We start from the raw sequence: 144,179 nt of genomic DNA on the forward strand, positions 1-144,179 counted from the left end.
GCCCTGAGTCTTGACAGGCCCCTAGCCTTGACTCTCAAAGAAGACAAGGAACAACTCCCAAAAAAACCCCAGTAGGGAAAAAATGGAAGAAACCTCGGAAAGGCAGTTCAAAGAGACACCCCTTTCCAGGTAGGTTGGACGTGCAGTGGGTGTCAAAAAGATGGGGGTCAATACAATACAATATAACACACAGAACAGAACAAATCCTCAATACAGTATAAAAATTAAAATTTTAGAAGTACGTAGCAGAATTTAACAATGGGTGACATCACATAATATGATTTGGATTTGTTTATAGTCCTGGAGACCTCATCCATCAAGCTATCTCCCCCATTTGGCCATTCCACAGCTGAAACAGTGCCTGGGCCAGCCAATCCACTGAAAGGACCCCTCTTTCCCATGATTCCAGCTATCCTCCATCAGGGATGACTTTACCATAAGCAGGCAACAACTTGGCAGGGGGCCATGGCACCAAGTGCCACATTTGAGTACTGAGAAGAGAAACAGAATAGGTGAGGGTTAGTATCAAATTATAACTATCATGTTACTTATGTTTTAGAGCTAATGACTAACAACAGAGATGCAGTCTGTACAGTAAATCAGTAGCTCTAGTCAGGATATGCTAAACTGAAGTAGTGAGTCTTCAGCCGAGATTTAAAAGCTGAGACCAAAGGGGCATCTTTTATTGTAGCAGGCAGACCATTCCTCAGTTTAGGGGCCCTGTAACTAAAAGCTCGACCTCCCACTGTTATTTCATTAATCCTTGGAATCATAAGCAGACCGGCATCTTGAGATCTTAATGTGCGCTGTGGTTTGTAAGTCATGATAAGTTCAGACAAGTAAGCCGGACCTTGGCCATTTAATGCTTTATATGTTAAAAGGAGGATTTTGAAATCTGCCCTAAACTTAACCGGGAGCCAGTGTAAGGATTTAAGAACTGGAGTTATATGTTCATATTTTCTTGTTCTTGTAATAATTCTTGCAGCAGCATTTTGGATTAACTGGAGGCTGTATAAAGAACAGTTTGAACATCCAGTGAACACCGCATTGCAGTAGTCAATCCTACTAGAAATAAATGCATGAATTAATTTCTCAGAATCCTGTTTATTTAGAAAGCGCCTTAATTTCCTAACATTTTTAAGATGGAAGAAACATGATTTGGAAAACTTTGTAATATGTGCTTTAAATGACATGCTAGAGTCAAAGATAACTCAGAGATTTTGGGTTGATTCAGCAAAATTTATGGGGATTCCAACTGAGTTAAATGATGACAGAATATTGTTGTGATCAGCGTCATTCCCTCCAACAATTAACATCTCTGTTTTATCTGTGTTTAAAGACAAGTAGTTCTCATCCATCCAGTCCTTTAATTCACTAACACAACTAATTAAAGACAACATCGGAGAAACTTCATTTGATCTAAATGAAAGGTATAACTGGGTGTCATCTGCATACAGTGAAAATTAACATTATGTTTCCTAATGATAGATCCCAGTGGAAGCATGTAAAGTGAAAACAGTAAAGGTCCCAGTACTGAGCCCTGTGGGACACCATATTGAACTTCTGTGTATAATGATGGAGTACTGTCAGCATATTTCTGTACATATTGGAATTGATTTGATAAATAAGAACTAAACCAAGCGAACACGGTGCCTGTAAGCCCAACATCATTTTTTAGCCTGTGCAGTAAAATAGAATGGTCAATGGTGTCAAATGCTGCACTTAAGTCTAACAACATAATTACAGTGGAGTTTCCTTCATCAGAGGATATCAGAATGTCATTTACAACCCGCGTTAGTGCCATTTCTGTACTATGACCAGTGCGGAAACCAGACTGGAATTTCTCAAATCAATTTTAATGCATAAGTTGTGACTGAAGCTGCTTGGCAACTACTTTTTCTAGTATTTTAGAGAGAAAGGGTAAATTTGAAATAGGCCTATAATTATTAAGTATGTGTGGGTCTAGGTCTGACTTTTAAGTAATGGTTTAATGACTGACACTTTTAGTGCTTCAGGTACTGTGCCATGCAATAATGAACTATTGATAATGTTTAGAATAGGCGCTGCAAGAACATCCATTGCACTTTTTACTAGTTTTGTTGGCACTGGATCTAGGGAACAAGTAGTGGGCTTCATTTTAGAAATTAAAGTTAAGACTTCCTGCTCAGTTACAGGATTAAAATTACTAAAGTGCTGAATGCAATGTGAGACAGGGTCTGCTAAGCTAGTATTTGGTTTGTACTGTGATGCTGAGATCTGTGATCTTATATTTTTATTTTTCTCATTGAAGAAGTTCATAAAGTCTGTACTGCTAATGTCTGTTGGTATTTTGCACTGTAGATCTGAATTCCCATTTGTTAATTTAGCCACTGTTCTAAACAGTACCCGAGGATTTTTATTATTGCTATCTATTATTGTAGAATAGTATTCTGAGCGAGCTTTCTATAACAAACTATATAAAATGCTAATGCCTTGGCAGTGGCAAATAGCTTTGGTTTTATTTTTGATTTGATTACATTAATGTTTAAGTTGAGATTTCCAAGAAATATTTTAACTGCTACTATGTAAAGGGAATACTGCTGTTAAAAAGCACCTTATTTGTTTAAAGTGTTTGCAAGCCAAATACAGGCAATACACCACTTTTGAGTTCATTATTGAATTTTGCGCATAACAATATGATTGTTGTGATTGTCTGTGATTAATCGCGATTAAAAGTTTTAATCGTTGCCCTGCACTATTTATAATACAATATCTATCAGGAGTTGTCCGACGAAATTTTAGAATTATAGTACCAAATATTGAAGTCCAAAAGGAATACCAGGAGTGATGGAATAGGGTTTACAAATATTCCTTATATAAAGTCCATCCATCCATATCCCGCTATATCCTAACTACAGGGTCACGTGGATCTGCTGGAGCTAGTCCCAGCCAACACAGGCCACAAGGCAGGAAACAAACCCCAGGCAGGGTGCCAGCCCACCGCACGGCACACACACACACACCCACCAGGGACAATTGAGGATCACCAATGCACCAGACCTGCATGTTTTTGGACTGTGGGATGAAGCCGGAGCACCCGGAGGAAATGCATGCAGACACGGGGAGAACATGCAAACTCCACGCAGGGAGGACCCAGGAAGCGAACCTAGGTCTCCTAACTGCAAGGGGGCAGCTGTCTTTTAAATTCTTTATCAAAAGATGGTTTCCTTTTCCTGCTGCAGGTCTAGGCTCTTAGCTAGAATCCTTGAATGTGAAACATGGTATCAAGCACAGCATGACATCATCAAAATGGCAACAACAAAAGGATGGAAACATTATTCTTATGTTGAACTAAATCATGTAAAAAAATGATAATATCTTAAATACAAGCCAAAACATAAACTCCTGTATGTCTCAATCTTTGCCATTAACAAATAAAACAAAAACGTCTGGAGCATTTGCTGAACCATATGGTATTTCTAGATATTTAAAATGACCAGTAGACATGTTGAAAGCAGTTTTCCCATTTGCCACCTTCTCCAATTCTGATTAAATTAAAAGTAGTATATATATCAAGTTTAATAAAAAGTGCAAAAATTCCTGACTTGATTGAGCAAGGAGGAGACTAGCAGAGGTGGATAGTTACTTTTTTAATAATTACCCCATAATCAATATATGGGCCAAAGAGATTTGTCATTTGTCTCCACAAAGAAAAAAAAAACTTGTAACATATGGACTGTTAGATGAGAGAATTAAATCCTTTCCCAGATTTTCTTTGAAATAAGCCTTTAGCATGTCATTTCAATAAGGATTATAATTAACCTTAGAGAGCGAGAAAGAGGTTGGGAGCATGCACTGATACAGCTCTTTCCTGCGCCCACCACACAACAAACCACCTCAGACTCTGATGAAGACTCAAGTGGAGCCATGAAGCCACACTACTTCGAATGGAATGGAAAAGTGGGAGGTTTTTTTTTTTTTCATTTTTTTACAGTGGTTGGAGTGCCAGTCCTGCCACTAACCCCTTAATTTTCCCTTGCAAATTGGAGGACCTGTTAGCAGGGCTGGATGCAAGTTAATGTCATAATGAGGATGGAGCAATTGTAGGTTAAGGGCCTTGCTCAAGTGCCCAACAGAGTGGAGTCAAAATGATTAATGGTACAATCATATTTCCTGCGTAGTGGTAATTGTGATTATGATTTTTTCTTTTCTAAAACCTTTAGAAAAATGAATGTAACTGGTGAGTGTGACGATGCGGGTTCTCTTCACACTCCCATCTGTCTTTAGACCTTGAACACAACACCATCAGTAATGTCACCGAGATGAGCTGACAAGTGAGGACAATTCTCAAATGAAGCCATGGGATATTTCCAAAAGTGCTTTTATTAAAACAATAATCAAAACAAAAAGTGCAGTGCCTCAGTTTCAATAAATACTCCTGAAAACAAGTGTCCAGTGGGGGATAAAAATCAATAAATAAAACCTTTAAAATCCGAGGTTAAAATAAAATGCAGAAGTTAATGCAGTCTCTCTCATTACTCTATGGCCCACCTCCATCACTCTTTCTCCCCGGCTCACCCATTGATCGTGCAGCCACTGGAGACCCAACAGTCATGAGCTTCTTAAACCTACCTCCGTCTTGGCCCCCTTACGGATGTCACTGCCAGACCGCAGATCGCTTGGGAGGACACCTGCCTTGCTCACCCCACTCACTAGTGGTGTCTTCACTTTCCAGGTGGCCAGGTCGTAACTTCATGACTGCTGTTTTCCGTTCTTTAACCTCATGCTTTCTCTTTTCCTCGATCCTTCCATTTCTTCCCCACATCCTAGTGTCGAGCCATATATATACATCCCTCTGCTCCCCCGTGGGCGCAGCGCCTTAATCACGCACCGCAGGTAGCCAATGAGGCAATCAAGAAAGACTGCACCCACACGTGCAGGTGCGACTTGCTCCCTATACATCATTAACTCCCCGCGGTCATGCAATCACACCCATGGAGAATGGCACGGCTATACGGATTTAAAACCAGGGCTTTTTATTGGAAGCTGCAGACCTGCTATACCACAGTGAGTACAATTAGGAGGACATTGTATGAACCAAGTGAAGGTAATTCCACACAAGGCCAGGGGGTGGCGGGGTGCACTAAACCTTCTTCTGTTGTCCTAGCAGACCAGCTGCAAGAAAACCTGTCTGATCCTTCCTTGAAGACATTGCTTCCAGTTCCGGTACCTAAGCTGAGGTCCCTTCCTATGATGACGTCAGAAGGTCCCCGTACGTCATTTTCGGTCTTCCCAGTTAAAACCACCATCTTTCCAAACCTCAATCAGTTCATGTCTGGACTCCAACCAAGAAACTCCTGTCAAAGAAATCAACCCATTGCAGACAGGGATAATCTACGGGTGGCTGCCCCAAACCTTTTTAAGTGTGCCGAGTCTGATCTTTCAGGAAGAGTCTCATGTGCTGTCGCTATAATTTTGAAAACAGTAGGGATTATTTAAAAAAAGATTTTGTATTTTTCACTCTGAAGTTGATATTTTGGTAGGAAGGCCAAGGATAGGCAAGAATGAGTTTACGAGCTGGTGTATTAGTTACTAAAAATCACTAAAACAACTCATAGCTGTCTTAGTTGTCTCCATAATCTCATGTTTTTTTCAACATTGATTGGTACCCCTTCAAGAGTAAAAGCCTGAACCTAACTACCAAATCAAACATCTTGATTTTTAATCTTACCAAAGGTGTAATAAGAAAATTAACAGCTGCCCCAATTTAGCAAATGCTTAAGAAAGAAATGCTACATTTAAATAGAAAAAGACAAACTGGTGCCTTCTCTGACTAGAAGAAATGTGCCCCCAAACTGGCTATGTAAAGTGGAGAGCATCTTATTTTTCATGCAATTATAGGACAAATTGAAAATTCAAAGAATCAATACAGTTAAAGCATGAATTTTCTTTAGCACCTGTCCTTCTTTCTATAACAATCATTTGCAGACTGAGTTCAGAAGTCAGATGTGTGACGGACGGGACGCCCCTTTGACACTAGATCCGGGGGAGCAGCAATGGGATTCACACTATGTCCCCCGAAACACTTAGTGGCAGCCCCTCTGGGTTGCACCGGGGCCACAATTTTGGAACACCGTAGTTCATTCCTGTTGGGCTCTGTGGCCACCGCCAGGGGGAGCTGCACGGCTTAACAAGCCTATCTCGGTGGGAACACAGCCACACCTGGAGGTGCAGACGGAAGTAGGTCAACGAGCACCTGCAGCACTTCAAAGTGGGCTATAAAAGGAGCCGACAGTCACCACTCCGGGCACCAGAGTCGGGAGGAGGATGAGGACAAAGCTGCCTTGGAGGAGTGGAGGAGAAAGAAGAGTGTTTTGTGGTGTTGATTTTCTTTTGTGTGGTTTTGGGGACTGTGTTACGCCTGTGGGACATGGGGAAGACGTGCCCCACAGGTGAAGAAAAAACATCTTTTTGTTATTTTGCCTCTGGTGTCAGTCTATGTCGGGTCGGCGCCAACAGAGCGCTTATTCCATAGATGTTATAATAAGGAAACACTCTTAAACAGTAAAGAGCCTTCTAAAAAGTGTGGACGTTAAAATATTATCTAAAAAAGAACTCTAACACATTTCAGATTTAAATGTAATGACCTAATTCAAAGAAATGTGTCTTAACTCACCTAAAAGAAAGCCTAACAAGGAAGAATTGGTATTAGATATACTCCAGTACAGAAATCAACAAAAGAAAATCCTTATTGGAGATTTTTTTTCCCCAAAGTCATTTTAAGCATCGCTTTTCTCAAACAAATGACATATTAAGACAAGGAAACTGTCCTGAGTATGATCTTGACGCCACTTTCATTTGTTGATTGCCACTGAGCCCACATATCTCATTTTGTTAGTTGGTTATGTGGCAGATGTGATAAGCAGGGAATTCAAATGCACTACTCTCATCATGTGCTCGAGCACTGTGTGTGAATAATCTTCATTTGCGCACTTAAGGGAACTGTTTATTTCTGTTTATGAAGTATGTCACACACGTGCGCTTAGGAAGCAGTCAACAAGCGATTTATTATCAGATGGGGGGTTGTATTGTGATACTAATGCCTCTCTCTCTACTTTTATAGAACCAAGAAAGAAAAATAACCCACTCACACCATCAACAAATCCCACCCTGGAAAATGGCTCCACATCAATATCCACTTCCAGTCCTATTTTGATGACGTCAGTGCTGTCCAGCCCGAATGACCTCACTTCCGGTCCCTCGTCGATGACGCCACTTCCGGTCCATCCCTGATGACATCACTTCCTGCCACATTTCCTGTTGCCATTTTACCTACTGTATAAAAGCAAACGGCTCAGATCCATTTTTCTTGAATGTACGATTTATTTTGAATCTGTTTTGATCATCTATTGCATCCAAGCAATATACGGGGCAATTCCCCAAACACTTTATATTTGTTTTGTGATCTTATTTCATCACAAGTAATTAACTAATTTTTTGGCATTGTTTGTCAAAGATACATCACCCCAGCTCTGTTTTGAATGGGTATTTAACTTCATTACTGAAATTCAGTGCTGTTTTTCATAGGTAGTGGCCATGTTGTTTATAGTGATGGTATCTTTTGTTAGCCACATGGCTCTGTGTTGTTATAGCATTTTACATCTTTATCTGAGCATTAGATATCTTCTGAAAAAAAACTATAAAGAATGTTAGTAATAGTAAGACATGAAGTTATTTTGCTTGTTCATTTGACTTTTACTTTTGTTTTGTGCTTTGATTATTGGTTTTAGTTTGTTTGTTGTGATTTCCTATCTTCAAACTGTTAACACACTATGTGTTTGTTGACTTTAAAAACCTTTTTTATCTTTGCTATTCATAAAAATTGTGTCATTTTTGTTTTCTTTGTATTTTTTGTCTATCAAGGAAAACAAGCAAAATACATTAAAAATATTGAGTGGAAAATGAAAGCACCAGGTGGGTGTTGTTGATTGCCATGAAGAAAGTACAGAATATAGAGAAAATGATATAATATCCAAATAACAAATATGCAAAGTTAAGAGATACGATCAGGAGGTCCTAACCTTGACACCTTTTTGGAAGTACACGTTAGCTTACTCTAGAACAAATGTAGAAGAGTAGTTGAGATTTGTTAAGAGATCCAACGAAAGGATATGTAGAGGTGCCCACCACAATCTTAAATTCAGTGGTGTGGTGATGTGACATGAATGTTGACTTCCAGTCATGAGGTTTAATTATTGGATTCTTGCTTTCAAAAATTGCCATGGCCATCAAAGAATAACATCAAAATGGCATTGCTTATGAAACTAAATGGTAGTACAAAATATGCTTATCAAGTTAATGTGAATAATAGCATAGTGCAAAAACAAAATCCCACCTCTTGGGTTATGAAATGTCACAACTGACAGATAACAACAGTGCCTTTGCTTATTTTTGTGATTCTTGCCTCTTCTTATAATTTTGGAAATTGTTATTTTTGCCTGAAAGCGATTTTTAATATTCTGCATGTATGTGCTTTGCCTTCACACACACACACACACACACACATATATATACAATTATACTTATTATATTCAGTATAATACATCCTTTTACTTGTATTCTGCCTTATTAAATATATTAGTCCAGAGTTTGCCTGTAGCGTGTCTATTGCACAGTCAAAGCTGTTTCAAGTAGTTTGTTTATGTTCTTAGGTTATGGAGGTGGTGTTTGTACAGATAAAAGTGTCTCTAGAACGTCTCAAGGAGCAGTCTGCATGTCTTTGAGGTACAGCCAGTCCAAGTAAGCATGTCTGTGATATATCAAACTCTCAGCCAAACGCAAAACAGGCTTTGCCTATTAAAGGCCAAAGTTTAAAGACTCTTAAATAGCTCATTACTAAAGACCTTTATTAATAACAGTTGATTATACTGAATTAGATTCTATATTGAATTAACAAAGCAAATATGCAAATAATTAAGAATACTCAACAATTTAAGGCAAATTTGCATATTCAATTTAATAAAATGAGTCAAACACTGCTGCCTAAGTAACAAGCAGAATATATAAAAATATTAGAGGAACAAAAACAGGGAAGGAAGGAAAAGTAATACCTAAACTTGTCCACTAAATAATTAAAAAAAAAAACACTTGGAACACAAGAAGGAATCCTCTTAAACTAATTTCGAATGTAACAAAATAAAATTTAGCACAACAAGCTCCACTAAACAAAATTAAAATGTAAATTCAAAGCTAGAGACAAACACCTTGAAATTTTCCCAGATGTTGGCTAACGTAAAACACAGAAAGAAAGGGAAATAATTGTCAGTGTATAAGGATTCACTTTTTTTTTTGTCGTCTTTTAAGTATTTATCCCCATGTTACTTAACTATAGGCTCACCTGGGAAGGACATGGGGCTGATGGCCTAAGATTATTGTGAAATGGAGTCTGCAAATGGGTGTGACACCTCCAAAAATATGTCAAGATTCAGGCCAGCACCTTGAATAACCTACCCAAAAGAGGTTCACCTTAACCTAGCCAGGATCCAAAAAAAAGCAACACAAAATTTCTACAAATATATCTAAATACCCCTCATGAGGTAGGATTACCATCACTCTGATTTGTGACTTACAAGGCCAAGAAGGGATCTTTAGAAATCGATGATATATTTATAAAAAAGAGAACAATATAGGAAAATACTTAACAAAGCAAAAAGATGCAAGAAGGATTTGCCCAAAAAAGGCCACCCACAACAAATACATTCCAATATACATTCCATAGTCAGAGCTCAAGAAGACAAGGCAATCATTTCACCGAAACCAGTAAATCTAAACAGAAAGCAACACTTACAGAAACTCCGCAATAAATTAAATGATCTCTTGCTCCTATGCCTTCTCACCTGACCTAAATAATCAGAGAGAGTGGCCAGGAATAGTGACATTGGGGTGGCCCTGCCTCCTGTGGCTACACCCACAAAGAACAAGGAACAGAGGTACATTTAAAAAAGGAAATTATAATAGACATAGTAGAAATTATGTAAAAATGCAACATGTAATTGATTAAAGATAACGGTAAAGTACATTAAAAACATGTTAAAACATAAGAAAGATAGGAAACAGGAAGCCAGAGATTTGCTCTTCACATTTTCAGTTACCCTGGAAATCTGACAAATGTTAACATATCTATAATGGCAAAATAAATATGTTGAATGGCAATTAAAACATGAGATCCTGAAAATGTGTAGTAGACTACATCGGCACAGGCTTCCCTACACTTGTGATGGTTTTCTGGAGGTTGTGCATTTTTATTTTAAGATAACTATCATTTGTATTTAAAATAGAAAAGTAATGCTTTTCATTTTTTTCTGAAAGTAAACTGACACTAAAGAATTAGTAGGTATTCTAAAACTATAAGGAGTAATAGTGTAAAAATGCCCAGAATGAAAACCTACTCAACATCCTTTATTTTCCTACATCTGTTTATAAGGCCTTTCTAACCATAGATCCCGAATTTTAAAGTTACTTCATCATTTTAGTAATGCCATATAATGAGAGTCAGTGCAACTGAATTTTATAAACTAAGTAGATTTTAAAACAATGAAATAATTCTGTGGCTTACACTGTATGCTGCCAAAGTTTACACATATGTTTGCAATAATCCAAAGCCATTGTAACATGCATTCTGTAGCTTCTTTAGCCCACAGAGTGGACAAATATTCTAATTATGTGTGCTTTTTTCCATAATAGTTTACTTTAAAATAGCAACTTCAATTCTGACAAGACCAATTCATCATATATATTCTTGACATCTTACCCTGGTGTTGTCACAGAGGAAAAAAATGGTAGGATAGACTAACTCACCCTGCAGCAGAATCCAGTAATTCTGAGACATTTCTTAGCATGCCCTGTTGCCTAAACAACATTAATTGCCTTTTCTTGATATGGAGTAATTGATCTGGATTCCAGGATCCTCCCATGTTGCTAAATTCTCGACTTTTTCATGGAAAGTTAACCCAATAGGTCTGCAAACAACCCAATTTCTGTTGGTTACTCCTGTGATTCTATCCTTCTATGCACAATTTGTGGCCATAGGTACATAGCTTATGCTTCACTGCAAGGTTCTAGTTTAGCAACCTAAGTACGATCTTATAAATTGATATTACATCAAATTCAGAACAGGCAAGGAAGGATGGCTTAACAATCAATTGTAAAAATGATGCCATTCTAAAAGAATGCTGAAAAATGTGGGTGTATATGAAACAGCTTTTTTGAAATGGTGATTACATTTCATACAGAATATGATTATTTCTTATTTCAATAGGTTGCACACTAATATTACAAATGAAATACTAACTTTACTGTGTTTATCAAACAAAAAGAGAATGGGACAGAAATATGATACATTTCATCAATATAATCTCAGTCTGTTTCTGTCTCTTTGTTGGTCATAAACACTCTATAGCTGTTACATTTTTATTACCATCCAGAGAGTCAGTTTCTGGTTTGATCACATTGTTTTACCACACAAAGTAAGAAGTAGCAAAGTGGAGGGTTGAAATTGTGATTTTTACTTACCATTTTGGTACAGCAATTTGGTAACTGAAGTATTACCTGTACTTTGTGAAGACATGTTGTGTGTATGTGAGGAGTTCATTAATCCCTGCATGAAAGACACACAGAATGAGTATACTTCTGTTCAGAGGCTTTAGTGCGCTTTTTTTGTACCATTAGTTTTTTTTTTTTTTTTACAAGTGTCAAGATCTGGCTTCTGTTTTTAACTTTTACATTTTTTGCTGCTATTCCCTAGTTTTGGGGTTTGGGGGGTTTTGGAAACAATAAATCAAATGGGAAAGTTTATGTTCAATGCATTTTCAACAATGTTTAAAAAGAAATGCATGGGTGCCACCATTTTGGGACCGTTCTGTTGACAGTTGCTAAGTAAGGTCAACAGAAAATTTGTGACCCGTAACATCATCAGGTCAAATCTATAAAGGCCAGCATCATGCACCTCCTGGTTGTCCAAGATTGTGGATACAACAAAGAAAAGACTTAGTATTCTTATTCACATTTCAACCTAATTTTTATCAACAAATTCTTTTTTAATTGACTAAGACTTTCATCTTATGTTTAGAATGTGGGTATGTTAAATTATTTTGGTTTTCAACTCTCCCACTGTATTGATTATTATGATTTTAGTTTTGTGTCCTGGACTTGTTTATGTTGTGAACACACCAACACAAGATGGTGAAAAGGGTTGATAGGTCTCAAACAAGGACCAAAGCCATCACAAGGTTTTTACTGGTCTTCCTAGAAACAGTCCTCAACCCAGTCAGCCTGGCCTCAAATTTAACATGCAAGCTTCAAGGTCCAAATTGGAGCTGAGGTTAAAAATTTCAAAATACTTAACCAAATAAACAAAAATAACCACCAATGGTGATGTCAGTGAAATGGAAGCATGAATGGAACATAACTCTTTAAAGTACACTACAACAAAACCAAAGTCATGCTAATTGGTACTAAAACTCAGATAAAGCAAATGAGCTCCATTTCAGTTAAGTCTGGTGATGATAACATCAGACTCCTTCTTCTTCTGCTAGGAATCTTGGTGTCATTTTGGATTTCTCCTTTTCTTATTCTACCCACATAAAGCACATTAAGAAACTTCCTTACTTCCACATCTGTAACATATCTCATTTCTGCTCATTCCTCTCCTTTTCTGATGCCAAGACACTTGTCGATGCTTTTATTACATCCCATATCATCTACTGTAACTCTCTACTGGAAGGTACCATCGTAATCTGTTATCACAGCTCCAGTTGTTTCTAAACTCCGGTGCAAGGGTCCTTACACAGACCCGCAACAGTTAACACTTAACACATTCACTGGCTCCCAGCAACTTATAGGATTAAAAATAAAATGCTCTTACTGTGATACCGTATGCCTCTGGCTAAATGAAGAAAGGCAGCTGAACCTGTGTAATTAGAGTTAGTTATTGTGCAACCCTGTGCATCAATGTAATTGATGGAGAGGTGAGTGCTAATCAGCTCTAAGGTTTGGAATGCCGGTGGAACGGTGGGAACAGAAGGACTAGTACACATCAGGAGAGCACAGAGAGAGGAGGATGGAGTGAGAATGCAAGTGACAAAGCTGTAAGTCCTGGAGCAAAGAAGCCATTATTACAGTGAGGATCCAGATCTACTGATTTGTTCTTAAGAGCAGTGAAGGATAGATGGCCAGAGAAAAAGTAAAAAAAAGCTTGTCTGGGAAGGGATGTGCTTTGGAGGCAATGTGGTGATGGAGCTGTGTTTGCATAAGATGCTGAGGTCTTTGCCAATTAATCCGAAGAAGACAAGACCAACAGAAGCAAAGTAACAGCTCTGTGTGTGAGAATGTTACTGGGCTGCTTGTCTGGTAGGACCCATTCAGATGCACTGATTTTAAAATGAAAAACGTTCCTGGGTGCTTCTGTTTATATGGTTTTAATTCAATGGAAATTTGACTATTTATTATTTTGAAATGACTTGATTATTCATTACACTGCACTTTTGCACTTTACAAAATGATTCACTGGCTGGACACTAAGGAACTGTCCATGTCGCTTCACTTACCACTGGTTCATCTCAGTAAGTAAACTATAGGATAATCCAAAAGCAGATGTTGCACAATAGCTCTAGGCAGGAGGCATCATACTAACCTACAGAGCTTTAAATGGCTTTGCACCAGACTACATCAGTAACCTCCTCCATCACGTTGCTCCTGTTCGCCCACTAAGGTCCACCAATTCTGGCAATCTTGTTGTACCCCAAAGTAACCTGTGCTCTTTTGGTGACAGCCTTCAATTGTATTGCACGAATTAGTTATTAAAAAAAAAAAACTTATTTATTCAGGAAGGCATTTAACCTACCCTGACATTCTGATGCTTTCTGTCAATTCAGGTGCTTAGGATGATTTGTGTTTGTATCACAAATTATGTTATTTGTTCAGGGTTTTCTTGTGGTATTTTTATTTTTTTATGACGTATTCTGGTTTACAAATAATATTAAATTAACAGTCATGCTTGGGACCACAGAAACTACAAACAATTCCAGAAATACAATTGGCTTCTTTAGTCTAGCCAGTAAAAGGGTAAAAGATGAGTCGGGTCTCCTGTTTAAATAGGTTAACCATTCTGGCTGGGACTGGCTATGTAAACTGTTACAATATCATTATTGTTGAGTTTTTTCACTGTTGCCTTGGATGTGTCTATGCCGTCTGAAGAATTCTGCACTGCACTGTATTAACACATTGCATACACAATTACATTTTCTGCCTTGAATTGTTAGCCTTTGTCCAACTAAATTCATTTGTTCTTTTAGAAAGCAGGCTGAGTTGGGTTGGTGAAACTCTCTGTTTTTTATTTTATTCTGAAGATTATGTAGACTCCAAAGGATGAATTGGGTTAAGATGATTGTTTGTAAATGTATTGTCTTCAAATGTCTTAAAATTGTCTAAGAAAAACTGTAAATGTATAATAAATATAGTACTCTTTCTTAGAATACAGTACAGTGTTAAATAGGGAGTGATTCAGGTGATTTTTGACCTTTTTTTCCTGAATAGCATCATATATGTACTTTTAATTTAGTAAACCACAAAGATTGTTCTTTAGTTCTGAAAATATGAAGAAGTAGGATTGTCGGTGTCATCCTTTCACAAATGGAGAACATCTGTGTGTGTCTGTATGTAGGCCTATAAGTTTGTTGAGGCACAGTAGCTGAGCTAATCCTAAGACAAATCACTCGCTTTAATTTCCTATTCTTTGTTCACTTGCCAAGTGTGGTTGCATCTAAAAGCCTAAATTGGGATACTTCCTTTTGCAAGTTACAGATCTTTGTGTAGCATCCAGACAGGAAATCACAGCTGGGATGAGTAACCATCCATTAATTTCTAAACCTTACTCTAAAGTGTGAAACAACACAATGTGTAAGACATGTTGCTAACCACTTGGAAACTTATTTAATGTTCAGCAAAGGAAGTCTGTTCCAGCAGTTAGTGTAAGATTGATATACTACAGTGATGAATTAGGAAAAAATTGTTATTCACAGTGCAATGCGTGTTGTGGAATTATTAAAAATAGCAAGAATTTTCTCAAGCGTATCACCTAGACATTTTGCATCCAGCATTACTGAGTAGTTTCTTCCAACCATTTACTGATCCTGTTTATTCCATTACAGGGCAACAGAAGGTCAAATCCTTTCCAAAAAATGTCCATCAAAGGTGCACACTCATAGCAAAGTAATTTAGGCTCTTGGGGGTATGAAAGGAAAATGGAGCACCTGGAAAAAAAAAACCTGCATGTACTTGGGGAATATGTGCAAATCCAGACTAGGCCAAGTGTCAGCCCCAGCTGCCTGGGTCACTGACACTAGAGCTACTATACCATCCCTATTTGATATTAAATAAAAAGCTGTGTCAATACGTTCAAGTTATAATCATCTGCTGCTATGGAATGTGGAATACTCTAAGAGTTGGTGATGAAAATATTACCTTTGCTATCTATAAGTCATGAGAAACTGATGAAAACGTGGAACAGACAAGGGTGCTGCAAAGGTTAATTATTTCAGCACTGACAGCAAAGAAGTCTCTGGAATGTTCATTAATTCCAGCTGCACACACCAATGGCTTGAAAAGAAAGAACAAGAGGACACGAAACAATAAATGTCCCACTAAGCAACCATAATCTGCTGAATATAGCCTAGGTTAAAACTTGCTATGATTGCATATATTGCACTGAGAATTTATTGGATATTATGACTGCATAATTCAATTTAAATATTACTTAAAAATACACTGCTCACTGAGGTTCATAAGTAAGATCTGCATGTAACTTAATAAAGTGCTAAGAGTCAGGCTGTGATATTTCTTCCTGCAAAAACAATTTTTCATGTATTTGTTACTTCAATTATTTATTCATTTAATTTTCAGTTTAGGGTCATAGATGCAGACTCTGTTCTGATAGTATTGAGCACAAACTGCAAACCAACCCTTTACATGGCACCTCTCCAACACAGGGCTGGCTCACTCATACTGGGCCAATTCAGAGTTTTTAATTAACGTTATATGCAAGAATTCTGGAGTGTACACTCTGGGACAAAAATTTCAAGAAATATAGGTTATTGTGGTTTTAATAACAAATAAATGATTAGGAGATTAGCAAAAGTTAAACAATCAGATACAATGATGTAATATGAGATAGATTTTCTCTTACATTTCCTTAAATTTTAGGGTCTTCTGGTGAACTTGCAGACAGCTTTTTACAGAAGGAGTCAGTATTGCTCCGCTCAGTTGTAAAGGCTGTCTGGCCAGTTTTGTGCACCCAGAGTGTAGATGTCAACCACTCACTACCATACTGTATGTTACAAATTGAAATGCTTACATGATGCTGTCAGTTGCACTCATTTCATGATAACCTCAGGATCCTGAATCAGGCATCAGAAAACAGTAGCAGAAAAATATGTATATGCATCACAATTAATTGTTTTATCATTCTTAAAATCAGAATTGTAATTTGGATGTTTTCCCATTGTCATCTTTTAAAGCAATCAACAGCCTCAATAGCCTCATTCAGATGAATCACTAGTCCCTGATGTTTTCTTGTGTATAAATTTTACTAAGTCAACTACTGTTATAAAAGACTGTGTAGTATGGCTTTGTTAAACAAGGCAGCTGGGCTGGTGCTTCAGTTTTTACCGGCTGTCTTACAGAATACCGAACTATAAAAACCATTTCTGTTATTGGTTTCATTAAAAATGCCTACTAATTGAAGCTAATGGAATTGTATAACATTTTTGTATATATTTATGAAAGATTAAGAACGATTGCTTTTTTTTTTTTTAAATTACACATAACACCAAAATCTGATGCATTGTTTTGCTAGTCTCCTAAAAACCATTTGATGGCAGAAAAAAGAACATGAGAACATTTTCTTTAACTGCGTCAAAGAAGAAACTCCTAATACACTGTTCGTCTCATTTCTGTCACAATAAGTGGGTAGCACTGGATGTGTGGAGGGACTCTGCTCTCATTACTATTATACATGAGCCACAATGGACAATTGGCATCCGTGGTAGAACGACAGGCGCTGAGCAGGCTCCTGTCAATCATGGAGAATCCACTGCATCGACTGAACAGGATCATCCCCAGACAGAGGAGCAGCTTCAGCGACAGACTGCTGTCACTGTCCTGCTCCTCTGACAGACTGAGGAGATCATTCCTCCCCCACACTATGCGACTCTTCAGTTCCACCCGGGGGTAAATTTTAATATTATACAAAATTATTGCCTGTTTTACCTGCATTTTAAACCAGTCTTTAATTTAATATTGTTTTTTATCAGTATGCTGCTGCTGGAGTGTGTGAATTTCCCCTTGGGATTAATAAAGTATCTATCTATCTATCTATCTATCTATCTATCTATCTATCTATCTATCTATCTATCTATCTATCTATCTATCTATCTATCTATCTATCTATGTCAAAAGTAAATTGGGTGCCTTTAAACCTATACCTCCAGCCTCTTGGTTAGCTTTTCTGTAAGAGAGTTGCTTTATTGTCTAGACACCCAGAAGAGAAGAGTATAACAGCCCTTAGTAGAACAGAGTATACAGTAGTCCTTAGTTTACCATACAGCATTGCTGAACACTGTTTATCTTCTACAGTATGAGCTTTACGTTTTATGAAGCCCAAAAAAAGCTTCATGCATTTGTACCACTTTGTAAATTGTTTGCTTGAAAAGTGTTCAAAAAGTGGAAGAAAACATACTTAATGTTGAAAAATAGCACATACAAACAGGTCAAAAGCAAAAAGGCATACACTTTACTGTTGCATTGAATGTTACGCGTGCATAAGTATGCATGAAGCATTAGGGAATTGTGCAGAATTTGAACATTCATAACTGTATCCCTATAAGAAGAAGGTGGGGCAACCTCATCTTAACTAGTTTTGAAAAATGAGGTGTAATGAACAAAACATTATTTAGGATAACGAAGAAAGCAGTACATATTGTTTGTTTGATTTTTACATTACTGTTATCCCTCCTTACCCAGCTAACCTTTATTTGATTTTTTGGTATAACTGCTTATGGTTTTTTATAACACAAATTCAGTATTTAGACAATTTTTTAAGCATAAAGGACATAAGGGATGCACTGTTGCCACTTATACGCGTTCCACTGCCAACAGTGCCCAATCACTTTGAGTCACTTCTTGCTAGCTTTGTTCGTTTTGCTAAGATGTGCTTGTGTAATGGTCGTATCGATCACTAAACATTTCTTGTGTAAGAAATTGCCTCTAAAAGAATGGAAAAAAAGTTAAAAAATTGAAAAGATAGTGCAGTTTATTTTTTTTTAGTAAATAATTTTCATGATTATATTTTGCTGTGAAATAAAGTCCACTGTGTTAGTCTACCTGGGAGTCAAGCCTCCCTTCAGCATGAAAACTCCAAAGGCCTGTGTTCTCTTTCTTAGATCTGAATGAAGGCTAATGTGTAGAAACATCCCATTAAAGATCTCATTACCAGTTTCTTAATTATACAATTTATGAATGACCTTTTCTATATCATGGAGAAATTAAAGGTTGTTATATATGCATTTCTGAATGTTTCAGTGATATTTGAGGAAATACGTTGGAGGTTTTCTGCTGGGCTGGGAACTCATTACTGTTTTTACCATTTAAAATAATGTATTACAATCATATACTGATGACGGTATATTAAATAATATCAACTTGTTGTATGAGGCAGATATCTGCCTCAGTCCTTTCAATTAGATTTATTGTCAAAATAGCAGGATCACCTGAGGCATAGTGCAATTTCCATCACCTACCAAAAGTAAAGTAGGTGGTAGGGATATAACACATGAATTGCCTCTGTAGTCTTGGAGAAATTTTACATTACTCCAAGGGGGGCATGTTGTTCTCACTTGTGAAACAGAGAAATGTTATATGAGAGAGGACAGGGAGATGTATGTAGTTAAAAGTTGAGCCAGTTTCATTTACCAGGAAGTCAAGAATATCTTTTGTCTAAACCAAAACACTAACCACACATCGAAGCCATAAATGAATTTTGTAACCAAATGAAAGTTACCTCAAAAGAATAGCTAAACCATGCAGTATTATCCAATCACGGATACTTAAGAGGATAGGTGCGATGATCTTTACTTGGTTGCTCCGGTGACAACAAATGACACTCCTGTCCTGGTGCCATCTGGGGATCATTGTCATGGCAACCATAAAGCTATACTGCAGAAGATGGTGGAGCCAAAATAATACAAAATAGTGTTGCAATATAAAAATGCAAAAATGCATTCCTTGGGCAGAAAAATTCCACTATGGATGGATAAAAGACAAAAAAGGACTCCAGAATTTCCACACAAAATGTAAATAAATCCTATATCATAACACATACCTCCCTGCCACAATTTCTAGGGCACACTATATAACTAAGGCAGTCATATCTTGAGTTGTCCATATTAGATTACATCCCAGTGCCTGACATGCCCTCAGCTACCCAGAGTATTTGGTACAATTCCTTATTTCCTTACACCTGTCAATAAAGAAATGCAAAGGGCTATACATTTTTGCAGCCAATTAAAATTTCTTGAATTGAAATGGCAAGCGTTCAAACAGTAAGTAGCTTACACTGCATTCTCTGAACTTAAATTTTGGTCTGTACCGTCTAATTGAGTTGCTATATATAGTAAATGTTCTGATTTAAAAAGTAAAGTTCAAGGTATAGTAATTCACATTTATGTCATTTATGGGCTGGCAAGAGATTGGCGAGGGGTAAAGGATCCACCAAGATGTCCATCATTTCAGTAGTTTTTCCTCTGGGTCTTTCACCTACCTTATGCATCTTGGTGGGGTGGTGTCCTTGATCCTCACAAACATTTGTTAGCTAGGCTTGCCCTTACAAATTATTAGAAGCACTTTTTGTGATATTAAATGGGAAAAACATTGTTTCTAGAAAAAATGTTATGACATTAAGAACCATTGTGAACAACTGACAATTGTGTGATATTCACCATTTAACATATTGCATTAAATAATTCTTTCCAAAGATAATTTTGGAAAAAACTGCAAAAAACAGGTACATTAAACTAAACATCAAGTAAGCAATCAAGATTGTGGTTTTATGGAGGACCAAATGATAACTGTGATTTTTCTTTACTTGCTTTTAGTCAGTCATTCTTTTATCCAAAATATAAATCAATAAAATAAAATTAAATGAAAAAAAAGACCAGAAAGTGCAAACCTTATGTGTATTGTTACAGGCGTGCACTTGGGGAGCAGCCTAAGAGCTTTGGTGATTCTATTTCTCTGCCAGGACATGAGGGGGTGCTGCCTAATAATATTATCTCTTCTCTTTTCCATTCTGCACAAAGGAAGATTAATGGAGTACCATGCATGACATCACGCCCGCTTAGACCCACCTCTTCCTTCCAGATTACATTTTAACGGGAACCGCCACTATCTTCAGCAGTCTGATTGATCTTATGACGACTCAATTTACTTGGTCTGTATGTGTTCCTTTTTATGCCTTTTGCTTACTTTCAATATACGGTCTTAGCCATATGCTACCCCAGACCTCTTTCTTTGTTTTCTTGTCTCATTTCATTATATACACTATTTTCAGTAACATTTCTTAATATTGGTTCCAGCAGTTAATATATGACATAATTCTTTAACAAGAATATGGAGGCACAACTCAAAGTAAATAGCAAATTTAATTCAAATGTTACAGAAGATGGTTACATTAAGGATAATTGTACTCACTGCCCTGTGTGGTTGACAAGTCATACTATGGAAACAAATGGGAAAAGCTCTGCAGATGCTAACTGTGTGAGTCAGTTGATTTGTAGTAAATCTAGTTTTTAAGTTCTGGGAAGACAATGGTAAACTTATGATGAGAAATTGTAGAGTAGTGGAATATACATCAATTACCTGAAGAATGGATGGAAACTGGAGAAGTAGTTAATGAATTCCAGAAGTTGACTACTGGAGGAGGCAGCCTCAACATATGTGTCAATGAATCATTTGTACAGGTTAAGTACAAAGACTAGAAAGGAGATCTTGAAAAAATCTCCCACATTCATAAGTTGGATCCTATTACTATTAGTCCTTCACTGTGCAGAATGACACAGAAGAGAAGTGATTCCCATGGTGAATACAAAACACTCAGTAGCCTGAAATAGAAAAGCTGTCATATAACTGGAGACCAAAGCTATAAATGTTTCATATAAAGGCAGACCTTCATTAGCTCATGTCAAGAATTTTATTAAATAAAAGACCCATCATTGACTGTGAAAAGCTAAAGTGTTATACTTAATAATAATCTTAAATTTTAAGTCACACATCTATTATCAAATTAAGACTTCATTCTAGCACTCACACAATATTGACAGAGTCCATCCCTATCTCTCTTTGTCACATACTAAGTCTCTTGTCACACCTTTAATACTCCTTGCCATTTTCTTTTTAAGGTTCTTCATTTAAGAATGATTTACAGGGTACATGTACAAAATACAGCTGCTACAGGTCAAACTCAAACTAAACCCAGTAATGACCCTATTGCTGTTAACTGTAACAGGAAGGTTGCCCAGCTGGCAAGGGATTACTGGAGGCATATATGACATGGGACAGGGGTAGGGTCTGGGAGGGGAAAACAAAAGAGAGAAGGAGAGACACTGTCACTGGTCATCAGATGGCATCTTCTAATAAAATGGATGGGCAATGACAAAAAAGGAGCAGTTCTGGAATTTAATGTCCAGTGCTAAATTCCAGGGGAACAACGGCCTGAGAGAGAACAGTGGCCTGGGAGGAAATCTGTAATACTCTTGCCACAACCAAGTGAGAATAACAATACTTTGATGGGCTAACAAGAAGGACGAACCTGTGTAAAACCAAACCCAAGAAAGGATGATTACATATTGAAAGGTGTAGAGAATATCCACCTTTAAAAGAGCTACCAGAACTGTGTGTATGTCTCAAAAAAACACCCCTTGAATATTAAATCAGAAGATGAGATAGGACAAAGACATTGTTGGGATTAAGGAGAGGTCAGGATATACTATATCTAAATTGAAGGTAGGCAAATGGAGAAAATGGAAAAATTATTAAATGATTAGTAATATTTCCTAAAATCAACTGTAAATGTTGGGTGCATTTTTTAAAAGACAAAACTTCATGGGAAACTAACAGAGTCACTTCTGTGATATCCACTAATTTCATCAGTCTAAATACACAACAACAACAACAACATTTATTTATATAGCACATTTTCATACAAATAATGTAGCTCAAAGTGATTTACATGATGAAAAAAAGAGAAATAAAAGACAAAATAGGAATTATAATAAGACAGCACTAATTAACATAGAATAAGAGTAAGGTCTGATGGCCAGGTAGGACAGAAAAAAAAGAAGAGAAGAGAAAAAATAAAATCTGCAGGGGTTCCAGGCCATGGGACCACCCAGTCCCCTCTGGGCATTCTACCTAACATAAATGAAACAGTCCTCTTTGTATTTAGGGTTCTCTTGGAAGGACTTCATGATGATGGTCATGTAGACTTCTGGCTTTTAATCCATCAATGTAGGAACATCACAGTGCTTTGATTAGGTGGAGATGATGCAGATCACCACCACAGAAAACCAGGAAAAGAAACAGAAGAGAGAGTAGGGGTCAGTACGGATTTTAAAGCCACCATGAATAGTTATTATAATGAATTGAATATACAGAGTATCAGGATTAAATGAAGGTGAAGTTTTCAGAAAGCCATGTTAAAGTAATGTGTTTTTAGCATTTTTTTAAAGTGCTCCACAGTATCAGCCTATCTAATTCTTATTGCCAGGCTATTCCAGATTTTAGGTGCATAACATCAGAAGGCCACCTCACCACTTCTTTTAAGTTTTGCTCTTGGAATTCTAAGCAGACACTCATTTGAGGATCTAAGGTTACGATTTGGAATATAGGGTGTCAGACACTCCGATATATAAGATGGAGCGAGATTATTTAAGGCTTTGTAAACCATAAGCATTATTTTAAAGTCAATTCTGAATGACACAGGTAACCAGTATAGTGACATCAAAACTGGAGAAACACAAATAATGATAATCAACAAATTCCTCATATGATAAGACAGAGTACTTACTCCTATCTGGACTTACTTAATATGACTGTATCAAGTAATCAGTTGACCAAAGATAAGTGACTACTATATTGTATGTGTATATTTGGTAGATATATGAATGTTTGAGGAACGGACTGAAAAAAAAAGCATGTCTCCACTCTAATGCAAAAACTTGTTTTTGTATTTTCACTTTATCATCAATACATCAGGTTTTAATTATAATCCAGTTAAATTGGTACTCAATATGCACTTTAATAATGTGGTTATTCACAGAAACCCTCTTTCAATCATGCCATGTATATCCTTATTCGAATTAGAAAAACTGGGAATTTGATCTTTGAGAAATCCTTGCCAAGGCATTTAAATTGCCAGTGCTTTAATTATAAAATATATATATGCAAACAACTATAACTTTTAAAATGTATAGTAATGAAGTAATCACTATTTTAAAACACCATATAAAATCAGAATTAGTTTGTTAGTATCAGGAATGTTGCAGAGTTTCTGGGCCCTATATGTAAGCACTCTTTATGGGCCCCTTTTACTTGAAAACTTTTTATTCTGGGCTTCATGGCAAAAACCAGTGGTCCCTAAGTAATCATTATCCTTTCCCCCAACTACAACACCCAAGGTTATTATCACATTTTGACTCTGGGAACATCCATTAGATGCATTCAGTATTGCTGCTGCAAAAAGACTACTCATTTAGTTGTACTCCATCAATCCATCCATCCATTATCCAACCCGCTATATCCTAACTACAGGGTCATGGGGGTCTGCTGGAGCCAGTCCCAGCCAACACAGGGCGCAAGGCAGGAAACAAACCCCAGGGCGTTAGCCTACCACAGCGGCTGTACTCAAGATTCTTAAATAAATAATGCAGATTAGAATTAAGAAGAATAAAACATTGAGTGGTTTACTTTTTTAATATAAATAATTCACACAGACATGAAAGCAGATTGAAGGGATGCATCAGGTGCTTATTTAAAGATACAATACAATGACAGAGAGAAGGCCACAGCCTTCAGACAAACAGAGAAAAAGCAAGAAATTGTAATATGTAAAATATGAGCAGCAGAAGAGAAGAGAAGGTGTTGGTGTACAGTATGTCTAAATAAAACCAGAAATTACCAGGTAAAGCATACAATGCATCATGGAGTCCTCATTTAAGATATGATATTTGTAAGAGTCAACCAATCAGAAGAGACTCATGTGAGGATGACCTATAGTCTTGCTTATCTGTTTAGCAGAACTTTGTTTCCTTACATTTAATTTTTGGAAAAAGTGTCTAAAAATTGGGTTAGGCTTAGGGTTTGGAAATAGGTTGTGTCTCCATCTGAATCCTGTACAAAATTGATACCCTCACTTACTGTATACCAAAACAGAGGCATGCACCTATTTTCTATACAACATTTACCACTAAAAAAGGAGCAGCACACTTTGGTGGTTGTAAATCTTAGTGAATGGCAGCACTTGATGCTTGGTCCACATTATTTAGAAATTTCTTTAGTGTAGATTATGAAAGAGAAAAATAAAGTAACACACATACAGTGGATTCAGAAAATATTCAGACCCCTTCACTTTCTGCAAGCATTATTGTGTTGTACATTTATTTTAAATGGATAAATATGCCATATTTGCCCATTAATCTACATTGAATCACCCATAATATCAAAGTGATTTCAGTTTTCATTGTTTAACATATGTAAACCTTTCTGAAAACGTGTTCACTATGACATTATTGTGTGCAAATTGATTATCAAAACGGCAAATTTATAAATTTTTATTTAAATCTACAACACAATAAAGTGTGCATAAAGTGAGGCCCATGTGAATAAATTTTCTCCTACACATTCAATTTCAATTTCTGATCAGTAATGCTGTTCTGTCTCGAATGCATCTTTAGTTATTCAAGCACATCATGTAAATACACAAATAAGCATACCAAGTCAACATTTGACCATACTTATTTAGACAAAAAAACTCCAGTAGTGGTCACAGACCATTTGCACACAGTTTAGCATCCCCTCCTACTTACCTGTGATGAGAGGTTCATGTATGAATTCTATCAACTTAAGAAATCACCAGGTAACCCTGGCAAATGTAAGGGTGTCAATCCCAATAAACCCCCTGGCATTTTTACCCTGTACATTCAGGACTTGCATGTGCTAGAGGAGCTAAACATTGCAGAATACAAATAGTTCTTTGTTCCAATAGAAGCCAGTATGCTGAAGTAACTGTTACCAGGCATTTCTGTGTTCCTGTCATTATGCTTTAATTCAATTTAGTTAAACACAATTTAATTTTTAGAAAGTGCAAATGTACTTACAAGCACACCATACTAAACTGCTCAAAAAATTAAAGGAACACTTTGAAAACACATCAGATCTCAATGGGAAAAAGAAATCCTCCTGGATATCTATACTGATATAGACTGGGTAATGTGTTAGGAACGAAAGGATGCCACATCGTTTGATGGAAATGAAAATGATCAACCTACAGAGCCCTGAATTCAAAGACGCCCCAAAAATCAGAGTGAAAAAATTATGTGGCAGGCTAGTCCATTTTGCCAAAATTTAATTGCAGCAACTCAAAATTGTACGCAGCACTTTGTATGGCCCCTGTGTTCTTGTATACATGCCTGACAACGTCGGTGCATGATTCTAATGAGATGACAGATGGTGTTGTGGGGGATCTCCTCCCAGATCTGGACCAGGGCATCACTGAGCTCCTGGACAGTCTGAGGTGCAACCTGGTGGCATTGGATGGACCAAAACATAATGTCCCAGAGGTGTTCTATTGGATTTAGGTCAGGAAAGTGTGGTGGCCAGTCAATGGTATCAATTCCTTCATCCTCCAGGAACTGCCTGCATACTCTCACCACATGAGGCCAGGAATTGTCGTGCACCAGGAGCCACTGTACCAGCATAGGGTCTGTCAATGGGTCCAAGGATTTCATCCTGATACCTAATGGCAGCCAAGGTGCCTTTGTCAAGCCTGTAGCGGTCTGTGTGACCCTCCATGGATATGCCTCCCCAGACAATCATTAACCCACCACCAAACTGCTCATGCTGAATGATGTTACAGGCAGCATAATGTTCTCCATGGCTTCTCCAGACCCTTTCACTTCTGTCACGTGCTCAGGGTGAACCTGCTCTCATCTGTAAAAAGCACAGGGCACCAGTGGTGCATCTGCCAATTCTGGTATTCTATGGCGAATTCAATCGAGCTGCATGCTGCTGGGCAGTGAGCTCAGGGCCCATTAGAGGACATGGGGCCCTTGGGTCACCCTCATGAAGTCTTTCTGGTTGTTTGGTCAGAGACATTCACACCAGTGGCCTGCTGGAGGTCATTTTGTAGGGCTCTGGCAGTGCTCATCCTGTTCCACCTTGCCCAAAGGAGCAGATACTGGTCCTGCTGATGGGTTATGGACCTTCTATGGCCCTCTCCAGCTCTCCTAGAGTAAGTGCTTGTCTCCTAGAATCTCCTCCATGCCCTTGAGACTGTGCAGGGAGACACAGCAAACCTTCTGGCAATGACACGTATTGATGTGCCATCCTGGAGAAGTTGGACTACCTGTGCAACCTCTGTAGGGTCCAGGTATCGCCTCATGCTACCAGTAGTGACACTGACTGTAGCCAAATGCAAAACTAGTGAAGAAACAGTCAGAAAAGATGAGGAGGGAAAAATGTCAGTGGCCTCCACCTGTTAAACCATTCCTGTTTTGGGGGTCATCTCATTGTTGCCCCTCTAGTGCATCTGTTGTTAATTTCATAAACACCACAGCAGCTGAAACTGATTAACAAGCCCGTCTGCTACTTAACTGACCAGATTAATATCCCATAAGTTTCATTGACTTAATGCTATACTCTGATTAAAAAGTGTTCCTTTAATTCTTTTGAACAGTATATATACCGCATATTACTTACACAAAGGGTGTATCTGATTTTCAGTATATATTTTGCCAGATTAATAATCTTGAGGTGGAACATGTTTGCACTGGTGCTTTATAGTTTCAATGACCTGGATTCAAATCTTGTACTATTTACTATTTGTGTGGAATTAGCATGTTTTCTAAATATCCAAGTTCTTTTAATTGGATATTCTAGTTTTTTCTCCCATATGCAACAGTCACACATGTTATGCTAGATGCTGTATCTAACATTTACTCTACACTAATACAAATGCCAACAATTTGAAAATGTTTTCATTTTTCTATCCAAACTATCGCTTTCGTATAATTTTCTAAACATTTGTCATCCATTTTGAAATGCTGTAAATATTTAAATCTTTACTATGGGGCATGCCTGGCTTGTCAGCCAAGATGTTTGTTGACATAGCAAATGTGAAGTACATCAAAATGACAGAATCATGAGAAAAAAGCACATGTGAAGAAACCACTAAAATAGCTTTCTTTATCAGAATAGATGACATACAATTGCTTTTAAAGGTTATAAATGAGTGTAATGAAGCCAAAGCCATGAAGAATGTAGATTGGGAGTCTTGTCAAAATAAATACCATGAAACATTCGAGTGTTTCAGGGTGCACCATTCATCAGCTAATGCAGAGAACTTATAAAAGGACAATCCATTCTGTAAAAATTAGACCACAAAGAGCATCATGACAACAAAACTGAAGTCAGTGCCTGGTTACATGACAATCACACATCAGTGTTTCCTCTATGCACACAAGACCTGGTGTTTCCAAATGTATACACTATTTTTGTAAAGATTCTTTTTTTGATAGTTAAACATGACAATGTAGTGTGGACGGAAGAGCAAAATGAATTGCAACAGAGGTATTTTCAAATGTATGCTTGTTAATCTGGGTATGAGATTGAGCAGAATTAATAAATTATTAGAACGCTGAGTGGCATTTCCCTGAATCTTTGATCATTGCCTGACAATTTCTTTTTCTTTGCTTACACATGGAAATGCAGATTAAATCCAGTATCTTACACAACAATAAAAAAAACCGTGTAAATGCTCATCTTTACAAATATCAATTTTCCACTTTTCTGACCACTTTATTCTTTCAAGGGAGTTATGGATAGGAAGAGGTCAGAAAGCTGGCCCAGTTGATGCCCACATCCCAAAGGATAAGGGTTTAGTTTACATATTCTTATTCTATTCAAGCCATAATGGATTTTCACTATATGATCCCAAAATGGTCCCATATCCCAAAAATGTTAAATCCTGGTACTAACACTGTGTGACCATAAGCAACTCACTTCACCTGCCCTCTGCTCCAAATTGAAAAACAAAAAAGAAACTTACGTAACCAATTGTATCTCAGATGTTGTAAGTCGCCTTGGATAAAGGCATCAGCCAAATAAATAAATAGCCGGTATCTAAATAATGTGATAGTTCTGTGTGTGAGTGTCTGTAAGTGATATGCACTTTGATGGGATAGCATTTTGTCCAGAACTGATGCTTCTGGGACTAACACAGACTTGCCATAATTGTGAAATTTGTGTTGAACAATAGGAGATCCAAACAGACTTGTAAAATGATTTGAGAGGAGAAGAAGAAACATATAAAATGGGAAAAAATATCAAGAGGCTCATTAAAAAACCGGTAGAGACTAGAGTATAGTATATCTAGAGTTACTTTCAACCAAAGCTAAGATGTTATCAAAGAAATCTAAGTGAAAACCAAAATGTAGTCCCTACCAAGGTAAAACTTAATAATTCTTCATTTTTGTTCTGGTGAAAAGTTAGTTTTCAAATGGGCTTTCCTTCAGTTTGATCCAAAATCTGGACACTTTACTGAATGTGTCTCCATCTTATATAGTGACGTGATGACATCATGACCTGTATATCATCTGCAAACATGACTAGCAACTCCCATGGAAAACAGCAAAGAACACGTCAATGCATAGATGTCACAAAAGTAGCACTAAACATTAAAGAACAATAAACACAGGTTAGCAAAGTGAACAAAATGAAATAAAAATATTGACAAGTAATCAGTGAATAAAACAGGTACATAAACTATATTATGTAGACGCAAGCTTCAAAATAAATAGGGATAATAAGTGGAGAAACCAGATGTGGTAAATCTTTGATAATCAAAACATACTTCTATGACCTGAGCAATGTCTTTGTCATAAATTCTGAATTTCAAGGAGCAAAATGCTTCCTGTAACTGAAAAAATAATTCCTGCATTGCATTACAGGTTACTGCATGACCTCCTTCCCAACTGAGCAATATGATAAAATGTACGGAAAGTTCACAGCAGCACACTTAATGCACAGACATAAATTGTTACACATGGTGTCAAAAATCTCTCAGATCTCACTAGTGACCATGGAATTTAAGCAAATCATACAAGACTCTGAGTGAAGTCTGATACATCAGTTTATTATAGAAACATGCTACTCAGCTTCAACATTCCCTCAATCGTTACTTTCTGGTTTGAGTCTGTAGGACCCCTGTGGTGAGTTGCAAGCTTGTGTTTTCACTGACACTGGATTCAGAGAATTACTGCGTGATGCATCATGTAGAATGACTAGGTGGCAGCTGTGATATATCTTGAAACATAGAGGCCATTCAAATGTTAAAAAGTAGTTTGAGCTCATTTTCCATACTGGAATTAAGCGCACAGTGGTATTGCTGTAATCCCTGTTTTACAACCCTGTGTGCTCTGTTCTTTGTATTTTGTGCACTTGTATTTAGTTTTTCACTGTCTGTATATTTTTATTAGTGATGGATTCACTGTGATTTCCTGCAGGTTGTCTGAACCTCGAGCACCACTGTTATGTTTTGTGGTTTTCATGGCCATGGACTTTTCTGTTGGCGAAAACAGCATGCTATTCCCGGTCATACTGAAGTATGATATCATCAGTGAATTTCTATATAACATGTCAATGTGGTTATTCATGTACCCACTGTGGAAGATAGATGGCACTATAACGTGCTAACCTGACACAGACAGACGCTAGAAGCACAAGTCCAAAAAGCACATGTGAATTTATTTATATACAGTGTCCCCAACAGCCCAATCACACACTTTCCTTTCTTTACTTTACTTTCTTATTCTCTTTCTTTATCTCTCAGTCATTTTCTTTTCTCCTCCACTCCTCCTCAGCAAGCTTGGTCCTCCTCCTCCTCCCAACTCTGGCTCTCAGAGTGGTAACTGCTGGCTCCTTTTATAACGCCCCCGGAAAACCCAAGAGGGCTCAGCAGCTGTTGCAGCACCTCATCGTTGCACCCCCGGATCCCAACAAGGCTGTAGATAACTCTAACTCCCATGAAGCCCTGCGGGAGACCGAGCTAACCACTGCAACCCAGGGGGGCTGCCATCTAGCGTTCCAGGGAAGGTAACGTTCTGACCACACTTGCTCCTCCAGTCCTCCCAGCATGGAGGCATCCCAGCAGGGAAGGGGCCCCAGCAGTCCGCTACACCACATATTATCTTTATTTCTTGATACTCTCAACTTTTTTTGTTTTAGCATTAAACTAACTAAAGGTTCCTTTTGAAAATATTTCTGTGTTAGGACCTCTTGCTTGCTCTCTGTTGACTTTGTTTTTTCCAACTCCAACCGTCTTTGCCAGTTTCTGATCCCTACCAAGATTTTGACTATATCTCTGCAAATCCCATCAATTTGCTTTCTGGTTGCTTTCCTGCAAATTGCCTGCAATTTGCAGTAAGGAGACCTGGGTTTGCTTCCTGGGCTCTCCCTGTGTGGAGTTTGCATGTTCTCCCCGTGTCTGCATGCATTTTCTCTCACAGTCCAAAGACATGCAGGTTAGGTGTATTGGCAATCCTAAATTGTCCCTAGTGTGTGCTTGGTGTGTGGGTGTGTGTGTCCTGCGGTGAGCTGGTGCCCTGCCCGGGGTTTGTTCCTGCCTTGCGCCCTGTGTTGGCTGGGATTGGCTCCAGCAGACCCCCATGACCCTGTGTTAGGATATAGCGGGTTGGATAATGACTGACTGACTATTTTCATAGTGATGTTTCAAAACACCACGTCACCAAGTATCAGCAGATCACTGAAAATCCTGGGGATTCCATTGGGATTGTCCTCTAGTGGTAAACCTGTTTTGTGTAAACTGCAAGATGCTTACTTTAGTCCATAGTGATGTGCAATTCCAAGTATTGTGTTTTCCTCATAAATTTCTATGTGCAAATGCTATATTAATCAGAGAGGATGTAGAGACAAATCTCTTCTAATTAAGTCTAGGAATTCAGCAGACCTAAGGGAGTTATTTGGACACCACCCTAAAATGATCTAATACATAAAGCTGAATTTGTGTATGTGTGTTTGTCTGGTATCGAGATCCACACTGTTGAACATATCTTCGTCAAATGTTGCACCATTTGAACAAGGGTAGACAATAGGCTATACTTGATCTGAAATATATCCCCTTGGAAAAACTCAGAAGTGTCCCAAGGAAGCATTTCTGGATCTTGGCATGGATATGTAAAGTTGTTCTCCACAGTAGGTTTAGTCAATGAAATTTTGATTTAGGGACACAAGTTTTCCCTCTAGGAGCCACAGACACTTTATTCCACCCTGGGATATCCCTGCTAATATGATATATGAGTATATGTGTATTTTGATATAAAAATACATTACTTCTCTGTATGTGATTCAATATCATATTTTCTGTTTATGTTACATGTCTTTTTTACATTTATTGTATAGAAAATTGAGTTCATAAGTGGAAGTGTGGTTAATTAGAATAGATGGAACTGAAATTAATTATCAGAATTTTTATAACTATAGCACAGGCAAATTAGGTAGATTGCCTAGAATCACACTGCAAATCAAACATTAGGATTGAAGAGGCAGCTTTTTGGTATAAAATCCAACGCCTGAACCACTTGCACACACTGTCTGCCAAAGTATTATCTTTTTATAATTTGAAATGACAATTGCAGATCAATATGCTTTTTGTGTCTTAAAAAATAAAACTAAACCCAAAAGTGGTAACCTAATATGTATGAATCGAGAAAGCAAATCATTACTCTTGCCTGTCTATTGTACTCATAATTGCCACTAAACGGCACTTATTTAGCTATCCTTGAAAACCAAAAGGATAAACTTTTTATGGCATAATCTATGCCCAAGCTATACATTCTTCAGTCATATGAGTTTATAGCAGCAAATCATTTATGAGGTTATAAGTTTTGTATCAACATAACAATTGGTGAATGTGAAGCAACTGGGATGAGTATCAGCACCTCCAAGTCTAAAGTAATGGTTCTTTCTCAAAAAAGAGTGGACTGCTCTCTTCAGGTGAGTGGGCACAACTGATCTTAGTGGAGAAAATCAAGTATCTCGGCATCTTGTTCACAAGTGATGGAAAAAGGGAGAATGATATCGTCAAACACAGTGGATTAGCGGCTGATGTTCTGTGGGTGCTGTACCAGTCTATGGTAGTGAAGCATGAGTGGAGTCTAAACACAAAACTTTCGATATAGAGGCAGGATGGCTGTGATGACATTCTGTATTTGGGTGAGAAGATCAGCGATTCAGGAGAGCCTCAGAGTATAATTGCTGTTACTCTGTATCAAAAGTTTGTTTCATTGAGGTGGATTGAGCATGTCATAAGGATGCCCCAGAGTGGCTCCCCCTAGAACTGCCCTGGGCATGTTCCAATGGACAGGACCCAGGACTCACTGGAGTGATTAAATCTTCTGGCTTGGGAACACTGGGGAATTCCACATAAATGTGTAGGTGGGGACAGGGAAGTCTGGGCTGATCTGCCTGGCCTGCTGTCTCTGCAGCCCTCACTAGGAGTAGCAGTAGAGAAGATGAGATGAGAGATGATTATTATTGAAGTTTGGTTTGTCTGACTATTAGATTTTTCTGTTTAAGAAAATATTATTATTTCTAATTATTTCTGTTCTAATCTATTATTTTTAATTTTGATTTATTAAATAATATTATTTGTAGTACTGCATGACACATTTTCTACTTAGGGGGGATTATCAGTTTTGACCTTACCATTAATGAAAAAGAACAGATAAAACTGAATATTTACATTTAAAACTCTCAGGGCCAAAACAATACTCTAAATCTAAATTACAAATTTCCATAATTAACTTAAGAACAGAAATTAAATTAAGAAATCTTGATCCAAACAGAATTAACCACTAAACAGGACTAAGGTACACAATCCATAAATCAAGAAAACCAGAAAACTAGAAATAAAAAATTCAACTAGACTGAAGAGGGGAGCCACGGAATGCCTCAGAAATTAACTAAGACAGTGTTCTTCACTAAATTACTATGTCATGTCATTTACTTACAACCAACCTGATTTTTACTTAGCCTATGATATTGTAAAAGCAGCGACTGCATGGAAAGTAATGGAAAATCTATAGAGACTGGAGGAAAAAACATGTCATCACTTAAATTCCAAAGGTAAGTGGATTTTCAAGCTATTATTAAAGCATGTGAAATCAAGTATTTTTGCGCATATTGAAGTTAAATGGCTGTCTAGAAATGACAAGCCATAATGTTGTTCCAGAAAGAACAGAAAAACAGAAATTTAGATCAAACTCCTCAGAAATGAATACATTATGTCAGCACCCTTCCCCTGAGAACAGTGGATTATTCTGGGACAGCCAGTAAAAGCAGCTGGACAATATTTAGTGAAATGTATTGTTTGCCTGCTGTAAAACTTCATGCCATGATGCAAAACCAGTTTTCTCGCCAGAACTGGGTGAAACAAAAGACCACTCTATGTTGCACACTTCTATTCTAATAAACTGTTATTCCAGTTTGGAATTATTCTTCAATGTCATAAGTATTTTTTCATTAAAGATTTACATAGTTTGTTTGTCGTCCAGGTTTACTGAAATACAAAATAAATGGCTGAGTCACTGAAGTTATTTCTTTCCTTGATTAGAGTATAAGGCCGATCCAAGTTCAGTGCAATTTTCCTGATTTACATAGAGACAATGGAGCAGGCTGAGTTTTTTTTATCACAGTTGCAGTCATTTAGATTCTTAAAAAAATGCTTCCTTATGACTGTAAATGCAAAATTTGGAATTTCATGTTCACAAAGCCCTTTGCTCCTGAGATTACTTTGCACATCATGAAAAAGCATGATTGATTTTCACGTTCTTGTCCGGAAATTATCAATTATCAGGGTGTTTAGCTCAAACGTCTCTGAAACTATTCATACTGAAGAGAAAAATTCTCCAACAGGGAAAATTGGTGAGAAAACTTGGAGACGTGTTTGTCAGTAAGGTATAATGAAGAATGTCCATCCATCCATTATCCAACCCGCTATATCCTAACTACAGGGTCATGGGGGTCTGCTGGAGCCAATCCCAGCCAACACAGGGTGCAATGCAGGAAACAAACCCTGGGCAGGGCGCCAGCTAATAAAGAATGTAATGCATTCAATTGTTTGAAACTAAGAATGTACTACATGGAGTTTTAATCACTTTTTACCAACAATGAATAGAAAGTTCTTGCCACACAATGTTGATGGCATTGGAAGTAATAGAAAAGCAGATGCTTTTATACCCTTTCGATGAGGAAATATAGCTGAATGACAGATTAGCTGGGGTAGTGGGGATGTGTGGTTTTGGGTTACGCTAGTTTGCTTTCTTCTCTTTACATGTAAATCCATCCCATTTTAATCTTGTCCCTTCTTGGCAGCATCCCAGGAATGACAAAGCCAATCCTAGCAGCGAAAAAAATTGTAACAAACAGCTCTAGACAAGATTTTGGTCTACTACAGAGCCCAGTCATGCAAACATTGATACTGTTTCACTTAATCCCAGCTGACAATTGCTAATCACGTGAACAACATATCTTTGCAATGCTGGAAGAAGTCATCAAATACAGATCATGTACATCATGTAGGGAAGAAGCAAGGTTCAGGAGCTGTGTGTTGACAGTGCAATGCTACATTTTCCAGTTTACGTCAAAACAAACATAGTCGAAAACCAAGAAATAACAAAACCAGGAAAAATACTCTTAGTTAACAATGCGCTGCCAAATTGAGAAGAATGGCAGACCACTAAGGCAGAAGGAAAAACTCAAAGAGATAAACACATAACCAGGAAGAGGCAATGATCAAAACCACAAAGACATCAAAATTGCACACTAAAACCCAATATATAAACCAAACGCAAAGTCAGAAGACCAGTAAGTCACAAGCCCAAAAATAGCACAACTTGGGATTTGTATTTTATTCAAAACTTTGGATGATGTCTGTAACATGTTGCTGTCTTAAACCCCACAATGTTCATGAGGTCACGTGGCGCAAATTCCGGTAAGCAGGGGATAGCTACAGATAATGTTGCCAATAACAAAGCTGCATAAAATGGCAATGCCCATGAATAAAATCACAAAACAAAATGTTGGCAATGAAAACAATAATACATTTTCCTACTTTTTAGTCTTAAAGCAGAAAAAAAGAAAGTTGCTGAATAAAAAAAAGTACATATAAAAAACAGAACTAAATCTTAGATATCACATATCTCTCTATTAAATAAAAAAATCTTGGGTCGAGACATGATTTTCTTGGAGACACTTTAATGTCCCGCGAGACAAGGAAGACAGCTGCTCTACAGGCTTTTAAATGTTTGAAGCGCTGCAAGACATGCAGATCATGCAGTACGGCACAAGCAGCAGCAGCAGCAGCAGTAGCAGCAGTAGCAAGTCAGCTGATCGAGCATAGAAAATGTAAAAAAAAATCATTTGTTTCCAATTGTATCACTGTTTAAGAGGGGGTTTTGGAGAAGTGACTGCATCTCCTTATGTGTGCATTCAGCCCCCCACTTCACAATGCAAGAGGCAGAGAAGCAAAGTGATTGGCGTATAGCGCGCCCTAGGGCATAGGGGGTGGGCAAGCGAAGCGAGCAAGGGGCAAAGCCCCCTAGTTAACAATAAAGAATGAGGTTACACACTGAAAATGCCAAAGTGAGATGGAGAGGCAGCAGGGAGTCCATTCAGTTTTCTTCTGCCTTCTATTTATCAGCTGCAATGCCTGCAGGCAATAAATTGGATGCCGCACTACATGTGGCCCTGGACTGAATCTATCTATATAATAAAACGCTAATGTCTGTGTGTATAGCCGGTCACTCCAAGCAATTTGGTTAGTCAGTTTGTCATTAGTGACACGATCAAATGAGGAAGTGCAAGTGTGAGACACACAAGGAAGATAAAAGGCATAGAAGGCATGTTAAGGTTCGTCATTGGAATGCTTGTTTGGTAATTTGTTTTAGAGTAATGGTTGGGTGGAAATTGTCACCTGAATTCTCAGTAGATAATGGAACTCGATGGGGTAGTGTCATTGCTCTATATTATTTAATATCATGATTAATTATACAGGATGGGACATAAAGAGCTCCTACATTTTGAAGGGGTATAAAAAATGAACGAAGCTATCTAAAAATAATCTATACTAATAAAAGGCAAAGCCCTCACTCACTCACTCACTCATTTACTGACTCATCACTAATTCTCCAACTTCCCGTGTAGGTAGAAGGCTGAAATTTGGCAGGCTCATTCCTTACAGCTTACTTACAAAAGTTGGGCAGGTTTAATTTCGAAATTCGAGATTGAGGACGAAATTCTATGCGTAATGGTCATAACTGGAACCTATTTTTCCGTCCATATACTTTAATAGACTTCTGCTCGATGCCCGTGGGAGGCGGAGTTACGCCTCCCACGTAATTTAGTGCCTGCCCATATAAGGCCGTCCGTCAGCGGCAATCCAATAGAAACACTGCCGCTAAATATTCACGGGTGAAGGACTGTGCTTATGCAGAGGAAGATGAGATGGTCAGGGTGGTGTTTGGCACAAACTCAGCGAAACTCGAGAGAAACTTTTAAGTGCCGGGTCTTAGCTAACATTAAATACAGCCATGGACATCGCACGAGATGGCACCAGCACAGCTGGGAACCTTCAATGCATGTACACCGAGTGGCTCACGTGAACTGACGCAGTGCACAGACAAAAAGCAACAGTTCCAAAGAGTGCTGAATAAAAACCGAATTATACAATTGAGAAGGCAGCAAAAAAATATGAAGCGTGTGATACATACAAGCATATTCATAAGTGCAGCTTCTGCAGAAACAAAGCACACGGTGGAAAAAGTCAATGTCCCTCTAAAGGAAGACAGTGTAAAAAAAAAACCTGTGCATGCAGTGTATCACGTCTCAGATAAAGAGGAAGACGAGCTGTTTATTGATGCAGTAAGAAATGAATCGATGAATGAAACCTGTTATCTTTACAATGATTGACAAACACGGAATGTAACTTGAATACAACACATCCTACAAATACGAACCTGATTGAAAGAAATAATGATAATCAAATCCTTGATGACAGCAACACTCATAACACTCACAAAACAATTACTGTATATTGACAATCATGTTACGTTATTTTTAAAATGTTCCCTTTTCTTTTTCATAACTTCTTTAACACACTACTTCTCGCTGCAAAGCGGGTATATATATATATATATATATATATATATATATATATATATATATATATATATATATATATATATATATATATATATATATATATATATATATATATATATATATACACCCCGATCTACATACTCTCAAATAGACAAACCACATGCCGTGGCGCAATGGTAGAGACTTTGCCTCTAGCGCCGAGGTTTGATTCCCGACAGGGGGTGCACTGAGTATGTACGCGCGTTTCCCAATTCATTTTACCCTCGCATCCCCTTGGTTTGAGACGTATGAAAAAATATGCGGTTAACGCAGAAAGACAGATCACCAATTGAAGCTTTATGAATAATGGATACAAAGCGCATTTCTAAGACTGATCGGAGGCAAATTTAATTTCAAAAGACTACCCGACGGAAGCCTTGATAAAAGCGTGGTTTTGTGCAAACTGTCCAAATACAAACCTGATTGAAAATTATAATCAAATCCTTGATGACAGCAACACTCATAACGGTCACAAAACTATTCACGATCATGTTACGTTATTTTTAAAATGTTTCCTTTTCTTAGCACAAGCACAGCTGAGAAGCTTCGATGCATCTACTCCATAACGCGTTAAAAAAAATAACGGATTTAATCACACTTTCAATTCCAAGCAAAGGGAAACTGCATGATTTCCTAGTACATCGATTACACTGATGCACACTTCAGAGCTACAAAAATGTTAGAGTCGGAATAAAACACGTTCCTACGACTGATCGGAGGAAAATTTAATTTCAAAAGACTACCCAACGGAAGCCTTGATAAAAGCATGGTTTTGTGCACACTGAAAAGCAAGCAAAATTAGATGCATTACAGAAAACGGACTTTGTGGCTCTTACTGGGGATCATTGGACTTCCGTGACCGTTAGTAATTCTAATTACATCTAATTACAAAATGTTCAATGATCACACTGTTTTAGCCTAATGTACAAAATAATTTTGGCTAAGGTTACTCAGAGTTTAAAGGTGAAGCTGGTCAAATTACCTTTTATGTTTCTGCCTTATTTTTTTAAGAAGAAAAACTGCACTTTATGTTGAAATTTTTGTTATTATTATTTAAAGACAATACCATTCTGAAAATGTACTTAAAGTACTTAAAATACCACTTTATTTTTAAGTCTGCCCAATTTTAACCAGGGATGATATTTTTGTTTCTGTTTTGAATTGAAATGCAGTTTAAAAGCATTTTTTTTTCAGAAATTAAAAGAGCTTGAGTTTACAATATTCATGTCCATGTCTATTATTTGATTCTGTCACCCACTAAAACCCTTTTAAATTAAAAAAAAAATTTGCGATTTGGGGCATATTTTCATGTGTGATTACATACGATTAATCAAGATTAATTATTACACAGCCTCTAATTAATTAGATTAATTTTTTTAATAGAGTCCCACCCCTAATATATATATGTATATACAGTATATATGTAGATATGTATATGTATATATGTATATATATGTGTGTGTGTATATATGTGTATATATATATCTGTATATATGTATATATATATATATATATGTTTATATGTGTGTGTGTATATATATATATATATATATACACTCACCTAAAGGATTATTAGGAACACCTGTTCAATTTCTCATTAATGCAATTATCTAATCAACCAATCACATGGCAGTTGCTTCAATGCATTCAGGGTGTGGTCCTGGTCAAGACAATCTCCTGAACTCCAAACTGAATGTCTGAATGGGAAGAAAGGTGATTTAAGCAATTTTGAGTGTGGCATGGTTGTTGGTGCCAGACAGGCGGTCTGAGTATTTCACAATCTGCTCAGTTACTGGGATTTTCACGCACAACCATTTCTAGGGTTTACAAAGAATGGTGTGAAAAGGGAAAAACATCCAGTATGCGGCAGTCCTGTGGGCGAAAATGCCTTGTTGATGCTAGAGGTCAGAGGAGAATGGGCCGACTGAATCAAGCTGATAGAAGAGCAACTTTGACTGAAATAACCACTCGTTACAACCGAGGTATGCAGCAAAGCATTTGTGAAGCCACAACACGTACAACCTTGAGGCGAATGGGCTACAACAGCAGAAGACCCCACCAGGTACCACTCATCTCCACTACAAATAGGAAAAAGAGGCTACAATTTGCATAAGCTCACCAAAATTGGACAGTTGAAGACTGGAAAAATGTTGCCTGGTCTGATGAGTCTCGATTTCTGTTGAGACATTCAAATGGTAGAGTCAGAATTTGGCGTAAACAGAATGAGAACATGGATCCATCATGCCTTGTTACCACTGTGCAGGCTGGTGGTGGTGGTGTAATGGTGTGGGGGATGTTTTCTTGGCACACTTTAGGCCCCTTAGTGCCAATTGGGCATCGTTTAAATGCCATGGGATACCTGAGCATTGTTTCTGACCATGTCCATCCCTTCATGACCACCATGTACCCATCCTCTGATGGCTACTTCCAGCAGGATAATGCACCATGTCACAAAGCTCGAATCATTTCAAATTGGTTTCTTGAACATGACAATGAGTTCACTGTACTAAAACGGCCCCCACAGATCTCAACCCAACAGAGCATCTTTGGGATGTGGTGGAACGGGAGCTTCGTGCCCTGGATGTGCATCCCTCAAATCTCCATCAACTGATCAAGATACTATCCTATCAATATGGGCCAACATTTCTAAAGAATGCTTTCAGCACCTTGTTGAATCAATGCCACGTAGAATTAAGGCAGTTCTGAAGGTGAAAGGGAGTCAAACACCGTATTAGTATGGTGTTCCTAATAATCCTTTAGGTGAGTGTATATATATATATATATATATATATATATATGCCAGCAGCACTCATGACAATGACAACACAATTACATTGTCAATCATGTTATATTATTATTAAAATGTTTCCTTTTCTTTTTCATTACTTCTTTAACACACTACTTCTCCGCTGCGAAGCGCAGGTATTTTGCTAGTCTATATTAATAAAAGGCAAAGCCCTCACTGACTGACTGACTGACTGACTGACTGACTCATCACTAATTCTCCAACTTCCCGTGTAGGTAGAAGGCTGAAATTTGGCAGGCTCATTCCTTACAGCTTACTTACAAAAGTTAGGCAGGTTTAATTTCGAAATTAGAGATTGAGGACGATGTTTGAAAACCTTTTCCTTTAGGTATCTCCAAAGGAAAAAATCACATGGGCTTAAATCTGGTGAACGTGCTGGCCACCCCACTTCTCCCTTTAAAGAGATCAAATGCTCAGGAAACATTTCTCTCAACACTCCGAGCGTGCTGTGTGAGCTGTGAACCCGTCATTTTTTAAACCACACATGTTCTGTATCCAAATCGTTCAGTGTGAGGTGCAGAAAGGTCTCCAACATTTCAACGTACCAGCTTAAATACAACTCTTATGGAGAAACATGATAATGGAATGTGTGAGTTTTGTATGCTGCCAGAAATGGTGTAAATAAGTTTGTCATTTGCTCTGTGCGAAATGTGTAAGAATGTTTAAGAAAATCATAGGAAGTGCAGACGTATTTGTAGTATGTGATATTTTAAAATGGAAGGTCAAACACTGTATGTAGTGCTATAATGATTTTTTTTTTTGTTAATAACAGGTTTGGATGACAGAATCTGAATTTTGATATGTCTAACTCATACTCTAGTACAGTAAGAAATGTTAAAGCACCATCCTGTGGGATACAAGCCAATTCCAAAATCTGGAATTCACCCCTGGTAATAGGAGGAGGAAGAACATGCAGAACTACAGTAAGTCCTGAACAGCTCACATTGAATATTACATTTGAAATGCACCTTATTCCTGAGTGAATAAAATGGATAAAAGTCAATGAAACTCATTGACCTTAAGCCATTTGTGTGTAGGCAGGCATTGGAAAGTGCCTGGGACTCTGTCCTTTACAGAGTCTCTTGTAATGAAAAGACAAGAAAAGGAAAAAGGTTTGGGGGATCCACCCTGCATATTGACAGGTAACAATTAAATGCAAAAAGTAATCACAAAAGACAGAGTCCCAATCGACTAACTTAGGAACAGAGGTTGTAGGTTGTAATAGGAGCTGTGCAGGAAGAGGTGGTTCTGTGCCAGGAATGGCGGAAGTGAGATCAATAGGAGGGCGTGGTCTGGATAGTAGGGCGGGAGTTGATGCTGGTTTAATTGGGTTTCCCTTTTTCTGACTTGTGGAAAAGGGACAAGAGAGGTTAGTGCACTTTATCAACCCTTGAGATGACATCTTACCCTCAGTTAAGCTCTTTGACTGCCTCCCATGTGCACGTGTGTAACACTGCATTGTGAGCATTTTCAAGAAATGTGTGTGCTGAAGTACTCCCACAAGGTCAGATATAAAATCCTCATCCATGTCTCAGTTTTCAAGCCAGATTATTCAGTTTAAGGTCACAAAATTGAGCAAAAGCCAAGAGTCAGCCATGGCCAGGAAGCCAGTCTATCACAGTACACACTCCATACTATTAAGTTATAGCATTTGGAGAGAAGTGACACCTATGAGCAATGAGAAATTTAGGGCACAAGATAATTATACAAAATTGGTTTACTGATAAAGTATTTTGAACAATAACTGAGGTCACACCTAATGGTGACATTTTTAGGGGCTTCAATCCCTGATATATTGCACCAAGACCGTGAAGTTTTTCACTATCACATATCCCATAAATACATGTGACAACCCAAACCTCTCCCCTAATCAATGTTATATGCATTTTAGAACATAAAAGAAAACCCAAAGGATGGGGTGAAGATCTCCATACTGGCAAAACCATCAAAATTCCTTGCCCCTAAACCAAAGGTCCACATGTTCTGTTCTTGAATTACAATGACAGTAATTTTTGTTCCAACTGAATTGTTTAACTAGAAGTCAATCCTTTCCAATAACTGAATTTATTTAATTATATGGCTTGACACTACTTTCGTTCTGGTTAGATTTTTCGTTTTCAAGGATATCATCCAGGAAATTTGTGGCTGTGAGAAGATTAGTAATTCTTGGTCTTTCCTTTTTTTCTCTTTAGTTTTTTTGCATATGTTATTAGAACAGATACTTTAGGATGAACACACAGGTATCAATAAGATAATGAGATGCAAAATTGCAAAGGAACAAACAGCTGGTGGCTGGTTAAAAAACAATAAGTAATTGAAATAGTGATTGCTGCTGCTTAAGAGTAAAAAAAGCAATTAAGGATTGTGAATCTTAACAAGCGAGTTCACTAAAATATGCATAAAAATGTTATGTGGGCAGGAATTGCTTTGACAGCAATGTTTGACTTCTGATTAAGACACTAGGTTCGAATAAAAACCTGCAGCCACTCTAGCCCTGTGGAACCAAACGTGAGAACCCCTAATCTAAAAAGATTAATACAATGAAAAAAAAATGAATGAATTAACAATTAAATACATTTTATAAAAAAAATTCAATAACAAGCAAAACTTAAAAATAATATTGGGCTAAACTGGAAAGCAAATCTTAACATTTGTAACAATAAGCCAAAACCAACAAAGACTGAATTAAATTAACGGCTTTTACTTGGAATGGCAATTCTAAATACAGTAATTACTTAATCAAACCACAAAAATTTTCAGAGGCAATCATGGAAACCCAGACTCAAACCAGTGCCAGAGAGAACTTTCAATACCCTTGTCAAACAGACTGGGACTGAACTGGTCCTTAAATAGAATGCGATTGTCCCTGAACAAAGCTAACCTGTATAATCGGGCATTGCAATTGGTCCAGTTAATAAACGAACACTACGCAAAGTGAAACAATTGACAGTAGTACTAATCCAAATTAGAACAATTAACAAGTGATAAAAACTGATTAAAAGATCAGATAATCAAATAATTAAGAAACTAAAGAAAAGTAATCAACAACAATAAATTTGGAAACAAAGAAAATGGTACTACTAATAAAGAAGAAGTAAGCAGACAAGGAAAATTCCACAAAACAAACCCCAGGGACAGAGCTCCAGTGCAATCTTGACACGCTTCCTTGTTGACACTGGGCCATATGAGAGCTGCCAATGAGCCAAACACTCATGTCTTTGTATTTGGAAAGAAAATTGTTGACATATACTGTATGTACTACATGCGTACACAGCAAAATTTCCCAGTAGAAAGGACTGTCAATAGGACTTTTATGAATGTTAATTTGTAGTGTTATTTTGGTTACTATAGGTCAGTTGTAGTGTAGTGTGTATAATAATAATAATAATAATAATAATAATAATAATAATAATAATAATACATGTTATTTATATAGCACTTTTCCCATGCTCAAGGCACTACTGTATTAGCTGTGGACAAGGACCAAACTATGTAAGAAGTGATGATCCTCAGGTCTAAGTGCTGTCTCAGTGAACAGCAGAACAAGATCAATACCAAGATTAACTGTTCTGCAACTAGTCTTGCTATGGTTTTGTGTTGCTCTTCAATTTACTCAGCTGGCTCTCTGATTGCCAGTTTGCAATTAACATCTTGCCCTCTCTTAATTAACAAGGTGTTTCCTCACATTCCTCCCAATTTATTGGAATAGTGCACAGGAAAAAAAGACTGTCCTTAAACTTATTAATAAATTAATGGCAATCATTAAGCTACATTAGATTGGCTAACACTATTGTAAACATCGAGAGTATAATAAGGTCCTGAAGTCTCTATACATAAGATAATGATGACGAGAGATATACATGACTAGAGTCACGTCTGAAGCATAATTGTCTCTCTGTAATTCATGAGTACATACAGTGTTCATGCTATATAAATATATATGAGTGACACCCTTGGGCCTGTGAGGGTCTTAATTTGATCTTGCACTAATGCACTTCAGAATTACATACTATAAACAATATAGAAGAGTTTATACTTGTTATTCATCATGCACACATCCTTTCCTAATAACCAAATTAATCCAACAGTCTCCAAAGCATATAAAACATCTAGCAAGAGGCAGGATAATATTCATTAAGAATGTTTCATCACAATGCAAACTTCACAGTAATTCACAAGCTCTATGTAATAAATATTGTGAGACATCTTGCATCTGCTACCAAGGATATCCCCACAACACTCCAAAGTCATACATTATTGAAGAAACTGGCAACATCTTTCAAAACACACTTTCTGAACCAGCGGCTGAGCAATTTCTTAATTAAGGACACTAAATATGTTCTTTTTACTTAGGATTAATGGTTAAATGTATTCTTATCAATATTTTTCGATTTATTATATTACACAATATAAATATACTAGCCAACCCGCGGCGTACCATATAATCAGGCCGGTTTTTTTATGATTTCTAAGCACAGGGAGAAAATTAACATTTGAAAAATCGGTAGTGTAATAAATCAGCAAGAAAAGCAACATTGTAACCATGCACGGAACGAACCAACACACAATTGTCCGTGACTGAAAACTGGCGGACCGCCATCGCTCATGTGCCCACCTCCAACTCGTCACTTCAGTCATTGTCGTCTTTGCACAGTCCAGGTGCACCTGTGATTCACGTAGACTTTCTGTGTTCCTGCAGGAGCCTCTAAGAAGACGCATGTTTGTCACGGATGCGAATTGCTGTATGTAGCGTGTAAAACAGTTTGCTATGGTGCACGCGGTCGTGTGTCGTAACCGAAAACTCATTTTTTAAAGACTGCTTACTTCATTGTGTTTTAAACTCAGTTGTAAAGGATTGTTTTAAGGATCCCATGGGATACCCCTCGCAAACCGTTTTACACGCTGCATATGGCGATTCACCTCCGCAAGAAACATGCCTCTATAAACAGTCAACGTAGCCGGAGGTGCATGTAGCCTCTACGACAGACAAATATAAATGACGCCATTTTTTCTGTGTCATCGCGTCCGAGTTGGTGGGCGTGGCTCTGAGAGTTGTCGTCGTATCCAATGATCATGGAGTTGGTGGGCGTGGCTCCTTCCTGCGTGCGCCATAGGTGTCTTACTTGTCGGAGGCTTAGTGAATCCACGCCCCTTCCTGCGTGCTTTCCATGGGTGCCTTGCCTTAGTGAATCATATATATATATAGATACTTTCTTTGGCATTGAGATAAATATATTTGATAGAGTATCATGCTATTCGTCCCTGAAAATATAAATACAAAATGTGGTTTCTATATTTTTAATGGCATATTTGTACTTTTTCATGCTCGTTAACAGTCTGTCTGATGCATATGGTACTCATGTTGTAAATAAGCTCAATAAACTTGCTCAAGAGGTGGTCTGTTGGTATGTACTCTTGCTGACAACCATGAATAAATAGTGCTTAAAACTGGGTGGGAACAACTAGACTGCTCACTGATTGTCACATTTCTAAACTAATCCAGTGCCTCATGAGGGCAGATCTCAAAGTAGGAATAGTGATTTTCAACTGCAAAGATGAAAGGAGGTCCAACTGACAGGAAGCTACTGTTTATGATGAACTTTCTGCAGTCGAAAAGTCTCCTAAAAAAAACCTATTAAAATATAAATATGTGTCGCATGTGCAGAGAGCACAAAAATGCATGTCTTAAAAATAAGCGTAACCTGTTTTAAAAATAAATATAACCTGATGCAAGGGCAAAACCTTTCTGTAGCATCAAATTATACATTGGCATTCAACAGCATCAATGAACGAATGGTAAGCATAAATGATATGCTGTTGCAGGTGCTGTGTGCGCTGTTGTTTAGTGTTACGAGTCACTCGAGGAGTTGATTCAAGCTTGAAATAATTGGTGGCTATATTTATGAAAATATGAACAGCAAAATATGCATGCAAAGTAAACTGTGTATTACACTCTGTCAAAAGGACTACAGTTTCTGCAAGAAGAAGGATGTCGGTTTCATCAACAATTGGAATCTCTTTTTGGAAAGGCCGCGTTTCTTCAAGCGTGATGGCCTGCATCCGAACAGTTTCGGCGCCCGGGTCCTCTCCGAAAAAATATCAAAGGTAATTCGTTTATCTTGACTATCTATCTCTGCTCTTAACCCCTTCCAAAATGATACTGTTGTGCTAGGACATGATAAGTGTCTAATACAATCTTCCGTTAAAGTGCACAACATTAATACTGTAATAAGCAATCTCAATGCACGTAGAAAATCTAGGAAACACGGCATAAACTCCAATAAACTAATTAAAATTACTATTTTAGAGGAACAATATATTAAAACCATAAAAACAGATCACAGATTAAACAAAAAATACACACAGAGCGGCGCTAATAAAAATAATTTAGTTCCTATTCCAAATATCAATAACGCACATAGTATTCATCTCTGCACCTCCGAAAACATTAAATATGGCATTATTAAATGTTAGAGCTTTAACTAACAAAATGTTTTTTTATCAACGATCTTATTAGTGATAAAAAAATAGATTTTATTGCACTAAGTGAAACGTGGCTTACAGTTTTACTCGTGCAGACCGCCAGGGAAAAGGGGGGGCGGATTGGCTAACATTTACTCGAGCCGATTAAAATGTAAAGATGTCAGTTTTGGTAAGTTCAAGTCCTTTGAGTATCTCGCCGTTGTTATCATGGAGATTCTCAAGTTCTAGTATTATCCGTGTATAGACCTCTCAAATATAACGCGTTTTTTGAGGAATTCTCTGACTTAATGTCAATTTTAATTACTAACTATGACACACTCCTAATAGTTGGCGACTTTAATTTTCATATAGATAATCAGTGTGATCTAAAAGTAAAAGAATTTATGAACCTCCTGGATTCTTTTGATTTGAGACAACTCATAAATCAGCCTACACATAAAGCAGGTCATACGTTAGACTTAGTGATTACTAAAGGACTGAAAGTTGATATAAAACAGATCATTGATATTGGTCTATCAGACCATTTTCTTCTACTTTTTAATATAGAAATAATGATAAAAAACACTCATGAGAAGCATATTGTTAAAAAACGCTTCTTTGACTCAGCAGCAGCTTTAAAACTTACAAACATTTTAAGCAATCAGTCCGTTTATAGTGCCAGCTATAATAGCGAGGATAATGTAAATAGTAAGGTGGAAAGATTTAATACTAAAGTGAGAGCTGCTGTTGACATAGTTGCACCTGAAAAGACAGTGAAAAAATCTTCTAGCATTGGTATACCATGGAAGACCCAAAGAGTGTCTGATTTAAAGAGAACATGCCGTAGAGCTGAGCGTCAATGGAGGAAGACTAAACTTACTATCCACTATGAAATATTAAAAGTCAAAATAACAGAATACAATAACACTGTCCGTCTTGAGAGCGCTGCTATTTCTCAAGATTATAAATAACAATGCTAGTAATCCCAGAGTCTTATTTTCTACAATTGATCGCCTACTAAACCAGGTAACTCAAAGGAATGCCTCCTAAGTGCTTCCAGTGAAACCTGTGAGGCTATCGCTGTATTTTTCAATCAAAAAATTAATGATATTAGAAATAACATAGTATATCCCTCCAACACTAAGGATCCTCCTAAACCCCAGCATCCTGTTATAAACAAATTAAACTCTTTCACTAGGATAGATTTACCTGATTTACAAAAATAATATCTCAATTAAAACCCTCCACCTCGTCCTTGACCCAATACCAACAAGGTTTTTCAAAGAAGTATCAGGCGTGCTAATTGATAATGTTCTGACATAGTAAATTCGTCATTAGATACGGGGTCTTCCCAGACTGTCTTAAGACTGCTGTAGTTAAACCCCTACTTAAGAAACATAATCTTGACCCCTTGGCTCTTGAAAATTTTAGACCCATCTCTAACCTGCCTTTCTTAAGTAAAGTTCTGGAGAAGGCAGTCATTATGCAGTTAAATGACCACCTAAATAAACATGCTATTCTTGATAAATTTCAGTCGGGTTTTAGAACAAATCACAGCACAGAAACTGCACTCGTTAAAGTAGTAAATGACTTTGCGGTGAATGCAGACAGAGGCCATTTATCTGTTCTCATCCTCTTAGATCTGAGTGCTGCATTTGACACCATTGATCACAACATTCTTAGAAATCGCCTTAGTCAATGGGTGGGCCTCTCTGGCAGTGTCTTAAATTGGTTTGAATCCTACCTGACAGGGAGAAAATATTTTGTTAGTTGTGGGAATTACAACTCAAGACACATGATATCCAATATGGTGTTCCACAGGGCTCTATCCTGGGTCCGCTGTTATTCTCAATCTACATGCTTCCGTTAGGTCAGATTATCTCAGGGCACAACGTGAGCTACCACAGCTATGCTGATGACACACAGCTGTACTTATCAATAGCACCTGATGACCCGATTCTATTGATTCACTAACACAATGTCTGACTATGTATCTCAGAATGGATGAATAGTAATTTTCTCAAGTTAAATAAAGAGAAAACTGAAATTTAGTGATCAGCAATAATGGATACAATGAGGCTATTAGAAATAAACTGGATACATTAGGATTAAAAGTCAAGACGGAGGTAAAAAGCTTAGGGTGATTGTTGACTGTAATCTGAATTTTAAATCACATATTAATCAGATCATTAGGACAGCATTTTTCACTTAAGAAACATAAGTAAAGTTAGACCTCTTATATCACTGAAAGATGCTGAGAAATTAGTTCACGTTTGTTTTCAGTCGACTAGATTACTGTAACGCACTCCTCTCAGGACTACCCAAAAAAGACATAAATCGTTTGCAACTAGTGCAGAATGCAGCTGCTAGAATCCTAACTAGGAAAAGAAAATCAACACATTTCTCCAGTTTTATGTCACTACACTGGTTACCTGTGTCATTCAGGATTGACTTTAAAATTCTGCTTATGGTTTATAAAGCCTTAAATAATCTCCCCCATCTTATATATCGGAATGTCTGACACCTTATATTCCAAATCGTAACCTCAGATCCTCAAATGAGTGTCTCCTTAGAATTCCAAGAACAAAACTTAAAAGAAGTGGTGAGGCGGCCTTCTGCTGCTATGCACCTAAAATCTGGAATAGCCTGCCAATAGGAATTCGCCAGGCTGATACAGTAGAGCACTTTAAAACACTGCTGAAAACACATTACTTTAACATGGCCTTTCTATAACTTCATTTTAACTTAATTTAACTTAATCCTGATACTCTGTATGTTCAATTCATCATAATAACTATTCATGGTGGCTCTAAAATCGTACTGACCCCTACTCTCTTTTCTGTTTCTTTTTCCGGTTTCTTTGTGGTGGTGGCCTGCGCCACCTCCACCTACTCAAAGCTTCATGATGCTCCAACAATGATGGATGGATTAAAAGGCAGAAGTCTACGTGACCATCATCATCAAGCCCTTCCGTGAGAACCCTAAATCCAAAGAGGACTGTTTCATTTATGTTAGGTAGAATGCCCAGAGGGGACTGGGCGGTCTCATGGTCTGGAATCCCTACAGATTTTATTTTTTCTCCAGCCGCCTGGAGTTTTTTTTTTTTCTGTCCCCTGGCCATTGGACCTTACTCTTATTCAATGTTAATTAATGTTGATTTATTTTGTTTTCTTATTGTGTTTATATTTCTATTTTTTATTATGTAAAGCACTTTGAGCTACTGTTTGTATGAAAATGTGCTATATAAATAAATGTTGTTGTTGTTGTTGTAGTTACTACTGATAACGAAGAGCCACAGGAGATGCAGATTTCATTACTCAAAACAGCCAAATCAATAGATTTGCTTAACAACACCTTTGAAGCATGGACTAGGTTACACAGCACCCACATTCTGCTGCACATCAAAATGAATAACTAAAGCAATTTAACATTACTGTCTAATTGGAAATGCAAACATACCACAACATAATAGCTGATGGGTTTTAACATGTTGTACAGTACATTGTCACACACGTGTGACTAGGAGCAAGCTAAGTGGACCAATAGGCTCTAAACCTATTTCTGTTATCTCTGCAGACCAAATACGGGAAAACCTGCCTGATTTAATGTCACTTCCAGTTCGGGGGCCCAGGATGACGTCACTTCTGGTTCCGGAGCCCAGACTGACATTATTTCCTGTTCCGGCACCCAGACTGACATCATTTCCTGTGCCGATGCCCAGACAGTCCCTTCCTGTTCCAGTAAAAAGACATCACTTCTGGTTCACAGCATATAAAACCTCCATCTTTCCAAACCAGTTCAGTTCAATCCTGGAACTCAACCAAACAACAACTTCTTGTTTTCTTTAAACCTTTTGCAGCCAGGGACAATATACGGGAGGCTACCCCAAACCTTTCCAGTGTGTTGAGATTCATTCTTTCACAATATCCATAGATCACGTTGCTTATCTAAACTCTGCTATTGATATGTCATATAGTGATGTAATAATTTAAATTACAGAAAGACTTCATAGCAGACAGAGGCACTTCTCAAATGTGTGGAGCCCAATAGCTGCGGTGGTTAATGTGTGTGTCTGTCACCACTGTCTCGGTGCTCATTACAAAAAGAAAATTCATTATTAAGCTCCTGAATGGATATCAGCAATTTTTCCTTTTTTTCTCTCCGCATCAAGTTGTTCAGTATCTTTTGCTCTGTACCTCAAAACCCCATCAGCTGTTTAAAATGTGTATGCTGAAGAAATTGGGGGTGGGTGTTTTAAGAAGAAGCCCTGTGTGTGTAGCTTTTGCAACATAAGATTTCACTGCTATTCAATACACACTCTTTAACTGGCTGTCCCCAAACATGTTGTCTTGTTTGGGAATCACATCTGGCCTTGCAAGTGTAGTTAGTAAAAAGAAGAAGGATGCCTCATGTCTGGACAAACTGGTGAGGAAGGCAGGCTCTATTGTAGGCATGGAGCTGGACAGTTTGACATTCGTAGCAGAGTGACGGGCGCTGAGCAGGCTTCTGTCAATCATGGAGAATCCACTGCATCCACTGAACAGTATAATCTCCAGACAGAGGAGCAGCTTCAGCGACAGACTGCTGTCACTGTCCTGCTCCACTGACAGACTGAGGAGATCGTTCATCCCCCACACTATGCAACTCCTCAATTCCACCTGGGTTAAACATTAACATTATACAAAGTTATTGTCTGTTATACCTGCATTTTTATCATTCTTTAATTTAATATTGTTTTTTATCAGTATGCTGCTGCTGGAGTATGTAAATTACCCCTTGGGATTAATAAAGTATCTATCTATCTATCTATCTATCTATCTATCTATCTATCTATCTATCTATCTATCTATCTATCTAGTATGTACACTGCAACTGCTAATAGTCTTGGTTTTAGTCCGCTGTTAGTTTGCCACTCTGGGACATACTTTAATAGTGCTAAACTCCAAGTTAATCTAGTTATCGTAAATGCATACTTAGAAAAGATCAGCATGGGATCTTCCCCAGCTGATACCACACTGTAGCTGACCCAACATGACCATATGAGAAACAACCTTTTTGAAAAAATAATACTTTATTTACAAAGAGAAAATCTCCTTGTATATAAACACATATGCCCTACATTGCACTGAAAAATTACCTTTACATAATAGATAAGAGAATTTTGTGTTCGGTTCCCCTTTCTCCTTTTAAACATCTGTATGATATTTGGGAATAATAATATATGATCCTTCTTCATATATGATATAAGGTTACATTCAGAAAATTGACAGCACTTTTAGAAACATTTGTATTTGGGACTATTTAGTTATATCAACAAGCTGTATTCATAACATTAACATAAACATGGAACTGCTCCTGGCTTTTCCCCTTCTAGTTATGACAAAAGTATTTAATTCAAATCATCAATAGAACATTTTGATGGTAGGTTAGATTCCAAACATTAATAGGTCTTTTGGAATGATTTGTGTTTGTTAAGTGTTTTCCTAAAAATAAATTTAGAAATTTTACTTAAGGGACACAGTGCAATGATATAACACTGCAAGCAGTGAGCAGTAAGTACCCCACTTACTTTGATGTGATCGAATCACTGCAAAACAATCAGCAGTAACTAAAGCCACACAAACCACAACATTTGCCCCAGTTTTGTTTTGTGACGAGAGGTTCATGCTTCAGGGGAAGAATTTGTAGCCAAGCAGGGATGCCTAACAGCGAGTTAACTACTCCGCCTAGAAGAATGGCATCTTGAGAAAGGGAGGTCCGGAATGACCCTGGGAGCATTTCAATATGATGCTCCTGAAACCAAGGTCAGCTCTAGTTCAAGTGTTCTGAGCCAACTTTTTTATTTGTCGTCCCCAATTTAATTCATTTTAATAAAAACAGTATTGTAGGAGAGCTCAATTGAGCCTGTTGTGAAGTAAACACACCCTCCCTATCAGAAGTCCTTCTAAGTTGATTGAGCTGATTTTTGGTGCTAATTCAGCAGCTTTCTGTTATCAGTGCAAAGTGATGACCCTGGTTTGCTTCTGGGTTAAGGCATTGTGTGAAGCCCGGGAAAGGTCCTTCCAATGTTTACTGATAGTATTAGTGGGACATCCTGCTATAATTACAAAGAGACCTCTGAAGAATGTTCTCTGTGGTATGTTAGTATGCAGTTTGCAAAGGTCAAACACAAATGTCCCAGTTATAAATGACCAAAATTAGGTGAACAGGACTGGCAAGCATTGTATCAGCCTGATTCTGTCAAAATTATTTAAATGTTCAAATACACATAGGGACCCTTCAAAATCATGTTTGAATGGCTTTACATTGCAGTCTTCCTTGGATATTTTGGACTTTCTGAGGTTATTGTTCTTCAAGTGGGGAGGGGTGTTACTAGAACATTTGGTACAGTCACATAAAATGTTTTGTGGTACATTTAGAGACCCTTACAAAATAACTTTATGATCAGAGGTCTATATGATATTATTTATGTTGATTTTCAGAAAGCTTTTGATAATGTTCCACATAAGAAGCTATGAAACAAACTAAAAGAAGTGGGAGTTCTAAATTTAGTGTGTAGATGTGTTCAAATTTAGCTTAAATAGTAAAATACTAAAAAAAGGGTTAAGGTAAGAGGAATTAAGTGATGCTAAAAGTGGTGTCCAAGAGGTATCACTGCTGGGGCTATTGCTCTTTGTAATAGATATCAACATTCTGGATTGTGGATATAAAGAACGAGCTGTCCATTGCAAATTATGTGAATTGGGAGGAAGGGCAGGTAATCCAGAATGAGCTAAATTGTTGCAGAGGGTCCTGAACAATATACAGATTTGTGGCAGGTGAAATTAAATATAAGTAAATATAAAGTATTACATGTAGCAAGTAAAAATGTTAGATTTGAATATACAATGGGAGGTCATAAACTTGAAAGAATCCCTTATGAAAAGGATTAAGGAGTCATAGTAAACATGTCACTATCCAGATCAACACAATGTATAGAAGTACTCATGAAGGCATATAGGATTGTTAGGTTATACATCACAATGTGTGGAGTACAAGTGAAGGGAGGTTATGCTTAAATAATGCACTAGTGAGGCCTCATCTGGAGTACTGCATGCAGTTTTGACCTCCATATTACAAAACAGACATAGCAGCACTAGAGAAAGTCCACAGGAGAATGACTTGGCTGATTATAAAACTGAGAGGTACTGGTGCTTTGTCTACTGCTTTCTGACTCACAGTGATGGACTCATGTCTCATCTCTGATGGTAATCAGCTCTAAAACTCGTGGATCTTCATCATAATGTTTCAGGACTTGGGTTGCAAATTTCACGCGGTGCTGCTTGTGCAGATCAGTAGGCTGTTTTTGTACTCATTTTATGCAGTTGTGGTACCCAATTCATCAAGCACTATGGCATACGCAGATCTTCAGCTGATATCCAAATGTGCAGCAACAGTGGACAACTTAATCAATCAGTTTTCTCTGATGAAGGCATTCACCATGTCAAGTTGGGCTTGTATACACAGTGTTGATGGTCAACAAGATCGAGCTTGTTCTTCCTGCTTTAAACCTCTCTGTCCATCAATTAACTTTTCTTTGAGTCATGATGCTTTCACTTCCATATTGAGCCAACATTCTTTAGTGAATTTTAGCAGGTTTCACTCCCTCTGCCCAAAGAATTCTCACTACGGTGCATTGTTCAATAATGGCGCCGTCCTGAAGAACAGCATCCATGTTCATTTGACCTTGGCTCCAATTAGACTATAGACTAACAGCAGAGCACTGTGTATGCATGTTCAAATTACCCATAAGCCATTGTGAACATGTTCTATTACATCAGCTTCTACCAATTCCAGTTTTTTTATTGAAATTTAAACAGTTCAAGTCTAGTGAATAACCTGAAATGGTACAAACATAAACGGTATACTGTCAGAGGTTAATAAAAAGCTGAAAAGTAATGTAATTTTCAGATTTATACAAAAAGATCTAAATTAAAAATATGTACAGCATACGTACAGTATGTGTATTAACAATATATACACACATTTACATTTTTATTTTTTTGCTTAGCAGATGCTTTTATCCAAAGCCACTTACAAAAGAGGTCAACATAATCGAGTAAATACCAGTCTGAGGGACTCTTTGGAACAAATGTTACAAAACAAGAATACAAAATTGATCACTACAAGTAAAGAACTCAGAACAAAATACTTGGTTAATAGGCTGCAAAATCTAGTTGCTAATATCAGCTAAACAAATTCACTAAACAACAAGTCTTCAAATGCTCCTTAAACACCAGATTTCTAATGGAGGTAGACAGCTCATTCCACCAGCCAGGAGATACACATAAAAATAATCTGGAATGAGGTTTGGCAGAAGTGGCATCATTAGACACCAGTCAACAATTGACTTGAGTGATAAGACCTCACAAGTATCTCCATATATATTAGTTTTGACCCATTGTCTTCTTTTTAGACAAGCATGAAGGATTTGAACTTAATACATGCCGCTACAGGAAGCCAATATAGTGGTCTGAAAAGAGGAGTGACATGTGCCTGTTTCGGCTGGTTAGTAACAGCTGCCAGTACACCGGACAGCTGAGTGTTGCAGTAACTCAGATGTGACAAGACCAAAGCCTGTACCAGGAGTTGTGCTAGATACTTATATACAGTGTGATCTTTCAGATATTGTATAGAGTGAATCTGCAAGACTGAGAGACCGAGAGACCATAGCAACATGGTCAGAGAAGGAGTGTGAAGAACATATATATTTGAATTTATGTATGCTAAGTTTATATATAAATATATATAGAGGGATAAATATATATATAGATTATATATCGTGCATCCGGAAAGTATTCACAGCGCATCACTTTTTCCACATTTTGTTATGTTACAGCCTTATTCCAAAATGGATTAAATTCATTTTTTTCCTCAGAATTCTACACACAACACCCCATAATGACAACGTTAAAAAGTTTACTTGAGATTTTTGCAAATTTATTAAAAATAAAAAAATTGAGAAAGCACATGCACATAAGTATTCACAGCCTTTGCCATGAAGCTCAAAATTGAGCTCAGGTGCATCCTGTTTCCCCTGATCATCCTTGAGATGTTTCTGCAGCTGAATTGGAGTCCACCTGTGGTAAATTCAGTTGATTGGACATGATTTGGAAAGGCACACACCTGTCTATATAAGGTCCCAAAGTTGACAGTTTATGTCAGAGCACAAACCAAGCATGAAGTCAAAGGAATTGTCTGTAGACTTGTCTCGAGGCACAACTCTGGGGAAGGTTACAGAAAAATTTCTGCTGCTTAGAAGGTCCCAATGAGCACAGTGGCCTCCATCATCCGTAAGTGGAAGAAGTTTGAAACCACCAGGATTCTTCCTAGAGTTGGCCGGCCATCTAAACTGAGCGATTGGGGGAGAAGGGCCTTAGTCAGGGAGGTAACCAAGAACCTGATGGTCACTCTGTCAGAGCTCCAAAAGTCCTCTGTGGAGAGAGGAGAACCTTCCAGAAGGACAACCATCTCTGCAGCAATCCACCAATCAGGCCTGTATGGTAGAGTGGCCAGACGGAAGCCACACCTTAGTAAAAGGCACATGGCAGCCTGCCTGGAGTTTGCCAAAAGGCAACTGAAGGACTCTCAGACCACGAGAAACAAAATTCTCTGGTCTGATGAGACAAAGATTGAACTCTTTGGTGTGAATGCCAGGCGTTACATTTGGATGAAACCAGGCACAGCTTATCACCAGGCCAATACCATCCCTACAGTGAAGCATGGTGGTGGCAGCATCATGCTGTCGAGATATTTTTCAGTGGCAGGAACTGAGATACTAGTCAGGATAAAGGGAAAGATGACTGCAGCAATGTACAGAGACATCCTGGATGAAAACCTGCTCCAGAGCGCTCTTGACCTCAGACTGGGGTGACAGTTCATCTTTCAGCAGGAGAACGACCCTAAGCACACAGCCAAGATATCAAAGTAGTGGCTTCAGGACAACTCTGGGAATGTCCTTGAGTGGCCCAGCCAGAGCCCAGACTTGAATCCGATTGAACATCTCTGGAGAGATCTTAAAATGGCTGTGCACCGACGCTTCCCATCCAACCTGATGGAGCTTGAGAGGTGCTGCAAAGAGGAATGGGCGAAACTGGCCAAGGATAGGTGTGCCAAGCTTGGGGCATCATATTCAAAAAGACTTGAGGCTGTAATTGCTGCCAAAGGTACATCGACAAAGTATTGAGCAAAGGCTGTGAATACTTATGTACATGTGATTTCTCAGTTTTTTAATTTTTGAATAAATTTGCAAAAACCTCAAGTAAACTTTTTCACCTTGTCATTATGGGGTGTTGTGTGTAGAATTCTGAGGAAAAAAATGAATTTAATCCATTTTGGAATAAGGCTGTAACATAACAAAATGTGGAAAAAGTGATGCGCTGTGAATACTTTCTGGATGCACTGTATATATGTATATATATACAGTATATATATACTGCTCAAAAGAATTAAAGGAACACTTTTTAATCAGAGTATAGCATAAAGTCAGTGAAACTTATGGGATATTAATCTGGTCAGTTAAGTAGCAGAGGGGGTTGTTAATCAGTTTCAGCTGCTGTGGTGTTAATGAAATTAACAACAGATGCACTAGAGGGGCAACAATGAGATGACCCCCAAAACAGGAATAGTTTAACAGGTGGAGGCCACTGACATTTTTCCCTCCTCATCTTTTCTGACTGTTTCTTCACTAGTTTTGCATTTGGCTACAGTCAGTGTCACTACTCGTAGCATGAGGCGATACCTGAACCCTACAGAGGTTGCACAGGTAGTCCAACTTCTCCAGGATGGCACATCAATACGTGTCATTGCCAGAAGGTTTGCTGTGTCTCCCTGCACAGTCTCAAGGGCATGGAGGAGATTCTAGGAGACAAGCAGTTACTCTAGGAGAGCTGGAGAGGGCCATAGAAGGTCCATAACCCATCAGCAGGACCAGTATCTGCTCCTTTGGGCAAGGAGGAACAGGATGAGCACTGCCAGAGCCCTACAAAATGACCTCCAGCAGGCCACTGGTGTGAATGTCTCTGACCAAACAATCAGAAACAGACTTCATGAGGGTTGCCTGAGGGCCCAAATGTCTACTGCGCCCTGTGCTCACTGCACAGCACCGGGGAGCTCAATTGGCATTTGTCATAGAATACCAGAATTGGCAGGTCCACCACTGGCATCCTGTGCTTTTCACAGATGAGAGCAGGTTCACCCTGAGTATATATGAAAGACGTGAAAGGGTCAGGAGAAGCCGTGGAGAATATTATGCTGCCTGTAACATCGTTTAGCATGACTGGTTTGGTGGTGGGTCAGTGATGATCTTGGAGGCATATCCATGGAGCGACTCACAGACCTCTACAGGCTAGACAACTGCATCTTGACTGCCATTAGGTATCAGGATGAAATCCTTGGACCCATTGTCAGACCCTACGCTGGTGCAGTAGGTCCTGGTTTCCTCCTAATGCACGACAATGCCCGGCCTCATGTGGCAAGAGTATGCAGGCAGTACCTGGAGGATGAAGGAATTGAAACAATTGAATGGCCTTCACGATGCCCTGACTTAAACCCAATAGAACATCTGTGGGACATTATGTTTCGGTCCATTAGGCGCCGCCAGGTTGCTCCTCAGACTGTACAACAGCTCAGGGATGCCCTCATACAGATCTGGGAGGAAATGCCACAAGACACCATCCGTCGTCTCATTAGGAGCATGCCCGACGTTGTCAAGCATGCATACAAGCTCGTGGGGCCACACAAGATACTGAAAAGCATTTTGAGTAGCAGAAATTAAGTTTTGAAAAATGGACTAGCCTGCCACATCTTCATTTCACTCTGATTTTAGGGTGTCTACACAATTGAGCCCTCTGTAGGCAGAAAACTTTTATTTCCATTAAAAGACTTGGCATCCTTTTGTTCCTAAGACATTGCCCTGTCGTTATTTGTATAGATATCCAACTTCATATTGAGATCTGATGTATCTAATGTGTTTCTTTAAAGTGTTCCTTTAATTTTTGTGAGCAGTGTATATATATATATATATATATATATATATATATATATATATATATATATATATATATATATATATATATATATATAGTATCTACCTCTCAGGTTCGAAAAGAAAAGAAGTAAAAAACAGAGAGATGTAGTAAACGCTGCCCTCGTAACCCCAACACACAACCTCCCAGCACCCTCTCGAACCCCTATCCACCCTCCTTCCGTCCCGGGTCGGGTTTGTCCCGCCTCACCTTACCGCATCAATCAATAACCCGCTGTCAGTCTTCTGCGCTGTACTCCGTCCTCCCAACGGTCACTACAAAAAAAAAAAGGCTTCAACCTAGCTGGGACGCTACTTTATATATATATATATATATATATATATATATATATATATATATATATATATAAACAACTGTAAACCTGTTTTTCCCACTCATGCATATATATTATACTGTATATACAGTATAATATATATGCATGAGTGGGAAAAAGCAGGTTTACAGTTGTGAGTATGCGAAAGTTTATTCATGTATTAATATTTATTTATTAATTATTGCATAATTAATTTGTGCCATTGTGACATTCTTTCGAGTTAATACATTTAATAAAACTATTGTAATAATCATAACCTGCATGTCTTTTTCCATACAACAGTAAAACTATTTCTGCCCACTTCTGCACAAAAGCTACGAGAATAAGAGAGATTAGTACAAATACATATGAACCGGTGTGCCAAAGACTCTGTGGTCATCGCCACCGACATGAGGGCATTCCATCGGTGAGCATATTCAGCCACTCTTCCCATGCAGGACCACGTTAAAGACACTAATTACCGCAACATGCGCATGATGTTCATATTACATGAAACTGCAATTAAAAGTGCGTGCAAGCTTCCTAATCGGTGATCGAATTATGAACGTTGGGCTCTGTTCAACACGACACACAGGATATCACATACATATGTAGCGCATCTTTTACCTGAAGTGACGTTATTAAATAAATTCCAGGTTCTCTTCGACACTTTCTCGCCTCACCGACAGTTGCAGTGAACCGAGCAGAGGATTGGAGTGCTCATTGCACAGCTCGGAGCGTAGCGGCCCCCTTTGTGCATTAAAAAGAGAAGGAGGGGGCGAAGAGGCGAGGCAGCGTTGAGTGGTGTTTTAGTTAAATTCGCGAAAGGGGGCTCTGCTGTCCTGTTTAAAGTAGCAAGACTCGGTGTCTGGTGCACGAAGCGGCACTGAGGTTTGCTGATAATCTTGGGATTTCGTCCAAACGCGTGGGGAGAAGGACAGAAAAAGCGATTATCTGCCATCAATTTCCCGTGGGTCGTGCAGTTTTTTGCTTTTTTGCTTCTACTTAACACTGGGAGGCAGATATTTTAGGGGGGAAAAAGTTTTCGTTGTTTTTTTTTTCTGGACCCAAAACAAGCCTGGATAGAGAAAGCGAGCGCTCCGCTGGCTGCTGCCTTCTGTGATTTGCACAAAGCCTAGTCAGCAAGCTAAAGAACGAACTAAGGAACTAAGGGAAGAAAGAAGCGCTCATTTATAGATGGAAAAGTCTGAGTCTTTGGGGGGAAACGACTCGCGATGACTGGAGGTTTTTCAAAGTAGGACTACTTTTGAGATGTGATTTTGATCTCCCCGATTCTCGTGAAGTTTGGTCTTCGCCCGTTCGCAAAGTGGGACGTTTTGCAGCGTGAAACTAAATTTGCTGGCGCTTATGTCATATCGGAGACTTTTAATGGATTCAATGTTAAGGAGTTTACGTGCTGCCACTGCCTGAGTTGGATTACAGGAAATCTTTCAGCCCCCAGACAGCAATGGTAAATAGGTTTCAGTGTTTGCTTCCTTACTTCATAGACCGCACTGTCTGGAGATGTATTTCTGCATTTTTGTTTAAATAATTTCATGTTGCTTTTTAAAAAATTTCAATACTTCAGCTTGGTTTTAAAAAGATTGTGTCATTTCTTACACAGTTTGGGAAAGTGTTGCTCTCTGTTAATTTAGGATGCACTACTGAACACTACAACTGGATTTTTTTAAATCATTTTAACCAAAGAGACTGTAAACTAATGTTTGCTCACTCCCATTGTTATTTTGACCAATGAAATGATGCGGACACTGGTGTTTCACGCAGCTGTGCTGCTAACCTTGTGGGCAGTGTTAGGCTCTGAAGGGTCTCCAGACAATGCAGAGAGCCGTCAGCTCAGAAAGCGGACTTTTGTAAGGGCTAGGATGAACAGACCGGCATCACAAACAAAGTCCTCCATAAATCAGGAAGGAGTCTCCTCAAGAGGTGTTCAGCAAGTTAGAGAATTTCAGAAAGATGAGGGTGCAAATCTTCAAAGACAAGGGCAGAACAGACGGAGCATGCGAAGTCGGACCCCGGTGTCAAGTGCAGGCCTTGCAAGTATGCCCCAAGATCAGAGTACTGCCGGGGCTCGATCCAGACTGGTAAGAGTGCCTTCAGGCTCTGGCTCTCCTAATGTTTTGGCAAGTTTTGCTGGCAAGAACCGAATCTTGATTATCACAGCCCCTCATTCCTCAGAAGGATACTATCGTCTCATGATGAGTCTTCTGAAGCCAGATGTCTATTGTGAACTGGCTGAGAGACATGTACACCAGATTGTGATGTTTCATGAGGAAGGAGAGATGGGAGGTGTGGTGCGAAAGATCACTAATGAGGGAAAGATTAATGAGGAGCCACTGGACCCAGCTCTCGTCCCAAAGCTGATGAACTTTTTAAAGCTGGAAAAGGGCAAATTCGGGATGGTGCTGCTGCGGAAGACTTTACAGGTGGAAGAGAGGTACCCTTACCCAGTTAGGCTGGAGGCTGTGTATGAAGTGATTGATCAAGCTCCCATTAGGAAAATTGAGAAGATGAGACAGAAGGGATTTGTTCAAAAGTGCAAAGCAGCTGGAGTGGAAGGACAGGTGATAGGTGGTAGTGTGTCTGTGGATGACAGAGTAATTGTTGAAGCAGCAGCTGTGAAACCTACCATCAAACCTGAGAACAAAGAGGAGAAAGTGTTCAGAAAGAACACAACTGTAAAAAAGCCAGTTCAGACTACTAGTGCTCCTACAAGCACAAGACCCCCCACGACACGGACTACAACTACAAGGCCCACAACAACCACTACCACTACCACTCCAGCTCCTCCCACAACTACCGTGGGAACCACACAGTTTATGACTACTACCACTAAAGCTACAACTGCTGCCCCAACCACTCAAAGGACTTGGCCTACTAAGGTACAAACAACCGTTCAGTGGCTGCCCGCACGTCACCGTCCTTCTTCCAATGGTGATTTTAGAACAACTGTGGAGCCTGTTTATTTCCCCCTCTCTCGATATGATGATCACAGGGACAAGTTGCATAATGTGGCCAAAAAAAATAAAAACCCTCCACCTGTGAAACCCACTACTCCATCAGATTACTATACTAATGCATATGTTGGCCGTAATGGAGACAATCGCACTGACAGAAAGGAAATTGGGCAAAAAGAAGTAGGTGTTACTCCAACACAGCAAAAACCCACCAAGACCAGATCCACCAAGAACAAAACCACAACCAAGATTCTGAGCAATGAATATGAGGACAAGTATGATGCTGGAAAGCCAACTGGGGGTCACCCTGAAGAGGATATTGAGGAAAACCTTGAGCAGAAGAAAGGCAAGGGAAAAGCCGATAAAGGTGAAAAAAATGAAAAGAAAAAAAGGAAAGGTGACAAGCCAGAAAAGTCCAACAAAAAAGACAAAGCTGAAAAGAAGGGAAAAGGGGCCAAGGAAGGCAAGAACGAGAACCGTAACAAGAAGAACAGCAAGAAAACCAACAAGCACCAAGAAAAAGAGGAGTATGAAAAACCAGCAAAAAAGCCACCAGCACCCCGCAGCTCTTTATCTTTGTTCTTGGATTACTTTGAAAATCACCGCCGCCTCATTGTAAGTATCATCACCTTAACAGTTTCACTGGTGTGTTTTTGTTATTGATGATTAGGCAAGCTCAACAAAGTAATTCATAGAAACATTGAATTTAGTGGACACATTTACTTAATGCAGTACATAAGAACATTTATTTATGTACTACTGGATCTCAGGCCAGTTAAATTACTTGTTATGGGCCACACAGTGAGCAGTAAATCCAGCCGCAGTGGCGTTCAAAGTCTAGCACTCTTCCTAATAAGCCACACTGCCTGACTATCAAGACTTTCAAGAATTTTAAGAATCTTGCCATTATTTACATGCAGAATAAACACACATCCTTCCTTTATAACCAGGTTCAAAACCGCGTAAACAAGAGCTGAGGAATAACAGACAGCATTAGGCACAAAACTGGATGGGACAATGGTGCACTCTACATCACACTCATGCATATATCCTCACACATTCAAATTGGAGTGTCCAATTAACCTAACCTGCATATACATCTATCCTTTATCCAACCCGCTATATCCTAACTACAGGGTCACGGGTGTCTGCTGGAGCCAATCCCAGCCAGCACAGGGTGCAAGGCAGGAAATAAACCCCGGGCAAGGCACCAGCCCACTGCAGGACACAAACACACACTACGACAATTTAGGATCGCCAATGCACCTAACCTACAGGTCTTTGGGACACGGGGAGAACATGCAAACTCCATGTAGGGAGGACCTGGGAAGCGAGCCCGGGTCTCCTAACTGTGAGGCAGCAGCGCTACCCACTGTGCCACCATGCTGCCCCCTGCATATACATGGAAGAGAATAAACACAACAGATTTATAAGGCGCAATACAATAGTTAACTGTGCCATGTTTTATAAAAAAAATATATATACATGCTTTTTCAAACTCAGCTAGTGTATTTTAGGGCACGCACGTACCAACGCTCAGTGACACTGGGGTCAGTTTAGAGTCATTAGTTAACCTAACATGAATGTCTGTGGGATGTGGGAGAGGGGCCAAAACAGACTTGGGGAGAACATTAAACTCCAGCACAGACAACAGCCAGGTAATTATTTGAATCATTGGTGCTGGATCCATGAGGCAGCAAAAGTACTAACCATTCATGGCATGATATCTTTTGTTTAAAATAATGAACTGAACCTAACAAAGTGAAAAGGATAAGACTGATTGGATGATTGACATTCACTGAAACTGAATAGGAATCTGTGTATTAGGTGTCAGACATAGTGTCATATGGATCCTGATGTGTCAATGAGTTACTTTTTGTAAACAGTGTATGGTGAAAGTGATAGTGATGTCATTTACTTAACATTTATGGTCTTTACTTTGAAACAACAAATAAAGTTTGCCTATTTTGGGTAGAAAATGCAGGCTTTTTAGAAGGAAGGAAATAAGAGTTATGAATAGGCATTGGTCATATTTACATGCACCTCAATAACCTAGTTATTCACAGAAGCCTGTTTTTTAAAATGTCACCTATACCGGTACTCCAGTTAGAAAAATTTTCTCTCTCTCAGGGGTGGGGATCGATTTGTTCTTAACTCAATTTTTCTTTTTGTAAAAGCTTGATTGATTTGTATGGAATGCAATAAAATTAATAAAAAGGAGAAAAAAAAAGAAAAATTGGGAAATTGGCCTCTGAGAAATCTTTTTAACAGAGGAAGATTTCTCCGCAAATAACCCTATTATGTGGCCATGTAAAACCCTACCCAGGCTACTGTTAAGACTTTTAAAGTTTGTGCATATCCATTGAACAATTTGTCATCTTTCGCATGTATTTGCTTTGCACATGCTTTCAGTAGCCATGGGTAGAACTGTCGAAAGGCAATCACATTACTCCTTCTCCTAGTTGAAATAATCTGTCTCTATATTTCAGAAATCAATGACTTTATGTTGATGAGCTGAATGTACAGTGCTAAATGCAGCAATACAATATCGAGTGCAGTGGGGTAACACTTTAGAAGTAACATGCATTACGTAGTCTGATTACTTTTTAAAGTAACAAGCAACCTAATGCAATACCTACTGTATCCCCTAATGCATTACCTACTGTATCTTTTAATAGAAAAAATACCTGCATTATCATTATTCTAGCAGAACTGGGTATAAGGCAAGAAGGGCACGTAACGGGTCCTTTGCAGGGTTCAATAGCACAGCCTAGCAGAGAAGAGTGTGCTGTGTGCAATCTGGGAACAGAAACCTATAAAGTGTCTATTTGACTGGACATATTCATAAGCAATAAGAAAATGATCACAGGCATCATGCTTATTTTTTGAATCACGGTGGCCGATGATGATGTTGAACTTTTTTTGCATGGATTAATGCGGAGCTTTTTGACAAATTAGAACCACAGAAAATTACTTGCCCATGTAAACGTGGATTTTTAAGACAACAGGTTTTTGTCCTAACTGGGTCATGTTTGTGCATATAAATGCACTGATTGATAACCTGTTGAAACAGAGTGCATAAACGCTGGAACCCCACTGAGACTTAAATTAAAGTTTTTTTAGAAAGCAATCAGCAGGGTGGTTTTCTAATCACAACTAATGGTGCACTGCTCATGCAAATGTTTCTGAGTGGTAATCAGCTTTTAGACCATATAATGGTATGCCTATACATTGAAACAAAATTCAAAACTGTCAGGGCAAAAACAGTAATCAAACCCTAATGAAGAATATCAAGTGTCAGTTACTGTTGATAGACTTACATGTTCATTTGTTTTTGAAGTCCCTTAGGCTAAGTCATATTTATTATTCTTATTTACTTATTTGGCTGACTCCTTTATTCAAGGCAACATACAACACTTAAGATACAATTGGTTAAATTTCTTATGTTTTTCCAATTGGAGCACATGCAGGTGAAGTGACTTGTTCATGGTCACACAGTCTCAGAAGTGGGATTTGAACTTACAATCTCAAGGTCCGAAGCTCAAAGCCTTAACCACTATGCTCCAGTGCCAACTCATTAGTACTGAGAACCATCTTCCATTCCACCAACACCAGTCACCCCCCCTTAGATGTTGCATTAGTTCATTGAAGGAAACACTCCATAACATGAGGATGAATAAGAGTCTTCAATTAACATGGCACATCCATGTTTGGGATAAAAGGGAAAAAACAGAGTACGTGCATAAAAAATTGTGCACATGCCATATAAATAGCAACTAGGTTGGGATTTGAACCTTACACTATAGAGCTGCGAGGCTACAGTGCGTACCAGTGTGCCACTGAGGTTTACAGATAATGCACTATATTAATATATTGTCAAGCCTTAAACATTAGATTTCAGCAACTTTGAAAATAATTAATCTTCTTCTTTGGGCTGCTCCCGTTAGGGGCCGCCGCAGCGGATCATCTTCTTCCATATCTTCCTGTCCTCTGTATCTTGTTCTGTTACACCCATCACCTGCATGTCGTCTCTCACCACATCCATAAACCTTCGTTTAGGCCTTCCTCTTTTCCTCTTCCCTGGCAGCTCTATCCTTAGCATCCTTCTCCCAATATACTCAGCATCTCTCCTCTGCACATGTCCAAACCAACGCAATCTCGTCTCTCTGACTTTGTCTCCCAACCGTCCAACTTGAGTTGACCCTCTAATGTACTCATTTCTAATCCTGTTCATCCTCGTCACGCCCAATGCAAATCCTAGCATCTTTAACTCTGCCACCTCCAGCTCCGACTCCTGCTTTCTGGTCAGTGCCACCATCTCCAACCCATATAACATAGCTGGTCTTACTACTGTCCTGTAGACCTTCCCTTTCACTCTTCTTGATATCCGTCTGTCACAAATCACTCCTGACACTCTTCTCCACCCATTCCACCCTGCCGGAACTCTATTTTTCATCTCTCTTCCACAATCCCCATTACTCTGTACTTTACTGTTTGAAAATAATTAATACAGTTATTTAAAGCAATTGAGTTAATTATCTTGACATATTACTATATGACAGTTTGGAAATCCTGAGAAAAAAATGTCAGATTCATCCTATAAGACTGAGCATTATGTCCCTTCAGTAGAGATTAAAGGAGCCAAATATTTCTCCCCACAAACAGATGCAACTGATTTTTTTTTAAATGATGAAGGGAAATGGCAAAATCAAACTGTCTAGAATCTGTACACACACCCCCGTAAGTCTGTCTTTCATAATTGTATACAGTGTAACAGTTTTATGTGGATAGACATGAAAATGCTCTATATTTCAGCAAAAATTAAAAGAACTCATTGATGTATTAGAAACTGATTTTGATTCTGCAATACAGAACCCTTGTTGATTCCAGAAGCATAAATGGCTACAAATATCTAGTAAGAGTTCATAATGCTCTCATTTGTTATAACTGTAGGATACATAACAGAAAACGCTAACCACATATACTGCTAACCACATTACTTTCTTTGCACACTTTTTAAATTCTGCCTTTCCACTGTGGCATTCCCTGCTTTAAGCCCATCCTTAAATGGGCCTCATCCTCAAAGTCACCTAGAGGGACTGTCTAGAGCCACTTTCTCACTCTCTCCTGGAACTGTCTATATCTTCCTAGCTGGTCTATCTGAAAATTGTAGCTTGGCCATCTTATAACAGTAGGTGCTTCACTTTGTTCTGACTGCCAATATACCTTTGGCATGCAGAAACTGGCACAACAGAATAGTTTTAAAGTCAGTGGCAGACTGTCTTCTGCCAGCATAAATAGGGTATTTACAGTCCAAAAAATGTTGGCTTTTTTAGGTTTGCAAGCCGGCATAATTGGTCAGAATCTTTAATTTTTTTATTTTTGGTTTTATTTATTATGACATTTTCTGTATTGTTATTATTATTATTAATAATAATGATTTCCCTTTCATTTGTCACACAAACTGCTTAGTAATTTAGAAACTGGCATCTGTCAAGCTTTATGTGATAGAGTGGTGTAGCGGTTAAGGCTTTGAATTTCATGAGCAAGTCACTTCACCTGCTTGTGCTGTAATTGGGGGAAAAAAACAAAAACAAATGAGATATAACCAGTGGCTTTTCAAATGTTATAAGTAACCTTGGACAAAGGTGTCACCCAAAAAATAATATATTTTGTAAACAAGGTTTATGTGGTTTGACAATTATCTTGAGGTTTTTTTAATTAAGTGGTAGAGACTGCTCCATAGTCTCTTACAAAATCAGTGGGAAAATATTATTTCCAGAAAGAGGATTAGTTGGATTGCTGTAACAGATCTTGTAGAAAATGGCTCTGCATCAGCTCTTCCATGTCTTGTCTGTAGGTATCTCAGTGTAGTTTACTTTTTTAACACTTTCTTAAGCGTACTTAAGAATATGATTAAAAGATGAAAGAGTGCCAAAAATGTTCGCTGCATTACATAACTTTGTCAGCTGTATGCTCATAAGAATGAGCACATGTTTAGTACATGGCTCATAGGTGCAGTGGAAAATTTTATTTGGACAATCTTTGATGTATAGTGTGGGGGACAACATGCTAGAACCAATGTCCCAGCTGAAATTGGTTTGGGGTCCTTACTTGGACGGGATGCCCATAATATGGAAGGACAGGGGAGAGCAACAGCTCCTATTTATTGTCTCCCCCCCACACACTGGATGGCAGAAGCCCTGGATATTGCTACCCATTCAGACACCTGAAGGGAATACTAGGAATTGTAGTCCTTGTAGCGCAGTCCTGCTGGGCTCCTTTTTGGGCATGGTGCAGGGAGTTACACTCCCTATTATTTGGGATTTCCGTACCCCTGTGCCAGAAGTACTCTCAGGTCCTCCATAGAAGAGACCGCATTGCTTTGTCCAGGTGAGTGAGGGCCGGGAGCAGAAACAGACAACACTGGCCTTGGAGGAGTAGCAGTGTGGTGAAGGGAGAGAGGAAAGAAAGAACAAGAGACCACTTGTATGTCTGTTTTATACTAGGTATGTGTAATAAAAAAAACCTTTATTTATATCAGTAACTGTGCATTTCTGTTTGGGGCTCAGTGGCACCTAGCCTTCACAATTGGTATATAACTGTCCATACACATGAGAAGGGTCCAGAAAAGAGCAATGTTTTAACATCCATAGTCTGTCCTATAACTTATTACAGTCCTAAATCAATATTGTAAGAAAAATACATTTAGCAAGCTTTTAAACATAAAAAACTGCAATTATGTGTTGGAGGAAGGCATTGTGGGAATCTTGTTACAGTTGCTGCATGCTACTTCACAGTTTCATAGGTTCAATTCCTGGACCAGGTCATCATCTGTACACAGATAGATGCCTATTCTGGGCATTTCCCTTGTGTTTAAATTTCAATGAATCCCACTTTCCTTCCACACCCCAAAGGTATACATATGAGGTCACTTCATAGCTGGAAATTGACCTGGTAAGAGTAAGTAAACAGTTGTGTATGGTTGTGCCGAGTGACTGACTTGGCTTTCTGTCCAGGTTTAGATCCCAAGATATGCCAATGTGCTGTTGGGATAGGCTTTGGCCCCCACAATATAAAAGGTGTGTTCAAAATGGAATGAATAATTTTGTTTCTTGCAGACTTTCAGTTTCTCAATAGCAGTAATAGAAACCATATGCCAAAAATACCTCTACAGATCACAATACACAATAAAAATCACGGCCCTGGGATATATGCTTTAGATGAGCTCTTGATCTTGCCTTTTTGCAGTTACTGGATTAATAGAAGACAATGAAGCTGTGCAGTTCCATCTTTGAAAGGTGCCATAGTTTCTGCCGTACTTCATATTTCATTTACTGCAGCAGTCATGATAAGCCTTTCAAATAAAGTAGCTAAGCTTGATCTTGTTTACTGAAATAGGCCCAGTAGGTTTAAGCTGACTTCTGATTTTACCATTGTAATTGAAAGATGATTTTAGAATCTTAAATTATTATGTCAATACAGGGTACAGTTGTTTGTGTAGATGGCTTTTTGGCTTGAATGTTTGCCCTGGCTGCGGTGGGCTGGCACCCTGCCCGGGGTTTGTTCCTGCCTTGTGCCCTGTGCTGGCTGGGATTGGCTCCAGCAGACCCCCGTGACCCTGTGTTAAGATATAGCGGGTTGGATAATGACTGACTGACTGTTTGCCCTGGATACCATCCATCAATTTTCAGATCACCTTTCTTCCAATATCGGACATGGGGTTCTGAGTCTTTGCCTTCAGAATCAGCAGAAAATGGGAACCACTCCAGTCAGTTACATGGTATATTCTCTCACCCATATTTATTCATAATTATCACTCCTATATCTCTGTGTACACAATCATAAGCCAGTTTTGGTCATCTATTGCAGATACCATACTCATAACAGTTAATCAGCATCAGTTTTTCCATAATAAGTTCAGGTCAGGCCTTTTCTGTTGTGTTTTACACACCTTTACAGTTATCTGCACACATTAGTTAATTAGTTACGACCAGGTCTCCGCCCACAGTTCCTGTCACAATACTGTAAAGCTATCTGAGTTTCAATCATATTTTAGAATATAACAATAATAGAAAGCAAATGGAGGAGTGATTTAAATGCGACTGGGTAGACTCGATTGCATACTGCTGCATCAGAACTAGAGGATTTGGGGTTCATTGTTTGGATTGACCACTGTGTGATTGCATGATCTTCCCATGTCTATCTGGGCTTCCCAGAGACACTACAGTTTCCTCTCCCATTCATATTAGTTTATCTAGTAGATTGGAGTGACTGGGTGAGAGTATTCCCTCACAAATGAACCAAAGTGCCATCTGGGTTTGCTGCTGGGACAGACAACCACCATGTAATTAAACAATACATGAAAGGGTGGTACAGATTTACATACAGTGTGCTTGCATAAAGATCCAAAACAGAACACAACAGCATAACTTTTATAGCATTTGAATTTTAAATTTTTCTTCTTTCTCAGATCAGGATACTGCTAACTCTAAAAGCTAATGCTAAACACTTTGTTACTGACACTCTGAAAATTAGTAGTGATTTGTCATTGTATTATAATTTAATTAAAGCAGATAATTTCACAGAAATTTAGAAATTTGTTTCTAACAGATAGAGATAGTGCCCCAGTATTTTGACAAATCTGTTTCTTTGTACAGAAACTGTCTTCCTAGAAATGTGTACTTTGAAGAGCTCTGAGAATTCTCTACTTTTTACACATTGGCACCTCAAAGAGAAGTCTGACATCTGTAGACTTTGAATAAGAAACAAATTCCTAAGAATTCACAGTTTATGTTGGAAAAAGTTAGCATGAAGAGTTTCTTTGGTTAGTTAAGTATGGAAATGTTTTAACCATTTTTTCAAGACAATAGGTTCTTTTCTCTTAATAATATAAAAGCTTTACTTCATTGTCATTGGCCTTAAGATATCACTTAATGTGTCTTTTGTCACTTTTCCAGTAGTTTTTAGCTCTGTCGTAGCACTTAAGGGGCTGACCTCAGATGGTCCTGACTGCTGGCTAAATTTATTACACGAGGCAAACATGAATGAATGAAGCATGTTGCCAAGCAATCAACCCTTGGAATGCAAAGCTCAGCTCAGCAGTTTATTTGCCTCATTTCATTTATTTGTGGACATTTTCAGACTCTTCTCCTGATGTGCGTGCCAGTTGTAGATGAGCAACACCCAAGGATTCCTTTTATTTACAAAGACACTAAAGCAGGGTTTACAAATTGAAATATTTACAGTCAGATATTCTGTGTCAGTCTCTCATTGACCGAGTATAATGTTGTGATGAACTATTAGAGTAAATATGAAAACTATTTTCATAATTTAAGATCTATTAAAGGTTGACTAGGATGGAATTTAGAGTGATTAGTAGGCTTAGCATATTTTTGGGATGATGTCTGAGTCTAGAGTGGAAAGGTAGACACGTGAGCTGCTTTGAGTGCAGGATGCTAATGTTATGTCACTGCGACAGGCACAGGTACTTGTATACTTAATGTGTCTTTAATGAATGTATTTGTTAAATTGGATTTATCCTTTACAAAGTTTATTATTCTAATTATGATTACATTTTTAAAGTATATGTTGACAGCATTGGGTACAAAGCATGAACCAACCCTTTTCAGGGTAGCAGTCCATCACAAGGCTCATTGACACATTTACACAGACCCAATTTAGAATTTGCAGTTAAGCTACCATGCATGTCTTTGAGAATGTGGGTGGAAAACGGGATTAACTGCAGGAACATGCACACTCCGCATTCCCATTGGAGAGATACAGGATTCAAACTTGGGAAACTGTGCCACCCTTATTCATATTTAAGCATTTAAAAAACAAGCTTTTTAGGTAGTCAAAGCAGTCAGAGTCTTGATATGTTCAGTGTTCAGATGGAAGTTTTCTGCCAAAAGAACATTAGTCCAAGAATGAACTTCATTGAACTTTCCTGCAAAGTTTATAGTTATATAGGGTCGTCTTTCAAGTGTTTATGCCAGTTTTGAAAATTGTCTACTTCTTTAAGATTTTGTTTTGATAGCTTCTTAGAATTTGTCAACACAAAGTACATGTCAGGAGCCCAGCCTGGACAGTACACTAACACAGTCATGCAAGCACTTATGTTCACTGCAGGCCAATTTAGACACACCACCAACCTAAGGTACATGTCTTTGGGATACAGGAGCTCCGTACACTGGGAACACATGCAAACTCCGTGCAGGCAGCAACCAAACGTAAAATCAGACTGTGGGTCAATGCAAATGCTAAACATTACACCACCTTGTCACAAAAAAAAGCATTTTTGTGAGCAAAAATAAAGCTCTGCATGACAAGGAAATAACCTATTAAGCACACGGTGGTTACACAGAAACGTGAGATGAATAAACTCAGTTGCCTTTACGGATTGTGAGTTGTGCAAGAGATGTGAGGTGTTTCAATATGCAACCTTTTTCATTCATTTCAATGCTTTTTCATGAGAGTCGCATAGATTTTAATATTGCTGTGTGCCCTTGTTGAACAACAATGTTTAAAGTAAGTAAGAATCTGATGGACAGTAACTTCAGAAAAAGTGGTGGTTTTAATTGGAGTTTATATATCACCATATAACAAAGTAAATTATTTAGACCTGGGATCTTTGGAATGACACACCGTTAACTGCAAATTGCATATATGGATGCAGATTATTCAGGAAAATGAAGAACAAATTACCATCCATCCACTTATTTTATTTCAGTTCAGGGTTTTGGGGTAACTTACTTGGAAACACTGCACAACAAGCAGGAACAAACCCTGAATGAGCTCCAGTTCATCACAATACACTCTAATGGACACACTCGCACTCATAGACTGACTCGTACTTGGTCAGTTTAGGGCTGGCATCAGAGTGGACAATATCAACCAAATGTATTTGCCTAGATAATTCATTTTCCTTTAAGATTTATAAGTTCACTAAGGACTATGTTGTGCTGCCTGAAATAAGAAACAATTGATTTGATCATGGTTTTCAGTATAGAACAACCTCACATTTCAAGTTCAGCATTACTGTAGCACTAAATGTTAAGTGACCATGAAGGGCACCGCATCAGATGGACATGCTGTGATGGCTTGTCACGATATGTTCTGCTGCTACCATGGTAGTGCTTATTTGAACCTCCCAAATCATTGGCACTGTTTGTCAGAACCTTTTTGTAATCAGCATTCCCATTCTACTATGTCCTGCAATATCTTGTGTAGACTCAAAAATATATCAGACTCGATGAAATATTTGTGCAAATGACAAACAGGTATTATAGGTGTGCTGTAGCAGCAATAAGGGAACATTGAGCTGAACCGATTCCTCTGCACTTTAGTGGCAAACAGTAATTTAATTATCTGGGTGTTCAGATATCCCATGCTATTTTTTATGCAGATTGCACCATTGCTGGTGTTTGTAACATTTCTTTACAAGACACATTTTAATGTTACATTTCAAAAGCTAGATGGTAAACAGTACCATGTAATCTCTTAGAATTTACGTGATGAAATGGTTTGCCCATGCAGTGTTTACTGATGTATAGTAAAGTACAAATCTTTACAGCCAGTAGGGAGAACACTTGTACACTTTTTTCAGTATCTAGTACTAATATGGTTAAAATGTTATTATTTAAAACACCTACTTGATTCTGCCCCACTATTAAAGGTATTGTGATGTTCTGACTAAAATTTTAAGATAAAAAAGCAAGGAAACAAGTAAATAGATGGTTCTCAGGTAGACAATGAAAGTTAATAAATATCAATAATAGGTCTGTTATTTTTAAAGAAGAAATACTTGCTTGTGAATTTTTGCCAACATTTCAAGCAGGATGTAGCAGTTCTGTTTATAAATTGAATGTGCCTTGGATTAGGGAAATCTGATAAAAATTACAAACAGACAATGTTTAGGCAAACATTCTAATACAAATCTTAGTTTTTTTTTCAGTCATCACAATTTGTTCTTCAATGTCCATAGTGATAGTGTTAATATTATTAACAAAGTCGTATAGCATCACATGATGATGATTGAAGCTGCATATAAGGACATGAAGTTTGAATACAGAAGGCATTAGCTGAACAACTGAGTTCAAGATTCGCTTTGCAGAAGCAACACAGAGCCACACATCTGATTAAATGCAGTAATAGTACATTTTAATTATTCCACTTTAATTTAGGGGCACAGTGCTGCACAGATAATCTTTGGATGCTTGAATTGCAATTGGAATTTAACAACCCTATACTGAATAACATAATTATTTAGTAAAACTCACACCATACTAAAATTGTCATGGGTCCACGGCAGCTTCAAAATAGAATTTTTAGGTAAAGATGGATATTTATACTGTGGAATAAATAGAGCGATCTAGCAGAGAAGGAAGGGTTTGGTGCTTATGTTAGTGTTAGTATTTTGAAAAAATATATGTTTGGGATGTTGTGAGCATATGACTGGATACCATACATTTGGGTTATGCCACACGAGGAATTTGAGATTTTTCTGTGGATGTTTTGATAATGTTTGCTCTTAAACAAGTTGGGTCCTCATTGAAGCCAATTATGTCAGGAATTTTGTTATCCTAGTTCTGAGTAGAATACATGAGATTAACATTTTTCTCGGTTATAACTACTATCAATGTAGAGTGAGTAACAGGTACAAATATAATTTTTGAGTAGAGAATTACATTTGAGGCAAACTTCTACTTCCTCTTGTCAGTACTTAGTAAACTGTAAACATTCACAGTGCAGGATGGATAAAGTAACAGTATGGGAACCTCTCAACTCAGTTAGATGAGGCTGGAGGAACCTTATCCTATAAAAAGGGCATCCATAGTTTGGTTCCTGATAGTGTCTGCTCTTTTAAATATTTTCAAGTGAACACTATCTTGTTCAAATAAATACCAGAGAACCAGAATTATACAACTGCATAAAGCTGGAAAAGGCTACAGAAGTATTTACAGAAGACTGGGTGTACATCAACACACAGCATAATAAATTATCTATAAATGGAGGACATTCTCTACTGCTGCAGTTTTCCCAAGGAGTTAACATCCTGCAAAAATCATGGTAAAAGTAGAGTATGCAATACTGAAAGAGGAGAAAAAGAACCTTAGGGTAAAAGAATAGAACCTGCAGAAATCTTTCTAAAGTCTATGTTCATGTTATCACAATAGGAAAAAAACACTACTGAGGGAACCACTGCTCTGTTAAATTAACATTGATGCACATTTCAGGTTTTCAGAAGAATGTCCTGGATATTCTTCAAAACCTCTGGGACAGTCTTCTGTGGATGGATAAAACACAACTCCAATTCTTTGGCAGAAACATATAGTCCTATGATTGGAAGGGAAACAACACTGCATACCAACACAAAACCTCCTCTCAGATGTGAAATACAGTGGAGAGAATGTCACGGTTTGAGGCGTCTTTGCTGCCTAAAGGCCTGAACAGCTTGCTAATATAATAGAAACAGTAAATTCTAAGTTGTGTAAAGAATTTTTTTATCAGCACTCTGTCCCTGAAGCTTAATAGAAGCTGGGCGATGCAACAAAACAATGACCTAAAACACACAGTGACAAAAAAACAACAGAATAGCATAAAAATATTGTTCTAGAATGATCAAGTCACACTCCAGATCTCAACCCAATTGAGATACTGTGGCATGCCATGAAGAGAGATTTTCACACAAAGGATCCCAGAATTATCAATATGCTGAAATAGCGTAAATTATCTAAAATTGCTCTTACCTTTTGTGCCAGTCTGACCAGCAGCTGTAGTAAACCTTTGGTGAAAACCTGACTTGTTGATAAAGCAGTTTTTTCAAGTTACTAAATACAGGGGTTCACATCTGATACTTTTCCCAACCAGGACTGTAACTATGATATGACGTTTGTTTCTGTGCTATTAGTTTATGTAGATTGTGCTTGTCAATTTTTGGGACTTAAAGATCAGACCACATTTTTAGGATTAATTCATGTAGAAATCCATATACTGTAATTCCAAGGGATTACAAAAGTTTCAAACAGTAAAAGTGAAACTAATTTAAATTATTTTCATAAACAAATCATATCAATATAAATTCTTGTTGACTTCATAATTAGGATATGGCTAGTTTGTCAGTAAAGTAGAAGAGAATAAAAACTGAGAAAATAAACCACAGGGGGTCCACAGTCAGTTAGCAAAGTAGGTAAGGTTAAAATTATAATGTCCCAGGTCAACTGGCAACCTTTCTCTCCTTGGCATTTGACAGTATCACAAGCATATGCTGAAATTCACGATAGTCTAAAATGAAATATAATGATAAACAGATGTAATTCTGTTCTATTGAGAGGCTCTCAATATCAAAGATGTCATATTCCATGTCCATTAGTAGCAGCTTGGCAATGAAGAACACACAGTGGAGAAACAAAACAGAAGAAGGCCAGTAACAGCTCTTAGTGATGGCCAAACTTTTATTTTTGAGAAAAAAAAAATAAACAAAGTTGCAATATAAACAGCTAATTAGCTGCTCTCATCAGGGTATGCTGGACTTGAGTAGTGAGCTATCAGCGGGGCCGGCTGTACGCTGGGGCAAGAGGGGGCAATGCCCCCTTAAACAAACGTCCTGCCCCCTTAAATCAAACTTTTAGAAGTTGAGAAAGAAAATAATAGATTGCCCACAAACTGAATATGGACAAGATTTACTACAGTAGCTGAAAAATCCACTGGAAAGGCATAAATGAGATGATAGGTTTCACCTCTTGTTCGCTCTTTCCCTCCGTGCAGTGTTTGTCCGCAGCTCACACTGCACTCCGTAGAGATCCCCCACTCACCCTCCCCCCAGCTAAACATCCAATCACTGTTAGTATGCAAATGACCCGGTGTCAGGTTTCTAAGTGGGCAGGGCAGAGCAAAATGAGTTGTGCAACAGCGGGAGGCTTTGGGGAAGCAGCAAATTTCTGTCGTCAACATCATAGCGACTCGTGATATAATTAACAACAGTTAATGGGGGACTAGTCCATTGTTCTCACAGTTTCAGTCTGGTAGAGAAGTGTTTCTTTCTCTTTTCCTCAAGCACCATTGTGTCTGCTGCATAGAGCCGAGTAGAGGACCTGTGTCTGTCTGTCAGACCCCGACACAAAGCCCCGCCTCAGCTTCAACTCTGCACTCAACAGTTTTCTCGTTTCATATACTGATGTAATCCCAGCAATTTTAGTAAAGATTATTCACTTTCCACCCAGCTTCCAGCAGCTCACAAAGGGAAAGTTAATGCTGTGAGATGCATCCTTTTTCCAAGCTTTTAAAAGTGTGGCTGCCCTGCCAGTACCAATAACAGTAGCAATGATGCTGCTGCTGGTACATCAGAGACATCAGCTGGCATGTCTACTCCTGTGGCATCAACAGGCACTGCTTCTCCTGTACCTCTGCCAACAATTGCTGCCCCAAAGCAACCCGCTCAGCTACCCAGTGACATAAATGGCAATACACCATCCCAGCCAATACTGGGTAGTTACCCCAAACATGTATTTAGTGGTACAACATTAAGATCATTCAATCCTGCCTGGTACTGCACACGACCATGGCTGGAGTACTCTGTTGTGCGGGACTCATGCTTCTGTTTCCCCTGTCGGAAATATGGCAGCACTGTTAATGAGAGGGATGTAGTTTTTACCTTAACTGGTTTTAACAACTGGAAAGCAGCACTTGATCGAGACAAGGGGCTACAGAGGCATGTGTCCAGCCACAACCATGTGCATGCTTCAACCATCTGGACTGAGCATAAAAGAAGAGAGGCCACAGGGGGGACTGTGGATTCAATGTTGGTTGGTAAAACACAACTTGAACAAAACCATTACTATGTCAAGAGTATTGGTAGTGCTAAGGTTTCTCTGTGTAAATGAGTTGGGGCTCCGTGGGACTGCAGAAACCTTTAGACATGATGCAGCGGGTAATGATGATGACATTGCTTCAGGTATTTTTCTAAAACTGATGGAATATACCTTAGAGAAGGATGAGAAGCTAGCAAGCATTGCTAAGGGTATCCCAAAAAATGCAAAATACACATCTAAGGATATCCAAAATGAAATTATCCAAACACTGGCTGACATGGTGCTTGGAGAAGTCAGGAAAAATATGAAAGTGCTGATTCTGCAGGGTTTTGCCTCAAAAGTGATGGGACCAGGGATAGGTGCAATGTGGAAAATGTGTCTGTGATAATACGGTTTGTCAGAAATTCCATGCCAGAGGAGCATCTTATTGGGTTGCTTGACTTGTAACAACTTGATGCAGAGTACATCACCTCTGAGATGCTGTTACACCTTTCTGATGCTGGCGACAGTGCTGACAGTATACTTAACCAGTGTTATGATGGGGTTAGAGGGGGTGTACAAGCTCTGCTCCAAAAGAAGCTTGACAGATATGTCCTATACATCCACTGCTACAACCACCATCTGCACTTAGTGGCTGTGCATGCCATGCAGAATGAGCCGTGTGCAAAAAGATTTTTTAGCCTATCTAGTTCACTCTACAACTTTTTTCACCACCACTATGTGCTCAATAAACATGATGCACCTTGTCTAAAAGGCTGCTTGAGATCAGATGGACAAGCCACTATGAGGTGACAAGGTGCACTGTGGACAATCAAGAACAAATCCTTAGTATCCTATCTGAGATGACAGAGGATGATGATGCTGCAGTTGACCTGTGTACCGAGGCATCAGGCCTGCTATGCCAAATTAAGAGGCATCACTTCTTTGAGATTGGAAAGTTCCCAGTGCGGGTGCTTGGTGTCTTGAAACCAGCAAATGCTATTCTACAGTCTCAGTCAGTTGATCTGTGCAGTGCTTCTGAGGTTGTTAGTGCAGCACTGGACTCCTTAAAAAACATCCGTGAGGATGACTGTTGGGGAGTGTCATCTCCTGCTGAGGATGAGTCACATCCAACAAAGAGAAGGAGAACAATGAGCAAACACCTGGGTCAAAGTGTTGTGCTCTCAACTTTGGGCCATACAGACTCTGGTGACCCTACCATTTCCCCCCATCAGTCTCTGAAAAGATCCCTGCTCAACATCCTTGACAGGGCCATTTCAGAAATGGAAACTAGATTTTCACACAAGAATATTGACCTGATGAGAGCCATATCTAGTCTTGCACCCAAATCTAGCGCATTTCTAGATCCCTCCCTGTTGCACCCTCTGGCTGTGATGGCTGGCACTGTAGCAGATGTTGTAAGTCTGAAAATGAAGTTCTTGTGGCAAAACAGATGCTGCTCAAAAAAATGTTTAAAGGAAACAGACCTGTCCACTGTGTGTAAACTCCTGCAGGAGTACAAGGAAGCCTTTCCTGAGTTGCATAAATTGTGTGTAACAGCCCTGGTAATTGGTGTGTCTTCAGCATCGTGTGAGAGTTCCTTCTCCACTTTGTCATGGGTCCTAACCCCCTATCGTCGCACCATGTTACATAAAAGAAAGAGGAATTTGGTGATCTTGGCCCATGAGAAGTCCATAACAAATAACTTGGATATGGATGAATTTGTAAGAGTTTTGCAAAGGGAAACAGGAGACTGTTGTTGTAGAGTGGATTGAGGAGAAAGGAGAGTGGAGCTGTTCAGTTGCAAACAGAGAGTTCAGTTGATGCAAAACAAACAAGACAAAAAAAGAAGAAAACAGTTCAAATGTTCAGTTCTAAATCTGTTGTGTTCTACAAATTAGTTTGAGAATTGTAGGAAAAGACATGGTGAATTGTTTTTTTTTATTACTATGCCAACCCTTTTTAGTTTTGTAAATATTGGCTATATTGAGAGGTCTTATTTTATTCTTACTTTATTTTGCAAATTTATTTGAGAATTAGGCCATCCAATTAAGATCAAATTTATATTGGTTGTTGTAAAGATCTGGATGGATATTTTATTTTATTCATTATTTATTTTTTTTATTCTATTTTTCAGTTTTATTTTTCAAGACTTTTTATATTTTTTTTTATAACTTGGCCTACCCTTTTTAGTTTTGTTAATATTGGCAATAGTGAGAAGTGTTATTGTTGGGTTTGAATATATTTGATATAGGCCATCCAATTAAGGTAAATGTCATGTTTTTAGTTGTTATAATCTGATGAGGAATATTTTATTTTATTTTTTGTTGTTTTATTTTTCAGTTTTCCTCTTGAGGGATTGCCACCTTATCGTAGTCAGGAGGTTTGCGTGCCTCAGTGACCCTAAGAGCTACACCAGCAGAAGCTTAGCCTTCAGGTGGGACACCCAAGTTGGACAGGTCTTAGGGTAGAGGCCTGACAAAGTGCAATCCAATGACATGACAAAAACAGTTATCCAGAGCACCCCCACCACCACCCCACCCCTTTCCCACCTCCATCGCCACCATGTGCCCCCTTCACATTTCTGTCTGCCCCCTTAAATATGCCTGTCTAGAACCGGCCCAGGCTATCAGACTGGATTTAACTGCTGAGATTAGTGAGACACCACTTGCACAAGCAGACAGATCATTCGACATCTTTTAAACCCTATAGCTGAAGTCTCAAATATCCACAATTTTTTTTTATTCCTGGAACTGTTAGAAAAAAAATAGAAAATCATATTGAGTGTGCTAGTATTGTCCTGCGGTGGGTTGGCACCCTGCCCAGGATTGGTTCCTGCCTTGTGCCCTGTGTTGGCTGGGATTGGCTCCAGCAGACCCCCGTGACCCTGTATTCGGGTTCAGCGGGTTAGCAGATGGATGGATGGATGGATGTGCTAGTATGTTTACTATGAAAAATTCTGATAAGTAATTAGGGCTTGAGCCATTTAAAGCCCTTTATGTTAGATTGGAATTTTAAAACCAGCTATACATCAGTGTCAAAACTTATTCCAGGAGCAATGTTATCATACTTGCTAGTTCTGATAGTTATCCTTGCAGCAATATTTTGAATTAACTGAAAACTATAAATAGAAAGATCAAAGCAGTCAGAAAGTAATGTTATGTAATAGTAAATTCAACTATAGTAAAATACATAAATTCAATTTTCCATTAGAAAATGTTATTTTTCTAGTGTTTTTTTAAATAAAAAGTACATTTAGGAAGGTATATAATGTGTGATAAAAGATAAACTTGACGTCAAAGATAACATTTTCTTCCTACAACATTCTCTCCAAACGATACAATTTATATTTTTCTGACTAGTGGCTATCGCTCATACTGTTACAAATTGGGACACCCTAAATAAAATTTTTCAGCTATCTTGTTTTGGGGTCTTGGAGGCTTCATGTGTCTAGGAGTACTGATACATTGATATTTTGTGTTAATAATTTAAATACAAGTTAATATAATTTTAATATTGTGTCTTTTTTAGTTTGTTGCACTGACATTTTGTAATCTCTGTATTTTGCTACTGTGTTACTAAAATGTGCTGTACTATTGCTAGGGGCTGCTGTCCAGAAGGCACAGTTCACCATGCCACAAACACTAGGCACAGCATCCAAGATTATGAATTCTTCCTGTAAGCAACTTCAGACTAATGCTCTTGGTATTTTATGTATTGTGGTTAATAACTCACAGTTTACCGTGTTAAAAAATATTGTTGCATTCAGGGCAGGCATCGAGGTGATCGCCTTCATACTGGTGTTTATTTTCTTGATTTATACATACCGACATAGATGCAGGGAAGTGATAGGAAAGGGAGGTTGCAGGTTTTATGGCAGTCCCTGTGCAATACTAGAGAAAAATCGTAACAATTCCATTATATGTTTCTGTAAGAAGATCGAATTAATTTCATACTACCTAAGTGCAAAATAACATCTTTGAGTGGCACTAAAACAAAAATAAGACCCTGGTATCTCTATATTTAACTTGCCAGTCTGTTGAATAGCTTGCAGTGCTGACGGCCCTAATATAATGAAAAAATTCTATGAAGTATTAAGATTATCTCTACCCATTATTCCAATGCTATTTTATGCAAAGAATGCAACATAACCACCACCATGTAATTCACAGGGTGTCAGGTTTTAGGCGCAATAACTGCTACAGAGAACTTTTTGCATCCCAGAAGCAAAGGTGTAAGCAGTATTTTCCAACCATTTTTCTGTGGTGCCACACTTTTTGTAACCCAAAAAACCCAAAGGCATACCACAATTCTACCAACCACAAAAGCATTAAATGTATAGACTTGCTAAACTGTCCAAAGGGGCTTGACTACCGGAGAGTTTAGAGATTAGCACTCACAGACACAGCACTTAGTGAGCACTCGTATGCCCACTGCCCCTTGACTCTGCGAGAGTCACTGGCAAATACACACCCTGGCAGCTGGACCCCCGACACATCTCCTGGCTGCTACAGTGCACACTTATTGCTGTGTCTGTAAAACGGCGATCATGAAGTTGCTTTTATGTTGGCTTCTCCAGGTAGTCTTGTCCTTCTCAGACAGGTCTCAGCCACCTGAGGAGTGTGCTTCTCTCAGGTCAGGATCCGGGGCACTATACACTGTTATTTCAACAGCACACCAGTTGAAAAACATTTGTGTAAAGTATAATTATCAAGTCATTGTTTGATGAACGACTGAGGATGGTATATGTGCAGTTTTAACACAATTTTAATGTATACCCGTTTAGGAGATGCTTATACATATGCTCGTACTTTCAGTTAAGTCAGTCTTTAGCAGTGTATTCTACAGTCATTTTGATCATTTAGTTTAACTTTGACACATCTTTGTTTTATATACTATGCCAATTTGAGAATTAACACAAGCTGTTGTTATTGTTGCTTATAATACATTAGGCTCATTTTCTTTTTGCCTTCTTTTCAACTTACTATTTAGGAAGGTATTCAAATTCAGGTTGTACTTGCTCAAGCAGTATTTTGTTAAACATTCAGGTTTAAGGCCATTGTTTAAGTTTAAGCATATGCCATTAATTTTTTTTCAGTTCCTTTGTGTTGATTCAACATTTTTTTTGTGATTCAGTTTGTATTTACTTCATGATTTAATAACTTATTTTATGATTACATGTTTTAAATGTTAGATGTGATTAATCACAATGAATTGCATACAATAAATTGATTATTTTTTTAATTAATCCCCAGTAAAAGTAATCCTACTTTTAACATCTCAATCTTGGTTACAAAATGTCTTCTAGTTAATGATTCTGGGAATACCTCATTTTTCAGTTTCACTTATGGTCAAGCTGTTCGGTTTTTGATATAACTTCTATGATTGTAAGACATTGACTCTCATCACTGTACCTCTAACCCACATACATCTTCTGGTCTGGTTAACACAATTCTTGCAGTTGGTTACATTCCCTTTGCCAGGAAAGATCAACTAGAACTAAAACAGCAGGTAGATTTTGTCAATGTTGAGGGCCAGACAATCTTTTTTGACCGGCATAACCCAGGCATTCTTTAAACTTGTTGACACAATTAATTATTCTAAATACATACCAAAAGAAATGTCATTTGGTATGAAGCAGAAGTATTGCTGAGTATCATCAGCAGGCGAGTGAAACTGAATATTGTGTTTTCCTGTCTCTCCCAGCAGTAACATGTAAAGTGAGAAATGTCTTGTTCCTAGTGCTGAGTCCTGAGGGACATCACCAGGGCTGTGGAGTTGGTACACAAAAACTTCGACTCCATCTCTGACACCTCAATTTATGGTATTACCGACTTCAACATCGACTCCAACTCCACAATTTCTGTTACAACCAATTCCAACTCTGACTCCTTAATTTCTGGTACTACTAACTCTGGCTCCGACTTCTCTATGTATAATCAGAATAATGTATTTACTATATTGATTGAAAACACACAGCGTACAAATTACATTTTACCACTGCCAGTGTGACTCATCATGCTACTTTATAGCACAGTAACCTATTAAAGAATTTATAATTAGTAGTAGTCGGTACATTTTTACCAACTCTGACTCCAGTAACCAAATAATTGCTTCCAATGATGACTTCTCAGCTTTGGATACCACAACTTACTTTTAGAATTTTACGACACAATCCTGTCATCACATATCTGTACATACTGAAATTAATTTGATAAAGTATGAACTGAACCATGCAAGAACAATGCCTAACAGACTTTTCACATCTGTGAAACACAATAATGTGTCAAAAACTGTGTTTAAATCTAATAATTATACAGTGTCCTCCATTAGAGGAGTATTTGATGCCATTGAAAACGCAAGTTAAATCTGCCTCTGTACTGGCACAAAAAACATACTGAAAATATTGAAGGGAGTTGTATAATAATGAACGTGAAATGTAAGCTGTGAGGCTACTGCAGTACTTTATCTGGAACTTGTTGTAGAGAAACACAGTTAAGGAGTACATGAGGTAGGATAATTTGTGTTTTCCATTAAAAAACTATAGTCATGTATTTTAGTACATTCTTGTTTATTGTGGCAATGGAGAGTATCAATGTGTTGCATACTGATTGGACATGCAAGTACGAATTTCACTGTACTCTGTACATATGACAATGTTATAAATACTAATATTTCTGCTACAAAGAAAACAGTTTTTTTTATATTTGAATCTGAATATTTTTTGTCCATAAGACAAAACACATGTTTTACGTGGTAAGGATCCATAGAAATCTACCAATAAACACAGGAATAGTGACTAGGCACTCAACTAACTTAGTAGAGACTGCGTCTAAGTAAAAGGTAGTAGGTTTAATATTAAGAGTTAAAGTCAGAATTTCTTGACCCTTTATTAGGATAAAATTGCTAAAGTTGGGTGCATAAAGAAGGATAGGAAAAGACAATACAGTATTAAGTTTCAGAGATTTAAGTTGTGGAATTTGATGTTATTTTTATCATTAAAGAAGTTCATAAATTATTTCCTGCTAATGTTCGCAGGAATTTTTACACAACATTTTTGTTAAATGAGCCAGCTAGCTAAATAGTACATAAGGGTAGTTTCCATTTTCATTTATTATGGTATTGTGTTTAATGAGGGTGAGAAAAAGACATTTTAAAACATTCAGTTAACATAGTTTTGAAGACCTGTAATTTTATTGCTCTTATCTACGTACTTGCTTTCAGCATTCTAATTTTAGATGATGTGTGCTGTCATTAAAACAAGGTGAGTTTCTTTATACTCACAGCACTACTGCTTTGAGAATACAGCTGTACATGAAGCATCTTTCAGAGAAACATTATACTCATTTGTTAAATGATCTAAATTTCTCTCCATGTTTTGTTTATTCAGGATATTCAAAATGTGCAATCTGTTCACTGCACTCCATCAAATTCAGTTATTAGCTGTGGTGTCAAGAAATGCCAAATATTTATTTTCCTGCACGTACCTTAACAAGGCCTCCTACTTCACTTTTGAAGCTTTTTGCTGCAACCCACTTCCTCCCTACCCTAATAACTCCAAATTAAATAAAACAACTTTGAAGATAAATGAATGCATGTACTTTTTTGGGTGTTTTATTTATTCTGTTGTAAACACTGTCCCTAGAAACTTGTTTAAAGTAAAGATTGTCTGGCTAGTTTATCATTTTATGGTCTACACTAATACATTACGCCAAGGAAGACATGATTGATATAAAAATAAGAAAGTACCAGAAAATAAAGAGTGTAAAGTAACACTTAGGCAGCTATGAATTGCGCCCTGTCCAACTTATGGTCACAGATCCTTATAATTACATTTTATTTGTGAGTTTTGTGGATGAGCTGTGGACAGCCAGGGAGCTTAAGCATAATACTTTCTTTGTGTTGTTGAAAATGCATTTTTCTAAAATTTGTATTTATGTTCAATAACAAATCTTCTCTCTGTCTAGTTGAATATCTGATATTTACCTGTAGTTAGGTACTTATTCTTACATGTTGACTATTTCTTTTACCAGCTGATCACAGCTCCCCATGAAGAGAACAGTATGTACATACAGCAGCGAGATGAATACCTGGAGCACGTGTGTGAAATGGCCATTCGTAAAATTTCAATAATAACCATGTTTGGCACACTGACCAATAGCACCATGAAGATTGACCACTACCAGCTTGGTGAGTTGTGATGTGGGGGATGGGAAGGCCAAGTACAACATTTTACAACAGTTGATTTTTATATTGCTGGTGTACATGGCTCAAAGCATTGATTATCAAAATCAAAAATAATATGCTGCACACAATCAGACCACAGGACTTTGCTACTTTAGCTGTAGTGTGAAATTATAATATTATCATTTTTATATAGGGGACCCCAAGGGGGTGTTATGTGTCAGCCTGTTCACTCCTGTTCCGCTCTCATCTAGTCACAAGGTGCCCTGTCAATTGAAGCAACCCACCCCGAGGAGGTGGTAATTAATTCTTTGAGCAGGGTGGGTCAATAAATGCATGAGAGACAGGGGTCCTGACGAGGCTACTTGGAGATGAGACTAGCCCTACCAGGATGGTGTGTTGCTGGCAGCAGGGCTCACAACAAAGCTGGATGCAGAAGAATTACCTTGTGTAACATATCAATGGCAGCACCATCAGGTCCAGTTAGAAGACATAGTGCAGAAGGGTTGGATAAGCTTTTTAGCCGAGGGAAAAGCTATATCCAAGAGGTTGGAAAACAGGAATTACAACAATATGAAATAACTGGACTAAAAAAAGGAAATAAATCAGCAACTGCTGAAAAGATTTTTTATCTCTGCTGAACAATAAAGAAAATTTGTTTCACTTAACCTCAAATTTGCTTTGTATTTGTTACTTTTAGTAATAACATGGTGACATTTTCAGCATGATGCTTAATTGTTTCAAACTAACCACACTCAATCGAATCCCACAAATTCTTTATCTGCCATTATTAAGGTCACTTACACATGAATTACATCCATCCATCCATTATCCAACCCGCTATATCCTAACTACAGGGTCCGGGGGTCTGCTGGACCCAATCCCAGCCAACACAGGGCACAAGGCAGGAAACAAACCCCGGGCAGGGCGCCAGCCCACCGCAGGGCATGCACACACACACACCAAGCACACACTAGGGGCAATTACATTTCTGAGATAATGATCAAAGATTGCACTAAGCTGCTTTTTGAAACCCTTACTTTATTGTTTAATCCTCACATTTTATAGTTTATCAGGACCTACGGTGCAAATTTGGGTAATTTTATCCACCTTAGTAAAATGACAAATGTCTGTGTATCTGTGTGTTCGTTTGGTTGCTGGGGTTAGAAAAACAAATGTAAAAATAGGCAAAACATGTAAAAGAAGGGTGAAAAAAATCAACAAGATAATAAAATACCAAATAAGAGTCTAAAAATAAGAAAATTAGTCTTAACAGCTTATTCTGTCCAGCAGCAGCACAGTAGTGACTTTCTTGCACCTGCTCGAGCCACTTGAATGAGGTTTAAGGACTGAAATTCTAATAACTGATAAATTCACACACTGGGCAATGGAAGAGTGAAAATAGCAATGACTCCACCCGCCATGTTGGGAAACCAAACTCTAACATGACTAGACCAGAGTCGTAATACCAGGCCAGTGCAGCAGCAACCACCACCACATTTTCCCAGCAAAACACTTCGACTATACACAGCGAGTAGAAGCAGCAAAAGTGGGTGGTTCTGTCCAAATAGGAAAAGGCTATCACGAAGGAAAGGGATTGAGTATTCATTATTATACAAGACCAAATGGACAACCCATGTATCAAATAAAGAACATGAGGTCTACATTGATTACTTAGATTTCAACTCCTCTTAGATGGGTAGCACAACTAGTTAGTCTTTAAGCCTTTTAGATCATCAGTATCATATTTTCTTCAGCATAGGGGCTTTGCAGGTAGCCTTCTTACCTCATATAACTCAATTTCCAGATTTAAATTATGTGTAAAGTTTAGTTTTGGGTGTTTTTCTTGCGGTTTGATTGTTTTTGAAAACTATTAGTAACATTTACGAAGAAATAGCCAATAACTGTAATTTGGAATAGCTGGCTGAAGCATTACAATTCAAACTAACATCTACTTGCCTTAAGAGAAGATTAAGTAGGACTTTTTTTGCACTTTACATCAACTATCCTGCTGTTCACCTTATCATAGGCATATAAAACAAAAAGAAATACACTGAGATGAGAAATTAAAATATTGTATGCCATGTACTTGAAAATTAGTGTAGTCAAAAACTAATTTACAATTTTAAATCCAGTCTTTAATCGCCCTTTATTGAAAGGTGCCCCCCCTAAACCTCCCACTCCCCTGCCACCTTATAGCAACTTTTTACACTCAGATACATAGTTGAAAAAGCCAAACTAAATGATTTTCATCTTTTTGGTTTTCGCTCGCAAACCCCCCGGCCTGTGCTACGCGTTAGCCTCTTTGTGGTTCTGCCGCTCGTATATGGGGATGCGGATGTACAATTTATTTTCATGGGAATTGTTACATATACAACAACGCAACGTATAACTGCCTGTGATTGAGTTTTGTTTCTTTCTCTCTAATAAATAAAATGACTTTTTTTGAATTGCTCTGATACTTGTTACATCCTTCTTTCTACAGTAATTTGTGCGTTGTTAGACCGGACGTTGTTAACGGTTGTAGATATTCTTTGAGATATTGTAAGTTGTTGTTTTCATCTTCCGCACGATCACCACCAACTGTTTCAGCATAATCGATTGATACGCATGCACCAATTTGCCATGTAACCGTTCAAAATTTTTGGATGCATTTAACCAATTTGCCAATTTGATGTGTAACTGATTGACATTTTTGGCATTAACTCGTTTGACTTCCTCGTTTCTCGGTGCTAGGATTGCGTGTGTACTCAGTTTTTTTATGTTGATAACCCTTCGTGATGAAATTCTTCAAAAAGATTTGGACATAATATGTTTTCTTTACTTGGGAACTTAAAATGAGGAAAACAGTAAAATGTATAAGAGCTGAGAACGCAGGAAGTGTGTCTAACAAAAGCATTCACACGAATGAGAGTTGAGGTCTTGTTTGAAAATGTTTGAGAGGACAGCATGACTTGAAGAAATGTCAAGGCAAAAGTCTCATCTCGCGGGACTTGAAAAAATCTCTCTTCCAAAAAGTCTTGTCTTCAAAATGTCTTGTTGCGTCAAACGATTTTTTTATATAATAGAGAGAAATATTTGAAATACTATTTGAATCTAGCATGAATGAGGACAGAATTAAAAAGTGATAGAAATAAATCTTAAAAAATATAGATTATTCCTAATGTAATAATCAATGCCTGAGAACACTGGTTTTCCACCCATACCATGAGGACATGCATGTTACATTAATTAGGAAAATGTATCTGATGTGGTAAGATTGAGCATGGTTATGTGTGTGAGTGTGCCATTGTGAACCAGCTTGGATTCTGCATTAAGCCCAAAGCTGGCCATGACCTGGCAATGGAATAAGTAGGTTCAGAAAATGGATGAGCTGATGGAATAACAAGATATTTATCATTTCAGGACACCTTAATTAAAATGATAGTGCTTTTACATGTCTAGTGTGTAGTTTTCAACATATACTTATCATCTGGCTTGTGATACAAAAGGCACTGGCACTGTCATTTCTACTTTCACATCAGACATACACAGACCTAATTCAAAACATATGGTAAATTCACTTCAGTAGATGTCACACTTTGTAAAATCTCTAAGCTTTAATGCAGTCTCAGATCTTTGTTTCAGTTACTTCCCATTTGGGAGGTGCTGTTACTATCCAGCCATTCAGCTGTTCTGAATCCTTTGCTACCCTCTCAAATGTTAAAAAGTGCACCAATCATTATTCACTAGATTTAATATACATGACAGTCTTCTTAAGTTAATTGTCCCTAAGGGTTCCACAACAGAAGTCAGTTTAGTGGGTATAATACCAGGATGATGATGCCACTCAGGGTTTGTCCTAGAATTTGTGGCATGGAGCCAAAAAAGTACTGCCTATGGCTCACTTTTCCTGCATGGAGGATAACTGTAAAATCTTTTTAAAGTGCAAGTGGAACATTTCATCTTATTTACCTATAAATACAGACAAAAGCAGCAGACAGTAACTTAAGGAAAGTAAAATTGTACTTTCTTTGAAATGAGTTGCAGTAATGTAATGTAAAACATTTGTGGGGGCTGAAAGAGAATATGCCTTTCATGCAGGCTATGATTTTTTTTATTATTTTGGGTAAATGTATTTACAGTCCATGCAGACTACAAGTTTTGAGTTGTAGCAACTAACCTCCAGTCAAAAGAAACATTCAAATGGTGCGATATAAGAAATTAATAATGCTGATGCATGGATGAGATGAGAGACCACATAGCAGGAAGACCCGCTTCTAAACACTAAGGTTATATCAGTCTTTATTGCACAATTCCTATTGCCTGTCAAACATGCCCTGCTGCTAGATAGCAACTGCCTCCCACATATTTCTGACTCCTTGATTTCCAATAAATGGAAATGTGTGGTGAATGCTCAGAAATGAATCTTTGAGCCAGCAAAAGAAATTAAACCAAGTGCAATGAGCCCAGACCTTGGTTTTTCATTGTTAACTTACTTAGTATTTTAAATTCTCACTCTTACATGATAGTTGCTGACTTTAGGCACTACACTTACAATTCCACGTACCCAACTGTTCTTAGGCACCTAAAATATTTATGTTTAGAAAGGGACCAAAAATTGATATTGCTTGTAAAAAATAAGTCCTGGAAAGTAATTTCTGCCCAAAAAAGAATGAAATCATTGTGCCAGTTTTCACTGTTCTTAGTCATTGAAAAAGTTAAGCTAACAACATTCTTTCAGTTAAGCAGTGAATCACATACTTGAACACATTGGTGGACATTAAGGGGGAAGGGCATTCAATATGGATGCCAAAAAGCACTTCTTCACACAAAGGACCGTGGGAATCTGAAACAAACTGGCAAGTCATATCGTTGAAGCGGAAACCATTTTTTAAAAATTAGATATTCTGACAAATTTCGTATTTGCTCACCAAACTATTTTGATGGACTGAAAAGTCTTGTTTGTCACCTTATATTTGTATATTTTTAGGTATTTTGTTAAAAGAAGTTGCACTTGTATATTAAAGCTTTCATATATGTATTTTTGGGTCAATCAAATTATATTTTTTTATATTATAACAACAGAAAAGCCAGTGCCCCCATCCAAGAAATTCCCATTTAGTGAAAAGAGTTGTAAGTTTGGTATAAATCAGTATGTCTTAGGTTGGTGTAAGAGTAGTCATCAGTGTATATACAGTATACTGTTTTGTAAAGCATTGTAAAGTGTTCATCTTTGGGATTTTGGAACTTTTTGAAGATTCGCCAGTAGTGACATTCAATTCACAGATGAATATTTGTGTTTTTGTGTCAAGATTGTGTATAAAGAAGAAGAAGAATGGCAGGTTGGTTCTTTATCTACAGACATAACCCCAACCATATGTTCCCATTAAAGACATTAGTTAAGTCTCGATCCTGAAAATGCGTAAATGGCGTTTTACTATACAGTATACATATTCTTTTTATTAATTTCCTGTGCCACTCGGTGATGGTTGCATATTGTTGTTCATGTATCATACAGCCTGCTAAATGATGGTGACTAGCTTGAGACAGATTTTAGTTATTAGTGTTTCTTATTCGCCCTTTCTTTGCAGATGTTTCAAGAAGTGAAATTCAGAAAATTCTACTGTGGCAATTATCGTTTCTGTCTTGCTTGTGCTCTTAAGACACACTGTCAAGAGACAGTCAGCCATACATATCAACCTCAAACGTGTTTAGAAGATTACTATCTCCCATGCTGTCCATTTTAGTTGGCAGGTTCTACTGCCATACCCACTGTTTTTGCTACAATTACTGTCTTAAAGTACACTTACTGAAGAGTAGTTGAATGATATAGGTTGTACTATATTTTAATATATTTACCAAGGCTTGTTTTTAAAACAGCCCTTTTTTTAACATATTAATGCACCAGTTAAAAGTCTGTAATAGGAATGTTGTTGTTTAATCATTCAGAAACTCAAGATTACATTGCAGTTAGAGGCCAAGTTGGTTGACATCAGTTTTAAAATTTGTAGTTTTTCAATAAAGACATCTTATGTTATGTTTGAATTATTTTTAGAAAACTATGCCAGTTATTCTCTTTTTTGTTTTCCTCAAAGGAACCACTAGGAGACAGAAGAGTAGCTGCTAATCAGTCCACCAGACTAAACAAGCATCTCAATTCTAATTTATTGTTTGATGTCCCCTCTAAGCACATTGGATGTATTGTGTAGACTAAATCTTTGAGAGTATAATGACTTTTTATTGCTGTGACAGAAAATGTTGCCATTGTTTCAATCACAAAATATGGAGAGGGAAGGAATCTTATTTATCTCGAGAGATGTTATCAGCAGCAGATATTTCCAAGCGACATTCATCTGCTGATGTTATGATTATAGTGTTGCTCAGAGAAACGTTATTAGAATAGGAATCACTCAGTGCAAGCATCAGTCCTTTCTCAGGACCTAAGAAGCTGTATTACTGCTAATTTAAAGCTGTTCCCAAAACAGGAAACCCAAATGAGATATTTCGGCTCGTACTTCAAACAAAGCCTTCTGAGTGAACAGCACACATGGCCAACCTGCTGTTGTAAAACAGATGGTGACTCCATTAGAATAATAATTGTTGGCACTTCATAGATTTGCTGTACTAATTTATAACCTTACCTCTAGAGCCTGTCCTGTCTTTTGCACATCTGTCATGTTGGCTGGAATTGCTTGCTCTTCAATTAATAAGCAGATGTTGTACAGAGACAATAAATTTAGAAACACTTTCAGTCACCATCTAAAACATAGACATATGCAATGCTTAGATTATGCTTATTTATTGTACTTGGATCAATTTTATTTTTACATTTTTGGACTATAGTTACCTTATGAGGAGCAAAGTAATAGCTGCATGTCTTTCTCATTATTTACCGGTATATGTGCACCCAGAGACTGTGGTCCAGTTAGCATGAAAGTGCTCAAGCAGAATAGATGACACATGATTAAAACATCAAAAAAGTTCCATAAACAGAGTAAAATAATTGTTTATTGTGCTAACACAGGTTTTATTGTGACCCTTAGTATCAGGTCATATAAACAGCAATATTAGAATATTAGAAAGAGTTTGATGAGAACAGGCCATTCAGCCCAACAAAACTTGCCAGTCCTCTCCACCTACTGTAATTACTCCAGAATATCATCAAGCTGAGTTTTTAATATGCCTAAAGTTCTATTCACCGCCACACTACTTGGTAGCTTAGTCCTTGTGTCTATGGTTGTCTGTGTGAAGAAAAACATCCTAATGTTTGTGAAAATGTTATCCTTAACAAATTTCCAGCTATGTCCCAGTATTCTTGTTGAACTCATTTTAAATTAATAGACCAGTTCCACTGTACTAATTAATATCATGAGTTTAAACACTTCAGCCATGTTACCTCTTAATCTGTTTTCTTAAATCTCCCTTACTCTTTTTTTCATAATTCATACCCATAACCCAGCACTTATACACAGTTCTGGTATCAGTTTAGTTGCTCTTATCTGGACTTTTTTTAGCACTGTTATGTCTTTTTTGTAGCCTAGAGACCAAACCTGCACACAATACTGTAGATGAGAGCTCACTAGCACACTTTAGAGCTTGAGCATAACCTGCCCACCGCAGGTATCTCTACTACAGTATATGGAAATTAATTTCATCTGTTGTTTTTGCCTTGGCCTAGTAGAAATGTATCATTCTGTGTAACTCTTTACCTTACCATGTCTAAAATGTCCTGCCATCTTTAAAGTGACATAGGCAGGAGGAGGTATCCATATACAGTGATGGCCTGACATATAACAACACATAACACATAAACAACTTTTTTCTATTTGATATGTCACCCAAGCTCTGTATTTAAAGTGAGCTGACTTGTTGCCATACTTTTTCGCTGTTGGTTGTATGTATGAGGAGTCTTCTGCGGTTGATGTATTCTTTTAATGTAGTTTGGATATATTATATTATACTTGAAAATCAGCATATACATACTGTAATTCTGATAAGACCATAACTTTACAAATAAAAACATATGATGTCAAGTTTGTCTTTGCAATAGGCTTATTTTTTATTAACAACTGGTTTGAGTCAAGTTTCCCTTTTAACTTTTCACTAAATGGTCTGCTTCTCATTTGCTGTAGAAAATGAGAAGGCTATGAAAGGCTTAAAAGAAGAAGACCTCTTGGATCAAGATCTCATCACTGAACTGAGGAAAGAGTATGGCATGACGTATAATGACTTCTTTATGGTGACAACTGATTTTGACATGAAGGTCAAGGTGAGCCTTTCACTCACAGAGGAACACTGCATTTCAAATGAATAAGACAGTAAAGCTGACAGGTTCTTCTTTTTTATTTTCCTTTAAAATGAACTTAAGCTATAGTAAGTACAATACATGTAATAAACTTAAGCTTAATAGTCCTGGGTACCAGATTACCATTGTGAATTTTGACATTGTGGTTTTTTTCCTAATATATTTTGGGTAGTTAAAAATTCATAAAAATATTTTCTATTCAGATAATGTCAGTTTGGCAGCTTATTGATTACTCTAGTGTATTACAGTATTGGAATTTGGGATATCTTCTGGCAGAAGAGAAAGCTATGATTTTTGATTACTTGCTGAGTTTTCCACAATTGCCTGAGTATTATTACACTTTTTTGAGCAAGCAACATACAATTACCCATGAGAAGCTGTTTGAGAGGGAACCACAGCTATATGGAATGGAATGGTTAATTTGATAGGACGTTATAAATACAGATTCTCCATTATCATATCCTGTTAAGATTTTGGCCACTTGTTCTATTCCCAAATGTCCACATCTTGACTCTTAGTAAGAACTTTAGAGCTGAGTAGAGTAGAAACACTGCCCAAGCAGGTTGAAATTATTGTATACTGTTGAGAGATTATGCTTGATTAAAGAAAAAAACTTAATGCAAAGTACGCAAATCGAATCCTAAACCCCTGCTTGAAATGTGAGTGTGCTAACCATTACACCACCATCACATCCTATGTGACCCTGTTTCTCTGTTAATAGATCACACTACAGAAATTTGTAGCAGTTGCACTGCTCTCTACCTGCCGCCACCTTCCCCAGGGGAGAATGGCTGCCTTATTATAAGAATTATCAGCATGCCAAATTTCAAGCTTGAAAACAAAGCTGTGTAAAAGGACAGTCAATCAAACAAATAAAAAAATTAACTGTTTACAGCACTTTCTGATCATAATTCAGTGTTTTTGGATATTTTAAGGGCTCTCCAGTTAAGGACTTTGTATAAATTCTTCGAGTATGCTTCTCTTTATCTTTCTAATGTAATATTTTACTACCAAATTGTGAGAGTCACTTAATTCTTTAGTCTACATACTAGCTGAGCTACCCATCTAAGACAGTTTGAAATCCAAATAAGCAACGTGTTAACGTTTGCAGTGCACCGTGCCATACATGTGTCTCTATTATATGCCGTTTGATATGGGATTCCTAAAAGCAGTGTTACTGTTTGTGATGCGTCGTCAATTGGAACGACCAATGCAATGCATTTTATTGCTTAAAAAGTTTCTAATTGTACCTTCTTTTGGAATGACAGAGACACAACAACTGGATTGACACACAGATGGACACACAGTCTCTTATTCTTTTATTAAGGTGGAAGCTGGTCTTTTGTGATGATTCTTTGATTACCACTCAACATCTTCATTTTCTGATTCAGTTTTCCTACAGTCCTGTGCATTTTTGATAAAATATTCACAGTTCAGATCTGAATGCTCCTCATGCTCACGGGTTTGAATATGAGCCGTATTATTAATACAATGCATAAACTGTCCATTCTCCAGCTGTATTCAGGATTACATTTGCCATTCTTATCTTATGATGCAGTGTCACCAGGGCTGCCAATTGTAAAATATAACAAAAAATGCTGGCAATTTGAATATTTTAGAAAGCAAGTTCCGCAAAATTCACCTTGCAGATATCCTGCAGACCTAAGAAATTTGTACTTATTTCAAACTCTGTTGCAACAGTAGCTATTAGCTTTAAGTTGGGTATCATTACAAAGTGAAATTTTTGAATTAAGGCATCTGATTAAGTAAATCATTATGGTAGAAGACAGCATAAAATTCATTAATACCAAGTATTTTTATCTTTTCAGCAATATTACGAAGTCCCTATTGCAATGAAAGCTGTATTTGAGTATATTGACACCTTCCACTCACGCATCAAAGAAATGGAGCGTCAGAAAAAGGAAGGCATTTCCTGTAAGAAAGAGGACAAACCCAGATCTCTCGAAAATTTCTTGTCGAGGTATATCAGTATTTACTTGTAAATTATTTTGGCTTATTATTTTGTAACACGCCACAACCACGTGACATCACATTTTATACTATGTGACCAGAAATGGGAATTGTTGCTGCAAACAATATGGTAGCACCCATGAAAACCACTCACAAATTAGTGATGACCACAACAAATGATAAAACAAAATAGCACTGTGAAGACATTACAAAAAATAATAATAAACACCACAGTTAACAAGAAAAACAGTTTAAAATAAAACTAAATGAAATAACACAGAAACATATGCATTCTTAGCACTGATGATTTCTAAAAACACATTTGGGTGTGATATTGAGGCAACTAGGAAAGAACTAATCAGGCAGACTTAACGAACAGACATGTCCTAATCTAGTCAGTAAAAATATTTTATGTTCTTGTGGTCTTATTTACATTTGTCCAGGAAATCCTAGAAAATCAGGTTGCAATGAATATGTTGCAAATGTAACAATCAAAATGTAACTACTATAATTTTTCTTATTTAGGGTTGTTGGGCTAAAGTCTACCCAAGTAGTACTGGGTGCAAGGCAGAAGGCAACTTTGTTTTCTTGTTAAAAATATACTGGGGGGGAAATGTTGTCCAAACTTTCCAAATGGAGGTGAATAATAAAAAGTTGCAAGAAGGATGTGAATATTAATAAGCATACAAATGACAATAGCTTTACTCCTGGGTATCCATGATGGAATGAACAACTCCTCCTAACCACCATAACTATCCGTACAATTATGCAACACCCAATGCAGCACATCTGACTGCAGCATTGTTTCTTCATAACTTTGAAATCAAAGTTTTATTAGATTATGGATGCATTAACATATAGTCCACAAAATGAAGGGGTGACACCTAACTAATGGGGTCTCAAGAAATGCCAAACATGCAAGTCTGATGGCTTGTAATTCTGCTGTTTGTCTCCAGTTCAACCTAAAATTACTTCTTCACAGCATTTGGTTTCCCCCTACAGTCTAACCATTTGATGTCAGGTACATTGAAAAGACTATGTAAGTGCGAGTATGTGGAATTATTTGCTGTAGAGGATTGTTAATCACAAAAAGGTTGGTTCTTGCCTTAAAACTGGTGCAATAATAATCATTTCCCTGTTAAGCTGTAAAGGAGTGAGCAGTCTCAGAAAATGGTGTACTGGAACAAACTTTAGCAGGCCGATGTGTATCACCAATGATTTGGAAAAAAAAAATTCTACAGTTCAAAGAACCAACTGCTGAGATAAATTTTTATTCTTTGTTATCCTCAAGTACAGAAAATTCATTATATTTAAAACTGAGTCTAGCCTTTTACTGTGTGTTTATTTGTTTTACAAAAGGATACCTATTTTTCCTTTCTTAACATTTTCTGAGCACATACATAACTTAAAATGAGAAAACAATGAATGAGTTTATCCTGGAGTGCTTAAGGAGGTTAATGAGCGTATATAGTAAAGCCTTGACACATATATTTCAAAAGTACACACTAGGGAAATTATTAAGGACTGGAAAATCTTTCTATATAATATACTACCGTGGCTGTTCGTTTGTCACTCCAGGATTTTAAATCACCTGTAGCTCGCAAACAGTTTGAACTATTGACCTGAAATTTGGTACACATATACTACGTGAGTTCTACTATTTGCTTTCGGGGTGATGATTTTTATTACTCTCTTTATTTTAATTTTAATGTAGATTCAACTCTCAGCAGCGCACAGCAGGGCGGCCGTGCGGCACATGCGGCGCATGCGGCGCATGCGTATGGGCGCCGTTCTCATTCCCTACCACCTTCGCTGATCATTCTTGAGGCAGATTGAAGACTTAACTGCCAGCTTAAGTGAAAAATCAATTGCAACACAAAAACTAACTTAATCAGTTTTAACGTGAAAAGATGCTGACGAAAGAAGAGAAGCAGTGGGTCGCTAGGGTTTAGAAAAGAAGAGCTGCGCAGGAAGCAGCAAGTGCATCAACCTCTGAGCAAACAAATGCTAAACAGAGACAAAGAAAGAATATGAAAACTAGGAATTCTCAAGTCAAGTGTATTCACTGCACGTTGTCGTGCAGTACGCCGTTACTGGTAGTAAATAAAAAGGGTGATGAGGCAGATCTAAGTAGGCATAGTCCAGTAAGTGTAATATGCACTACAGGTAATTTAATGGAAGGAATTATTAAGGATTGCAAGAACAGGGGTTTTAGGCTTTCAGTACTAAAATTGGACAGGAAGGCACTCTCACTTAAAAAGTGTGACAGATCTGGAGTTGTCAGTCTACTTAAATTGCACATCTTTGGGATGCGGGAGGATGACAAATGACTTGGAGAAAACCTAGTTAGATCTAGAGAGAAAGTACATAACACAAAATAGGATTCAAAATGGGGCTGAGAGGTGCCACTGGTAAGCAGTGGCTGCCTTATTGCCCCAGTTCACCAGTTCTCATTCACCACTTTTGCTGTTTGTTATTGCTTAGTTTTTGTAATGTGACTAAAGTACAAGTGGTTCCATAGTGAACAAATTGGACCTTGCAGGCATATTTGATTACAATATATTGCTTAAAACACAAATTTGCCTATTTGTGTCTCTTCATTTAACATTACAAAGCTATTACCAAACTTACAAAAAAGTGTATGGAGCAAACTGCTGTTTAGTGTTTAGTTTGGAAGCGCGATAAAGTACTGAATGCAAAAACAAACTAATAAATATGGATCCTCAAAAAATTCTTAAAAGCTAAAATTTCTGAGTCATATTATTAAATATTTCATACACTGTAGGAGGCATTAAATTGTAATCAATTTCATTATAACTACATCACCATTACATTTAACATAACTTTGTCAGACCTGTTGAGTTCACTTAAGGGTCAACAGAATTAGAGCCTATCCTGGCAGCTTCAGGTTCAAAGCAGGAAAGAGCCCTGAAAGGACACCAGTCCATCTCAAGGCACAGACAGACAAACATTGGGCCATTTTAGAACTAACTCCCAGTCAACTTTACCAGCATGACTTTAGGATATATATAAAAGGAAAAACTGTTTGTACCAGGAGGAAAACTCTTGGAGAATCTGCATACTACGCAGACGAGAATTAGGGGCAGGAATCTTTCACAGGAGAGTAGCACTAACCACTGCCATCCCAAATGGAGTATTAATAAGGACAAAATCACATACATTTTAACAATACTAGAAGATGATAGGTGATTAGATGAAATGCTACACTTTATTTTCTTGCTTTTATAAAAGTGGCTTTGGCAGGAAGTAGCAGAGAATCCATATGAGTACTTTATGCACTGTACAGCCTGCTAGCATGAAAATGTACTCTACAAGATGATGTTTGAATGAATAATTTCCAAGAAAAATGTATTGCCATTTGCATTTGAGTTACTATGGCATTTCATACATTAGGATTCCACCTGTTTCCTTATGAAAACTATATTTTCATTGACTTTATTTTAGTATGTGCAGTGTTTGTCAAAAGAAAGACTGTTTGCTTCCTTTTTCAATTCTTTTGAGGCTTTAGGAATTGTATATCATATCTTCTATTATATTATACCAGTAACAGCGTACTGCACGATAACGTGCAGTAAATACACTTGACTTGAGCATTCATAGTTTTCATCCTCTTTCTCTGTACGTTTAGCATTCATTGGCTCAGAGGTTGATGCGCTTGCTGCTTCCTGAGCAGCTCTTCTTTTCTCCACCCTAGCGGCCTGCTGCTTCTTTTCTTTCATTGTCGTCTTTTCGTGTTAAAACTGATTAAGTTAGTTTTTGTGTTGCAATTACTTAGTATGTTTTTCACTTAAGCTGGCACTTACTGTAAGTGTTCATTCTGCCTCAAGAATGATTAAAGATATGAAGAGGTAGGGGAAATGACCGCGAAGGTGGTAGGAATGAGAACGATGCACATACGCATGCGCTGCTTGCCGCCCTGCTGCACGCTGCCATGAGTTGATCCATCCATCCTCTTCCGCTTATCCGAGGTCGGGTCACGGGGGCAGCAGCTTGAGCAGAGAGGCCCAGACTTCCCTCACCCCGGCCACATCTTCTAGCTCTTCCCGGAGAATCCCAAGGCGTTCCCAGGTCAGCCGGGAGACGTGCCCGGAACACCTCACCAGGGAGGCGTCCAGGAGGCATCCTGATCAGATGCCCGAGCTGCCTCATCTGACTCCTCTCAATGCAGAGGAGCAGTGGCTCTACTCTGAGCCCCTCCCGGATGACTGAGCTTCTCACCCTATCTTAAAGGGAAAGCCCAGACACCCTGCAGAGGAAACACATTTCAGCCGCTTGTATTCTCAGTTTCGTTCTTTCGGTCACTACCCATAGCTCATGACCACAGGTGAGGGTAGGAGCGTAGATCGACTGGTAAATTGAGAGCTTTGCCTTACGGCTCAGCTCCTTTTTCACCACGACAGACCGATGCAGAGCCCGCATCACTGCGGATGCCGCACCGATCCGCCTGTCGATCTCACGCTCCATTCTTCCCTCACTCGTGAACAAGACCCCGAGATACTTGAACTCCTCCACTTGAGGCAGGATCTCTCCCCCAACCCTGAGAGGGCACTCCACCCTTTTCCGGCTGAGGACCATGGTCTCGTATTTGGAGGTGCTGATTCCCATCCCAGCCGCTTCACACTCAGCTGCGAACCGATTCAGAGAGAGCTGAAGATCACGGCCTGATGAAGCAAACAGGACATCATCTGCAAAAAGGAGTGACCCGATCCTGAGCCTACCAAACCGGACCCCCTCAACGCCCTGGCTGTGCCTAGAAATTCTGTCCATAAACGTTATGAACAGAATCGATGACAAATGGCAGCCCTGGCAGAGTCCAACTCTCACTGGAAACAAGCTCGACTTACTGCCGGCAATGCGGACCAAGCTCTGACACTGGTTGTACAGGGAGCGAACAGCTCTTATCAGGGGGTCCGGTACCCCATACTCCTGGAGCACCCCCTACAGGATTCCCCGAGGGACACGGTTGAACGCCTTTTCCAAGTCCACAAAACACATGTAGACTGGTTGGGCAAACTCCCATGCACCCTCCAGGATTCTGCTAAGGGTGTAGAGCTGGTCCACTGTTCTGCAGCCAGGACGAAAACCACACTGTTCCTCCTGAATCCGAGGTTCGACTATCCGACGGACTTTCCTCTCCAGGACCCCTAAATAGATTTTTCCAGGGAGGCTGTGGAGTGTGATCCCTCTGTAGTTGGAACACACCCTCCAGTCCCCCTTTTTAAAGAGGGGGACCACCACCCCGGTCTGCCAATCCAGAGGCACTGCCCCTGATGTCCATGCGATGTTGCAGAGATGTGTCAACCAAGACGGTCCTACAACATCCAGAGCCTTGAGGAAATCCGGGCGTATCTCATCCACCCCCGGAGCCTACCTCAGTCCTAGAGATGGGGGAGCCCACCTCCGAGTCACCAGGCTTTGCTTCCTCATTGGAAGGCATTTTAGTGGGATTGAGGAGGTCTTCGTACTCCCCCACCGACCCACAACTTTCAGAGTCGAGGTCAGCAGCGCACCATCCCCACTATATACAGTGTTGACACTGCACTGCTTCCCCATCCTGAGATGCCGGACAGTGGACCAGAATCTCCCCTGAAGCCATCCGAAAGTCGTTCTCCATGGCCTCCTCAGACTCCTCCCATGCCCGAGTTTTTGCCTCGGCAACCACTGAAGCCGCATTCCGCTTGCCCTGTCGGTACCTATTAACTGCCTCCAGAGTCCCACAGGATAAAAGGGTCTGGTAGGACTCCTTCTTCAGCTTGACGGCATCCCTCACTGCCGGTGTCCACCAGCGGGTTCAGGGATTACCGCCATGACAGGCACCGACCACCTCACGGCCACAGCTCCGGCCAGCCGCCTCAACAATAGAGGCACGGAACATGGCCCATTCGGACTCAATGTCCCCCACCTCCCTCGGGGCGTGGTCGAAGTTCTGCCGGAGGTGGGAGTTGAAGCTACTTCTGACAAAGGACTCTGCCAGACATTCCCAGCAGACCCTCACAACACGTTTGGGTCTACCAGGCCTAACCGGCATCCTCCCCCACCATCGAAGCCAACTCGCCACCAGGTGGTGATCAGTTGACAGCTCCGCCCCTCTCTTCACCCGAGTGTCCAAGACATGTGGCCGCAAGTCCGACGACACAACCACAAAGTCGATCTTTGAACTGAGGCCTAGGGTGTCCTGGTGCCAAGTACACATATGAACAGCGCTATGCTTGAACATGGTGTTCGTTATGGACAATCCGTGACGAGCACCGAAGTTCAATAACAAAACACCACTCGAGTTCAGATCGGGGGGGCCATTCCTCCCAATCACGCCCTTCCAGGTCTCACTGTCATTGCCCACGTGAGCATTGAAGTCTCCCAGCAGTACGAGGGAGTCCCCAGAAGGTATGCCTTCTAGCACCACCTCCAGGGACTCCAAAAAGGGTGAGTATTCCAAACTGCTGCTCGGCGCAAACACACAAACAACAGTCAGGACCCGTGAGTTGATTCTACAATACAATAAAATAAAAATAAAAAGAGTAGTAAAAATCATCACCACGAAAGTGGATAGTAGATGTCACATAGCATATGTGTACCAAATGTCAGGTCAATAGGTGAAACTGGTTTCAAGCTACAGGTGATTTAAAATCCTGGACAGACAAACGAACAACCATGGTAGCGTATTATATAAGAAGATTATATTATTGAGCTAATATTTATTGCTTCTGAGCTGATTTTACAACACTGGAAAAAGTTCCTTTAATATTTTATATATAACGAAAAAGTGCTTCCAAGTGTTTGCTTTCTGCATTAATGCATAGCACTTTAGAGACTGCATGTCCACATCTGCTTTTGCTTTGTAACATGCAAGCCCTACAGGCTTTTTTCCATGGGAAACCTGGGGATTATTGCACAAATGAGACTTGAGCCAAATGAGAGCAACAGACTTGAGTTTACTTTTGCTTTGTTGTACCTTTATAGTTCCGTAACGGGGCACAACAAATTCTTTTTCATATATGGCATGGTTAAAATGATGGTTAGCTCTGCTGATACAAAATCTTGGGTTTGAATTATGCAACAACGAACTTATGTGGTGTTTGCAAGTTCTCTCCATCAATGTTCATTTTTCTCTGCACCCTAAAGTAATTTTTTATATTTTCACATTATAATAGTAGATTGTGTCCCATCCAGGTCCTGCTTCCTTTCTTTGCATAGAAAACTACTAGGATAAGCTTTGGTCCATCCCTGTTTGTTAAGTTATCCTCTGTGAAATGGCAGTACTGCTTCTTCATAGCTTCTGGAGATTGCATTAGAATCACAGCACAGTCTTTGTGGGAATTTGCTTGTTCTATAAATGTATTGTGTTTGTGAATGTAAATTCCATCAATCTAACACTTTTATAAGCCATTTTTAGCAGCCGACACCATTCCAAGACACCAATCCATTTTGCAATCACACCTACCCTCTCTCAACCTAGAACAATTTTGAACACCCAAAGAAAAACACACAGGCATGGAAAGTAAGCAACAGTTTATGTTAAGTGGGTCTCTAGATCTTTAAATCAACTGTACTAACCACTGCTTATTTACTTAAGATGCTGTAATACATTTTTTCTGATTAAAGTAATTTATACACAAACAAGAGTATGCAACATTACATTTTTTGCAATTTGCATTTGTCAATTCCATGTCTTTGGTAAGCCAATCAGATTCCTTCCCTCTTTAGTTTTCTTTGTACTGTACTTGCAGATTCCGTTGGCGACGGAGATTACTTGTTATTTCTGCTCCCTCGGATGAAGAATGGGCCTATCAGCAGCAGCTATATGCACTAAGCAGCCAGGCCTGTAACTTGGGTGAGTGTCCTAGTTCTGCTTTTTCATTAAAGTAAGATCAGCTGAAATGTCAAATAGCTCATAAGCAGTACCAGCTGATACTGTGTATTTTGGGGTGTGGTGAGTTATGCAAGTGGTTGCGGTGCCTGCAAAATACAAGTACTGTTATCTTGTGTTGAACCTTCATAGGATTGAAGAGTTGGCTGACACTAGAAAGAACATAAGCATTCCTCTTTGTGCTCTTATTACTGTTCATTCTGGCCATGTTAGTCAGTGGTTCTCCATGATATTTTAAAACCCATTAATACAATTCAAATGGGTTGAGTATGCATGTATGTTTGTACATTTTCAACCATGATGACTGTCTAGCTTGAACTGGACTATGATTTATTCATATTGTGAGGCCTGGGGTGTGTACATCTGCCCTAACCCGACACAGACAGGCAGGACACAAGTTTCACCACACAGCACATGATTTATTTACAGTCGGGGAAGTGTTTCTTCTTCGCTCCCCCAAAGCACAGCGCAGTCCATACAGCACCATAGTCCCTTCTCTTTGCCAGTCCTTCCCCCTCATCTCCTCCTCATGAGCTTCATCCACATCCTTCTAACTCAGGCCATGAAGTGGTGAGGGCTGGCTCCTTTTATAGGTCCTGGGAGTATTCCATGTGGCTCATCAAGATTACCTGGAATCACTCCCAGGTGTGGTAGAAGTCCGTTATAGCGCTCTCAGCTCCTGCTGGCACCCCCGACGGGACCCAGCAGGGCTGTACCAAATTCCAGCTCCCAGCGTGCCCTGTGTGAATGCTACAGCCGCCCAGGAGGGCTGCCCTCTAGTGTCCCAGGGGAGGTATTGCCTCATTGATGCTCTCTCCCCCCATTCCTTTCATTCTTTTTGCCCAGTGGGGCTTACCCATTGGGGGCTGGGTGGTCTCGTGGCCTCGGAACCTCTGCAGATTTTTTTTTCTGTCCTCTTGGCCATCTGACCTTACTTTATTCTTTGTTACTTAGTATTGCCTAATCTTATTTTTATATTTTTTCTTCATTTTGTAAAGCAGTTTCAGCTACATTATTTGTATGAAAACGTTCTATATAAATAAATGTTTTTGTTGTTGTTAGTGCCCCAGCCAGATAATGGCCATGTCCTCCCGTCACAATATATATAAAATGAAATTAGCACACAATAAATGACAACAGTTATAGAAGTGCTAAAACTGGATTAAATTCTTTTAAAAACAGTTTAAAATGGTAGAACATTTTCTGTTACAGCAATGTTGATGGTATTTTGTAATAAAATTGCAAATTCAGAATGAAACCTGTTCTTTTTAAAAATGAAATGGTAAGATAAAAACATCATACTATAATAACCTGTCAGAAGTATAAAGAATGTAACCTGTTTTTCTTTTAGTTTTTTAAATTCTCTGTTGTGTTTCCTACTTTTTTTAATCTAATTTTATCTACATGATTGTATACTATTACATTCTTGAAATAAATTTAAAAAAGAATGTAACCTTTGACAGCTGGCTACAGTATTTGGTAAAAGTGCCAAGATTTCTTTTAATTCAGTTTGTCAGATTAACTAAGGTTAGAGGTACGACACTATCTCCACTCCTCAAAGATTTTTGCATTCTAGCCAGTAACCTAATCTATTTACCTAACTTGGTATAACATTTGTGATTTACTAAAGCATTTTGAAATGTGTGGGGGTAAAAAGAGCCCATATGTAGGAGAAGCTTTTAAATATTTTTCTAAAAAATTAATGTATATATACAGTATAAATGCCAAATACCATTGACTCACTCACAAAATCTCCTGAACCATGAGGACTTGGGACTTGAAGTTTGGAATGTAGGTTACCCTTGGCCCATACGTGCTTGCTAAGAAATGGTTTTAAAAATTTTGTGTTCCAAGTGCAAAATTTCTTATAGTTTGTTAGACCCATTTGTATGTCTGTCTGCTTTTCATGAGAGAAATACTTAACGGATTTAGATTGGGTTTTTTTCAATAATTTGCTTGAACATTCTGGTTGATTTTGCGACTTCTCTCATTGCGCTGAGAATCATAGTTCGCTTGCAAGAGCGATATATTTGCGCTAATCCGAGACAGAGGCTGTTGGGAAGCGTGACGTCAGGAGTAGAGAGCTAGGCGATGTCCTGTTTCACTACTTCGAGGGTGAAGCCAAGGGGGATGGCTAGTTTATAATAGTGCTGTAGCCCTGTTCTTTGTAACTCAAAAACTGAAGTCTTCTTGCAGGCTAATATGAAACATATTTGTGTCTGTCTTACTAGAATTGATTTTTATTTTAGATAATATGTTTTGATTTGTTTCCTCCGGGTACTCCGGTTTCCTCCCACACTCCAAAGACTTGCAAGTTAGGTGCATTGGCGATTCTAAATTGTCCCTAATGTGTGCTTGGTGTGTGTGTGTTTGTGTGCCCTGCGGTGGGCTGGCACCCTGCCTGGGGTTTGTTTCCTGCCTTGCGCCCTGTGTTGGCTGGGATTGGCTCCAGCAGCCCCCCGTGACCCTGTAGTTAGGATATTGCGGTTTGGATAATGGATGAATGGATAATATGCTTTGATTTGTTTTTAAGAAAAGGTACCCAAGATTAATTTTCAAAATTATTTAATACTCTATTTTTATTAGAGTACTGAAGCCACAAGCAACAGGCATAAGACAATTTTTGAGTCCAAACCATGCCATTGGATAGCTTTATTGTGACAAATCTGACATGTTTCTATTTAACACTATTGCTCTATTGAAAATGGCAAAGATGTACAGTAGCTGTCTTTATCTTTCCTGAATTATTTTGTGCTAATAACATTCAGAGTTAGGTTCTTGCCAGATCGGCAACCTTCTTTATATCTGTGTACAGTCTTGGTGCCATTGTGTTATCAGCCCAAATGCTACAGCATCATGGTCTATAATCCAGTGTGCATTAAAACAGCTCAGGTGTCATAAATCACATTTTGTAACAATTCCTATCTGTAACAACTCTGTCAGAATCAAGTGTAGAGTTGCAGCAATATCAATTCTAAAATAAACAGGCTTCACACAGAAATAAAAAAATCCTATTTCCTTGCTAGTAACTGCCAGCTCTATACAGGATTTATTTAACTCACCCAGAATGAACGTTTCAGTAAACAGTCTTACATTTTAACCTTTTGGGTTCCTTTTTCTGATGTCTTTATGTAATTACAGAGTCAGCTTCAGACACATCTCCACATGGGTCCCAAACAAGCAGTTATCCTGTCTATATAGTGAGCATCAGTCTGGTGAGCTTGTGAAAAGCAAAGAAGAGTAGCAAAATGTTTAACAAAATGTTGAAGTGGAGCAAACAAAATCCAGGATGGACAAATAACAAAGGTTTCAACTGAAATAGTTGTAGAACCAATGCACTTTATGGACTGAAGCAGCTTTAGGTTAATTAAAAGTCCCAAACTCTTTTTCCATGTGCCCAAAAATGATTGATATCTCCATCCCCATATGCCTCTGTTTTTGGCAGCACTTTCTAAAACATTGTATCATTTCAACACAGATTTGTTTGCCTACTCATCATGGGACTTGACCCCCTGTTGTCAGGAATGGACTTGGAGACACCGTTAGCCTGTCCTTTTATATCTCATTTAACCCAATCCCACCTATCAGTGTCCTTTGCCATGTAGTGTTTGTTGCATAGAAGTCATATGATTAGGGAGCAGGGAGACAATAAAGTAGTAGGGGGACGCAGATGATAGTCTTGCCCTAGTCCTGTGCTCACAGCCCAACCTTCCAGTGCCAGCTTTCCAGCTGACAAGAGCAGACATGAGGACTGCTGTGAATCGAATAACTGACTGAGCAGTCAGCAAATTCGACACAAAGTGGCCAGCTCAAATGAGAAACAGCTAAGGGTGGAGCTGCAGCCCATTCCTGACATCTGTAATTCCATGTCATACATCAAGAGACGTTAAATAAGTATCAGCTATTTAGTTTTAAGTCATTCATTCTAACTGTAAAATGCCATTTTGTTAAAGTGCTTAATTTTATTTTGTTTTTTTAAAGAGGTCTTTTTTGACTTTCATTTGGTTTAAATGGGTTTGTATGGGGAGAGGGAGAGGGAATTGGAATGGCACTGTCTGCTTCTACTTGAAAATGAAGCTGGCTTTCGCCTTTGGGCATCTGCAGTGTTTCTTCTCTGCTTGCCTTTTTACTTTAGCAACATGTCAGAATGAAAGATTTGATTCGGCACTGAAAAATGTATTCTTGCCCTGGTAAAAGACATTTGGAGCCATTTAATGTCAGCTTGTCATGTGTGACCTTTTTAATACAATTCACAGCAGTGATATCATGATGTGAATGTGTACGTCCTGGACTTGGCACAAATCAAAAATTTTGTATGAATCATATATTTGGCAAATCCACTAAGAATAAAAGACACTTGTACATAACTGTATGCATGCTGTATTTGTGTCTAGCAGCTGCATTGTTTAAAGAATCCATCATCACTTCCAACTTGCCAAAGCAGAGCCACAGTTCTCTGAAGGAGTGCACTGAAAACTAAACTGAGTAATAATAAAAGATTGTATTATTAACATTGAAGAAAACTGGTGGCATTCATGGGTGGTGCCCATGCATGCCATTAGCGTATCTTGTAGATAAAGATAATTTTTCTTGTTTCTTTCACAGCATCTTTCCTTATGGCTATCAAACAAAAATGTTTTCAACCAAATAATACACAAAATTCAAGAAATGAAAAATACTTTGTCTATATAAATACAATTGCATTCTGTTTTTTACGTTTGTTAGTTTGCCAATCATGCAAAAATGGCTAAAGTTGTTTTCTCAAAATTTTGCATGATGTGTTGTCATTTCAGTTTAAAATATAGGCTATATAATGTATCTAGGAGAGAGGTTGTAATAAGGGGGTACCCCAAAAAGCATTGCTGATGGCGGGGCAACAATTTCCATCAGACATACTTAATGTATGTAAAGTTTGGATAATTTGGATAGTAATTTTATTGTCTTGACGAATTATAGCTTTTGTCTAAAAGTATGTCTTTTTGCCTCACTATGAGTTGGGTTTAGCCGTACTGAATTTTCAGAAGACAATGTTTCTTCTTTTATTTTGATCTTGACCCAGAAACAGAACAATGCAATGCAATTCTTTCAGTGATGCTGAGTCGCTATTCAGAATATGGCAGAAACAAAACAGTTGAAGACTGCATTAGTACATTTTACTATTTCTTGGTGGGTAGACACTTTATAATAAGGCAGTTATAACTTTAGGTTTGGATGCCAAATCAGTGTTGAAATTTGTAGCAATTTTAAGTCAGTGCTGAATGAATCAACTTTGAATCATCTTTATAACATTATCGGATACCGTCACTGGTGCTGTCTCCTGTAATGATATGGAGACCTGCAGTAATGTCTGTGAACCTCAATTCCCTCCTGCCACCCCCCACTGAAGGTTCCTTCTTTAGTTCAGTTTATTAATGTGGGATTAAATATCTAATTATGAAACTACACTATATCGGGAAATACAAAAAAGCAGTGTTAATGGTTCCAACACAACAAGGAGTTACAATGCTGAAATTATAAAATCCAATCATACACAAAAGAACAAATTCATAAAAGCAGTTATTAGACAGGTGGTGTAGATGATGGATGTGGCACTTGTATTTCAGCCAACAACTACAAAAGTGTCAATATTTAAAAAAAAAACAACAAATATTTGAATTCGTACTACAACCAGTTATGCAAATATACCCAGGCAACTTCCGTTACATTTTCTACTGTTAATTTGATATTTTACAAGCAGTTGTATTATATATGTTTTTTTAACAAAACCCAGTACTTTAGGTTTTATCTGCTGACTTACACAATTGTTACTTTTCTCTCAGGTCTGCGCCATGTGGCCATTCTGAAGGTGCTTGGTGTTGGACTGGAAGCTGGTGGTGTTTTGGAGTTATATCCAATTAATGGTAAGATTTAAACTTTTCTCTTTTCTGTGGGTCATGTTTTAAGTAAATGTTACAGGTACTTTTATAGCTTTAAGATTGTTCACCTTGAGGAATACCAATAACAACTATGTTCAACTCATTTTGTTAAAAATTTGTTGAAATTAACAAGGGAACATCACAAGCACTATCAATCTATTTTTTGATAGATAAGTTCAGGATTTGGAGAAGTTAATGTATATTCTGGCAACATTTGGCACAACTTGGGAAACTACCCTTTATTGAATACCAGTCTATCACTGGGCACAGTAGCATTTAACACTAGAATTACCAGAGCCTACGAAAAAACTCGTAAATCCTTCCCACCTTAAATCGCTTCTTAAAATCGTTCACAGCTCTCCACCAGCGTCTTTTGTCATCTAAATGTGCTGATAAAAATCAGGCTGCAAGCAGCCGGCTATTCCATCCCACCACCAACTATATGCACAAACTTCTCCCAGCTCATGCCTTGATTGATTTTCTGGGAGTGAAGTGGAGTTTTAGAGTGGAAATAATAGATCGTTATTTGGAACACACGCATTTCATGTCTGTTCCGTTTCTACAGTAATCTGTGTAAACACATTGTTAAAACAGAAACATTTTTTATATTCTACTAGTAGATGACAAAATGTAGGCATAAACTATATAATGTATGAAGCCTGAAGTATAATATACTATATACTACTATATATATAAAATATAACTGCAGAAACAAAAAGCCGCCTTAACATGCGACATTGACACCTGTTTATTATGACTGCCTCCGTGGCGCAATTGAATCAGCTGCTGACTGGGAATCAAAAGGTCATGAGTTCGATCCTGCATAACTCCGTTTTGAGAAGTAAACTGCTCTTAGTCTTACTATTTTAGAATAAAAACCTACATTTGATTTCAGTCTGTAACAGCCGGTGTAATTTATGATACTTGTAAAGGTTAGCTTTGTTTTTTTTAGTCAGTTTTATTATCTTGGCCGCTTTCACGAGCCCAAACATACCCCACCCCCGCATCTGACACTGCTGTTTTCACATAGACGCGCTGTAACAGAGGTAAAATCAGCTCCCTTTTACATCGGAGCAAGAATGCACATACCATTGCTTGCATACTAAAGTGTCAGCAGGCACTTTTCGTGGCATTACACACATTTTTGAGCATGCCCTCTGCACACTACTTATGACTTTAGGCTTTAGGAAGTAAATAAATAAATAAAGGTAAATCGTGTCATAAAATGATGTCTTCAAAACGTCAAATGTTATTTATTTGGCATGGACATGCTCAAAAAATACACGTGTAATGCCACGAAAAGTGCCTGCTGACACACAGTCCTCTATGAACCTAAATTGCATTCAAGCATTCAGCAGGTAAGAAAATGGATGGATGTGCATTCCAAATGGAAAAATGAAAAAGTAAAAACAACGCTACAGTTACTATTTATAGGAGAATATACTAATGGTTACTTTATACACTAGGACTCTCTTATAACAGAACTTAAACAAATGAAGGATGAATTACAAAATCAATTTTCTGAATATATTTTTTCACTAGTGGGTCATAGGCCTACTTTTCTAGAAGAATCAGGCACAAAGTACATAATAGTCTTTGGGGCTCATTGTAGGACACATTCACTCATTATTTTAGGGTCCAACTTAGTGTTGGATTTTGGAAGAAAACAAACAATGGCACAGGAAGTTTGAAAATTCATTACAAATTGTGATTAGGTTGGGAATCAAACCCAGGTCAATAGTTAATAGAACAACTTTAACCTCTACCACTGTGCTGCTGCCCAAAGCACAAAATGCTTAATAAAAATTCTAGAAAGGAATTATATATGCTGTGTGTGTATATATTATACTGTATATATATTTATATATTACATTCTTAATTCCTGTGGTGGGCTGGCGCTCTGCCCAGGGTTTGTTTCCTGCCTTGCGCCCTGTATTGGTTGGGATTGGCTCCAGCAGACCCCCGTGACCCTGTAGTTAGGATATAGCGGGTTGGCTAATGGATGGATGGATACATTGTTAATTCTAAATCGCAATCTGATTATTTTGGTGGTTACCTACCAGGTAACGCTTATGGTTGGTTGGCCAGTCTGCAAATAACTGCTATGTCCTCTCAGTTGCAACAAGCAGCTCATAGATATGTGATACGGTATCTGCCAATAATACAAAGAGTACACGACATGTGTTCATGTGTTTTGTCCTTTTTGGGCCTAATCAGGTGCACGCACTTTTGTGAGCACTTTTGCAAACAACCACAAGTGTTACATGGTAGGTAACCACCTAAATATTCAGATTGTGATTCATCAATAAGAATTAATACTGTACTCTGATCTTTACCCTGTCAAATAAGCAAACCAGCTGCTGTAGCGCAATATTAGAGGCTTTGCCTTACTTGCTGACGTCTGAGGTTCAATTCTTGTACACCTGATGAGCCCTAATAAGGAAGAAACATGTGTTGTGTACACTTTGTATTTTTTGGCAGATACTGTATCATATATTACCTGGGAATAGAGTTTATTCAGGACATTATCTGAATAAACTGCTAGAGGTCTTCCACCTTGGCTTGCAGAGAGCCTCGGGTTTGGAGCATAGAAGCTTAACCCTGCTGAGGCCCATAGCCACCACCAGGGTGCGTCTGGACATTTGCCATGCGCTGTTTGGCAGCCCTGCCTCCACACCTGCCGAAAGAAGTTTGTTGGACACCTGGAGTGCTTCCAGGTGCACTATAAAAGGAGTCAGCCACCACTACTTGAGGAGCCAGAGTTGGGAGGAGGTAGATGAAGCTTGCTGGGAGAGGAATGGAGGTGGAGAAAGAGAGAAATGAAAGAGAAGAAAAGGACTGTGCTTTGGAGCTTTCTACTGCGCTATGCTTTGGGGAGCAAGGAAAGTGTGTAAATAAAAGTGTGTTGTGTGCTACACTTGTGGTGGTAGGTGTGCCCCGGTACTACACTATACATACATACTATTTACATAATTTACATAATGTTAACACACTTTAAACACAATACTAAGTAAGAGTGTTCTCTATGCTTCAGATTGTTTCAATTCAAACAAAGTTTGTGCTGTTAACAACAGGAAAGGGAAGAGTTGCTTTAAAGGAAATTGAAAGCTACCTGATCGGAAATTTGAAAGATTGAGAAAAGGTTCTGAACTAACAAAGGAAAATGTCTAACAAATTCACAGTTACTGGCCATGAGTCATACAATTACAATATAAAGCAACAGGTCCTGTCCATTCGTCTGGAATATGGTTGGAAAACAATGCTGACATATTTAAAGACAGAGTCTATTACTTTAGGCCCAAGACTTGGCAGATGATGTCATCTTTATATAATTATGTTAGAAAATATATAAGAAAAAATAAAAAAATGAGCTGAAACATAAGAAAGTAGAGGAGAGATTTAGTTATATTTAACGCAAAAACCTGATACTAAACCAAAAGAGGACAAAAGAAAATGTTTATAACTGGTTTTTTATATTAAACTGGACTCAAAAGACAAATTTCATTATAATGATCACAGAAAAGCTTCTGTAAAACCATATGCAACTGTGATGAGCTTCAAAGAATTGTTTAACAGGAGAGTAATGTGCATTGAACAGTAAGCATTGTGGTTTGAACAGCATTTTCCCCCTGGGAGAAAAAAAAGAAAACTATGTCCATATTTACACAGGTGTCAGGAACGACCAGAAGTCAATTTGGAGCTCATGGGTAATTTTAAAGGTACAGTGTAGTGTAGCAGTACACAGTCAAACATTAATCTCAGAGGTGGAGGAGGCTCCTGGGTCTATCTCAGCAGGAGTAAGGCAGATAGACAGACACTGCTCAATCCACCTAATTTCTTACTCAGGGTCAGTTTAAACCATCAGATGAATTCCTTGACTTAATTACACAAATTGTTTCCGTACAGTGAGAAATACCATACGATATGTCTAAGACATTTACAAAGAAATTCTGTGTTTATACTGTACATTTGGAAAGAGGCTCTTCATTCCTTTCTTTTTTGACTTGGTCTTTTCAACACAATTAGGCTTTCTTGAATGTTGCTTCAGCAATGATAAATATGATGTTAAATAATAATATTAGAACATGTAATACAACTTTATTGGTGTGTGTGTGGCAACTGTTTCTGTGCTCTGCCAAAAACTGGGCATTTCTATATTTATAGACTGGCATACAAGAAGAAACAAAAGTCAATGAAATGTGTGGATTTTTATTATAATTACATTTTACTAACGGAGTGGAAGAAACGTGTCATACATGAACTCTACATGGATTTCTTATAACATTTATTGTTATATTATTTTATTTAGCAGATGTGTTAATGCGTGGCACATTGATTGCAGTGGCTATAACTGCTGCCTTTTCGATCCACCGTCCTTGGTTTGAATCTCACCTGTTCACAGTCTGTGTAAATGAAATGTTTATTTAGTGTTCGTACAGAAGTATGAAGAATCATTAAAGCAAAGGTTTTAATTAAAGATAATATATAAAATATAAAATATTAAACCCCTCCCTCCTAAAACACCAAACAAAAACACAAGTTAGATGTAGCCCACTAATTGTTCTCCATCTTGAACAGATCATGGCTGTAGCAACCTATATGCCCAAACTTGGGTTCATCTTCTTGGTGGAAGGATCATCCCTGAGGCCATGCATTTATTTTTATGTTTTTTATCCCTTATCACAGTATTTCTTACCTTGTAAGTGCAGTATATGAATTTAGAAATTTTAATACACAACTAAAAATAAGATGAGAGCCTTTCAGTGTTATACTTTTTTGCCATATTAAACCATTTTCAAGTTTCAAATGTGTAATAGGAACATCTGTTCTGCTTTCTGGCTAAATGTATATCTAATGTATTTTAGTGTGTTTCATCTCACAGTGGATGAGGTGGAATGATATGCTAGTATCTTTTTATAGCAAATTAAAATATAAAAAAAACATTCAGAATATAGTTTTTGATTGTGAATAAATCTTTCTTTCTTTTGCGCAAGTCACACAAATCTATCCTCCATGTGTGAATTTTTATTTGTATTGGGCAAAAATTAAGCAGGGTGAATTTAAAATAAAAAAATGAAAAAATTAAGTTCTTATAGTGGTTTCATTCACCTTCAGAAACATACATCAGCAATATGTCAAACTGGGTAACTTAATATTGTGGACTATGGCCGACAGCTTATCCCGGCCAATACCCCCAAGCCGCCAGGTGGAGTCCTCCCTGTAAGGTGGAGTTGCCCCGGGTTCCAGCAGAGCATCATGGACCTTGGAGGGACGCTGCAGGGGGGCACAGGGACTTCTATTTGCCTTATAACCTGGAAGTACTTCACAGTCGAGGGGACAGAAGCAATGTTGTGCTTCCAGGTTAAAGAAAAGGAGTTTTCACCTGACCCGCAAGTGTTAAGAGTCACATGGACTGAGGGACAGAAACACTTCCGGGTCGAGAAGTATAAAGGGACTATGGGTAACCCCAGCAGCCCGAGCCGGAGTTGGGAGGAAGTGCGACAGAGCTGCTGGGAGGAGTGGAGGATTGATTGTTTATTGTATTGTTTATTGGAGTAGTGTGGAATAGTGGTGCTTGTGCACAGTATTATAAAAAAAGTTAAAAAATATTGGATTTATACCAGGTGTCTGACGTGTCATCGGAGGGTTCAAGAGGTGCCTATATAGCGCCTTTACCACACTATATTAGGGCAAAAAAGAAAGATTTTATTTTATGGGCAATAGTCAAAAGTACAGAGTAACATGGAGTGTGGAAGAGAGATGAAAAACAGAGTGCAGGCAGGGTGGAATAGGTGGAGAAGAGTGTCAGGAGTGATTTGTGTCAGACGGGCAAGAGTGAAAGGGAAGGTCTACAGGATGGCACTGACCAGAAAGCAGGAGACAGAGCTGGAGGTGGCAGAGTTAAAGATTATAAGATTTGCATTGAGTGTGACGAGGATGGATAGGATTAGAAATGAGTACATTAGAGGGTCAGCTCAAGTTGGACAGTTGGGAGACAAAGTCAGAGTGGCGAGATTGTATTGGTTTGGACATGTGCAGAGGAGAGATGCTGGGTATATTGGGAGAAGGATGTTAAATATTGTGCTGCCCATCAAGAGAAAAAGAGGAAGGCCTAAGAGAAGGTTTATGGATGTGTTAGGAGAGGACATGCAGGTGATGGTTGTAATAGAACAAGATGCAGAGGACAGAAAGATATAGAAGAAGATGATAATCCTTTGTGGCAGCCCCTGACAGGAGCAGCCAAAAGAAGAAGAAGTATGTTTTAAAAGAAAAAGCAGGTTTCACTTTTTAGAGAAAGAAAAGATGCTAATAATTGAATTACAGACCATTATCCGCCCATCCATCCATCCATTATCCATCCCGCTGAATCCGAGCACAGGGTCACGTGGGTCTGCTGGAGCCAATCCCAGCCAACACAGGGTGTAAGGCAGGAACCAATCCCAGGCAGGGTGCCAACCCACCGCAGTATCCGCCCATCCATTTTCTAATATTACTTTATCCAATGCAGGTTTGTTAGCAGCTAAAAACTGTTATGACTGTAGCCACGCTGAGCACATAACTGCACACCCACTTGAACTGGAACAACTTTTAGAATTATTTGTTAAACCAAAAGTTTGTTAAAATGATCAAACTAAATTTCCTTGATGAACAAAATAAAAAGTACTATTTCAGTAATTAATTAAAGTATTTTAAAGATACAATTGTGATCATAACAAAATGTAGTACATTTTAAAACAATAATAGTGTATGTATAGATACAAAGGTGATTTGATACTCCTATTATCCCTTCATCCATTCATGTACTAAACCAATTTAATTCAGTTGTAGTCTGGCTGGAGCCCATTTTAGCTATTTTATGAAATACAGTAGAGAGATTGACAAAGAACAGCAAGTCTTTGTGTTCATGTGCCTCCTGGTGGGCATATGAAGCACATGCATGCATATTCTCAAACTAAAGGAGAAGTTCACATTTTTGACAGAATCATTTTAACAATTAACCACAGACTATGTCAATACCCTCAAAAATTTTTGGCATTCTTAAATAATTTTCCAACACCTCCATAAACTGATTCACCACCAAACCCCATCTTACAGGCCTTTTAAACACACACCTTAACGACTATGAGCAGTTGCAGTAGACCTTTGAATTTCAGTATCGACACAATGTTTTTTCGTAAATTATTTCAATTGATTAAAATACACACATATTTTCTGTTGTTTACATTTTGAAATGTTAGAAGTAATGACATATTAATACATAATTTTCATTGTGGGAGTGTTATCTGGAAGTAATGCAGATGGTTGAGGGCAGAGTCTATCTTGGCAGCATTAAGGAAAAACCCTGTACAGCATTACTCAAATATACAAACACATCCACACATGCTAATGTTTCATCAGTTTAGTATCACCAGTTGATTCACATTAACATCTTTGAGATTATGGAGGAAAATTTGAGGACTTGGAGACTGATTAATCATATGCCACATAGGCATCTTTGAAGCAGTACTGCAAATTATTATGTATTTACATGGTGCTCATGATATAGGTGAAGGAGGCTGACAAAAGGGCAGCTTGCAGGATCAAGTGCTTAGTAATAATATAGCAATGAAAGGTATTTAAAGAAATAAATATTAGTATGGGGAAGGACAAACAAACTGTAACTGCCTTCACTACACTACTAGCATGTAGACTTACTGTATCTTGTTCAACTGGAAGAATCCCATCCTACCACTCTTGAGTCAGTGGGTAACCGAAGTTCTATACTACTTGAAATTGGAAAAAATCTAATTCTCACTTAGAGAATCTGTTCAAAACTTTTTAAAAATATGGCAGGATCTAATTAATAACATTTTAGAATAAGCTTCCATTTCGGGGAAAAGGATGCCCTTCTATTCTTGCTCCTTTTATAGAGTAGCTTGTTGCGGTTGCTGGCTCCTCTTTCTTTCTCTTGGGTGGGGGTCACATTTTGCTTTGATTTGTTAAATCTGTCATGACTATATTAAATTTTATCTGTTTCGAATTAAATAAATAAATAAATAAATAAATTTCCTCTCAGCAATACTTAGCTTTATTGTCATTTTATGTAAAGTGTTCTAATTTATTTGGACTAAAAAGAGTATTGTAAGGCCAAGATTCCAGTTATTTTTGTTCTGAAAACCTATACAATATATTTTTCATCTTTTATTTTTCAGATTATTTTTACAGAAATGTTTTTGTGTGTTAACCCAGAAAAATATATTTAAAACTTTGCAAGCATATTTGATCATTTTGATACATTTAAAGATAAAACATAGCTTGATATGTACATTCACAAATATCTTCCAAACATTGGAAGGAGTACTAATTGATGATGTTTCCTTAATTAATTACAATTAGAATGGAAGCATTTCTTCCTCCTCCCCAAAGATGCGAAGTTACATTAGCTGAGGATTCCAAATTAGACATTGTGTGAGTGTGTTCATGAGTGTGATCTGCAATGGACTGTGCCCTGCGCAGGGGGGTTTCCTGTCCAGTATTGCAAGTGGTAAGCTCCAACTCCTGCTGTGACTCTGAATTGGATTAGCTGCTTTATGAATGTTACATTACTTTATGCAAAATTATTAATGTACATGATTCTTCTTTGTTTGCTTTGTTTTAGGAAGTGCTACAGTGGACCGAGAAGGCTTATCAATGTCCCTGGTCAAGGATATAAGGAACTATTTTCAAATTAGTCCAGAATACTTCTCGATGCTCCTGGTGGGTAAAGATGGAAACGTGAAATCCTGGTACCCATCTTTCATGTGGTCTATGGCTATTATCTATGATCTGATAGACTCCATGCAGCTTCGACGCCAGGAAATGGCTATTCAACAGTCCTTAGGCATGAGGTGTCCTGAAGACGAATATGGTGGATATGGTTATCATGGATATCACCAAGGATATCAAGAAGGGTATCAGGATGACTATCACAGGAGTGGATATCACCATGGATACCATTATTAGAAAGGACAATCATTGCACGTTTCATTAAATATATTTTGCAGGGTTTACATTTCTGTAAATGCTTCTTTGTGATAGTGCCAGTGCATCTTTTAATCCCACTCGTTTGTTTAAGCAAACCATGAAACTGAAATCTATAATGCAAGTAATTAACTTTCCCAAACAATGGGGAAGGAAAATAAGAAAATTCAAAAGCATTTGACTGTAGATAAAAAGACTGTATAGATACTATAACTATTTTCAGCTTCTTTTTGTATTTATTGGATATCACTTCACTGCCTAACAGATTGTAGTGTGTAGGCTGTTAAACTGGATATAGCAAATCAATTTTCATAAGCATACAGCATTTTAATGTACTCTATGAAAGTTCATAACCTTTCCTCTTATTTATGTAACATTTGTTATAAGATTAATAAAAAAAATGATGCTGAAGATTAAAATGCTGAGAGTGAAATGAACAATAGAAGTGAGACGGTTAAATGAAGAGAAAGTGAAGGCATGAAATGAGCACTAAAAGTTGAGAGTGTGGAATGAGGAAAATGTGACAGCCTGAGAGTGACATTAAAACACAGGATGTGAAGTGAAGAATCCACATTAAAAATCCAAAATGTGATACGAAAACTGAAAAATGATGGACCAGGAAGTAGACCCACTGCTCTTGAATGGCAGGCAGTTGCGATCGCTGTGTGACAGGCAGCCGCTGCTGGGGGTTTTGATAGCATGAATTTAAGAATAAAATCTGAGTTTGTGAACTTGACACTACCTGTAGAGCGTTCACCTGAAATCAGCATTAAACGTCGATGCAGAATGCAATGGAGTATGAAAAAACTCTCAGCATGAAGTAAAGTTTAAAAAATGACAGCTTGAAGCAACATACCCTTAGGCTGGCTGTTCTTGGTCTAGGTCTGTGGCTTAACCCTTATTGCAGAGTATCCTGTCAAAGTGTATTTTTCCTATTATGTGTAGCATAAGTGGTGAAAACTTCCATCAGCGTATTCATGACAATCTTTTATTTTGACAACTTCATGTGTGACAAACATCCATCCATCCATTATCCAACCCGCTATAGATAGATAGATAGATAGATAGATAGATAGATAGATAGATAGATAGATACTTTATTAATCCCAAGGGGAAATTCACATAATCCAGCAGCAGTATACTGATAAAAATATTAAATTAAAGAGTAATAAAAATGCATGTAAAAGCAGACAATAACTTTGAGTAATGTTAATGTTTACCCACTGGGTGGAACTGAAGAGTCGCATACTATGGGGAGGAATGATCTCCTCAGTCTGTCAGTGGAGCAAGACAGTGACAAACGTCTGTCACTGAAGCTACTCCTCTGACTGGAGATGATCCTGTTCAGTCGATGCAGTGGATTCTTCATGATTGACAGGAGTTTGCTCAGCGCCCGTCGCTCTGCCACAGATGTTAAACTGTCCAGTTTTATTCCTACAATAGAGCCTGCCTTCTTAACAAGTTTGTCCAGGCGTGAGGTGTTCTTCTTCTTTATGCTGCCTCCCCAGCACACCACCGCATAGAAGAGGGCACTTGCCACAACCATCTGGTAGAACATCTGCAGCTATTATTGCAGATGTTGAAGGACGCCAACCTTCTAAGTCAGTATAGTCGGCTCTGACCTTTCTTACACAGAGCATCAGTATTGGCAGTCCAGTCCAATTTGTCATCCAGCTGCACTCCCAGGTATTTATAGGTCTGTATCCTCTCTTCTGATGATCACGGGGTCCATGAGGGGCCTGGGTCTCCTAAAATCCACCACCAGTTCCTTGGTCTTGCTGGTGTTCAGGTGTAAGTGGTTTATCTATATCCTAACTACAGGGTCATGGGGGACTTCTGGAGCAAATCCCAGCCAACACTGGGTGCAAGGAAGGAAACAACCCCTGGGCAGGGCGCCAGCCCACCACAGGGCACGCACACACACACACCAAGCACACACTAGGGACAATTTAGAATTGTCAATGCACCTAACCTGCTTGTCTTTGGACTGTGGGAGGAAACCCGCGCAGAGACGGGGAGAACATGCAAACTTCACGCAGGGAGGACCCGGGAAGCGAACCCAGGTCTCCTAACTGCGAGGCAGCAGCGCTACGCACTTGACATTGTCCTTTCTACTCCACAGCTCCTGGCTGCTGAGATATAAACTTGGATATTTAAACCCAAATCTCAAATGAAACTGGACAAGAGAGTACTGCAAGAGAAGCTAAAAATTAAAAACCTGAAGTGGGCCGTGTTAGGCCCTTGGGTCCTCAATGGATAAATCTGACAGACCCCAGGTCCTTGATAGAGTGACCGAGGCTAGTGGAACAGTAGAAGCAGTGGACACAGAGATGCAGTTTAACAAAAATATATAAATAAATATCTAAATAAAGTTCCAAAAAGTTGAAAAAAAATCAAGTAGCTTTTAAAATGTCCTAAAATGCATAATAAATATCTCAAGCAAAAAAAAAAAAACACCCAAATGTCCATCCAGTCTGGACACTTCACTCCCAGCACATTCAGTCTGTATCAAGCTCTCTTTTAGTTCTTCTCTTGGTTGTGTTTTGCCATCCCTCTTACTAAAGTTCAGCGATTAACAAAAATTTCAGTCAAAACAAAATTCCAGCCCATCAGCCACATCAAACACCAGCTTATGGCTCAAATGTGCATATGGACTTCCTACAATTAACTCAGTTTTTTCTTTCTCCCATATCTACATTCCCAGCACGGTTTTATAAGTTTCTTCCTCAATCAGAGGACAAAGGACCAGGCCACCCTTTCCCCTGTCACTCGTCCCGTGCCCCTTTAAATAAGTGATTTAACTGAGAAGAGTCTAGCTGCAGCCCGCAATACCTATGACGTTAGACACGGAATGCCCTTCATATCACGGAACGCCTCTAACGCCAGTCACGGAACGCCCTTTGATGTCAGTTTCGATACGCCAATCGCGCTTGAAGGAATGTTGGACTTTGAATAAATCTTTATGAACGCTTTTTGAGGAAAGAAGAATAAGACAGAGATTGAAATCAAGATGGCAGTGAGTTTGTTGCAAGTTTTATTAATATTAGATAATATCATACTTTACTGGTAGGTTACAAATTATACTAGAGTGTATTTTTTTTTTTATTTTGATTTTATTGAAGTATCACAACATTCCATACAAATAGAGCAGTTTTACAAGAATAGGACTGAAAACAAATCAACCCCCATCCCTGAGAAAGACAGCATGGGCAGCAGAATAAAACTTAAACCTAGTAAAAACAGGTAAATAGATAAATTAATAAGTGAATATAGATGAATGGAGGGCAAAAAAAGAAAGAATAGGGAGAGAATCTACTTCCTCAGTGCTTTTAAAACTTATTCTAAAATGTTATTGATTAGATCCTGCCAGATTCTGAAAAATGTCCACACAAATTCTCTGAGTGTGAATTTGATTTTTTCCAGTTTCAAATAATACATAACATCAGTTACACACTGACTTAAAAGAGGAGAGTTAGGATTCTTCCAGCTGAGCAAGATAAGTCTGTGTGCCAGTAATGTAGTAAAGACAATTACAGTTTGTTTGTCCTCCTCCACACTTTACTGGTAGGTTACGAATAATACTAGAGTGTGTTAAAGATGTTAGTTGAATCAACTTTCAGTTGCCGTGCAATACTAAGCGCTCTTAGAAAGTATTAAACAACAAGCTAACAAGTGATATTTCATAATTTAAATTATGTATAACTTTTTACATGTAGCATTTCTATTGCAACATGTTCAGGTGAATGTTTTAGTAGTTTTTAAAGTATACTTACTAAATTGGGAGCAATTAAATTACCTGTTATTTCAATTTGAAATGATGAATTTGGCCTTCACATTGTGGTAATTGGACTATTTTTGTCTTTCAGGTACTCACTTAAGTACAATTCCTGTAGACGTTGTCACACAGTATGCTGGAGTATGTGAATTTCGCCTTGGGATTAACTCTTTCAGGGCTGATGTCGACTTTTGTCAAAAAGAGGAGTTGACAATAATAATCAACTGTAAACTGTGACAAAACCAACCGTTATGTTTTAGTTGGAGTCTTGTTACTAGAAGGAAAGTTAACTTTGTTGATTTTGTTCCAAGATTTCCTGCGCTTGTGTGAGTAGCAAGGCATAAACAATGACAAAAATGGCCCTGACACCTGGCGTGAGATCAATGCGGATGCGTAAAGCAGAATACTCCAGGGACCATGTGTTGCCTATTCTCTCTGAACTGGACTATGACTTGTCTGATTCCGATTTTGATACAAGCAATCGAAGACGAATGTGAGGCTTCGGCTGATTGGTCCCCAGCTATTCATGGTGCTGAATAGGTTCAAGGAGTTGACACACCTATGGCACTGTTTGCCTGGGAGCACTGGCATTTAACAATGATAAGAGGTAGAAACCAGATTGCAATGCACTGCGACAGTGACCGCTGCTGCTGCCCAAGCCACGCAAAGACATCCTGGCAGCAAGCCTGCCGCACATTCTTGGCAAACTGGCAGCCACAGCATGCAACAACAGATGTTTTATTTTGATTTCTGTGTGAAGGCATTGCTTTTCAGAAAACTATGTTTTTTGGAAAAAATATTCAGCCCTCAAAGAGTTAATAAAGTATCTATCTATCTATCTATCTATCTATCTATCTATCTATCTATCTATCTATCTATCTATCTATCTATCTATCTATCTCAGCTAAAGTGCTTGAGGAAGGGCAGTTCCGAATCATACTGGAATGTGGCAGAGTGCACTTTTTCTCCCTTGCCTGCAGACCATTCACAAGAGATTCCACCTGGCCCTCTTGCTGTCACTTCTGGGACCGAGCCTACAGAAGAAGACCTTCCTGAGCCCGACCCCTTTGATCTCACTTCTTGTCTTCCCCTTTAAAAGCCTCCACCTTTTCCCTGTTCCCTCAGTTCTGTTTTGGGCTCGGTTTTGTGTACAGCAGTGCAATCATTTCAAACAACAATTTTTTGCCAGGAAACTAAATATATGGGTAACTGCCCCAAACCTTGCTATGGCTCTTTGTGGCTTTTGTGAAAGTGAATTAGCCAGCAGGATGGAGAAGTCCTGGAAGAGAAGGGCACAGGACCTGCAATGTACCCAGGTGGGAGCGTACCGGGACCGAATTTTGTACGGCTCCGTTCCCGGCACACTTTACTAGGCAAACTAGTGAGGCCAGGGAGTGTGTGGGAGGGGCTCACAGAGTTGGACTGCTCTGGAGGGGGGAGGCAAAAGGGGCTTATTATGCTCTCTTGGAGGAGAGTGCCCGCCTCCCTGTAAAAACCAAAGCCCCAATTACGACCTAGGGGTGCCCCCGACTGGCAGGTGAGTAAAATAAAAAACTGGAGGTTGGACCCAGAGCAGCCGACCCACAGACAAGCCTGGTCCTTCTGGGCAATGGTGGGGCAGTGGTTACGGCCATCTGAGAACAAGCCCTATCAAATAATAGAACAGGTAGCCTGCTATCTGTTCCTGAAAACACTTCCCCATGGGTGATCCCCGTGGCTTCACCCAGCTGGTTTAGGGTAAGCAGTTTAAGAACATGGCAGAGCTCATTGGGCTTCTGGAGACACAAAGAACAGCCTCACAATATGAGGGAGCAGAACCGTTCCTAGAGTATGTCCCACAACCTAGCCATGCTGGCGTCCCCAGAGTCGCGGACGCGCAAACCGCTTGGAAGCAAAGAGGGATACGGGAGGAGGGGGAGGGGGGGTTGGTGTGCTCTGACTAACCCATTGGCGGTCCCACACACAGGCGTGGTGATCGTAAATGGGTATAAGACCACAGCTTTATTCAATTATGGCAGCAACATTACCATTGTTGCCTGCCGGTTTGTTCTGCCGCGACAGTGGTTGAAAATTAAGACCAGTATAACCTGTGTCTACGGAGAAATCCGCTGGCACAGGTCCACCATCTGTGTCATCAGTTGCAGAGGATTGGTAAAAGAATTAACCGTCGGTCCTCCCAAATCTACAACACCCGGTGATACTGGGGCAGGACTGGTCTGAAACTAAAAGTGGCGGGACACATACCACTCCTGGGTTTAACTTAGGCCTAGTTATAGATGGGGATGAGCCGTCTCAAGCTGCCTCCACACCGTGTAATCAGCTGGCAGAGAGAGAGGAAGCGGCCTCCCTGAGTGATGTGGCAACTCCCGGACACCACGCCCCTTGAGGTCGGCCCAGACCCTCTCAGCCTTTTGCACTTTCAATTTAGAGAAACGCCGGCTTCTTTTAAAAGGGAACAGTGAAACGACAACTCCTTTAAGTTTGCCAAACATGCAGTGGTCCTGGTCAACAGCCAGCGCACTCACCAGTCAATGCCACAGGGTCCTCATTTTGTGTTGGAAAATGACCTTCTGTATCATGCAGCTGAGCATGATGGGCAGGAGTGACGGCTACTGCTAATCCTGCGGACCTTCCAGCGGCAGGTCTGTGAGTTAGCACAAACCGACCTCCTAGGTTGCCATTTGGGCACTGAGAAAACCCTGGAGTGGATCAAGCTCCACTTTTATTGGCCTCAAATCAATGAGGAGGTTTGTCGCTTTTGCACTTCCTGCCTGGAGTGCCAATTGCGACAGATTCCCAGGAAGAATTGTGCTCCTCTCATTTCTATTCCCCTAACTGATGTTCCCTTCTACAGAATTTGGGTCAATTGAGTCGGACATCTACAGCCCTAAGCCCGAGGACACAAGTATATTTTAGTCTTCGTGGATTATGCTACCAAATATCCGAAGCTGTTCTGTTGCGCTTAGCCACTTCTAAAGCCATCGCATAGGAATTAGTAGGGGTCTTTGCGCGCGTTGGCATCCCTAAGGAAGTCCTGACGGACCAAGGGACGCCTTTTGGTCAACAAGGATGGACACAACTGGGATCAGCTCCTCCCCCTTGTCCTTTTTGCCTATCAGGAAGTCCCACAAGCCTCCAAGGGATTCTCACCTTTTGAATTAATGTATAGGCGACAACGCTGGGGCTTATTAGATATCTTAAAAGAAGAATGGGAAGAAGAGGCTCTTCCCTCTACAAATATATTGGAATATATCACGCTAGTTTTGGTAAAATTTGGCCTCTCCTTAAAAGTCACATGGAAGAGGCTCAAGCAGCACAGATTCAATATTACCACCGTGGCACGTCTCTCCGGGAGTTCCGCCCTTCATGGTCCTAGTACCTACCTCCTACTCTAAGTTGCTTGCCCATAAAGTTAAGGAGAGGAAAGGATTCATCGACTCTTTGCTCACATGGCTAGCCTTAACTTCAGTGTGGATTTAAGTCCCAGACAACGATGGGAGCTGGAATCTGTTATCATGTCTGTCCTGGAGGTAGTGAGTGAAAACCCCAGAAGGACCTCTCTTATTGAGCATGACACTGTGACAGAGCCCGGGGTTATAGTCCGAGAACTTCCGTATTGTCTTCCCGAGGCAAAAAGAGCTGAAGTAGAGCTTGAGATCAAGCACATGCTGGAACTAGGTGTAATCGAGGAAAGTCATAGTCCCTGGTCCAGTCCCATTGTATTGGTCACTAAGCCGGGAGTTGGAGGTTTTGCAATGATTTACTTCGGCTTAATCAAGTCTTCCAGTTTGATGTTTATCCAATGCCATGAGTGGACAACCTCCTTTAGAGGCTTGGACAGGCTCAATATTTGACCACACTGGACATAACAAAGGGGTACTGGCAGGTTCCTTTAACGGACTCTGCAAAGATTAAAAGCATGTTTAGCACCCCTAGCGGACACTGGCAGTATCGTGTCCTTCCATTTGGGTTATGCGGGGTTTCGGCAACCTTCCAGCGTCTGGTGGACAAAGTGCTCAGGCCTCATAACTCATACAGTGCTGCCTACCTGGATGACGTGGACATCTATTCCAGCACATGGACAGAACACCTACAGCAGGTAAAAGCAGTATTGTGGACACCTGATGAACCTGGGCTTCAGATTAATCCCAAGAAATGTTTATTTGGATTGAGCGAAGCCAAGTATTTAGGCTACCTGGTGGGTCAGGGTACTGTGAAGTCATAGTGCACCAAAGTAGATGCCTTTTTGAAATGGCCCCGTCCATGAACCAAGCGGCAGGTCCAAGTCTTTCTCGAGTTAGCGAGGTACTACCGTTGGTTTGTGCCCCGATTCTCTGAGAGTGGCGCCCTTGACTGATTTGACAAAGAAAAGGGCCCCAAACAAAGACAGGCGCTGCATTTTGTGACTTGAAGCAGGCCCTTATGTCCGCACCTATTTTGAAAGCACCTAACTTTTCTTTACCTTTCATCCTCCAGATGGACGCTTCAGACACAGGCCTGGGGGCCGTGCTGTGCCAAAGCGTCGATGGAGTGGAACATCCTATCATGTTCCTGAGCTGGAAACCAGACCATTCACGAGAGATTCCACCTGGCCCTCTTGATGTCACTTCTGGGACCGAGCCTATGGAAGAAAACCTTGCCGGCTCCGGCCCCTGTGACGTCACGTCTGGGCTCGAACCTGTGGCTGCAGACCTTCCTGAGCCAGACCCCTTTGATCTCACTTCCTGTCTTCCCTTTTAAAAGCCTCCCTATTTCCTCAGTTCTGTTTTGGACTCAGTTTTGTGCACAGCAGTGCTATCATTTCAAATGACAATTTGCAGCCAGGAAACCAGATATACAGGTGGCTGACCCAAACCTTGCTATGGCTCTTTGTGGCTTTTGTGACAACATACAGATTGAATTGAAATTGTTCTTACAGCAATGTATTAGTAAATAAAAATGTATGCTTTTTTCACTTCAGAGCACTTAGTCCTTTTTAATTATTTAACTAGACATGAAATTCCCTTGAAGATGAAGTGCTATGGTTGCACATCTGTAGTTTATTTTCTCTTTTTTACTCTACTTCATAAATACAGGGAGTACAGTAGAGGCAAAAAGCCAGAGAAATCAATCGAGTTAAGCATTCCTTTGACATTCTGTGGTCATATTGGTGGGTTTATTTCATAAGCAATTTGACTGTACTTTGAGTAAAAGGGGAGTTAATGTGTTGATATTCCTAATAAAATACTTCACACTCTGTATTGTTTTCTTTTCACAAAAAAGTCTTCATTGATCAAAAACATCCTGACTGCTTGTGACCAACTTGTTGGGACAGAACTCAGGCCAAGAATTCTGGATATGGACGAGGATGAAGTAACACACACAATTGGAAAATTAGACCAAAGGGTAGATGATGAAGATATTGAAGAAGTCATGTCCTACTTGTTATTTACTTTTGACTGCATGAAGGATATGCACTCATATCTTGATGAGATACAGGGTAAAAAAAAAGTTCCCATCAGTTGCTGCTGTTCTACCAGTTAGGTTGTTATGTTTTGTTATAATTTTGTCAACTTTCAAAATGGATGGATTGGCTTTCTGACCTGGTTCAGTAGTACCTTTTCTACTCAAAAGACCCATATAGTGGATGGAGGACACGGATGGATGTCCTGATTGGGACTGTGTGCTTTATTTCTTTAAAGTATATTCATATTTAACCTGAAACTTGTATGTGTGTGGTTGTGTCCAGGGTTTGGGTGCTAAAATGTCTCCCACAGGTTACACTCCCCTATGTGGTAGTTATAACAATCAGCTTTGTGTTTTGCTACATCACTTTAACTTTCAAGACCGAGACTGTTGGCTTGCAAGTTCAAGATGGGAGTCTAATTAAAAGTAGAAATTAGTTGGGACAAAAATCTGCAGCCCCTGGGACTGCATATGAGAACCACTGTATCAAACAATGCCATGTTACAAATCAGGATTATTAATATATACTATATGTGTATGGGTGTGTGTGTATGTATATATATATATATATACTTATTTATATATATATATATATATATATATATATATATATATATATATATATATATATATATATATATATATATATATAAAAATTATGTGGCAGGCTAGTCCATTTTGCCAAAATTTAATTGCAGCAACTCAAAATTATGCAGCACTTTGTATGGCCCCTGTGTTCTTATATACATGCCTGGCAACATCGGTGCATGCTTCTAATGAGATGACAGATGGTGTTGTGGGGATCTCCTCCCAGATCTGGACCAGGGCATCACTGAGCTCCTGGACAGTCTGAGGTGCAACCTGGTGGCATTGGATGGACCAAAACATAATGTCCCAGAGGTGTTCTATTGGATTTAGGTCAGGAAAGTGTGGTGGCCAGTCAATGGTATCAATTCCTTCATCCTCCAGGAACTGCCTGCATACTCTCACCACATGAGGCCAGGAATTGTCGTGCACCAGGAGCCACTGTACCAGCATAGGGTCTGACAATGGGTCCAAGGATTTCATCCTGATACCTAATGGCAGCCAAGGTGCCTGTGTCAAGCCTGTAGCGGTCTGTGTGACCCTCCATGGATATGCCTCCCCAGACAATCATTAACCCACCACCAAACTGCTCATGCTGAATGATGTTACAGGCAGCATAATGTTCTCCATGGCTTCTCCAGACCCTTTCACTTCTGTCACGTGCTCAGGGTGAACCTGCTCTCATCTGTAAAAGCACAGGGCACCAGTGGTGCATCTGCCAATTCTGGTATTCTATGGCGAATGCCAATCGAGCTGCATGCTGCTGGGCAGTGAGCTCAGGGCCCATTAGAGGACATGGGGCCCTTGGGTCACACTCATGAAGTCTTTCTGGTTGTTTGGTCAGAGACATTCACACCAGTGGCCTGCTGGAGGTCATTTTGTAGGGCTCTGGCAGTGCTCATCCTGTTCCTCCTTGCCCAAAGGAGCAGATACTGGTCCTGCTGATGGGTTATGGACCTTCTATGGCCCTCTCCAGCTCTCCTAGAATCTCCTCCATGCTCTTGAGACTGTGCAGGGAGACACAGCAAACCTTCTGGCAATGACACGTATTGATGTGCCATCCTGGAGAAGTTGGACTACCTGTGCAACCTCTGTAGGGTCCAGGTATCGCCTCATGCTGCCAGTAGTGACACTGACTGTAGCCAAATGCAAAACTAGTGAAGAAACAGTCAGAAAAGATGAGGAGGGAAAAATGTCAGTGGCCTCCACCTGTTAAACCATTCCTGTTTTGGGGGTCATCTCATTGTTGCCCCTCTAGTGCATCTGTTGTTAATTTCATAAACACCACAGCAGCTGAAACTGATTAACAACCCCCTCTGCTACTTAACTGACCAGATTAATATCCCATAAGTTTCATTGACTTTATGCTATACTCTGATTAAAAAGTGTTCCTTTAATTCTTTTGAGCAGTATATATACTGTGTGGTCAAGACAATCTCCTGAACTTTAAACTGAATGTCAGAATGGGAAAGAAAGGTGATTTAAGCAATTTTGAGTGTGGCATGGTTGTTGGTGCCACAATCTGCTCAGTTACTGGGATATATGAGAGAGAGGGAATATATGTGTGTTTCATGATTTACAATTACATTTTGTAATGTTTAAAATGTGCTTATGTGTTTATTCATTCTTTTCATGTCCATAACAGTCTGTGTGTTGTGTGTGATAACTCATTTTAGAACTAACTACACTCACTCAGACTTCTTACTAAATTTTAACTTAGTACATAACTTTTCTCCAATTCACCACCTCCATAATACATACTTGTACAGCAGTTAAGTCTGATACTCCATATCATCTTGGCACATCTGAATAACATAAAAACTGCTCTTACAGAGGTATGTCTATAGACAATAGCTTAGCATTCAAAACTGTAGTGCCAACAGAACTGGATTTTGGACTTCATACCGAACAGACCTCGGCTTTGCAGATTGCCAGTATCCTATCCTTATATGTTCACCTGCAACCCAGCCACACTGTGCGGTAGGGTGGTGGTGTGACTGTGTGTCCAGACACCACACCAGCGCCATCATTAAAAATGCTACTGAGATTATTACAAACTCAGCCATTTTGGACAGTTGTTTTTCTTGATCCTGCCGTCTGGCAAATAGTAAAGAACCAGTGGCCCTGAGTATGGCTTCAGAGAAAGTGTTTTAGTTGTGGAGTTACTGAAGAGCCAATCCTAATAAAAAACATTGGAAGAAAAAGACTATGTATAAATATTTGAAATATAACTGAATATATATATCTATACTGTATATTGTATTCTATGTATATTTTTGTGTTTCATTATACTATCACTGTTCTGGAGAGACATGTAAGTAACAATATAATTCTGCTGTATGCACAAGACAATAAATACTGTATGTTTAATGATGAGATCACCTCAGGATGTTTCCCTGCTGAATGCACACTGCACCTGACCCACTATTTATTATTATTATTAGTAGTAGTAATAGTATTTGATATTTATCAAAAATAAAAAAGACGATGACTCAAAGACAGTTTGTTTTTATGTTGATCTAAGTTGGGTCTTTACGATCTACTTAAATGTTGCACAGAAAAGGTTTAAGAACAATCACGATTGTCTTAAACTCAAAAGTTATTCAAAAATGTAAAATTTCTTGGCTGTCACATACCGTTCAATTGATATGGACAAGACATCCATTATTTCACACAAACAGCTTTTAGTAATGAAAACATTGATGGATCAAATCAATAAATAAATGACTGTTTCCTAAAATGTTTCCCTGACAATTTTAAAACCAATTTTATATGTAGCACTGTTTTTGCAAACCTTTTAAAAATTAATTAAGCTTAATATTGTTTCACATGTTTATAATTTGCTAGTGGAAATATGAAATACAGTACATTTATAGATTGAAAATCTCTATGAGTTTCATAAGGTACATTCTGTTTGAAACACTAAATGGTAATAAGATTTGTTATTTTACTATAATGTAACGGTTCAGGAGAAAATGTAATGAACAACCATCCAAAATAGTAAAAAAAAACAACTATTTTATATCGGCAAAATGCTTAGAATGGTTGGATAGCTTAAGTGTGAGATTGGAGGTCGTTTATGTTTGTCCAAATAGAAACTGTTGTAATTTGTACAACTGCAGCATACTGTGCAACAAGCGTGTCAATACTGTTAAGCAGAGGGCATGATGCGAGTGACACTGGGAAAGGGCATTACGATAATCGCGTCATTACATGGAGTGTGCTGTCAAAGGCGTTTCGTGACTGACGCTGGCCATTCCGTGATTTGGAGGGCGTCCCATGTCTAACATCAGAGGTATTGCACTCATAGACATAGAATCACTAGACGCCGCATGACCCGCAGCATCGTACGTCAACTTCGCCGCCATATTGCGAGTGGCACTGCTGTGGAGTGAAGTAATGAATAAAGATGCCTCACGCATGTGCTGCTTGGGATTGTACAAACCGCTGTATGCTCTAAACCAGATCCCGGGGGATTACATTTTATAGGTAAGGCTGAACAATTGTTTTCGTTATATTTGGCCATTAGTTTTATAATCTTAACTTTAGCTACACCAGGCTAAGCAAGCAAAGCTATGCATTTATGTGCTCAAGTGAGCCTCCAAACAACGTTTTGGTTAAACGTATTTAGTCACTAACTATGTAAATTGTTCTAAGCTGTTAACATTTCTCAAACTTTGAAGGTTTCCCAAAGAAATCCACCTCAGGAAGCAGTGGGAGGTAGCCCTTAAGACGGGATTTTGAGAAAGCTGTCCTGAGATGTGTGCCATGCTAGTTTGGTAACAGATGCTGTACCGGTATCATATGATCAAAGCTACCACTTGCTCGCATTAAAAAACAAAGGAGGTTTGATGATTCCTCCTGAGGGTACAGTCAAGGTGGTCAAAGTAGCTGAGCGTGTTATCCGACAGTCGACATTAGGGCAAGCCGTCAGTGTATCTTTGATCAATCAGTTTGTTCGGGCTGAGATTGGTTCAGATGATATGTTTTTTCTCAAGGAGCACATTGAGGAAACACAGTTTGACAACCATCATTTTATGCTCAAGTCTTTAGTTGTGTCTGTTTTCCACAAACTAAGACGCACCATATTGCCAGACTGAATACTCTCAAATTACAGAGTGGCAACACATGGAAAAAGCTATGTAAGACAGTTCTGTTTCAAGGATTTTAGATTCTATCCTGTATATATTTAAGTAACCACATTGTGTGTGTGTGAGAGAGAGAGATTGAAAGAGGAATGAGTGAAATGTTTTCAGAAATTATTAATTCAATTTGTATATAATAAAATTGTTTATTTTTGTCATTGAGTGTATTATTTCACTGTTAAAAGAAAGACAAACAGATAACTGGCAGTGACAGTGCAAAATTCACAATTGGTATGCGAAGTCTAGAAATGTTTTGGAGATGGAAGAAGGCAGTGCGAGAAATGTTACTTACAGTATATGGGAGGAATTATTTATTAATAATAATAATTACAATAATTATTTAATATTTGCCATTGTTAGTGTATAAATTGATATAAGTAATCGCATTTAAACGATTCGCCAAATCTGTTGTATGTAAACGATACTGTGACGTCCCGTCGAATAAACACACTCAGGAGCCGCTTCTCCGGGGAAGTCTTCCAAATGCCGACTGGCTTTTTATTCAATATGCCGCGATATAAACGGTGCCCTACAACCGCCCGTTGTCTGGGTCACGGGGACACCTCCAAAATAACAAAGACTAATCACCTTTGTCCTTAAAAACAGTTACTTCCCTTCTTTACACCTTATGCTGTTCTCCTCACTTTCTCCAGTCTCTGCAACTCACCCTTCCGGCCACACCACCCCTTTTTATCACGCCCCATTAATTAACCCGGATCCCTGTCACTCATCTCTCTCTAGGGAGGTGCCCTTACAAACAGGGGTCCCCCAAGACTCCACCCCAACACTGCTTCCCTTCCCTTCCCTATAGCCCATGCAATGGCAAGACACGTCACAATACTGTTTTAAACGTTATTGTTTTTCATCAGAAAACCCGGTTTCCACGTCTACCTGTATTAGTTTAAATGCCACTTTTGCCACTCGCAATATGACGTATCGTGACGTATCGTGTCGACTGGGAAACACAGTGAATGCGGCGTCTATCTAAATGTGTCTATAGTTCGCTTGCGGTACCGATTTATTGTGCGAATCCGAGAAACACGCAGTGAGACAGGGGCTTTCCTCACTCACTCGCCAGCTTCGGAGTGTATTCCTTTACTCCGCTTAGCTGGCGAACGAGAGAACACTTGAATTCAACTTTGTTGAATAAAATAAAGTGTTACTTAGGCCTTGATGAGTTTGAGTCCGGATATTCTCTGAAGTGTATGCCACATTGAAAAGACAGATTGCAATTCAGATTGTGGATCGTGATTTTGTGTTAAAAGGATCGTGATATGATGTTTTTGGAAAGAGCGTCCACCACTAATTTGATTAATCAACTTTTCAAATTTATGTAGGATTCATTAACCCTTTGGTGAGCTACTTGGAAAGGGGTGGCGTTGGAGACCCCTGCTCTAATCTTTATTTACTGTATAATACTGACAACTAACAGGATACAGTTAATAGCACTACATTGTTGTAAAGTGAAGGGAGTTGCATCTTCACAGACTGTTTCAACACCAGTGCAGTCCAAAACAACAAATGTGAGAGTTCAAAATAGAAACAGAGCTGTACAGTATTGTACAGGATCACAAGTTATGTGTTTGCTTCTGCTCTCTGAATACTTTTTAAGTGGGTAATTGGAAATGTTTGATTTTCCTTGACTATTGTCATGAAGCATATGTATGATATTTAGTTACTTTAAAGTGGCGGTTCACCCTTTTTAACTTATGGGCTAATTAAAATGCACACCACAACACTTGTACTGTACTTACAGTATATCAAATCACAAGTTGGGAGCATGCACTGATAGATACAGCATGTTGCTGCACCCACCACATGACAAGCCACCTCAGGATCTCAAGTTAATACCTGAGCACATTGTAAGCTTTTTTTTTTTTTTTTTACAATGGCTGGAATGCCAATCCTGCTACCAACTGCTGAGTTTTCCTTGCAAGTTGGAGGACCTGCTTACAGAGCTGGAAGCAGGTTAACGTCATACCCAGTATGGAGCAATTGCAGGTTAAGGGTTTTGCTCAAGGGCACAACAGAATGGCATTTACGGGATTCAAACCAGCAACCTTCCAATTGCTGGTGCAGATCTCTAGCCTCAGAGCCACCACTCCGCCAAATCAGTAGTGCGGGCATAAAATAAGGTTAGGATAAAGCCATTCACTTTTTCACTCTGTTTTTCTTTCACAATCTAAGGACGCGTTAAATTGATTTGTGATTCTAACTTGACCCTGTGTGGAAGTGAGCCCTGCAGTGTAATGGCACCCCACCTGTGAGTGTTTCCCATCTTGTGTCTGATGTTGCCAGGTTATAATCTGGTCCCTCCGCAGCCCTGAATTGGTTTAAGCAAATTTGAGAATATTATAAACAAACCTACTTCTGTTTAAAATTAATTCAACAACAAAACACATTACATATTTTTTAAATAACCTTTCCCTTTTGACAGCCTGCAAGTCATATGTTGATGTTCTGAAATGTAGAATGTAAAGATTTCAGTATGTGCTGTTGAATTATTAGTGACTAGCTGAACTACCCATCAAAGACAGGTTAAAATCTGAATAATCAATGTAGACCTCAGCATTGACGTTTGCAGTGCACCATGCAATACATATGTTTCTGTTATATGCCATTTGATATGGAATTTAGTATAAGCCAAGTTAATGTTTGTGATGTGCTATCTATTGGAATAGCAGAGAACTAGCAACCAGACAGGCACTTATTTTTTCTTTAAGATGGACTGGAGGCAAGCCTGTTCAATTGGATAGACATTACATCTGGTTGAGACACTGAAGTAATTTTCCAAACCTAATTTGAAGTTGTCAGGTTCATACCCTGTCCTAGCTGTATTGGGCACAAGGCATGAGCCTGTCACATAGCACATTCATACTTAAAGAGCCAATCAAGAGCTGCCAATCAACCTGAAATGCACAATTTTGGGATAAAATAGGAAGAATGGAGTAGCCAGGACAAAAACAAGGAAAAGGCATGAGATTCAAGCACTGTCTTCGGAAGCTGGGAATCAATCATCTGACTGTGCTTTTACACATACTGTAAAGGGCATTTTTAAGGTTTTTATTATATACTAGCCACTACTAGTAGTAGTGAAACAGGACAGTTGAGGAGGGCCCTGCCCAGCTCCCCACTCCTGTTGTCATGCTTTCCCCTCCCCTCAGCCTCTGTCTTGGATTAGTATGAATATATTGCTCCTGTAAGCGAACTATGATTCTAAGTACGATGAGAGAAGTCACAAAATCAACCTGAATGTTCAAGCAAATTATAGAAAAAAACAGATCTAAATCCGTTAAGTAGTTCTCTTGTTCGCTGGCTAATAGGATGTAAGATATGCCCCGAGGCTGGCGCGTGAGTGAGGAAGTGCCGCCCCCCTCCACTCGGCCTGCAGCATGTCTCTCAGATTCGCACAAATGAATTGGTACTGCAAGCGAACTATGATACATAGCACAATGAGAGAAGTCGCAAAATTAACTGGAAAACCGGAATGATAAAGCAAATTATCAAAAAAAAAAACCTGATCTAAATCTGTTAAATAGTTCTCTCATGAAAAGTAAACAGACATACAGACAGGCAGACATTGGATTTATATATATATATATATACAGTGGGTACGGAAAGTATTCAGACCCCCTTCAATTTTTCACTCTTTGTTATATTGCAGCCATTTGCTAAAATCATTTAAATTAATTTTTTCCCTCATTAATGTACACACAGCACCCAATATTGAGAGACAAAAAAAAGAATTTTTGAAATTGTTGCAGATTTATTGAAAAAGAAAAACTGAATATCACATGGTCCTAAGTATTCAGACCCTTTGCTCAGTATTTAGTAGAAGCACCCTTTTAAGCTAATACAGCCATGAGTCTTCTTGGGAAAGGTGCAACAAGTTTTTCACACCTGGATTTGGGGATCCTCTGCCATTCCTCCTTGCAGATCCTCTCCAGTTCTGTCAAGTTGGATGGTAAACGTTGGTGGACAGCCATTTTTAGGTATCTCCAGAGATTCTCAATTGGGTTTAAGTCAGGGCTCTGGCTGGGCCATTCAAGAACAGTCACAGAGTTGTTCAGCTGCAGGGACAGGACGACTGGTTGCAATCGAGGGAAAGATGAATGCGGACAAGTACAGGGATATCCTGGACAAAAACCTTCTCCAGAGTGCTAAGGACCTCAGACTGGGCCAAAGGTTTACCTTCCAACAAGACAATGACCCTAAGCACACAGCTAAAATAACGAAGGAGTGGCTTCACAACAACTCTGTGACTGTTCTTGAATGGCCCAGCCAGAGCCCTGACTTAAACCCAATTGAGCATCTCTGGAGAGACCTAAAAATGGCTGTCCACCAATGTTTACCATCCAACCTGACAGAACTGGAGAGGATCTGCAAGGAGGAATGGCCGAGGATCCCCAAATCCAGGTGTGAAAAACTTGTTGCAACTTTTCCAAGAAGACTCAATGCTGTATTAGCTCAAAAGGGTGCTTCTACTAAATACTGAGCAAAGGGTCTGAATACTTAGGACCATGTGATATTTCAGTTTTTCTTTTCTAATAAATCTGCAACAATTTCAAAAATTCTTTTTTTTGTCTGTCAATATGGGGTACTGTGTGTACATTAATGAGGGAAAAAATTAATTTAAATGATTTTAGCAAATGGCTGCAATATAACAAAGAGTGAAAAATTGAAGGGGGTCTGAATACTTTCCGTACCCACTGTGTGTGTATATGAACTGCTCAAAAAAATTAAAGGAACACTTTGAAAACACATCAGATCTCAATGGGAAAAAGAAATCCTCCTGGATATCTATACTGATATAGACTGGGTAATGTGTTAGGAACGAAAGGATGCCACATCGTTTGATGGAAATGAAAATGATCAACCTACAGAGCCCTGAATTCAAAGACGCCCCAAAAATCAGAGTGAAAAAATTATGTGGCAGGCTAGTCCATTTTGCCAAAATTTAATTGCAGCAACTCAAAATTGTATGCAGCACTTTGTATGGCCCCTGTGTTCTTGTATACATGCCTGACAACATCGGTGCATGCTTCTAATGAGATGACAGATGGTGTTGTGGGGGATCTCCTCCCAGATCTGGACCAGGGCATCACTGAGCTCCTGGACAGTCTGAGGTGCAACCTGGTGGCATTGGATGGACCAAAACATAATGTCCCAGAGGTGTTCTATTGGATTTAGGTCAGGAAAGTGTGGTGGCCAGTCAATGGTATCAATTCCTTCATCCTCCAGGAACTGCCTGCATACTCTCACCACATGAGGCCAGGAATTGTCGTGCACCAGGAGCCACTGTACCAGCATAGGGTCTGACAATGGGTCCAAGGATTTCATCCTGATACCTAATGGCAGCCAAGGTGCCTTTGTCAAGCCTGTAGCGGTCTGTGTGACCCTCCATGGATATGCCTCCCCAGACAATCATTAACCCACCACCAAACTGCTCATGCTGAATGATGTTACAGGCAGCATAATGTTCTCCATGGCTTCTCCAGACCCTTTCACTTCTGTCACGTGCTCAGGGTGAACCTGCTCTCATCTGTAAAAGCACAGGGCACCAGTGGTGCATCTGCCAATTCTGGTATTCTATGGCGAATGCCAATCGAGCTGCATGCTGCTGGGCAGTGAGCTCAGGGCCCATTAGAGGACATGGGGCCCTTGGGTCACCCTCATGAAGTCTTTCTGGTTGTTTGGTCAGAGACATTCACACCAGTGGCCTGCTGGAGGTCATTTTGTAGGGCTCTGGCAGTGCTCATCCTGTTCCTCCTTGCCCAAAGGAGCAGATACTGGTCCTGCTGATGGGTTATGGACCTTCTATGGCCCTCTCCAGCTCTCCTAGAGTAACTGCTTGTCTCCTAGAATCTCCTCCATGCCCTTGAGACTGTGCAGGGAGACACAGCAAACCTTCTGGCAATGACACGTATTGATGTGCCATCCTGGAGAAGTTGGACTACCTGTGCAACCTCTGTAGGGTCCAGGTATCGCCTCATGCTACCAGTAGTGACACTGACTGTAGCCAAATGCAAAACTAGTGAAGAAACAGTCAGAAAAGATGAGGAGGGAAAAATGTCAGTGGCCTCCACCTGTTAAACCATTCCTGTTTTGGGGGTCATCTCATTGTTGCCCCTCTAGTGCATCTGTTGTTAATTTCATTAACACCACAGCAGCTGAAACTGATTAACAACCCCCTCTGCTACTTAACTGACCAGATTAATATCCCATAAGTTTCATTGACTTTATGCTATACTCTGATTAAAAAGTGTTCCTTTAATTCTTTTGAGCAGTGTATATACTGTGTGGTCAAGACAATCTCCTGAACTCCGAACTGAATGTCAAAATGGGAAAAAAAGGTGATTTAAGCAATTTTGAGTGTGGCATGGTTGTTGGTGCCACAATCTGCTCAGTTACTGGGATTTTCACGCACAACCATTTCTAGGGTTTACAAAGAATGGTGTGAAAAGGGAAAAACATCCAGTATGCGGCAGTCCTGTGGGCGAAAATGCCTTGTTGATGCTAGAGGTCAGAGGAGAATGGGCCGACTGATTCAAGCTGATAGAAGAGCAACTTTGACTGAAATAACCACTCGTTACAACCGAGGTATGCAGCAAAGCATTTGTGAAGCCACAACACGCATAACCTTGAGGCAGATGGGCTACAACAGCAGAATACCCCACCGGGTACCACTTATCTCCACTACAAATAGGAAAAAGAGGCTACAATTTGCACAAGCTCACCAAAATTGAACAGCTGAAGACTGGAAAAATGTTGCCTGGTCTGATGAGTCTTGATATCTGTTGAAACATTCAAATGGTAGAGTCAGAATTTGGCGTAAACAGAATGAGAACATGGATCCATCATGCCTTGTTACCACTGTGCAGGCTGGTAGTGGTGGTGTAATGGTGTGGGGGATGTTTTCTTGGCACACTTTAGGCCCCTTAGTGCCAATTGGGCATCGTTTAAATGCCACGGGCTACCTGAGCATTGTTTCTGACCATGTCCATCCCTTCATGACCACCATGTACCCATCCTCTGATGGCTACTTCCAGCTGGATAATGCACCATGTCACAAAGCTCGAATCATTTCAAATTGGTTTCTTGAACATGACAATGAGTTCACTGTACTAAAATGGCCCCCACAGTCACCAGATCTCAACCCAATAGAGCATCTTTGGGATGTGGTGGAACGGGAGCTTCGTGCCCTGGATGTGCATCCCACAAATCTCCATCAACTGCAAGATGCTATCCTATCAATATTGCCCAACATTTCTAAAGAATGCTTTCAGCACCTTGTTGAATCAATGCCATGTAGAATTAAGGCAGTTCTGAAGGCGAAAGGGGGTCAAACACCGTATTAGTATGGTGTTCCTAATAATCCTTTAGGCGAGTGTATATACACAGTATATATATATATAGAGAGAGAGATAAGCGCACTATACAGTATCTATATATATATATATATAATTCACTAAGGCAAGACACCCATGGAAAGCACACCGGAAGGGGCATAGATTCACTAAGCCGCCGACAAGCAAGACACCTATGGCGCATGCAGGAAGGAGCCACGCCCACCAACTCCAAGACCATTGGATACGACGACAACTTACAACTGAGGTTAAAACACAATGAAGTAAGCAGTCTTTAAAAAACGAGTTTTCGGTTATGATGCACGACCGCATGCACCAAAACTGTTTCACACGCTACATACAGCAATTCGCGCTACTACCGTGGTCGGGTGTCTTGGTGGATTATATAAAGAAAAGCAGCCAAAACCGCACAGAGCAATGAAAAGTCTACGTGAGTCACAGGTGCATGTGGACTGTGCAAAGACAATGACTCAAGTGACGAGTTGGAGGTGGGCACATGAGCAGGCAGGGCGTGATGGCGGTCTTCCAGTTTTCAGTCACAGACGATTGTGTGTTGGTTCGTTCCGTGCATTGTTACCATGTGGCTTTTCTTGCTGATTTATTACATTACCGATTTTTCAAATGTTCATTTTCTCCCTGTGCTTAAAAATCATTAAAAAAGCGGCCTGATTATGCGGCGTATGGTACACCGCGGGTTGGTTAATTTCAGCTATTGTTTTAAACGTAGGCAGTGCTGCTAAACTTTAATTTCTTAAGTACTTAATATTTTAAGTACTTTTGCTTCTTTTGAGAATGCAGAAACCTTGACACTTGAATAAAGAAATTCTAATGAACCTTATGAACACTAGAATGATGCATAGTAACATTTAGTATAATGCTACAACTGAGACATTCTCAGTCTTCTGGAAACAGCCTGATTTTGGATTAATTTGGCAATGGATTTGCAAGAATAGATTACTTTTCTCTGATTAGCTTATTTACTACCCAAAAAAAAAAACAACTGTTTGCAGTGTACACACAATGGCTTTAATCACAGCAAAGAAGGAATATTCTAAAATGGCTATGAATAAAGCACATCAGAATTTTGTTTTTGTTTTTAATTAATATGCCAGAGTAAGTCACTTGTTTGTCAATGGGAATTTTGACTAACAGTGAGAAATGTGAGCATATGGCAAATTTCTACAAGAATGACTGGGCTACAGCACAAGTAATTACAAGCTAAAGGAAGTATTCATGTTATTTAAAAATTTAGGAGGACACACACTAAATTACAACAACAGCTGTTTGGTAGTAGAAGAATGGAAGACGCCAACTACACTGCAGGCACTTGTGAATCAACGTTTGCAAAACACCCTAAAACAGATGCAATTTTTGCTAGTTCAAAACATCCTACATAAGCAGCAGTTTGTCGACGTGCAAAAGAAACAGACAATTGTGTAGCTTATTTATTCTTTGTAATGTTTCCAGTTTTGCTTAAAAAATGAGCTTTCCTTTAGTGCAGCAGGAAAGATTAGGCTAGTGTTACTTTACGTGAATTGGGGTAATGGATATGCTATTTTTAGGAGTTTGTGTGAAATCTGCTTTTTTGATCGTTCCTCAATTGCATTTAAAAATCAGGTTAAAAAAAAAAACAGGTTACAGAATCTGCAGCACTTTGATAGCCAATTTAGTCTAGTGAACTCAAACAAAGAATAGAAATGCTCTCTTAACATCACACAACATTCTCAAATCCACTTAATCCAACATGAGGGACAGATGCCTATCCTTGCAGCTTTGGGTGAACCAACCCAGGCAGTGGCAACATTTCATCAAAAGACTCATTCACGTACAAACAAAATGTACTCCATTTAGAACTAACAAAATATGCAAGTTGTTAAGATGTGGAGGAAAAACTCATACAGACACAAGAAGAATGTATACATTTCACACAGACAGTAACATGTTTGAATCTGAATCCAGGATGCTGCCCTTAAACCAGTATGGCTCATCAAGTGCCATTAATTAATTATCGCAGTTGCTGCAGATTTGTCAACTGCAAATTAGCGGGTTGGAAAATGACTGACTGAAATCCATAATATGAATCTCCCATTCCCCCACATCTTAAAGGTGCAGTAGAGGATTGAGATCTGGTGACACTGGAGGCCATTTGAGTACAGTGAACTCATTGTCATACTCAAGACAGCAGTTTGAGATGATCTGAGCTCTGTGACATGGCACATTACCCTGCTGAAGTAGCCAACAGAAGATGGATAAACTGCAGTAATGAAGGGTTGGGCAGCAACAATACTCAAGTAGGCTGTAGCATTTAAAAAATACTCAGTTGGTACTAAGGGGCCCTAAGTGTGCCAAGAAAATATCCCCCACACCATTACACTACCACCACCAGCCTGAACCATTAATACAAGGCAGAATGGATTCAAGCTTTCATGTTGTTGACACAAAATTCTGACCCTACCATCTGAATGTCACACCAGACACTCCTCAGACCAGGCAAAATTTTATAGATAGAAATATGCTTTTATACCGTCCAGAAGAAAGTTGTTATTTAAATGTTTTTTTCTACAGACCTCCGTTTTCTTGACATATAACAGGTAAGCAAATAGTAAAAGAATACATACCCTTCTTTTACTGAGGAAAAACAATACAAATGCATACATCTATGAGGAACTAGTTGAGAAGCTTATCTCTTCCTACTTAGCAGTATGATTGATGGCAAAATCTTGACAATTTCATTTCCTACTTTTATTTTTTTCTTTAAGAACATGGGGAGCAATTTCACCAGGGCATTACTTAAATTGAGAGACATTATAGTGGAAAGTTGGGCAAGTCTATGTTAGCAGACATGTGTTGGTCATTCCACCGTGAAACACCTTCAGAGGATTGTAAGAGGAAAAAAACTACAAAGTGAGTACTTATAGTAAGTATTAATTATATTTAAAAAAATATGTGTAATTTTATATTTTTTTCATGTGTACATTAATTTAAAAAATATTTTTACTAAAAGTGTTTTTTTTTTCATTTTAAACCATCATCTCTCAAAACTGGATGTGAAATAAGCAATTCTTTTGCCACCTTTGGATTTAGCCCCTTCACATCCATAAAGAGTCCCTGAAATGTTTGACAGGAGAAACAAAATGTTTTTTGCAAACCTTTGCAATTAAATCAAACACGGTGCACCTAACCAGAATTTAGAGTGCCACAGCAAAGGTACTGAAAACTTATATGAATGACAGAGTTCACTTTTTGATTTTTAATACGTTTGCAAACCTTTCTGAAAACATGTTTTCACTTTGTCATTATGTATTATTATAGACTGATGGGGAAAATGTTTCCATTTAACATTAAGTCTACAATACAATGAAGTGTGCAAATAGTGAAGATTTCTGAATACATTGTTTATATGTAAGATTTTTGAGCTTTTTTGAGACCCTCCGAAACTGTGCTTCACAAACATGGTTATTGCATCTGTTGAGAGCTGCTTGTCTGACGCCAAGGCAACCACAGATTCATGGTGCCACTGAGGAAACTGCAAGTTCGCAGCCTCCCTGCATAACATGTTTGTTGCCCAATGGTTGATGCGGGGAATATTTTAACCTGGCTCTGTAACTGTTTGTTTGTTGTGTTTGT

General features: G+C 38.8%; 1 protein-coding gene across 1 annotated transcript; it reads left to right on the forward strand.

The window, feature by feature from the left end:
- Positions 1 to 59,986: 59,986 nt before the first annotated feature.
- Positions 59,987 to 119,654, forward strand: ccdc80 (coiled-coil domain containing 80). Its single transcript, XM_039745161.1, has 7 exons — positions 59,987 to 62,814; positions 86,024 to 86,180; positions 94,289 to 94,425; positions 96,291 to 96,442; positions 104,181 to 104,284; positions 110,140 to 110,220; positions 118,874 to 119,654. The coding sequence occupies exons 1-7, from the start codon at positions 60,982 to 60,984 to the stop codon at positions 119,215 to 119,217; spliced, it is 2,808 nt and encodes a 935-aa protein (XP_039601095.1). The 5' UTR covers positions 59,987 to 60,981; the 3' UTR covers positions 119,218 to 119,654.
- Positions 119,655 to 144,179: the final 24,525 nt, after the last annotated feature.

The sequence above is a fragment of the Polypterus senegalus genome, chromosome 2 (genome assembly GCF_016835505.1).
Source record: "Polypterus senegalus isolate Bchr_013 chromosome 2, ASM1683550v1, whole genome shotgun sequence".
NCBI lineage: Eukaryota > Metazoa > Chordata > Cladistia > Polypteriformes > Polypteridae > Polypterus > Polypterus senegalus.

Excerpts from the sequence above, each read along its gene's own strand:
- ccdc80 (XM_039745161.1), top strand. The coding sequence starts at position 60,982 with ATGATGCGGACACTGGTGTTTCACGCAGCTGTGCTGCTAACCTTGTGG. Across the intron at positions 62,815-86,023 it reads AAAATCACCGCCGCCTCATT|CTGATCACAGCTCCCCATGA; the intron begins GTAAGTATCATC and ends TTCTTTTACCAG. Across the intron at positions 96,443-104,180 it reads CTCGAAAATTTCTTGTCGAG|ATTCCGTTGGCGACGGAGAT; the intron begins GTATATCAGTAT and ends CTGTACTTGCAG.